The 144,179-nt window shown below is 38.6% G+C and overlaps 2 protein-coding genes across 2 annotated transcripts in view; one reads left to right on the top strand and one right to left on the bottom strand.

The window, feature by feature from the left end:
- The window catches only part of LOC139733293 (dynein heavy chain domain-containing protein 1-like), a 146,149-nt gene extending 139,492 nt beyond the window's left edge, over positions 1-6,657 (bottom strand). The window contains exons 1-8 of the mRNA XM_071644130.1: positions 6,548-6,657; positions 5,618-5,776; positions 4,670-4,748; positions 4,122-4,223; positions 3,329-3,481; positions 2,190-2,277; positions 1,421-1,599; positions 385-537 (exon numbers count right to left, since the gene is read on the bottom strand). Coding sequence (XP_071500231.1) covers positions 385-537; positions 1,421-1,599; positions 2,190-2,277; positions 3,329-3,481; positions 4,122-4,223; positions 4,670-4,748; positions 5,618-5,776; positions 6,548-6,657 — 1,023 coding nt within the window. The remainder of the gene's footprint in view (positions 1-384; positions 538-1,420; positions 1,600-2,189; positions 2,278-3,328; positions 3,482-4,121; positions 4,224-4,669; positions 4,749-5,617; positions 5,777-6,547) is intronic.
- A 33,641-nt stretch (positions 6,658-40,298) lies between these two features.
- LOC139733283 (integrin alpha-9-like) lies at positions 40,299-125,398 on the top strand. Its single transcript, XM_071644117.1, is given in 25 exon segments — positions 40,299-40,481; positions 77,225-77,361; positions 79,651-79,766; positions 90,306-90,441; positions 92,818-92,952; positions 93,552-93,641; positions 96,181-96,323; positions 98,640-98,777; positions 99,640-99,843; positions 102,371-102,507; positions 103,262-103,440; positions 105,091-105,158; positions 105,160-105,234; positions 106,256-106,399; positions 107,286-107,365; positions 107,755-107,899; positions 108,759-108,851; positions 116,952-117,121; positions 119,027-119,201; positions 119,786-119,893; positions 120,762-120,923; positions 121,888-122,001; positions 122,532-122,636; positions 124,430-124,552; positions 125,153-125,398. Coding segments are annotated over 25 exon segments (3,285 nt in total). The 5' UTR covers positions 40,299-40,308; the 3' UTR covers positions 125,288-125,398.
- Positions 125,399-144,179: the final 18,781 nt, after the last annotated feature.

Below are 144,179 nucleotides of genomic sequence, written 5' to 3'. Positions count from 1 at the left end.
TCCTTCTCCATCCCCCCCCCCCCCACAAAAAAACAACAAAATCATCATACAAGCTAACAAAGAAAACAAATTAGGAAAGTCTTCGAATGAAATCAAAGTGTGGCAAAGCCAAAGAGAAGTTTTTACTATCAAAACACACATTGCAGAACTATCTGTCTATTATCTTAATTTTCAAAATACAAGCTTTGGATTTTGAAGGGCTTTATATTCAGCTAGTTTATCCACAGAAATGGGGTTTTAATGTAATAATATTCTTCATATGATCTGCAAGGGCACTACACAGATTTTCAAACTTGCAAGCTTTTGTCTACATGTCTACAGCATGATATTCTTTTAACAGTGTTCGAACTTTTATTGTGTACATAGAGGAGTTGTAGTACCCACCTTTGCTTTGGGAACCATGACCAGCTCATAGGGCATGAAGTGCCTGGTCTTGGTCTTGTTGAGATAGATGAACTTGGCCTTCCCAAGATGGCGCCCTTTGCCGAACAGTTCCACGACTTCCTTGCCCGTCATAGGAACCTCCTCACCAACCTCCTGTTGTCATGGACACAAAATGTAGTACACATGGAAGATTTTACAATGTGAATATTGTCATGCATTCACGTATTGTGATGCCAGTTTGAAACAAGAATGCAGAAATATATTGTCTGCTACATTTTGAGCGGTTGATTTTACATCAGTACCAGGTACAATTGTGTGTGTCGACATTCAGCAAAATCAATGGCACAAAAATTTATCTATAGTAGACCAAGTGTGAAAAAATTAGTGGCACAGAAATGTCCATTGTCACAGTAGTTTCCATCCAGATACCAGCTTCTCTACGTGTATAACAAATTAACATCATCCCACTCATTTATTCATACTGGAATCATGTCATTTCCACAACTAGAGAAAATAATAATGTACTGCATGATGTCAAAAAGATCATATCCAACAGAATTAAGGTTGATAAATGCTTTAGATAGCAAAATCACCTTGGGATCATGTGTGATCATCTTGAAATCTTTCAAAATTTGGTCCACAAATTATCACAGTGTACTGTAAATGTGAAAATTTTCGTGGTGTTGTAATTTTCGCGCATTTCGCGCAACCCGAAACTAGCGCGAAAATAAAAGCACGCGAATATATTTGCTTGCCATATGTTCTTGTACTTACTGTCTTGATTCCGCGGAATTAAAAACACGCGAAACTCTTCTCACCGGGCCAAGCGAGAAAAATTAGTCGCACGAAAATATCCACTTTTACAGTAACAATCTAATGGAATTAGGAAATTGAAGAGTGAATAACTCTATTGAGTATCTGATATTTATCAAACATCATAGTTATGAAATGAGAGGAAAAGAAACTACAGAGCAATAGCAATGTCACAAGGGGGGATCGGACATACAATAGACGGCAATCCGCTGGACAAACTCACCGACTCTGCGTCCTCACTGACCGCCAGATCCTCACTGAGGATGGGCTGACCGGCCAACCACGAGGAGTCCGGCACCCTGGGGGGTGGGGCAGGCCGCTGTGCAGAGGGCGTCCTGTCATTGAGGTCAAGGTTCATGGCAGCTGCCGTCAAGCCAAGGCCTTCACTCCAAACAGCCTCATCTAGAATGTAAACACACAAAACAACAACAACAGTTATGAAGCACTTCATATCTGAATAAGAATTGCAATTAGTGAACACCTCATGATTGGATATTGGAGAAAAACAGAATGGATATTTCACATAAACTGTTTAAAAAGAAAAAAAAAACCTCCATAAACTTGATTTTGTGTTTCCAGATTTTTCATCAAGATACAAAAAAAGAAGGTATACCTTTGTCACGAAACACCCAAAACCTTAAATCAGCCAAGTTGACCAAAATGTCATTTCCAGGTGCACTAGAAGAATCCACCACTGTGAGTTTTTGTCGATTTTACAATGCCAATGCATGGTCACATAATTATGTGCATACACACAAACATGAAAAGCACATAAGCATGCACATTTGCACTGCTGTTATCTAGTATCATTTTACCAGAGATAGTGAAGTTCAAATGGGATAAGAAGTTTACAACATACATCTATGCTTGGATATTCCCTCTGTTGTCAAAGAGCACATACATAATGTGTGAAATTATTCACTCTGCAAAATGTCCAACTTTTGCCATCAAGTGATAAGTGGATATATATCTAACAAGACAATGCTGCTTACGTCTTGTGGTTTCCATGACAACAGATGGCAGCACCTCCCGAATGTGGCCAAAGTTGATGCCTCTTGGCGTGTGCTTTTCTTCATCTTCCTGCGATTGAAAATCATGTGAAAGAAAAGTATAAAATCAATTCATCTGATGCAAAACTGGCAAGTGCATGATGAGAGATAAACAATTGAAATCAATGAAGTTAACAGTACAGTTTTTGCTTTTGTGTTCTTTTTACTATCAGAGTGGTGATTTCTTTAAATAAAACAATTACCATGGTATGTACAAGTATAATGCCCTTATGGCAATATGAGTTTCATTAATGTGTACAGTCTGTACAGAATCTATTTCACAGACTTTTCATACTACACCCTGTATGTGTTGTAGTCATAACTCATTCTGAAAGCATTCAGAATACATTCAGCAGGTTTATGGCATGTTTGAAAATGTAAATGATATCACATTTGCTTGTAAAACATGTTTTTTCATTGCTATGAATAAGTTCACTCACAATATAACAATGATATTTTGATATGCTAAAAAGTTATTCCCATGTCATCACAGAGGATCATTTTAAATTCACAATGATATTCATGAATACCAAAGCTTCACAGATCTCATGCTCTAATTCAAGCAAAAAAATTTCTCTCTGATTAAATTCTCCTTTACATAACTGCCCTTGAACAAAACTTATCATTTGCTTGCTTTTAAACACAACGTCAAAGTCATAATTTTGCTTGAAATAAGCATGAAGAAAATACATACATATGTATCTCGACCTTGAAGAACAGGTAAATATATAAAACATCATCAATATATTTCATTCTAAATTTTGAAACAAACAATATTTTTAACAGGCAGATATACAATTACTCACATTTCAAATATAAACCAAAAGCAAACAAAGAGTAACACACAAGAGACATCAATATTATGTAACAGAGACAACTGTCTGACAGTGGACATCAGACACCAGGCCAGATATTAACTCACATTTAAATGGTCAGAATTGCCTGAATTTCTGACATTTTTGTTTCACTACATTTTGCGCATAATACTTTCTTGTTTTTATATTAATCATTCCCCTTAAATGGCTATATGTTAACACACAAAAAAACATCTGTTCCTCTAGATCAGTCTCCTCAATACTCACAGGTCTTTCTAGCGTGTATGGGTCCGCCCCATCAGGAAGGGACATCGTCAGGGGGTTGAACTTGGCAGGGGCGTCCCTGGGTGACCTTGCTGGGGTCAGGGGGTTCCGGTAGTCCTTGGAGTCGCCCCCTGTGGATTTCAGGGCGTGGATCGCCTGGGATGGGAAGGTGGAGGAGACAAGTGGTAGGAGTGGTTTTCTGCATTTACTACTGATGAGGCAAGCCATTCCCTCAGACAGACATGAAATTGCATGATTTTATTATCATTATCTTTGTTGTCCTCAATACCTTATTACCATTATTTTCTTTTTTATTATCATTATTACTATTTGTCATCTTCATTATCAGTATTATTATCATTATTACTATTTGTCATCTTCATTATCAGTATTATTATCATTACTATCATTATTATCATTTTGATTGCTTTTAGCAATACTAAAATTATCATTGTCATTGCTATCATCATCATCACCATCATCATAATATTATGATTACAATCATCATTCTTGTTGAGTAGCACAGAAATAACAGTGGTAGAATTTTATCATTATCATACTATCATTTCACATCAGTTTTGTGCAATCCTCTCGACATTTTCGGACACCAAAATAGAATTAGCCTTCCCATCCAGAGAGTAAGGTTCATGGATTAATGAAAACTTTTCATGTTCACAACTTGTGGATGACTTGTCCAAATTTCCTCAAACTTTAATGATGTTTGTGACTAATTTGTCTGCATTTTCTGAATCCTCATATATCATGTATAGGGTGAATTCCCCTGCAATTTGCTCACCTTGGGAAACACACTGGCCATCACTTCATCTATGGCGGAGCCTGCGGTGGGTGTGTTGTGCTGTCTCGTCTGGAAGTAGGACCGGCTCACATAGTGCCTCAACTGAAAAAACACATCGAAGTAGCGGTTTAAGTTACACTACATGATGAGCATTTGAACATAGTGTCTATAAAGTACTAGTAAACATGAAGACATGATGGGTGAATTTGATTGATTTTATTTGATTTGGTATGATTTGATTTCTGCACTCCTTTCTAATAATTCATTCTAATATTCTAATATAATGAAGTGCAAAATCCACATCTTGATGTAAGGGTGGCAAAAACTAGTCATTTTGAAATATTGCAAATTGCCAATTTACCTTAGAGATTAATTTTAAAAAAACCGGAATCATTAAACAACTCTGTAAACTTAAATCCATTGTTAAGATGACTGAACAGAGCTTTTACTGATAAGTAGTAATAGAGTTCATGAATATTCATGAAGAGAAGCATTCCATATTTTTGACCATAGATTACATCTGAGTAAATACAGAGAAGGTAACTTACTTGTTCATCATCCTGTATGAATCTGGAATAAGGCTGGCACAAGCGCAACACCTCAACAAGGTAGACCCACTGATGCCGACTGGGATGTGGTTTGGAAAGTTTGAGGGGGAGGAGAATATTTTACTCAATGACTATGAAGAGAGAAATATGCAAGATATATGTACTTTGAAAAGTCTTTCCAATCTTAAACTCTAATACTGTAAAAGTGGTTATTTTCGCGCGACTAATTTTTCGAGCTTGGCCGGGTAAGAGGAGTTTCGCGTGTTTTTATTTCCGCAGAATCAAGACACCAAGTACAGGTACATATGGCAAGCAAAAACATTCGCGCGCTTTTATTTTCGCGCTAGTGTCTGGTTGCGCGAAGTGCACGAAAATTTCAACACCGCGAAAATTTCCACTTTTACAGTATTTTACAACATTCAAGTTTTGTTTAACAAAATTCTTATTCAAAGCTGTAATCTAAACATTACTAGCACTCTTATTCATAGCCATACAGACTACACTGTACCTTTCAATGGCAATCAAACAAATGGAAGAGAGCACATTCAGGGAAGAACTTTTTAGTTTCAACATGTACTCGGTAAAACATTCTTAATCCATAAACATTGACTTGTGCGCTGCTCCTGTAATTCTAATTGTACACAGCATGGCTCAAGCTAAATGGCAAATTGTGGAACAAGACAGTATATGTGTCAGATGATTGACAAAACAAGACCCAACAACACACTTTTGAAAACTGGATGCATTTAGTCATGACAGCCCTACTAAACTGCTCCTACGGTGCTCCAAAAGCAACTCTTGCATTATCAAAGAGTGCTTCAATGTGCACAGGGTGTGTTACAGTTAAACATTTCTTGTATGCAGTAATGCTGGTGACAACATTTTCCCAGACACAATATGACAAAACACCGATGTTGGTGTGTACCACTCACAAGTAGTTGGTAATACCTGTTTCTCTGCAGGGCTGCTATGAAGACTGCACTGAGCTCTGCCGTAAGCTCGGTGATGACACTGTTGTCAGGGTGATGACCTTGACCCAGGAAGTCATCCAGCTTCTGACGGATGTCCAGTGCCCACGAGGAGGAGAGAATCCTGGGGTCCGCATGTCTGGCAAGTTAAAAGAAGCAAGTCAGTGATGTAAGAATTGGACAACAAAACGCCTTTATGCTAGCTCTACTCTGAATCATGATATCTAATCATGTGAACAACAATTTGAAGATTCACTTTGCCCGGTCAATTCCACTTCATGCAAACAATGATTGAACAGTGTGCTAAGATACTACACAAGAATGAGAAATTTTTGGGCCAGGATAAAAGCATTTACAGGTATTTTCATACCAATTCTTATCCAGTATCAAAAAACTGGTTGTTTGTAATCAGCTATAATGTAGGAAAGCAGAGACTGAGTGATGCCATTCGTCATTATGCTGTCCCCTCTGTTACAAGGCAAAATATGATGTTCCTCAGATATGACATACAAATGGAAGTCTTGTATATGAGTTAGAGCTCAAGCACACGGAAGATCCCACTTCAATTCTCTCTCAAAGAGCAGGGTGCAACCCAGCAAAGTGGTCTGTCATGTACTGCACACACACTAGAAGACATGTGAATGGTGCTGCCCCTTGTGGTTTGCCCAAGGAGACTAGCAATAGTCAGCAAAGTGGCATCAACCAGGCAAGTGTAATGCCATTATGAATGAATGAAAACATAAAACAGTCATTAACTACTTCTACTCGATGGACACATGCAAGATTGAGTACACATTGTTTTGTAAAAATTTGGTGATGTAATTACGATGAACACAAATTTAGGGGAGAATGAAATTACTGTACCAGTCGGACATTTGATATTTTTAATGGAACCTTTCAGTGGCTTTACCTTGAGATGTGAGCATGCGGCGTTTTGGTTGGTGTCTCCGTCTCCCTCAGCAGGGGGATGACCCTCGGGGATAGGGGCATGGTCCTCTGCTGCTGGTCCAACGAAGACATGGTTTAGGCCAACTTTTAGCCCACCTTGTTGTCTTCTCTGTCTATGGATGTAGTATCTTGAAGGTTCTCCAGGCCTCTTCTTTAGTCTCTCATGGCCATGGCCTACCTACTGGGAGGATTTAAATTTGAAGAGACAAAGAGGTACTGTAACAACTACAGATAACTTTGATGAAATGGGATGTGTTTGAATTACCACAAGATATCATTAGCATATTATTGGCTGCTACATAGAATCTACATTAATTTTATTTGTTTCGCTATGAAATACAAGCGCCATCATCCGTCACATTGTATAATGAGACTGAATGGAACTTGTCTTTTTTTTTTCTTTTTTTTCTTTTTTTTTTTTGGGGGGGGGCCTCTTTTTGTATCTTGGTACTAGGCAGTCAATATAAGAACATGGAAGTTATAAAGCATAATAATGGTTTAGATCTATGACATCTAATGATCTATGTACACAAAGCTAACATTCACAATTCCACTCAACAAAACTTGACAAGTCCAGAAGTTTAGTCCTATCTCTATCTTACTAGTATAGACTTGGGCGTTCTATGTATTCTATGTATTTAACATGGCCACTCGGGTCACGTTCTATGTATTCTACATACGTATATAGGCCTACATTTATCTTAAATGGCCACTAAGGCGGCCACTAACAAGTAACAGACGTACCACATCTCATGCCAACCCAACAGTGCCAAGCAAGCCATCTCACACACGTGCACCCAGCAATCATTTCCTCACACCTCCCAAGAGGTTGGCTATAGAGAATGTAACTACAGCGTAGTAGGTGTCCAACACATCAACACTGTACATTGAAACAGACACCCCTCTATACATGTATATAGCACTGCGCGTAAAGAACAAACTTTCACGCATTGATACTACGCGCAATGGTTTTGCATTCTTCACTGGGGATTTGATGATGCCAAAATATTACTGAAAACCCCCGATAATATAAACAAGATCAACCGCAAAACAATGTCATGATACCGTAGACTATAATTTCAAATGCACCACTGGAAAAGCATTAACCGTTACGTGCATTTCTCACATATAATCCAGAGTGCAGAGGTCTCTAAAAATTGTGTCACCTGATCTACCACACTGTAAGTCATAGATCCTATGTCAGTACAGCGGGACATTCCATTAGTTTTAGGGAATGTAACCTGTTAGTGTTACATTTTTAGAACACTCTATCTAACGTTGTCGTTAAACGTTAGGCCTAACGTTAGTAAGTTAGAAAATGTGAGTAAAATTTCAGGGAAATTGTGAGATATTTTAAGTTTTTACTGATAGAAGAACATTAGGGTGTCGATGTATCATACACTCAACCATACACATCCAGATCCAGACCCTACAGTTGTTGAACTTAAGAGAATGCACTTTTCTGTGCATTGTCTACATCTGTTGATCAATATAAATTGGACGGCAGCGCGGCGGCCAGCGTGGCGGCCAGCGCAGCAGCTGCGGGCGATGCGCGGGCGGGGACCGTACCCGTCGATAACGTTGGCCTCAGCTGAATACCAGCGGCAAATACACTGAAGCCCGTATCGTGCCAGACAATGCTAAATTGTTTGTAGCTGATGGCGGTGTTCCGCTTAAAAACTTCGTCAATCAATTTACGACAAACGAACGATAAATTTCTTTGAAAAAAAGGATTTTCAAGTTCAAATTTAGACAGGTCACAAGAGATTGGCTTACTTGATCGCTCGTTCAGCTTCTCGTTGCCAAGTCGCCATGTTTAGGTTGCGAGAACGGAAACCAAAATTAGAATTTATATGCACAGCGCCATCTACTGTCAGTATTTTTTTTCCCATAAAGTGTCGGGTAGGCCTGGGAATGTTGAATAGGCCTACTTGCGTATATATGGTGGTGATGGTGGTAATGGTGATGATGGTGATGATGGTGATGATGATGGCGATAATGGCGATGATGATGATGATGATGATGGTGGTGATGATGCTGATGATCATGATGATGATGATGATTCTGAACAGCATTCATATAGCGCCATTTATCTGTAGAACATTCTAAGGCACCCGGTTCTTGCCACACATCATTCACAAAGTTGCTGAAAAAAAAAAAAAGGTCTTCAGTTCAGATTGGAAGGTACATGCATCGAGGTTGATACACTTCCGAAGCGGGATTGGTAGCCTACAGTTCTAGTACCAGGCCTCGGCTGACGTACACAGAATTACTTGAGTGCAGACACGTTTGTAGGAGAGTCTTACCCTAAAATAAATAAACTTCAAAAGAAAGCAAAAAATATTCCCTACAGAATGATATAAAAAGACAAAAATCGGATGAGAAATAAGCAAGATATGAAGAGTTTGTTCGCAAAAACCGATAAGTCCATTTTTGAAGATTTTGAAGTACGGTCTCTGTCATAAAGTACAAAATAATAACTTTCAAATGATTGGTCACTACATATAAAGGTACATTTTTGAAGTTATGGTCAAAGGAAGCAAAAATTTTCTTATTATTCTCTTTATTTTTCTTGACCTTTAATCGCAAATATCTCCATTTGGCAAATATGGACTTATCGGTTTTTGCGAACAAACATATGACATTTTGAAATTTCACGCTTTTTCGGAAAACATTATTTTCTTGACCAGTTCTTAGTTATGAATATTCAACTTAGTGAGTTAATGATGACCGTCATACCCTCATCATCCAACTGCGAATCTCTTTAATAGCAACCCCATCAGCAGCAACTGCACGTTCCTCGAATTATTTTTGAACCAAAGGAAAGGATCATAGTATTCTCATTTCTTTTCTTTCGATTTTAATTCACACCGGATTTATACAGTTCATTTTAAAAGAACATCGGAAATATCTATTTCTGGTTCCAGGATTCCTTGTTTTGTTCTTTTAGAGGGACGTTTAGTAGGCCCATATCAGATCAATTCATGGATATGGGGACTACACACTTCTTATATACATTGGGCAGTTTGGCCATGTCTAGGGATGCATGTGCTAGCCCAGATTTACAAATTAAGAAAGACTATATTAAAATGTTGCTAGGAACAGTTTTTCAACTTTGCCGCGGCTGTGGTATCCTCCCATCCTGTCATGATTAAAAAGGTAGCCAACAAGCGTTGATATAAGGAAGAGGTAGTTGATGGCCAAAAGCAAGGCCAAGGAAAGACAGAAGGAAAGAAATGCATCGCTCACCGACTTCGTTTCTCACCCTCCGTTTCATGAAACATCATTTGCCATAATTTTCATATCTATTTCACGCCTCTCTCTCTCTCTCTCTCTCTCTCTCTCTCTCTCTCTCTCTCTCTCTCTTATCTCTATGATTTTACAACGGTTTACCTTCAACTTCTCCCTCCCTCCCCCTTTTTAATTCCGTTTCATCTTTCTCCTCCCAACGAGTTCCGAACCCTTTAGGATCTACCTGATTTTCACTCTATTCTTCCTTACAATCATTCTCTCTGTCCCATTATTCTCTACCGTTTCCACTTGTGCAACCGAAGGGGGGGGGGGGGTGGGGATGTCTTCCACCTCTCTGGTGCAACTTCGACTTCCAGGACCGCTGCCCCTCGATTGTCACTCTTTACCTCCCTTACACTCTCCTTATGTCGCTTCCCTCCTCAACAGATTCTCCTCTGGGCCCTTGCTTAATTCTTCTGGCACCAAGCAACGAATGGTGTTACCCCAAACATCTCTTCCTCAGGAAAGAAATGGATTAAAAGAGAGTCAGGTAGACAAACAAAAGCAGATAAACAAACAAGCAAATACTTAGGCCTATAGGTCCCCATGATGACAATAATAAGGGGATAGGTCTGCAGAGATCCCACATATGCTACGTGTTCTTCTAAGTGATCTGGACCTACCTCAGTGGTCCTACAGTTTATTTGGCTTTGTCTTTATCCATCATCCCGCCCCTGGTTTGAAAAGCTATGGTAAAGAAGGGATCTGGATGATCAGGGTAATAAGTGCATTATCTAATCAGCCCTTCCATCAAATGTGATTGCAGGCTGAACACACTGGAGATGAGTTTTTGTTCATTTTCATTCATTCATGTATATGTTTTTTAAAGTGTGCTTTCTGCTGGATGGATTTCTTTTAGCAAAATCAACAATTGTGATTTGTTACTTATATACAAGCAAACTGAAAACGTAAAAAATAGATACGTGACTGACAGATATAAAATAATCAATTAATTATCTACCATGCTTTTAAAAGATGGCACAATCAATTAACTTCCGATGCATGAAACCATCTAAAATGTAATAATGCTACTCGGATACAATAAAACAGTCTTCCTGAATAAGAAAGAGATGGATGGAACAAATTATAATTTACTGGAAAAGAGATGAAGAATGTATCACAAACACCGGGGTTGGGATTTATCTGATAGGGGGTTGGGGAGGGTATCAGAATCATTTCTTCGGGAAAGTTTTGACTTACTAGTTTCTGATGAGATTGGTTGGACGTTTAACCCTTTGAACCCGAAAGGCCGGAATACCGGCCGCGCGCAGAACGTGCAAATACCCTAAAGGCCGGTATACCGGCCAGAAATCATGTGACTTTGATAACTTGAGTTTTAACTGTCAGGTGACCCCCTAAATATGACGCCATCTCACTACAACGATGTGGAGAGATTCTTCGGTCTATACTTTCGTTGATTACGGTTTGGATTTGCAAGTTTTGAGCTATAAAAATGGCAAAAAGATGCTATTCTGCAGAGGAGGCTCGTGCGATAATCTTAGGTGAATCATCTGGTGATTATGAGGAAGCTATTGACAAGTCATATTATAGTCAAAGCAGTGATTTTGAAGACGAAACAGACACAAATGATGAGCTAGATGCTGCACAAGGTAATGTACAATCTCAGCCGGGTATCAGCGGGGTAATTAGCAGCTGGGATGCCGTTAGAGCTGGAGCTGGAGGTGATCATATTGGTGATCGTCGAAGTCAAGGGGGCGTGGCACAGTCAGGGAGTGAGGTTATTGTTTTTATAGCTAACATTACTATTGTTGATTATCATTATGATTATAATCATTAGATCTATTGTCATACTGAGCTATTATTGCAGCTCAAATAAGATTGGAGTAACTGTAATCATAACCACACTTCACAGACCTGTGGTTATTTGTTCTTGTTGTATTTTTTGTATGTATTACCAATGTATTCAGTCATTTAGCAAAATATGCTCAATATATGCAAATAATGCAGGGTGAGGGTCACGACCATCTCAAATAATGCGGGGTTCAAAGGGTTAATGATTAGACTGTGTGTTGTTTGAAAGAGATATGACTGTATCGAAAGTAAGATGGGTTGTTTTGAATGAAGTTTGGTCGTGGTGTTGGTAGTATCATTTTAGATATTTGAGTTTATCAACATCTGATATCATTCAGATCTAAACCTCGTTTTCAAAAACAATAAAGGTGATTGGACCAGACTATTATGTAAGACTTTGTGTGAGTGAGTTGTTGCTTTGTTTGTTTGTTTGTTTGTTTGTTTCATTTTTTCATTTGAGAAAATGGCTGGATAGCCCTTCAGCACTAGCTATCTTCCGTAAGGTCCGTCCAGTTTGATATGAGGCGGGACTATACTTCACCGGGTTATTATGCACCCTGCTATTTACACTAGTCGACCTAAATGAATGAAGTGGAAGCTTTTACGTACATATTGTGTCTGTCTCATTACACGGGACCCCAATTTTATATCCTATTCGAAGTTTTGGGACAGAGTGTTTCGCCTCTTACAAAAGGGGACGGTATGGCTTTACACAACATTGCTCAATATTATTCGACTCTGGAATCTAACCCCGAATTCTCTGAATCTGGATGCAGACGCGTTACCGACCGAGCAAAATCACCGCCCTTTGAAACAGTTTATAAGCAAAGATTGCTTACTGCGTAACCATTTATCAAGTAGATCAACTTCAAGTTTATAAGAAACTCAATGTTTAGCTATTTAAAACAACATTGTATGGAGGATTTTGACAATCCCGATAGCTCTTTGGGCATTTTAAGTATACAAACTGCGCATATAAAGGAAAAAAAAACAAGTTTGTAATCGCCAGCAACTCTTTCCCTGATTAATAATAATAATGAAATAAAAGATAGCTATACGAATGAGTGTATACAATAGTAATATTGACTGTCACCATTGAAATCGATGCTAGGGACCGTAGGCCCTGTCATACCTCATTACGCAAGGTAACTTACAAAAGACTTTGCCCTAGAATAATGACGATATGTGAAGATCTCATTATTTCAGGTTCCATTTTTTTTCTTCATGAATTTCATTAGGAGCTACCCTGAGTAAATTTAAAACGAAAGAAAAGGAGACGGAAAGAAACAAAGGGAAAACGCAAGGAATAAATGTGCATTAATTTATCACCATCGAAATCAATAATTAGGACTGGTCCTGAGGCCCTATTAAATCCAATCACAATTTAGCAACTGAACATTGACCCATAAGACGGTTTGTACAGGTCTCATTTTCCGTCTAATTACTTCGTCATGGATTTTACAACAACTTCTCGTACACTTATTCTAAAAGCCTAGACATGTATTGTATGATACGGACCAAACAAACTAGCCAAACGCATACAAGAAAGGAGCATGTATCATCCACGTAGACTCTGTCTGGGCCCCCGCCAGCACAAGATGCAGAATCACCCTCCCGTCGTAACGGTCGCTGCACAGCAAAAGATATATAGCGCCATCACTCGACAGGATGACGGTAATCTTTTGCTACTTGCTTGTTAGTACGTTTGTACTCAAGAAGAAGAGATAACAAGATTTTTTGAATTCCCTCCATTTACGTTAGCTTGAGAAAACATGTAAAAATAGTGTTCACAATCATAATAAGGAGCAAAAACGCAGAGTGCATGCAAACGGTGAACCACAGCAGTTTCAATAGAAGGGTGTGAACAATAATAACGATGCAAGTAGATGTACAGAAGACAACATTCCCATTCAACTGCCAAAAACGGACAAACAAAAATTAAACAGTCCCAACCCTAGACGAGACATTACTGGTATATCGAAGACGTAGAGTGCAACAGATTGAGCGCTGGGGAATTGCACAGAAGGAGAAATTGATTCGATTTGACTGCGTGCTCAAAGGAGCCTATTTCCACATTTACGCTACATCGCGACGTAGCGTCGGTAGAGCAAGGTGCAATAATTATGACGTGAGTATCAAATTGTTGTTGGATTGTAAACATGTCTTCCAGAACATGCTTCCTCTCATACTTTTTTTTTTAAAGTAAGAAGCACTTACAGAGACTATAGGTGGACAGTGCTTCAACAAACTTAAAGTAGATGCAAGTGACTACTCTACATAATTTTGTTGCCGTCATTGGAAATATCCGCATGAGTTTCAAATCAAAAAGTTTCTCTTCATTATGTTTGTTTTTTCTTTTTAATATCAAATCATTTTTGTGTCGCAAAGACAGGAGTGTTGTTCAGCCGGTCATCATTTTCATCGCTCGTAAACTTTTGAATTTTGGTAAATTTTTTTTTTTTTTTTTGGGGGGGGGGGGCAATCATCGATCAAAGATAAAGAATCAAACCAAGCATACCGAACGGTGACAGTTTCGTGAAAATCGGACAAATTAAGAGAGTTGTTTCATGTGAGGGATTCACTTTTATTCTAAAATAATTATGAATGTAGTGATTATATGGTTCAAGGCACTGGCAAGAAGCGCACAGAGTGCGCACTTCTACGCTCTTTGGTTCAAGGTTACACATGTAAATTACACAATAGTCATGATAAGGCCGATCTCGAGTCCTCTAAAATCTCTGATCTAAATCTGCACTTGATTGTCTTAAAAAAAGTTAGAGAGGTTGCAATTCATTGCTTTAATCAGGAATATATACGACGAATCACAATCTTCACTATAACTCTAAGTGGCATCATTATAGGGCCTACTGTAAACAAAATCAATGTTTTACTCAAACTTTGAGAGAGATTAAAATCGTCTTGGGTACAACAATCCTCGTTTACCATGCATGTGACAAGATTAAGAGATACTATGCTGGTGAATGAGATGTGCGGGGACGGAAACATTTTTTTTTTTAACTATGAGCATCCAGGCGTTGTAATTTGTTAGTTGGCAGCACTTAAAGGACAAGTCCACCTTCATATACATGTGGATTGAGTGAATGCAGCAATATTAGTAGAACACATCAGTGAAAGTTTGGGGAAAATCGGACAATTCGTTCAAAAGTTATGAACTTTTAAAGTATCTGCGTAGTCACTGCTGGATGAGAAGACTACTACAGTGTATGATGTCATATGCGTACAACCATATAAAGAAAATAAAAAGAGAATTTCAAAAAACTTTACTTTTTTAATAAAGTGCACATTTCTTTGACTTGTTACTGACATATGTTAAGGGTCTAATTATTCCCCCTGCCTTCTGAAAGAGAGAAGTCAAGTGTTCTTTCGCTATGCGAGAAAAGTGAAAATATGTTGAATTTTCTTTATTCTTTCTTTATATCGTTGTACTCATGTGACATCACAAGCTGTAGTAGTCTTCTAATCCAGCCTTGAGTGAGCAGAAACTTTAAAAATTCATAACTTCTGAATGCATTGTCCGATTTTCCTAAAACTATCAATGATGTGTTCTACTAATATTGCTGCATTCACTCAACCCACATGTCTATGAAGGTGAACTTGTCCTTTAAAACTGGTCGACAGCAGAGAAATACAGTACATCCAGAAAATACTCTTTACATCCACCCCATCCATACCCCCCCCCCCCCCCCTGCCTTCCAAGAACGAAATAAAGTTTCGCTCTATTGTCCCATTAGGGCGACTTGATTAGATCAATGAGACATACAGCGCTCGGGTCACTCATGCGCGCCGCACTTTCTCACACAGAGCAGGCACTGTGGCACAGGGGTAAATGGATTGTTCAAACATTTGGCAGTTCCGCAGCAGCGACAGTAAGCGGAGTAGTGCAGTAATTCTCGTCCGCTTGCCAGCTCAATCTCAGTAGCCAAGCTGTACTGTCAGGTCGTGTTTTGACAGGAGAAGCACTCACAAGGACCCCCTCGCTGCCTACGTTGCTGGCAGCGGATTCCCACACCCGTGTCTGCCGTCGAGTAACGGGGTGGAAAGAGAAGATACCCTAACTATCTAGGGGACTGAGCGGCCAGCGAAACGTGTTGCCGTTTCTCCGTGTTTACCTCGCTCCTGCCCGAGTGTCGATTTCCTCTTTTTGGATTTAGTTGAATATACGGCCCGGACTGTACTGGGAATTATCTTCCTTCTTTCACGGAGTTGGTTACATATCTCCGTTCTCAAACTGTCAGCCCTTTCGGAACGGGTGGACTGTGGAACTTACTCGCGCTCGCACCCCTTGACAAGTTCGCAGTCTCGGATTTGCTTACTATTTCCCTCTCCTCTTGGAAGACAAGTGTATGTACGCGTACACAGACAAGACTTGGGTTAGTGTTCCATGGGCTAATGTGTGAACCGCATACCGAACGGGATACTATCGCGCCGAAGAAATCCCCAAGAAAGTTTTGCCGGTAAGTTTATTGGTATCAATGAACATTTTCTCGTAAAAGTGAAGACTCGATATGGATCTTTAAGACTTCTAAATTTCTCTGTTCGTGTTGTTTCCCCAAAAGCCATGAGGTCAGCTAATTATTGCGTGTGTCTGATAAGAACATATCTGCTAGGTACAAATCGGTGCCATACATCACTGTACATGACAGATTTATCTAGCGTGACAGTTTGCGATGTTATTGATGTGTGACAGACAAGTTTGTTATGTTTGCATGGTTAACCTTTTTGACGGTGGCATGGGCTGTTTCATTTCTGCGCGTCAAGTTCAATCGGCTTGTCGAGTTTGTTCCTAAATCAAGATAATGGCAATATGACGGCTGAGTTTTCGCGGTTATGAGGCATATTTAGTCACTAGGAGGCAACGATAAATTTGATAGAGCAAGGAGGTATCGTGGTGTGTGTGTGTGTGATACCTCCTCAAGTGGAGATGGAGAGAGTGGCAATCAAGTGAATGGGGGTGCAACGGATGCACACACTCCATATATCGGACTAAGGAGGTATCATACGCCTTCTTTAATGGGACCAAAGCTATAAGGCTGCGTTTTGGGTACCTTGTTTTGTATTGGTCGAAAGAAATCAACGAGTATTGTGAATAGGGCCTATATACTGTACCACATTCGCCTGTTGTGGGGATTCACCATTTACCATATTAATACATAGTATGTATTAATATGGTCAATGGTGAATCCCCACAACAGGTGAATGTAATCATATTAAATCAATCCGCTATAGTTCTCGTGTGTATATTAGCCATGCTCACGCACGTGTTTGGTTTTCGATGATTCTCGGATTTGAATAAAAATGATAAATTGATGATTTTGTTTTGCTTGTTCCACATGGAAGGAGACATATCACGTTCGAACTAGACAGATGGGAGCGAGATCCCCTCCTCCTCTCGTAGCATGTAGCAAGATATATTTCATGTCATTTTCATTTTATTGTTTCTGCATGGTACAAGTAATCAACTAAATCACTTTCGAAAGTATACACATGGGTCATCACTATTCATGGCTGATTTTGCACATGAAAGGTAAGGAAATCATTGTGACAGAGAACAGAGATATAATAAAAGAAATATATATATATATTAGTCACATATTAGTATATTATGTTAGTAATAGTATATATTTTATTATTTTATACGCCGATCTCTATTCTCTCTCCCTTCTCTCTGCCTGTTTCAACTCTGAGAGATATAATCTGACCAATGACTATGATGGGTACCCAAATCGGACATTCAATGCTTCAGTGCTCAGTTTCACGTCCTGATGCTTTTCAATTTACTAAACTCATAAATTGCCCAATTACAAAAACTACAAAACGTCGCTGCACGCATCGATTCTTAGTCAAGCAAACGCAGTCACCTACAAAAATGTATACCCCTATCCTAAAGAGTCTTCATTGGTTGCTTGTAAAATAGCGTATTAGGTTTAAATACTTTTTCTGGTTTATCATGCCATTGAGGGAACAGCTCCTGATTACAATGTATGTTTATTTCGCCAATCAATACCAACCTACGCGAACTCTTCGATCCTCAACTCTTTACTCATACATATTCTGCTTTCCGTATAGGAAATATTTTGGGGGAAACGAGCTTTCGCTCACGCTGGACCAACACTGGAATTCACTTCCATACTGAGCTGTAAGGCTCAAGCTCCATAACGTCTTTTGGGAGGATCTTAAAATCCTGTTTGACAGTGCGTTTTGAAGACAGACATTCATGTCTTCTTTTTCATCTTTTTCTTCTTTTTCATCTTTTTCTTCTTTTATTGTATATATATGTATTTTCAGTCTTTTTGCTTTGTTGCATAAAAGCGCCTTGAGCAGTTAATCAGAATGGAATGTGGCGCTTTAGAAATTGTATCTATTTAATATCACTGTTATTACATCTACATACTTAGTAAACCAGCAAGTCCGTTATGATGACAGTGACCACTTCAATTTAGTCACTTCCCAACATCCCACACAGCAACTGATATACCGACACATGACCCAGGTCTCTGAAATCAGATACAGAATTTCCGGTTGTAAACTGTGTGTTCTGCATGTAGCATATAGCCACGTCATGACTTCTTGGTTCAACCAGGGAGATGGAAGAGAGATCCACCTCCCTGGTTCAACCATGGACTGACCATGGAGCAACGTTTGTACAACACAACTCAACTAGCTAGTAGGTCAATGGTTCAACGCGCGGGATTTAGATCTCTTGTGTTGTGCGGAATATTAAATTCACACGTGCAAAATAATGTTGCATTGGAGCTGGATCTTGATATACAGTACCTCTCTCTCCAAGTTTGACAATGGGGTACAGGAGACGGCGGCCTGTTGCAGTGAGTTACAAAGGTTATGTCAAGGAGGTACCTTGGTTGTGTCAAGGAGGTATCAGATGAGTACCGTACCTCATTGGTGTATGACATCTGGGAAGAAACTCCTTTGAAGCACTTCACGTGTCCGAGCAAACGGTACCTGAAGAATCTGCAGTGTGTCACCAAGGAGGTCTCGTACCTCCTTGGTGTCACTGGCTCGCATCCACATAGCCCTTTAGGTTGGGTAATAGTAAATCGTAGAACTCTATGGAAGACAATTGCAAGAAAGAGTCTACCATCACCATGCATGGCCAAATAAAACCATATCACTTCAAAAAGTGTAATAAACATGGTGGGGGGGGGGGGGGGAGATAATTTCCAGACACCCTCTGCTAGGCCTATAATCAAATACTGTACACACTTCGCACTCTTCCGACTGTGAGGGTATCGTAAATTGCAAAATCAGATTTTTACTCATGTGGTGTACATAAAATTCTTACCTTGAAGTTGTATTTCATTTCACCCATCACTCCTTTTCTGTTCTGTTCTAGATGTTTCCTTTCAAACTAGCGATCGGAGGGGCAGGCTCAAGCTTTTTTTTCTTTCAATTAGCTGTCACAGGCAATGTGTGTGCTACCTCCTAGTGTTTTTATATAATGGCCTTGATGAAGCACTGAATGTTAAAACAAATAGGGCCCACTGGTAACAAAAAAACAAAAAGATCACAGCTATCGGACGTCACTGCACTATTTATGAGCGACAATATTATACGTATACTATGGTACTACTAGGGTGCATGAGAGCTGCACTTGCGGATAGGAGTAAAACCGAGGTGCCTCGTGCTACAACGATCACGATTAGATTTGCGCTGGTCGACGAGAGAAACAGGTGGTCAACGCGAGGTCATACAAGTTCTCCGTTATGACCAATTTTTCAACGGGTAATACTTGACCAGGCACAGCGGCTGAGGTTTCAGTATTATTTTCGTGTAGTTGTTATACGTATGAGATGACGTCTGTAGAGCTTTCTTGAACATGTGGAAAAATGAGTAGGGCCTACGAGTAGAATCATTCTTTAATGCAAACATATGCTACTTCGTCAAGTATTTTGTGGTTCTTTTGTGTTCACAGTATTTAATACAAATAGGTTGGGATTGTGTACTGTATGTGTTTGAAGGTTTGTATTAAACGCATCGGGTCGTTAGCCCTCATTGCTGTTAAAAGTGTTATGATAAATATTTGACCACCATTCAAGAGAAACGGGGCAACTTGCGAAAGTAAAAAAGAAAAACAAGAGCAACAACAACAGCAACATCAACCACGGTATAAACCGCTTAGTTTTCTAACTTTGATTTCGTCAGCATAAACTACTTTTCTTTCGAGACGCAGGTATGGGATCAAGGTTGTGTATCAAGGAGAGGAAAATAACAACGGGTGTAATCCGGGTTCAGCAATGTCAAGCTCAGGCAAAGCGTGTTTATATATCGACTTGCTTCAGGCTCAGACCTTGGAGCTCCCATGCAATATCATATAGACTATACACAGGAATGGATAAGTAATACAGTTGTCGGGCTGGAGATGCCCGCCAAGTTACGACAGCGTTGAAAGATGACTCCAAAACGTCCGTGATTAACCAAGTATAGAGTTTATCATGGCAATGATCAATCTGGCCCCTTGACCTATTCGCCCTAACCTGGAGTGATAAATCATCGCTTCTACAGCATAATACCTGCTGTACATAATCGTTGTGCATGTTCCTCGTGCATGGAAATAATATTATGACGCAGTGAATAGGAATCGTTAGATGAAGCTCTCGCTTAGAATCTGAAGCGGACCCGAGAAGCGGCTTCTGTCGACAATTACGTCCTATTGTGTCTTTGTGCACAAAGTTTCCGCAGTTGGCTAACTTTATTAGGCACCACTTGACTGCTGTAGCCTTTATAATGCGTGACAAGTCCATCTCTTCACATCTCTTTTGTGATCGGTTTTGAGCACAGGAAAGAGCTGCCCAGCCAGGCCCGGTTTCTTGTGGGGGGGGGGGGGGGGGGGTTATTGTTAAATGCGTTGGCGTTGGCGATTTGTAGTGGGGAAACACAATCACCCGAGAAAGGACCCCAGCGATTACTAGCATTGTCGAATTCGCGATTGGAGATTCGGGGCCCTACCGAGTGCCATTCACCGTGTCAATGGGCTGGGGAAGGCGTGTTTTTAGGTAGTTCTCCTTTGAATACATACTGGGAAGGGGGCCTCCGCCTTCTCATGTAAGTTTATGCCTCCGTCGAGAATTGTCGTTTTGATAACACCGTATATGGCGCGATTTTGACAGCTCGTTTCCACCCTGGGGACGGGGACATGGCCGATACTCTCATAATAATGTCGTGGGCAAAAATTTGGGGAGACTCCGTTGCGAGTTGTTCATGTCATAAATCGCAGATCCCTACATCGTGTTTATGTACCTCTCCCGAGCATTGACTTGTGTTGTGGAATGTGTTCGGGTGCTCCCCAGTCCCGTGTATGTACAATGTATGCTGTGTTATTTTATCCTCCATTCATATTTTCCAATATTAGAAATAGATTTTTTTCTTTTTTTCTTTCTTTTTTAAGGGAAATATCACGCTCAACCCCAGGCTTGCAGACAAAATAATCGTCATTTTCCCTTTCTCACAAAACGAACAATTCAAGCGATCCGTATACCTCCACACTTTTTGGGACAGGAAATAGGCCTACTAGTAGAGAGGTCATATCGGGGGTACAGCAGGTGCGATGAGAGATCCCCCCCCCCCCCCCCCCACTGCAGAAGATTCGCTCCATATCGACACCATTCATAACTGATTAAAGAGGAGTTCCAATCCAGATATAAGTTAGTCTGCTAAGAAAAAATAAAATCTTATTAGTAGTACAACAGTGAAAAGGAGGGGGAAGAAGTCGATGGAGAAGTTGAAGATTACAAATACAAGGATAGAAGAAGAGTAGGAGGCTAACGTGCAGGAGAAGAAGAGTAGGAGTTTAGCGGCAGCAGTTGTAATAATTGCAATAGTTGTCGTGGTAGTATAAGTAGTGAAGCAATATTATACTACAGTAGGAGCAGTGGTAATGTACGTTTAACGAAAGTAGATTTTTACTGTACTATACTGATTGAAGCTTACAGCGAAATATACTCCACACCATTATTAATATTACTTTTCATAAAATTACGATTGAGGACCATCAAATTGCCATACATAGTGTACATCGTAAGTAAGAGCTCTGCCATAATAAACATGATTGCCAATAAGCGTTCGACCAAAGAGCTACACGATGGGGTTTTGATGTTCATACATGGCTGTGATATAACCTAAACCAGGACACGCCGCCATCTGTTTTTGGTTCTGATTTAGATGTGTTTCAATTATTCATAATACAATGATTTATTTTGACCCCCAAATTCATCTTTGGAATGTACCGACACCGTTCAATTCCAGCAAGCAGTCTGTTGCCTTCTGTCAGTGTTTGCGTTGTTGCCAATGGCAGGGTTCCCATGGCAACAAAGAAAGCATATTATACCGTTCAGATGCAATATAAATTTTCCAACCTATAAAGGTTTGAATCACATTTTTTTTTCATGAACATAGCTTTTGTTTCCTTGTTTTAAATGCCTCAGCGTCTACAACAAGGATCTTTTATGCAGATAATATATGAATATAATCCTCACAATATCATATTTACGGGGAAAGATGAAAAAAGACGGAATGGTAATCGTATAATTAATAGGACAGGGTATATAGCTCTTATGACATTGCAAAGACTGAAACAGAGACTAAGCGTCACAATGTGCGCAGTTATCTACAGCCTGCCCAGACAAACGAGGCTAGTAACTTCCTAAACCTTTTGTGATGGTGGAAATGAAGGGAAATGACTAATACCACGAATACTATTTGAAGGAAATCGTGCCTGTGGCGAAAACCATTTTGCGTTTTTCGACATGACGTTGGAAGTTCAAAACGACATTGTTGATTTACTCTCTGATTGTACCATCTTTCCTCCTTCCCTTTTTATAGCCGCCTTTTTCTTCCCTTTTCTTTTTGTTCTTTTTATCTCTGTCTCATTCGTCTATCCTGCTCCACTTGTGTCAACACAAACTTCGCAGCGTAACATCATGTTGAAAAGGTCTAGATTAAAGTCAGAGATACATGTAATAGGGACAACGTCCCGAAGAACTGAATACTGAAGTGATATTTTATATGGCGAAGAATAAGGCGAGGACATGGGATTTAGATTGATTCATTGGTATCGAACCTTGCAGTTCAGATGAAAGACCATGTCGGGGTCAGACAGGTTTTTACAAAGGTTCTATAATTGACATCTATATAGGCCTGTTTTAGATTGAAACAATTTATAAACATTTCTGAGGAAATAGCCAGCATGCATATTGCTGCTATGGTATTTTCCCTCTGTAGCATGCTCAGCAGATGACATAAAAAAGATACAACAGTATAGCCTCAGGAAGTCTGAGAACACACTTGATCAACATGATCCTTAGCCTTTTGTCAAGGCCCTCTCGCTGTAATGGGCGAGGTTCTCTTCACCATACAGCGAGAGGGCCTTAACAAAAGGCTACATGATCCTGGGATGTTCACGGTAGTGTTTCATGAAGCACTTGACTGTAAACGAAATTTTGTGACGATTGCCATTAAAGGTGCTGTACAGTACTGGTTGAGGTAGGGATTCATGTTTTTTACATTCCAAAGTGAGATAATGAGAAGTTTCTAATGAAATATGAAAGAGCATGTAATTTTAAGAAGGATTCAACGTTTATTTGATGAAATTTGGTTTTCAAATGGCCGAGATATCAAAAAAAGTGATAATAATAAAAGACTACAGGCCACAACTTTATTAGGTTCTCTTTGTTTCACCTTGTTTTTGGATATCTCGGCCACTTCAAAACCGATTTTCATCAAATAAACTTTTGATACCCCTTAGAATTGCATGCTCTTTGACATCTCATAGAGTGGTTTCTGAATATCTCGCAAAACGTTAAAAGCTAAATCCGATGACCAGAACTGTACACACCCTTTAAATTGTAGGACCCTACTTTTGCAGGAGCCAGGCAACAACCCATCAACTATTGGCATTTTGAAACATTGCCATGGTAACCGCAATCATCCCAACTGCAACCAATTCCAAACCTCTACTAACTTTGGTAAAATTTGGTACAAATTTGACTAAATTCAGCAAGGAGCCGAATCTATGTCATTGTTTACTGGCGAGCAGACTATCAAGCAAGGTTCAGCAGATGAAGGCATACATGTATTATAATATACCGCAGCCATCTACTGTCGATCTGTTCCGCGACCAAACTGTACTTCTCTGTCCAGGCGACCTTTCCCTGCCCATACCATGCAGTCAGTCGTTGGGTTGAGTCGATCAGGAGGAAGAGATGCGATAAAAAGCAACTTCCGGTTCCCTTGTGACCTCTCAACGGAGACATGTCTGTGCTAGCTGGAGAGATATTGTGTCACATCATTTTCTAAGAGCTCGCAGTCCTCACTCAAGTCATTAATTCCAGGATATTGCCACTCAATCTGGGCCCTAATTGATTGTAACGAACATCAAACAGCCATCAAACAGATAAAAGTTGTTTATGATTGTCTGTGTGATGGTATGTGTGTTTGTATACACGTTTCAATTAAAAACTTTGTAGGAGTTCAGCCTGCCATTTCCTTTCGCCGTACCCACTTGCCATGGGTGCGGTCGAAATGGGAAGAGACAGTTGGAACGTTATAGACACTTAAATCGATGTCCATTTGATGTCCATAACGCTCATATATACACGAAATGTCGACATTTCCTGATTGTTTAAGCTCTCGTAAGTTTCAATACTTTTCGTGTAAATGGTGCATTATCGTCAGCCTATGACTTGAACGCGACAACATCACGTGCCCTGCTGCAGGACGAACACAGGACAACCAAGGAGGTGGGCCTCCCTGGGACAACCTATTCAATGTGGTGTAATGTTTTGTGAATTTGAGCATAGGTTCCGATTTAAGGATGTCCTGTTCTAAAAATTAATCAGACCTTGTGGTACGCAAACACAAGGAATACCATTAAACAAGTATATAAAATACGTAGATCATGCATCATTTTTCAAGACTTTCCTGCGATGATTATGGAAAACAAACAAACAATACTTTCCTCGCAAGATGCATGCCCTAGCTATCTCAGAAAACACTGTGGGTGTTTCTGAGAAATGTATAGTTCGAAAACATTCTACGGACGCAAAAGATTAGAGACATAAGTTGTTGGTTTTTTTTCAGTATATGTACATCTTAAATCCACTGTTTGCCACTAAGAACAGTGAATAAATCGTTTCCTTTCAGTGTATAACCATTTTAAAACCACTGTTTACTAGTGGGAGCAGTGATTCAAAAATACTTTCGTGTTATCACATCACATTTGATGCATATGTATAGTTCGGTTGCATCACAAAACATACCATATTAACATTTTGCAATAAAGCCACAAATATAAAAGGAGACACCACCAATTTTCGCATTGAACCGTAACTGTAAACGGTTTATTCTAAAAATGATTTTGATAAGCTATCGTCCACCTTTTGCATATTTATCAATACAATTATACTTCACATTGATAATACTGATTGACATTTTTACATTGTTTTTTTTTTCTATTCATATTTTAGAACTAAAGCTTCTTTTTTTTTTCATCTGCAAATTGTATAATAGTGGCTTTAAGAGTTTGATGTGAATCGTTTCACATATTTCAGTTACAGGCCTACGGAATAGACCAGAGGAAAGACACTGAAAGATTGGACTCAGTTCGTCGTGATAAAAAATTCTTGTTCTCTCCTTACACTTAGTCAGACTAAAATCGAGCCGTTTAGAAGAAAGGGTAACCGTCTGTCATACGGTCCCTGTAGTGAAAGTGGTGAGATTGTGAGGAAGAACATGTAGGCATGTTGTGCCTCAAAGTATTTACACTTAATTCTACTCTAGAGAAGTGATTCACTCCCACGTCAGTCCGGGAAACATACGGCCACAACTGCCGCAGGAAAACATCGCATGAGCGTGGCGGTAGTATATGGAAGGCCGTCAATGACGCGGCCTAAACGGAGGCATCTTGAGTTACTGCAACAGGAAATGAGCTTGTCTCTTACATCACCCTACGGGCCAAGCACTGCAAGGGATATAATGATATTGATAATGATTATGAAAACTTTGTCACTGCTGCAACATACCCCCCCCCCCCCCCCCCCCCCCCAACTGAACAACAGCCCATATTACCAGGGAGGGGCCATCTCCCTGATATTACATTGCAACTCCACAAGTGTTCCGATGGCTTGAATAAACGGAAAGTATTTTAATAATATTAATAATGATGATAATAATAATAATAATAATAATAATAATAATAATAATAATAATGATAATAATAATGATGATGATGATGATGATAATGATAAATGAATAAAAAGAAAGACTAGAGGTCGGACTTCATCAAAATTGGACAGAACTTGGGAAAGTGAAGGAATTTCTGAAGTTTCACATTATTTTATACAACAGTAACATTATACTGTATATCAACCAAATGCAACAAGGAGGAACTCATCATAAACCATCGCCCCGTTGGTCTCCATCCTTTTTTTTTATTAACAGTTACCATACCTACATTCATAACTCTTCACTGAATTTATTGTTTTACAAGAAGTAGAATAACAATTAGGAAGTCTCTTTCGTTTCAAATATTTTAGTGATCTGGCAACGGTGCATTTTAGTGAGAAAGTTCTTTAAGTTACTGAATATTGCCGAAAAGAAGAAATCTGTATTTTTGTGCACGAAAAAAAGTGGAGCATGGTAAGCTGATTCAGTTTTAATATCTTTCAATTGCGACCAAAATTCAACATTCGGGGAAAACATGTAAAATATTCTGAATTCCGTAACTTTCTTATATCACCTCCGATTTTGATTAAGGTTCCTTCATTGTATTTGTCTTATGCTTTTGTACCCTCAATCTCGCGGGACCCTCAACGAAGTCCATTTGAACATGGTGTGCAAATCGCTCATCAGCACAGTTCAACATTGGGCAATCTCCACGCATGATTGTGCTACTGAAATGCGCCTTCGTCGCAGCTCGCAAACCGCGAATAAAACAAATGACTAATCGTTATTGTACCATGCAGCTTTGGCAAGGTTACAGACACCACAATTGAGTCGCAATCGCAGTCTATGTCGTGTGAAGGTCGTTTTAGCCAGACGGTTAAGCTAAAATGAATTCATATATAATAGTTGGGCCTATATCTATCACGAAATTTGCTAAAATTAGAACAATAGTATAGCAGCTGATTCAACATAGAGAATTATGCGTGCTCAAGAACAGACCCCACCCCCAACACTGCTGTATCTTTGCATTTCATTATTGAATGTAGTACATAATTATCATGCAAATGAATGTATTATAGAGCAGAATGACATTGGGTAATTTATTGAAGCAATTTTCCGACCATCGACATTATACGCTCTGTATTGACGAACACATAGGCTCTACAATTAACGCGTCAGTTGCAGCCTTATGCATGGGCCAATTAATGTCTTGTCGGATTTTCACAAAGTTTCGTTTCGTTTGGTTTATTTCATTTTCAACAAAGAGTAATAATGTACAAATATATATATCACGAAAATATAACAACTAACATAAAAATAAAAATACATTTTCTTAACACGTCGAAATAATCATGTAATGCCTAATGTTGAAAATGGAAGGGAAGCCAAAAAGCAGAGCTGGTAATATGCTTTGCTCTCAAAACCAATATTAATAAGAGTAATTCGAATATAATTCTCATCAATCAGTACTTTTTTTTTTCTAGAGATCATTTTAAGAAAGAAAAAAAGAACCAATTCAGACATACTGTTGGAGTGCACTTGGTCAGAAATCTCGTTGTCGATATTAGAATCAAGTCGAATTCAATCAAAGCCAATGTGCAAATAATGGAAAACCATTGAGTAGTGATGTAGCTTTACAATGGGAAACCGAGTACCGCTCGCTCGTTGAAATGAAACAGTTGGTTACGGTGTATCGCTGTATTAAATGATATGTCACCTGTATTATAAGGGAATGTTCCGCAAATATTTACGTGAATTTGATGGATGCAGTAAGTATCTAGAAGACACCACTTAAAGGACAAGTTCACCTTCATAAAAATAAGGATTGAGAGAATGTAGTAATATTAGTAGAACACATCATGGAAAGTTTGAGGAAAATCGGACAATCCATTCAAAAGTTATGGATTTTTGAAGTTTTTGTGCAGTAACCGCTGGATGAGAAGACTACTGCAGTGTATGAATAACTTAGCTGTCACATGCGTACAACAATATAAGGAAAATATAAAGAAAATTTCACAAAATCTCATCTTTTGAAAAAAGTACACATTCCCCTGACTCATTACCGACATTATGTTACGGGTAATATTATTCCCCCTGCCTTTAAAAAGAGGCAAATCAAGTGCTTTTTTATCATGCGAAAAAAGTGAAAATATGTTGAATTTTCTTTACATTTTCTTTATACTGTTGTACGCATATGACTCATAAGTTGTAGTAGTCTCCTCATCCAGCGGTTCAAACACAAAAATGTTAAAAATTCATAACTTTTGTATCGATTGTCCAATTTTCCTCAAACTTTCACTGATGTGCTCTACTAATATTGTTGCATTCTCTCAATCCTTATGTTTAAGAAGGTGAACTTGTCCTTTAAGTTTGATGAAAATCGAATATCGTCTGTCCAAAAGTTATGGATGTCTGTGATTATAGGCTAAGGTTAAACCGATGCGCTGTCATGGCCGGATATAAGAAAGCTGTAACAATTTTTAATGTTGCGCAAGTGAAACGGTGTGAAAAAGAAATGAAGAAAATCTGAAGTAGTTTATTTTTTCCCAGTATTATAAAAGAACAGTCCTCTTACCTCCAGAAGGTATAGTGGGAGATAATGCCACCGCTGCCATTATGTCATACATATATTTCGAGAGAATATGTGCATTCATACGGAGAATTTGACTCGAATTGTTGTAGCTTGTTATCTGGCGATAATTTCACCAATTCACAATGGATCCTGCCACCCGCATAGGCCTAAGCTTTTCTTTAACGTAAACAATGGACAAGTATGTGACACCAACAACTGATAATTTTTCATATTTTCCATTCACAATTGTGCACAAACAATCCCTTTTGTCCACAAAAAACAAAAGAGAGAGAAAGTTAGTCAGAGCGAGATGAAGGGTGGCTTATTATAAGACTAGCTGTCCGTTGTCAGCAAAAAAAAAAAAACCAAAAAAAAGTCTATTAATTATGTACTTCCGTATGTCGTGATGATTACACTTGTGTTACATACGTAATGCCTATAACAATGACAGTGGTGTATGTGATGCATCCTGTGTGTACAAACATACGTACCGAGGGGTACAGAGAAAAAAAAGATTATATTCAAGAAATTTGCTCATAATTGTCAAGACTCATAGTGATATTGATGTTTCGATTGGATTTGGAAATAAAAATCTTGCTCAATATAATTTATGCAAATGGCATAAGTGCAATATAAACTCTCTTTGAATATTCGTAGGCCTAAAGCAAAATTAGTACCTTTCAAAATAGCAGGTGATGATACAGTCCTGAAAATTAGTGAAATTCATTTGAGACTTTAAAGTTTTGTTAATTTTTAAACAGTGAATTCAAAAGGAAATTAACCTGGAATAATCATATATATCTGTTTGTTTAAGAATCTCTCTCTTAAATCTTAAATCGACTAAAATACGATTTGCCCAATAATTTTTGTTAGCCTTAATGCTCGTATTTCATCTTTCTTACATTATTGCAATTCTATCTAGGCGTGCAAGGGGAGCTATTCTTACCAAATTCAGTAGCTCTTCCTAATACAAAAGAAAGCAATTTGAATTTGCACAAAATCGGATTTTAGAGTACCAACGTCTAATAACTGTAAATCATTTTGTGCAAGTCCTCAAATTACAAGACTTGAATAAAATGAAAAGTATACTAAAACTCTCATGCAGCGCTAACATGTCAAAACTTTGTAACCTTAGCCACTTGACCATGTTTTCCGTAAATTCTATATGTATACGTCACGATTACACGTTATCGTCGAACCATTATTATTGATTGAGTCATTCATCTGATAAATCTGAATATTCATTCTATAACGCCGGTCCTACCAAGAATTATGGATAGCCTGTATAGATTTGAGTTATTTTTTCAAACAATTTAGTGAGACAGAAGAATGTATGTCCATAGGTTTTGCGCTCTATTATAAATTTATATATCAAAATAAAAAAAAAAGTTGATTAAAATTCCCCATTTATTTGCTTCGTCTCTTCAGTATGAATATCTTATAAGGCCTGTATGTGTTTCATTCGTTATTTTTGTTCTAACCGTTTACATTTAATCAAATTATGTGGACCAATCTTTTAGTATGAATTGTTAATACGTGCAATTAGTATATGTTTTGAGTATTTGGAACATAACTAGACCATTTTCGACTATTTTTCGCACTTACCATATTCCAATCATTTACACAATACACACACACGCACACACACTCACACACACACACACATACATATACATACAAGACTTAATTGGAAAAAAGTGTCTCTTTACGGAATGTGAAATATACAGGAAGTGATGATGAAGTTGACACACTCGATAAGAAACTTTCGACGCAGTGTCACGTCTTGAACGCTTAACTGTCGTGGGATTTTAAATTGGGCGAGAATTTAACTTTCTTTTTTTTTCACTTGAGTTCGCCAGACTGCAGCCTGAGTTCATTTTGAAAAGCCATCACTGTCAAATGTCAGAAGACATTATGTAGAGAAGTAAATCACATAACGCCTACACATCTGCTATAACCATGGAAAATTTTTTGTTGCTACATTTTGGCGTACACACGCTTTGCCAAGTTTGAATAATTTGGCCGTGATTGTCGTTGTCCGCTGTGTAGTCAAGATTGCGTAAATATTTGCGCAAGAACACGGTGAAACATAACCGAAAAACATTGTCAATCATGATTAATTTCGGTACTGAATAATACCGAGGTGTTAAAGGCCGTATAGTATTCCTTGATGAATGACATGATGAATGGAGTATAGTAGACAGGGGAAAGTGTCGCAATAAATTTTGACTTACATGGCTTTATACCTGTGAAAATATTGAACTTTGCCGACTGAGTTGTGTGATGATGTTTAAGCGTATATATATATATATATATATATATATAAACAGGAAAAACTCAACATTCCAGCATACACGCAGACACACACTAATAAAAAAAGAAAGAGAATTGTAATGACATTATCAAGAGAACCAAGGAGACGATACACGATATACCTCCTTGAGAGAACTATGAACAAGTTTAGTATCATCATGTCAGTGAACGGTTTATTAAGTGGTTTATTTAACATTATTTAAACTGTCTACGGGAAATAATGACCGGATAGTAGATCTAGTAACTCACATATCCCCCCTTTCAGCATCTAGCCTTTCTTTTCAACCGTAATTTATTCATATAATAATGCGTACTCTCTAAAAAAAATCGAGTGAAAATATTCACTCTCAAAAGAGTGAATACAAAAAAGAGTGAATTTAGAGTGAAATTGGGGTGAATTTTGAGTGAAAATGCTCATTTTCACTCGTTTTAGAGTGACCTCAGGGATCACTCCAAAATCTTCGAGTGATCCCTGACGTCACTCCAAAATGAGTGAAAATGAACATTTTCACTCAAAATTCACCCCAATTTCACTCTAAATTCACTCTTTTTTTGTATTCACTTTTTTAAGAGTGAATATTTTCACTCGATTTTTTTTAGAGAGTATGTGTCATATCTAGGCCTATTAATGGTGGCTGGCCTTGCAGGCAGACCCCGATCTCCATGATTCATACCTATGGTATTATTCCACGTGCCCGAACAGGCATTTTGGGCATGGGGCCCAATATTTTTAAAAGGCTAATATTCATTCATCTTACTCAACAGTGAATTATGGTTGCCTTCCCGAGCAGGGCGCGCCTGCAACAAGTGGGTTTGTAGCGGTACCCTGCCGCACCATCATAAGCTCCTCTAGATTCTAACCAGGGAGGTGGAAGAGAGACTCTTCCACCTCCCTGTTCTAACTTTTCTTCAAAAAAGTGAATGAAAGAGGAGAATAACAGGAAAATGATGGAGAAAAAAACTGACAAATCTCTCCGTCTTGCATGCTTTCAGCGACATTAAATTGTTATCTTTCTATCTCCACCACACCGTAGTATAAATTGTCGATTGACGTTGATTTGTTGGGGGATCTCGGTGCAAATGCTTCTTGAGCGCAGTAATCTTACAGGAAGGTTGCGCCCTAAGTATAGTGTAGGCCGTTAATGAAGGTCGCTTCTCGCGCGTAAAGACAGATGTTTGCCCACCAATAATCTGTTACTTCCCCGATTAAAAGAGCCCCCCATCCACGTCGAATCTGGCAAGGGATCTAACTCTTGGCTGTATAAAGCACTATACCGTGTACAACGTTTATTTCGGGCGTTATTTCTACAGACTGTGGAACATGTTTTATGTTAAAAAGAGAAAGAAATGGAAGGAGAAAATTGAGAAAAAGAAGACTGTATACATGTAGGTTACTGTAGCACGATATCGTGCACAAAGTTTATTTCGTGAATTATCTTTTACAGAGTGCTAAACATGTTTTATGTTTAACAAGAGAAATAAGTGGAAGAAGAATATTGAGAAAAAGAAGACTGTATACATGTAGGTTACTAAAGCATATGTCATGCACAAAGTTTGTTTCGTGCATTATTTTGCAGACTGTTAAATTTGTTTTATGTTGAAGAAGAGAAAGAAATGAACGAATATTGAGGAAAAAGAAAGAGTTTCATGGTTGCTGCACTGTTCATGACTCGATGCATTTGACTATTGTAATGGAGAACGTTACCTTTTTCCATGTTACCAAGGAAACGAGATAAGACCGTATGTTACTTTTCGACATTCGCAAATGAAACGTATAGCTCTCGATATCATGTCTCGAACCGTTTAATTGCTTTGATGTCTCATTTTCTATTCGGCTGTCGGTAGTGCTTTGCAAATATTATTTCAACAATTTGAAACAATGTGTTCTCTCCAAAAGCACACATGCAGTTTGATAGATATCTCGATTATAGTTTGTAAAGATTTTTCAATTTTTTTGAATTTGCACAACGTGTCATTTGAAAAGTCCAACAGACCAGACAGAACAATAGAAGAGTTTAGACAGTTCGACCCATTATACACGTATACTGTAGCAGTTACGCTATCTGTCTTTATAGGTACTACTGCACACAACATTGTAGAATAGTTTCTCCCGACAATATGACTCAACATCAAACCGATTAGCCAGCCGTGCATCCGTACCAGGTGTCATGATCCTTGTATAAAGCCAGTTTGTTGGCACTTCGCTGCTTGCTATTGTACGTCGTATCAGTTAAATTGAAGTGCCCTGTAAAACACACAATGTATAGGCCCTACAATGTGTACATCATACACATAATGTAAGGCTTTTCTTCAACAAACATTGACAAACTGAAGTAAGTCACCTGGACGCAAAGGAATGTATTGTCACTTTCATGCGATAATGCGATAATAGAATCGTTCGCGAGCTGGAGTTTCCGGGAAAGCAGTGGTGCTTAGCACCTTTGTTCTGTTGACACTTGGACCGTTGTCATTAATTTGAGCAATCAATTGTCAATCATCTGCGCAGAACAGTGAGTCGGTAAGCCAATGAAAAATGTCTGAAAGGAAGAAAACACTTCGTAAAGTCTGTTCCCGCCCTAGTCAAGCAGCGCCGAGGTTGATCCGTCGGATTAATGGTGGCGTACTATGCTATCTTGGTAAGCTGGTCTGGTGAGAGAATTAATGTGCTTTGGTGGACTCCTCATAAAAAAGACTGAAGGTTACATTAAAACTAATATGAGATAGATAGATAGATAGATAGATAGATAGATAGATAGGTGGATAGGTAGACAGATAGAGATATACAGTGGATAGATAGATAGAGAGGGAGAGAGATAGAGAGTGAGATAGATAGATAGATAGATAGATAGAATAATCAGAAGATGAAATTTGGCATTTATTCCACTCTCCACGCTGTTAGTTTACAATGCTACCTATAAGTATAACTGTTATGTATTTTGTATTTTGTTGTTACTGCAAGGTGCCTTTGGAAAGCAGTTTCACAAAACTGAACATGCCAACCCTGCAATATAAAGTAAATAAACCAAAAATAAATGAATTAATAAAAAAAAACAAAACAAAACGTTCTAGGAGTCGGTGAAAGACGAACAAAATTTAGAGAAAAAAGAGGACAAGAACAGAGCAGAAATAAACAAGGAAGGAAACTGACCATGTGCAAAAGAAGCAAGAAATATTGCAAGTGGCTACGCTGTATAGCAGGTAGGCCTACCTATATACTATATACTCAATCACAAAATACCATTTACACAATCATGAGCCGTGCTTCAATTATTGGCAATATAGGGAGTATTTTGTGTGTATGTAGTCATCGAAACAACAAACATTAATTAACTTATAATGGCTGTCTGAGTTGGAGGCGCCGTTAAGTTCCGCGAGGTCAGGTTCCGAAGATCAGTTTAAGATTTGCGTTAGACTTATTTGTGGTAAGGAACCTACTTCAGATAATAACTTATTATGATGTAGGAGAACAGGATCTCTTGATGCTAGTCATTTGTATCAGAGGTTTTTAGTTTAATACCGATCGCCACTTTTGGCCATCCGTGTACGGATAGTCACTTTTGGACGACTAATATCATTTTAGAATGACAAATGATATCATCATGTGCCAGAAACTGTTTTCGTTTTCCTCTCCCGAATGGTTGCCTTGCCATGTACCTTCTTATGACCACTCACTTATCCCACATTGTAGAAAACTATACAGTCGAACTGATTTCGGATATCGAAAATTGTACTAAGAGGCGAGCAACTTTAGAGTGTAAATCCACACATTATGTTATTATATTGAAGTCAAGCAAACATCTCGATACTTCCTTGAGAAAACAAAACCAACACTGCACAATCATCCCCCCCCCCCAAAAAAAAAAAGGAAGAAAAAAAAGTAGGAATATTTAAAGCGAAAACGTTTTGCATGACATATTATGTATTTATCACAGTCACGGAGAATGTTATTTAAACAAGATTATCATTGCCAAACTTATATAATTCTCCCCGTTTGTTCGCGCATAAATCATCATTAAATCATCCTTTTTGTCAAAATATTGGCAACTATGTCCTCCCTATATTTTACAAGTTCATAAAAATTTTTTCTCCTTTCATTCATTTTAGGCATAAAAAACAGTTGGTGAAGACTTGTTCGCATTTGAATTCGAGAATGATGAGGTCGTGGTTTTCTCACTTCACTGCAAAAAGTCCTGTGTTAAACATAAAACACCGAGCTGGTGTTAACTTTCCGGTGCTCATTTATGGTGTTAGATTAACACCTCCAGGTGTCATTTCAAAATATAAAATGTTTTTTGAATAGTTTCTTAGTGACAGTTCTTTTTCTTGTTGATTTTGAACTTTAACAAGACGATCAAGAACTTTCCAATAAAGCACTTGATTTTTGGAATGAAGGCGTGAACACAATATTTACGCCACAGTAACACCAGTTGGTGTGGTCTCCCATTGAAGCTGGATGGGTGTTATACCACTGACATTAACACCACCAATATCAAATCAACACCATGCGGTGTCATTGATGAATTAAAACCAGCGCAGTGTCAAAAATATCACCAGCTGTACAGTGTACCACGAAGCGAGAGTTGAGCACTTTTCAACACCATCACAGCATACTTTCTACACCTGTGGGTGTGGTCCTCTATTGACACTTGATCCGTGTTAGATTCAACACCCGTCCATCTGAGTCAACTGAACGTCAATCTCATTATGTAAACGAATTTCGGGTGATTGTCATTCCGAAGGTTCGTTTATCCGAAAATGAATTAAGGTTCATTATTTCGAAGATTCGTTGTTCGGAAGGTTTGTTAAGCTGAAAATTACGAACATCATTTCGTTTTCGGATAAACGGACCTTCGGAATTACGAACCTTACCCTGTACTCCATTTTTTGATTAACGAACATTCAGAATAACGATACATCGTTTCATTTTCGAATTAACGAAACTTCAAAGTAACAAACCTTCTGAACAACGAACCTTATTTTGTTTCCGGATCAACGCACATTCGGAATAACCTTCGGAATATAAACGAACTGTAACCAGAATGTCGTGCCCTCTACCACTACTTTCGACAGAAGTGCAATGATCTCTTTACATAAACATCCCTTCGCTCCAAAGTAGGTTATCACTCTATAAGCGTTGTCAGATGGAGGGGCTGATTTCAAAGCGCAAGTTCAAGAGAGAGAATTGGCCGAATTTTTCATCACATGTAGAGAAGACAAAGAAACACAGACGTTTGTTACGGTGTAGGGTGTTTTTAGGGTTAAGTGGCATGTTGATGTGAAGATGTCCACACAATCGTGTGTAAATCCCACCCTCCATTTCTCTCCCACCCTTCTCCCCTTGCTCATATACTCCTTCTCTCGTATGTAAACATTTCACGGAATGTTAGGAGTTACGATTATACTCTTCATACTCTATAAGGGACCGTATAGAAGTAATGCAGTCTTAAAACGAAGTAACAGGACACGAAGAACATCTTGTTTCCCTCCATATACAGTGTGGCACCCACTTCCCCTGGTTTCACAGTAGTAGAGCCTATAGGTCAGCACTCATCAGCCTCCACGAACTGAATTAACAGTTTGCAAGGATCCGTGTCAATTCTATACATTGTTAAAAAATGTTCTTTAAATTTCTTACTGGAAATGCTGTAGAAGAGCTATACAGCATGCATGCAGCAGTGAGCACTGAACGCAAATCACGTGTTGACGTGAATCATCATGTTGCAAGATTTGCTCATGATCGATGCTGCACAATGTAGCTTGTACAATTACGTGCTTCATTATTGTATGGGCTCATGAAAGATGGTTATCCATAGCTTTTGTGACCCTTCTAGCATTACGATCACAGTCATTGTCCACGCGTCGTCGATTCACGCGACTGTTACGTCTCTGAATAAATACTGGACACATCGGAGAGAACTGATAAGTGAAGCGGTGTCCATTGTGTACAGAGATTCGAAGAAAACAGCCCCGCGGATAAACTGTTGGATAAATACACAGGGTTTATACAGACATGATTTACGGAGCTATTACTTAGACCAACGGCAAACTTTAAAGCTTGGGTTCCTCCATAAACCTCACTGAATAAATGTAGGACATAATAATACAATATGTGAAAAAAAAAAAGCTTTTTGAACGCATTTATAAGGCAGCATGATAAAACATTTAATGATATATAACGGAATTTGAGTTATGATGCCAGCAACTCACAGGTATTTCCTTGACCTGTTATGTCCATAAATCTTATAGCTATGTATTCTCTATTTCCTCCTGTGCATTTAATACATTAGCGTACTCATTTGATAACCGAACACCGGTGACATGTAAGGCTTAATGGTTTGCAGTAAATTGGTGAATTTTGCCTTCCAAACACCATTTTCATGCTTAATTACTGATTGCGCTTGTGTATAGGCCTAAACCGATTACATTAGGATGCATGTGATACATCATGTGTGTTTTCTACCAATATCACTATTGATCGGTGAAAACATTTGAAACTTCAAGATGCCATATTAACTTTCACGTTTCGCGCGCGATTGGTGAAAGTTCGGATGATCTGTTCATTTAATTTTACTTAATGTCATTAAATTGTCTTTAAATTCAATAATAAATGCTCACTGGTTCAAAAGTGAGAGAAAAAAAAAAACTTTGAGTGACCGGATTTACCATACCTTGTACTTCCCATACATATTAGTCTTGGGATTGATTTTGATTGAATAAACGGTGCATTTCCATGGTGACATTTGTTCTTCAGATCTCTTCATACAGTCATAGGTGGCAGTATAAACATCGGAACTTTTGAAAACTCAAGTACTTTACCAACTCAGTGTTTACCGATGTACATCGAGGGTAGCACAAGATTTGGACAACAAGAGTTGAGCCGATTTCGACCGGTGAAGTGGTGCATAGAACCAAGGAGCTTCAAGCTCCTCGATAAAACGCACACCTGATGAGACTGGTGTGGGGTCTTTCTGTCTCCCACGGGGCAACCCCATTTAAGAAAAGATGCCGGGTCGCGTTTCTGCGCTACCTTTGATGTCGCAGCTGCACGCCATTTAGGTATCATTCATCGCAAAGTAAAGCCTACTTAACTGACCTGTAAAAGAGGGCCAATATATTTTTGCTGTCGGGCTCTCGCCGCCGTTCGTTCGCCGCGGTGACGGCGGTGATGATTAAATTCGGATATGCAGACGCTGTGACGCAAGTTCAGGGGTCAATGTCGCCCATTCGGAAACAGAACTTTTTCTGTTAGTCGAAAGCAAACTTACTCCGGGGCTGTTTTGACGTATGGGGCGCGAGAATCCTTTTGACGTATATAAACCTGTCGAATTAGGCTGATTGAAATTTGGGTCAAAGAAGCTTGGGAAAAGGCCACCGTGTTGGGCACAAGATTGTCAGCCGAACATTACTCTCACACCATTTCTTTAGTGTATCAGGTGAAATGAGCTTTGCCAGTTTTGTGAAATCACTCGACATTCATGCTCATATCTTATTCCCGAAAGAGGTTTGTCCGACAACCAAATCCAATCACTGGGGGCTTTGCAAGGAGTTATGCAGTCCCAAATCACTTGTGACCATCTCAAAGTTTCTTGGTTGGAAAACTTTATAAAATGACTATATGGGTGCTAATCAAACGATTGGCTGAAAGCTATCACGTGACCAGTATTTATACTGCCTTGGTCCGAAATGTACTTTTTACGGGACCAATAGTCATAGTATACTAAATGATCAGTACTGCCAACTGCTCGTATGCGCACAGCTGCGTTGTCTGCAATGTGTAATATACACTCAGCAAAAAAAGAAAGTAAACACTTTTTCGAGGTCAAATTTTTCATAGAAGATTTTTCTGAAAATCAATGTATTAGATACCATATTAAAGGTAATTTAATGGGCTATTAAGCTAATAGGTTAATTATAAAGAAAACTTTACGCATGAGTGAGCACATTCGTTCTTGTCCTCCAAGGCACAAAATTAAAAATTGACATGTTCTCTTTCATCTATTTGCAAATGCCCTTCACGATAACATTGACAACAAAAGACCAGTTTAACGCAATGAGAGACATGAATGAAATAGGAAAAATACATTTTTGTTCTCTTTATCTCTTTATAACCTCTAAGAAAACAAAGTGGGAAACTAAAGAGGAAAAATAAGAATTTTCTGTCAAATCAAACTTCAAATGACATAGGGAATAATAAGCATAAAGATGGTTGAATGAGCAGAATTTCTTTATCTATTTCTTTTAATCTAGTGATTTAAGAATCCATGTGACAATTTCAAGAACCAAACATTATTTACAATTTCCCAATTTGAAAAAAAAACCCATCTAATTTCTACCATTTTTTGTTAATTATTACTTCCTCTTTCATTTCATTTCACTTTAGATTTGACATAAGATGCTTTATTTTCCTCCATTATTTTTACCCTTCATTGATCTTTTGGACTTTAAAGATATCATAGAGATCAAAGGTTTATTTTTGCAACTTAATTCATGTTTCTTTTTGTGTGAAATTTGTTGTTTGTTCTTATTGTTCTATGGAAGAGCACATACGCATGAATGACAGCTTGTTCAGTTCTGCAATTTTTACTTTTGTGCCCTGGAAGAGAAAAACAATGGTGTTCACTCATGCGTAAAGTTTCCCTTTTTGTTGATCTACCAGGTTGATAGCCAATTAAATTACCTTTAATACATTAGCTTTCAGCCAAACATTCTATGAGAAATCTAAACTTGCAAAAGCGTGTACTTTCTTTTTTTGCTGAGTGTATATGCCATTTGTATGCATTGCAATATTTGTGTGCGCGGTTATAAGCTAGTTTGGAGCTGAGTGCTCAAGTGGCGAAGGAATCTTGCAAAAATAGTTACCGCGGAATTTAAACCATGTCGACAGTTCAACTTTAAAACTGTACCCAAAATGCAAGCAAACTTTTCTTTTCTTGATGAAAATGCTTTCTCATACACTGGTAAGAGGGACCACTCTCTTGCACACACCATGCACCAACAGACCCCTTTCCGATCGCGCGTTTCGCTCCCTCATAAGGTACACCCTATATGCAGGGAGGTGGTTCCCACACCAGTGTATATTTCTAGTTTAAAACATCTGATGTAAGAGCTAATGAAGGTTCTTCACATTTCTTAAGGATGTGTACGTATCGTATCACACTTTATCCAGAAATATCCTCGAGTATAGAAAAATGCACAAAGTTGATTACTGCATAGACTTCATGTATGATTTATCATACGTGGATGTTGATAATATGTTCTATATACTATACCAGAACTGTTATGTTCAGATTAACTTTGGTGGATAATTTTGAGGGGTTGAAAATTTGGATTTCTTATCAGCTTAGTGCACAGATTTGGGCGTTTTCAATGCTGTGTTTGTCTTTTTTTATTTATAATGTTGTATTCTGGTTGTATCAGGTTGGTCGGTGCTTTTTCGTATATGTTCGTAACCAAAAGAATAACCAATTTCTGTCACGACGTTTTATTTTCCAGCTCAACTCGTCGCGTTCCTCACCGAAACTGCCTTTTACTTAGGAATCATGTGGAATATGAGGACGATATTGCAAATCGCGGCGTTGTTCGCCCTCGCCGTGCTCGATCACACGAGCAGTTTCAACGTCGACCAGACCACGCCCATCGTCTACAACAACAACCCCGCCGGCTCGTACTTCGGGTACTCCGTTCTACTGCACGAAAACCGCCAGGGAAAATGGTGAGTGAAATCCACAGGATATAATGAATGTTGAAAAATCTCTGTATAAGATGAATGGACGTTCAGTTGTGAAGGATTGCTCCCTACGTATATAAAGTGCCAAGAAATGTAAATCTGTAGCCAGTCAAATAAATCTTCAATTGTGCCTTGTTGCCAACAAATCGGAATAATTTTCTCTGATATGATATGCACGTTGGCTTAAAACGAAAGCACTGTACAACTTATGACAGCATTCAAAATGCGTAGTTGATGGTTGTATTATAGTGCTGCTGCTAATTCTAACTCATGTTTCGGGGTATGTGCACAGAAACTTAACCGCAAAATATATAAACTCGTATCTGTGTTGGTCCAGTGAATGCAGAAATATCAGTGGAATGCTTCAGTGAAGTTTGCAAAAAATTATTCAGAAGTTCAGAAGTTGTGAGTTTAGGGTTAAAACCACATGCCGTCATCGCTGCATAATAGGGCATCAAAAATCGAATGTGATTTCAAAGTAGGGAGCGAGATTTAAAAAAAGAATCGAAGGAGAATACCACATAATTTTATTGTCAGTTTTCTAGCATGATGGAAGAGCTCGTGAACTTACCATCTTCAGAAGACAGGAGGAGTGATATTACCCTGATATCGTACCCTTATATGTCAATAATAAATCGATGGAATGTGTATGATAACAATTGAAAATTTATGGAATTCTATACTTTCTTTACATCGAGCGATTACGGCACATAAATCTACTATAACCAAAACTTTAAAAATTCTTAACTTCTGAACGAATTGTCAGATTTTCCTTAAAATTTTATAGATGTTTTCAAATAGTTCTGCGGTCTATAATGAACCCACTTCATAAGTATCCTTCCGGGAATGAATTCGCCCATAAAAGAAGTATATTAGACAGATGTGTGTATTAAATGTATGTCAAAAGATGAAAATAAGAGATCCGTAGGCATCCTTAGCGTCCAACAACTTTTAATGGCTGCAACAAATTTTGGACGTGACACGCGTTTTCTGCAGGGTTTCATCTTTTTCAAGGTTTCGCTAATAATACATCACAATATCTTCTTGTCATGTGTTGCGTACTGGAACCAACACTTCCTCATCTTAATATGTCTGCATGCATACTGTATTTAAAATTGAAAAGTATACACTACGATTTGAATCTATGTACTTATACAACCATATTTGTATGCGTGCTTGTATGTACATTGTCTGTGTATGTATTTATCGATGGACAGATGGATGGATGGATGAAGGAAGAGGGAGAGAGAGAGATATATTGATAGGTAGAGGGAGGAAGAGAGAGGAGATGTGAAGGGTTGCTAAGTATGTGAGATATGAGACTAACCTCTCTCATTTAACCATATATACTCAATTCTTTCTCATGTATTTTTGTTGTCTAAGTGATTGAACACATCAATTCAGAGGATTTTTTTTTTTTTTTTTTGGGGGGGGGGGGGCGTAACTCCCGGTGCATCTCCTTTGATATGATTGTTTTTTCATCGAAGGAATCATGCATATGAGAAAACCTGCAAGTGATACAGTTTCGGTTGAGGTAGGTCTTCAGGTCTCCAATGTTTTTTGATGATGATCTTTTCTATTTTTAGATGATCAGAAACCTCTTACCGTACTATGGAAGAGCATTACACTTCTAAGAGGAATCCAAAGTTTATCTGATGAAAATTGGTGTTGAAATGGCTGAGATATCCAAATCAAAGCTATCCTAATAAAAAGGTGGGACTCATCTTACATATCAGAATCGCTTTGTTTTTGCTGTGTGTGAGATATCTCAGCCATTTCAAAACTGATTTTCATCAAATAAACTTTGAATTCCCCTTAGAATTGTATGCTCTGTAATAAAGCGGTTTCTAAGGATCTCGCAAAGAAAGTTAAAGGCTGAATCCTCACCTCCAGTAAGACTATACCACCCCTATAAGCCATTAATTTTACTCTGAACGCCAGCCATCGATCACTGTCTCATGGCGCTCGCTCACAATCGTTTTGCGGATATAACGTTTGTTCATGTCAAGATATATGTTTGGTCGCCGCTTTACAAATACAATGTACACCACAGACAGCATTCAGATACTACCACCTTGACCGCAGCTTCCGTCACAATCATCTTCGAATGACCTCTTTTATTGGTTCAAATCCAATATCAAAAATAACGAATGCACATTTGATAGGACGATTTATATGTGTGTGTGTGTGTGTGTGTGTGTGTGTGTGTTTGTGTGTATGTCTGACCTGCAAAAGCCCTATGGGCGAAAATTCGTTAAAATAACGTCTTTCACTGAGTTTCCCTAATTACTACTGTTGTGAATTAACTAACTATCTAACTATAATATGTTTGCTAAATACAACATGTGCAGCGTTTTAGAGTATACCTTCGGAGATGAAACCAGAGACAGAGGTACTGTAGGGGCCTACCTGCTCAACACGGATTGCATCAAAAGACTAGGGACCAAATTCCATCAAATTTCTTTGTATATTTTATATGTGTGTAATTTTCTTCCAGTAGTTGTTTGAATGCTGTCAGTGACTAAATTAATAAATGAATAACTACAAAAAACAAAACAACCAATCAACCAACAGAAAAAAAGAGAGAATAAATCAACTTTCTAACTGGCGTTGTTGAAATGCACACTTAAATATGCTAATTATGTGTCATATTTACATCTTATCAAATTCTTTCCGTTTTTTTTTTCCACATTAATTTGATTTACGATGTTTTTTGATCGAAGACTTGCTCAGTAGAAACAGTAACGTGATTAGCGGGACTCCTGATACAATTTGGCATGGCAAACCAAATCAAAATCAAAGACTCTCTGCGTCTGGTCCATGTTAAGCGTCATTGCCAATTAAGAAGAGTCGGGTCAAAGGTTCATTCGACCTGAACTTTCTATCGAGGCGTCGAATAATGCGGAAAATATGAAAAGAACAACCACAACGACAACCCAACAACAACAACGGCATTAACGCATTTTGTTTTGCCACGTTTGTGGTTGTTGTTGTTGTTTTTTGTGTGTGGGGGTGGGGGGAGGAGCGCACGGGGGAAAACTTGGGTCACAAGTTTCTTCGGATCCTTTTGTGAACATATGGATATGGCAGAAGCGGGAATCTCAGCTTTTATTCACGTACAACAGCAGGATGTCGTGGTCCTCATGGTCACGTAACTCGATCGAAAGAAACTCAGTTTTGGTCTCACACTGGGACACTGTCTCAGATCTGGTTTAAAGTAACATAATAATTTTATGTGGAAGCGACGCGGGAAAAAAAAAGAGCGAGCAACTTTTGATTTGATGCGCATAGATCGCCGTATGATAAGCTAAAATATACAGAAATAATCTTCCATGCATATTTTTGTTCCAATCCTGAAGATGCGTACGCCTCGACACTTCACTCATTCTTCGCGTTGATGCTTCCACCAAACACGTCGCACAATTTGATCTCCCCCCCCCCCCAAAAAAAAAAAAAATGTCTTACCGTTCACCGAATGCCACTGAAAGACCGATAGGAGATGGTAGCTCAAACGTGGTATGAAAGATTAAGAAGTGAAAGAATCCATGAATTATTCCTTGCTCATAATTATTTGTCAAATTCTACATTCAATATATGCATGTAAGGCCTACATCCACTACGTCGACATGTTCATGATTTCATCCATATCCATATCCATATCCATATGTCTTATCATAATGTCGTGTGAACGTTTTACATCGATTTATCTATTCGTCCCTCTGCCTATACTTGTTTATGATCAGTCTACCGAATCTACGTAGATAGTTAGCAAACATCAATCAATTAGGTTACTGTATATCAGTGTATGGTATTTGACTCGTTCAACATTTCTTTCATAATAATGCTATGATAACAATAGTTTCTGGCTGTGGACATAGCTCAATAAAAGATCATGATATACACAAATTCTTCATACAAGTCCTCGGTAAAAACGCGCTATTGGTAGATCATGATAAATTCAAATAGGGCCTATATATCGGGTCGTAGTAGCCATTTTTTGTTTTGTTTGGTCAACATGTGATGCATTTTGTTTTAGTGAGCGATCTGAATACTAAATGAACAGAGTAATATTTCAGGAACTGTAATGATGGTTGAGAAAGATGTGTGGTCTACACCTTCGAAATTACCTTTGAAATCTGTCTTTAAAACTGAGAGACGATCTCATGTGGTATACGGAGGTGTTTAATTCAGAGTCAGCAGTGACCAAAATAAAATAGAATGTTAGTTTAATGGCTGTCGAAAGGGATCTGTGTTCCCGTTCGACAGGATTTCTCAGGTGAAGGCTGCAATAACAGTGCCGCGTAAGTTTATCGGACCCAGATCGTCTTCCCATGTCAAATATAGCTGCAGAAGATTCCACTTTCTATTATGAAAACAAGATGATTTCCCAGGACCAGAGCTCGCAACTTTGCCCTCATGTGGACCATCCGTGCACAAGTTATAAAAACGTCTGTATTGTGTTGGTATAGAGTAGAAATGTTGGTATAGAGTAGAACTGTCTTGATGATATTTTTGATATGCTGCATTTTTTGTTTCACTAAAAGTAACAATACAAAAAGAAGTTAAAAACCAGCCATACCTCGGAGCAGAGAGGTTGAAAACAGGGAGGTTGGTTGCTATAGGAGCATCAGAGGTTGGCTGTGTATGTGCATGTAGATTACATCACTCGTGCGCGTGTCATTACCAAAGCTTATTCCGTATGCGAAGATTAATTTCATAACTAATCTGATTTCTGGTGTGATTTGAAGAACATGTGCGTAACGTCTGCTCCGCGAATTGAGTAGACCTGCAGATTTTTATTTTTTTCAATGGACTTCGCGTATGAGTCATGTACTTCATTCATGTATTTAGTTTTTGGAAGGGGAGATCGTCTGACGGGAAGTGGTGCTTTTACCATCAAAATGATGAATGGTGACTTATAGTGTGGACCGTTGCTTGTGCATTTTTTTTTTGTAGCTTAAATTACCCTTGCTTAGCTCGCATATCGTCTTTGAAGTGCTATGTGTATATAGGCTTTTAGTTTCTATCACATTATTTGCAAACGAAAATCTCAAGCTAGACATAATTATGTTTGGAAGTGAGAATCGATGCTTTCGCGTAAGTATAGGATAATTAAATGCTAACGGGCGAATGCTAACAAATATATTTTTTTTTATGATACAGCTGTCTACTGACAAGTGCTAGCAGTTATAATCAACTAGTAGACTCTTTGTTCCAGAGACGAATGGACTGTGCTTTTATCACACTCACAGAACCCGAAAGAAAAGAAGAGGTTTACTTTCAATTTTCCCGATTTTAACAATCCAGACTGTTTGAGCTGTAATTTGAGATATTTTGATTCTGAAAATATGGGGGAAATGTAGAAGCTTTGCGCTAAGGAGTTTTCTGTTGGTACGTAACCCCCGTTCTTGCCCGTTCAATTCCCTGTCGTCATGGTCGTTGAGCAGTTCCAGTCAGAGACTTTGCAAACTTCCATGATAATTGACTTCACCTATAGTTTCCCCTCTATAGATGCGAGAATGTGCCATGTCTGTGTTTCGAAGGACAGTTGTAGTACAGTCTATATGGTTGTTGAGTATGCGGTATAGATTATGAGGGAGCAGAAGGAAAGTCACGAACTTCGCAGGTGTGTTGATATTGTCCGGAGCAAGGAGATGAGACGACTTCCCTGTCCAGAGGTTGGTTTGTTCAGGGAGGTGAAATCCTGGTTTGTTGCAGTCACCTGTAGTGGCATCGTCGAGGCAGTATCAACCGTTTCGCCCTCAAGTTCAGACACAAGTAGACACAAGTAGACACAAGTCAGCGTCGGAAGCTCCGTGCTATACCGGAGAGGTGGGCTCCTTCCAAACTCTAGGCGCTACTATGGAGCTGTAGCTCCTTCGGTGCTACAGTTCCGTATAATACTATACAAATACACATGAATGGTGACTGCAACAATTGCTCCTGTCGAATTTTCTCCGATATAACTTAGGGTTAGAGCTATGGGTTGTGAGAAGGTTGATGTGAGGACAAGGATAAGGATTAGCCTGTATAAGGTTATGTTTGTGGGTAGGTTTTATGTGTGGCTTAGCGTGCAGATATTTCATGGCATTGGGAGCAGTTGTCGATGGAGCGAATATCATGGAACCCACATGATTAGCTCCTTGTTACAAGAGAACGTGCCATCAGTTTCTTCCTTGAATAATTCTCCTAGACATACTCATTCCCAGAAACCAATCTGATGATTATTTGAATGCCCTAGAAGATATTAGTTCCTTGGATATCGAGCGAAGCCACGTTTCTAGCCTGGAAAACCCGTTACTTTAATTATATGCATACCGCCCTCGTGTGAGTAAAATTTCATGTTGATCTCATCATCCCCCTCTCTCCTCCCAGGAAGGTTATCTCTCACACCTCCCTGCTTCCCCTGTCTCCGTCCTCTCTCCCCTCCCTCTCTGGCTGCTCCTGTTCGTTTCTTTGTCTCTGGATACCGCCCTCTGCTTTTCATGAAATCTTCATCTTTTTATAGGGACATTCCGCATCAGCTAGAAGTAAGACTGATAAGAAAGAGTGAAATTTCATGAGCGCAACAGTGAAAATGTGTTCAAAATGGGACAAAAATTAAGGAAGTTGAACTGTTTTTGAACAGTCATGATGAATATGCAAATGAATGAGGTGATGATGCCATTACTTCATAGCTTGCCACATAGTCTACAAGGTCTATACACAAAATCCTGAAACTTCCATTTTTTGTTGATCATACGCAATTATACCCCAGTCTCAAATTCTAATATTCAGTTTCTCAAACTTCACAATTTCATTACTTCATTAATTTTTATCCAAATTATGATGACATTTGTAATAGTGTGCTAGAAAAATTTTACTAGTTCTTTTCAGAATATCTTTTAACTGGTCAAGAATTCTTCTTTTATATTTTATACGCCGACCAGATGCAAAATTGCGATGCCGTTTATAGATAACGAAATGAAACGGTGATTCTATCATTATGATTCTTTTGAAATGAGCTTTTAGGATAGTACAGCTGTCAGTATACGTAGCCAATTGATAATGATCTCCGCTCGTGAAGTAGGCATATTATCCATGAAAAGAATGATTGAAAAAACTGCACACAAAAGAACAAAGTTGCGAGGAAACGCTCGCAATTGCATCTTGGGTAAGTGTTAAGCTTCCACTTAATGTCAGTTTCAATGCAAGGAGCACCACAGCACATTTAGTATTATGATATTATGTTACGGGTGCACTATTTCATGTTATATAGTTTATTGGCACGAAGGCTGTGAACATATGAAAGATCAAGTTTGACAATGCTGGCTTGTAGTTTATTGGCACAAAGGCTGTGAACGTACGAAAGTTCAAGTTTGACAATGCCGGCTTGTGAAGAAACTCTTGAGTAGCAGAAGTGCAAGGAAACTGCCGGGGGAATTTTACTGGCGACGGCTCATGACAGCCGAATGTGTTTGTCTAGAAAATAATATTGCCACTCATATTGCAGGCATGGGGCCAGCTGGCGTGATTTCCAAATCATCGCGATTATAGCAAGCGTGTAGCTGCATGAATACCAGCAAAATGTTGTCGCCCGTGCAAACCTCACGGATGTCATGATGGTACGCTAACGGTTACAAACTTTCATTTTTTTCGCTCGTTGATCAGTAAAAGTCTGCACGAATTGATTGGTACCTTCCCTCCACCCTCATCCCCTTTGCTGCTATGGGGTCGAGTGCCTAACTGTCAGAGGAGGTGTCAAGACAGTCGTGATTGCCCCTGATTGGCATCTTCCTTCCTCCCGCCAAAAATAGAGTCGTCTGTCCAGTCACTACGGGCTGGGGGTACACGTGGGGAAACCACCGTAATGTTGGAAACCCGCGCGCCTTTACAACCAAGGAGTAGTATACTATTTTATACCTCCTTGCATGGTACAACTCAACTCGTATAGTATACCGTTAGCGTATCATGCACCCCTTATGAAAATGGTATAAGTGTATATGTGTTAAAGGGAAATTCTGGACCTGTTAACAGTTAGTCTGAAAATAAAAAGTTAAATTTTGTGGGCGCAACAATGGATTAAGGGAAGAATCAGCTTTTTGTGATTACACGTTACATACATTGTAGGTCTACCTTACATCAAGGAGCTGTTTGAAGCTCCTTGCTTACATCTATTTTGTCAGAAACCTTTGCTTGCCGAAACACTTACACACCCACGGCTGACTAGAAAGATATGAGGTAACAGTAAACATTTATTCAGTGCTTGCGAGCCTGACGTGGCGCTAGCTACGAGGACCGTTGGTCAGTCCCTGTGTCCTCAGTCCCAAGCGACCCTACATGACACATCAGTGGATATCTGGATTGGTCACTTCCCGTTCTCGAAAATCGTATCAAAGCCTGACCATTCACTGACCAGTCATATCAAAAGTAATACCACCTCCATGCTAATCTGCAAATCATGTGATAACTGTCGACATGCAGACTTATGTATAATGCCCACAGTATATTATAGGGCCTACAGACTACAGTATGTGATATACAATGTATATTCTATGTGTATTCATACATTAAAGTGGAATATATGATAGGCCCATATGACAAATGTGCTATTTATGAGGTGGTATGTCCGCATTACATTATATCCTTTAAAGCTGTTGGGAAGTGTGAGTTATTCTAGCTGAATTTGATGATATATCATTACGCTTGTATATCATCGAGTATGATTGATATACCTATTAATGTATTACCACCCCAAAAAATGGTACATATAATACCATTGCTAGGTGGATACTTCCATTCCGCATTCGGATGACAATCAAGAGACATCACTCTTTCTTTTCTTTTTTTTCCCAAACTCATGTAGACCTATATAGCCGCATAGAAGAAAACCTTTTTTGCCTGCTGTATGATATTTTTTTTTTGTTCGAACTGTAGAGGCTCTGTGGGGGCCCGACAAAGAAGGAGACCAACATGTCTTTTGAAGGCACTGGTAAAACAGTTTGGAAAATCTGTGCGGCATGGTCCTACTTGTTTCCCAATGACTGAATATGACAGAAAATCTGAAAGAAAAAGTAATGTCCTGATTCTCGTGTCTTGTGACAACCCACACACGATGGGGGAAATGGGTGTAAAGAGAGGATTTTTATGATTTTAATTTCACTTATGTATATTGTAAATACTTATTAATTAAACATTCTACAATTCCAATTTGAATGAAACTTTTGTTTTCTTAATTTACTCTGTTATATTTAGATAAAGCCAAATTGAAAATGAAGTGGATTTGGTCTATAAACGTGGAGTGGATTTTAGCTTTAAAAGACCCTCGTTTTAGAAGTGACAGTTGACCCTTGGGAGGCAGATTTGGGTCGTACCACGGTCGTACTTGAGAAACCCTTTCTGAATTGGGTCTGTACCCTTGTGGCGATGAAGTGATTTCTGAATTACCGACCACCCAAGCGAGTACTAATGAAGTGCCTGGCCCTGGGTGCCAAAATACCCCCACGTCACATGAATATGAGGTATCCAATAGCCTCGTGCTGCCCATTTGCCCCCCCCCCCTTTCCTCTCCCCCTCCCTCATGCCACTTCCCTTATCCCCTCCTCACCCCCCCCCCCCCCCTTATTACCCTTCCCTTATTCCCTCCCTTACTTCCTCCTCCCACTGTCACTGTCAGAGGCACAGGTCCAGGGGCGCATCAGGCGCCCCCCCCCTTTATTGTTTGTTAAAACAAAAGAAATAATATTAGGGAGGGGGCGTGCACCTCCCTTTAATTCTGTAAAGGCCCCCCCCCCCTTTACGGAATTCCTGGATCCACCCCTGACTGTGTCCCTTTAAAGGTACTGTTTACTAGTAGGAGCAGTAATTTAAGAAATGATCGAGTTATCCATTATAGATGCTTATGTGTAGGTCATTTGCAAAACATCCTGCCATAATATAGGCCTACCAACATTTCGCAATAAAGCGTAAAATATAAGAAGATATCACTATTTTTCTCAATAAACCATTATGTCTGCAGACGGTTTATTCTAGAAACAATTTTATTGCAACTATTGTTCACATTTTTTTTTTTTACATATGAAAAATGCTTTACATTGATTATACTGATTAACATTTTTACATTTGTTGTTTCTATACCATCCCTAACTCACATTTAAGGACTTTTTTGAAGCAGAATGTAAAGCTGGGATTTTGTTTCATCTGCCAATGGTAAATAGGCCTTAAATATTGCGTAATGGTGACGCGCTGTCTTCTTTCGATTTAACTTTATCCAGTACAGTCAAAGTTGAACATGTACATCTTTTCCGTATTTCGGGGGGGGGGGGGGGGCTTAGGGGAGGCGGTTGTGTAAACAAAATGAGCATGAAGGCAATGGTTACTGTAAAAATGTTATGATTGACAGCGTCAACTTTAACAGTTATCATACCATATTCTTATTTGACTCAGAAGTTAATGTCTTCGTTCGATTTCAGTTTATTATAGTCAAATGGAATATGTACTTCTTTGCCCTTTTTTTGGGCGGTGGGGGGAGGGGTAGGGGGGGGGGGGGCTAGGGGAGGCGGATGTATAAAAAATGAGCCTGAAAGGCAATGGTAACTGTAGAAAATTAATGATTGACAGCGTCAGTCAACTATAGTCACGTTCCTTATACTTGAAGTTCACTCACCATAAACTAATTGGATCTTGGCTCGTAGGTTTGAATGCGTCTAATTTATTTAATATTTGTATTGTCATCTTGCTATATACCTTCAAGGCTGTAAGCATGTTATTTGAAAGGATCGCCCCTTTCTTTACTTCGCTGGTTCTTTCGCAAGAATTTCTCTGTAGGTGCCACTTTAGCATTAGGGTTCAGATTCGAAACTTACATCCCTTTTAGCGCGAAAAGCGTCCCTGCGTTCAAGGACAAGTTCACCTTCATAGACATGTGGGTTGAGTGAATGCAGCAATATTAGTAGAACACATCAATGAGAGTTGGAGGAAAATCGGACAATCCGTTCAAAAGTTATGAATTTTTGAAGTTTCTGCTCAGTCACGGCTGGATGAGAAGACTACTATATCTTGTGATGTCATATGAGTACAACTACATAAAGAAAGTATAAAGAAAATTCAAGATATTCTCACTTTTCTCACATAATAAAAGAACACTCGACTTCTCTCTTTCAGAAGTCAGGGGGAATAATATTACCCCTAATATAAGACAGTAACAAGTCGAGGAAATGTGCACTATATTCAAAAAGTCAAGTTTTGTGAAATTCTCTTTTTATTTTCCTTATATCGTTGTACGCATGTGACATCATACACTGTAATAGTCTTCTCCTCCAGCAGTGATTGCACAGATATTTCAAAAATTCATAACTTTTGAATGGATTGTCGGATTTTCCCCAAACTTTCACTGATGTGTTCTACTAACATTGTTGCCTTCACTCAATCCACAAGTATATGAAGGTGAACTTGTCCTTTCAGGTTGGCTTTGCCAGCGGGAGTAATATCAAACAGATGACTCAGAGACACATCGTATGAAACAAATGAAAGAATACAAGTTAACATAAAAGACAACAACATTAGAGAGTCCCATTCTTTTACAAAAAGAAAGAAGGAATGACACTGGTTTTAATCAGAAATGCCCATTTGATAAGCTGAGGATGCCATCATCCAATTTATACCTCATCTTGATCTGTGTATAGGCCTAATTTGTATCCTATTTTGGAAAGAATATTAAAAGCTTTGAAATGAATTTTGAAAGTAACACTTTCCGCATCAAATCCTTGGCGAAGTTTAAGATCGCGACCTTGAAAATCTCTTGCCAGTGTGACCGGGCTGTTGTGAAGTTCTATCCAGTATTGATGATGAAAGGGATTTGTAGTTGTTGCTAAATTCGATACAACAAAATGTAGAATATTTGCATGTACGATCAATGGGAGAGGCGATGATAACACAAACATAATTTGTAACTTCAGGTTTCCGTGTAGCCTTCATTCTTCGGAAGAAACCGCTTCCGTTCATTTTTTGTTTTTGTTTCATTTTGCTGTATTCATAAAATGAGACGACCTTTAGCCGCTGTAGTTGCTCAAGCCACCGTAACGCACGGTAGAATGTTCAAAACAGTTTGCAGACAATTAAACACAGAGCTTGCCAAATAAAATGACATTGAAACTAATGTGAGTCATATCGTTGTCGGTATGTTTTAAAGGAAACGCTAGAGCCCTTTAATTGTAACGCCAAATTTCAGAAGGGAAACAGTGATTATGGAACAAGTATCTGAAAATGCGTTGTGTTTGCATTAGTTGTATAGAAACTGGCAACATTCTCCGGTCAGAAAAGGGAAGCCCAACCCCGAATGTTGGAGCCTGTTTATAGTGTGACATTACTCCGACCAATATGGAATGAAACTTTGCAAGCACGTTGGTAAATGAGTCAGCATTCCTACTGCTATTAACATGATTAATTTCGTTAAAAATTCTTTTACTGTTCGCACTGTGAGTAATGGGTGTTGTGAAGAGGAGTATTCAAGATTACAGATAATCATTATTGAACACCTAAACACACACTAAAAGTGTATACATTACTAGGCCCTAAGCATATAGTCGTGGTATAGTGATATTCGTTGTTTAAACGTTAGTCATTTGTGTCATTGATGAGTACATTTTATTTCAGTATGACCCGCCTAATTACTCACAAAAATCACTTCATACGTGACAGTTACAGCTGTTTAGTGTTCAGACATTGTTACGTATATGTGTATAGTTGTATCAGGGAGGTGGAAGCACCTCCCTGGTTGTATGTAGGCCTATTATTTAATATTATTGTATGGAAGTTTGTGTGATTGTAATTTATTTATTTATTTTATTTATTTATTGAAACATATTTATACAGGATAAAAACGATCAGCTAAAAGCTGTTTTACATCGAAGTCCTGTGTAAAAACAATGCATTTTCCTGCACAGGGGATACATGTACAGCTGTATATACTATAAAAGAGAGACCATCAAAAAGCGAAAAAAAAAATCATTTTCAACAAATTTTAGAACAAAAAGGACTGCCGGACTGGGATACAAATGCACAATTCGTTTAAAAAAAATATGAAAAATGCTAAGTTTTGGAGTATATTCTGCCCACTATTCACACCAAACAGAATCAATACACACAAGACTGAAACACGCAGTTTTCAGCAACCCCATTTATACAACACCAGACACTCGGTCAAGCCTACAGTTCACACACGGCACACTCACTTACACACGCGCGCACACACACACGCGCACACACACACATACACCCACACACACAATTACACACGCACACCATCAACAGACACACCACACACAAAACTCACTCGAGCACACACTCGCACCACATGCAGTGATACAACACAAGATGACATATCACAGGCAAATACTTACACAAACAATGCACACACACAATACACATTCTAGAAACACAACGTAATATACAGTACATTAATACGACACTGGCGATGGCATTATACATGTACAAAAATGCGATACAACAACCTCCATTTCTATGTATAGGCCTACTGAAATACAGAGATGAAAATGTGTGGTAGGTGACCGGTAAAAAGTGACAGCCCGGCAGTTCAAAATAACCATTATAACAATTAATCAATCAATCATTGAAAATATAAAATCATACTTAATGAAATATCCGAGGAATCCCCGTGCAGGAAAAGCTCACAAAATTCAAATAAAGGAAAAAAAAAGTTTACAGTCAATTGAGTACAATATTATTTGTTACTGAAATGTCACCAGAGAAAGTCAAATTTCTGTGTCGAAGATTGGGCCGACAATTGATACTCATATCATATTCGTTTTCGTTAGTATTGGTCTCTTGATGTTAGTGTTAGGACCGGTACGTGTATAATCATGATGATAGCCAAATTTCGCTGAAGCAGGGAGGTGACACTGGCGGAAGCAAGCAGCGAATTTGAACCAATGGAAGCATGAGGAACGTGAATTCTTGCATTTTCCTTCATTTTTTCTCGATACTGCTCGCTGCATGTTCCTTCCAGACTCTGAAAGGACTGTTCATTCTTCCATATGAGCAATCCCTGTATATATTATCATGGAGCTGTGTAGCTCCATGATATTACAATTAAACTATATCTGTTCGAGTTCCGCAAAATGTCATGCGAGTTTGAGCTCCTTATCATAAAAGGGGTAATCGCATTGTTTTTTTGTTTTTTTTGTTAGTAAAAGGTTGTCAAAGAATATACTTTTTGTCGAAGGCGTTGTTATTTGTAGTCACCTTGAAACGTGCTTTAAGCAGTCAAGGGCAGGGGATAGAGTCGTCACATCTGTTGAGGTGACGGGGAAAAGAACTGAGAGGAGTCAATAATATCTGCTCTACATTCATTCGTTCACGGAGAAAGGCGCACTTGGAGGTTGAATGTGAAAGAAGAATGGTTCTCCGTCAAGGCTGCTGCATGCTATGAAGAGGCGCTGAACCTTGGGTTAACGCTCAGCAGGTGCGACGCGTTAGCACATCAGAGTCGCAAAGTCAGCGGGAGAGGGAAGGGGAGGGGTGCATGGGGATGAATGACACAGGCAGTCACACAAGCTCCATTGCTTGGATGGAAACATGTCAAATTATAGAAGGAGCAAAACGACGAGAAATCAGAGACTGAGGACGCTTCTTTTTACTGAACTGCTCTCGTTTGCACTCGATTTCCTTTCTCGTGATTTTGGCGGGTCATTAGGGGGTTGCTCGGCGCAGTGCTATTTTCGGACGACAATCCCCAACCGCTTCGAAATAGTTCGTCAAGTAATCACCGGTGTTCACGAGTTGCCAATTTTATATGCTCACGTTGACCGACAACCTGAGAAAACGTTTTTGTGTGTATGGGAGTGTGCGTGTGTGCGTGTGTGTGTGTGTGTGTGTGTGTGTGTGTGTGTGTGTGTGTGTGTGTGTGTGTGTGTGTGTGTGTGTGTGTGTGTGTGTGTGTATTCTGCATGAAAAACAATAATACACATATTTTGCATCGAAAAACATTTGCTTGCGACTAATTGCAAGTCAGCGGAAAACTTTGAGTACGCACCTGTCAGTTTTCATATTTAAAGAGCCGTATAGCTTAGGCCTATGTGATTGTCCAGATTTACTGAGACTATTTTTGTTAGGGGGGGTGTTGATTTTACGTCATTTATTATAGTCTTCGGCATGGTTCGTAAACAGGAAATGGTGTTGTGGTTTTAATAATTTTGATAGGTGATACATGTACATGTACATGCAATTTCTGTTCCCTCTTGGGCTTTTATCCTCATAAAGATTATACATACTGCTTTAATAGTAACATATCGATTTTTATGCTTTGTTCTTGTTGTTTTTAGATGCATTAATTAGCATCAATCTGTCATCCAAGGAACATCCAGATAAATGGAAAAAAAAATGACGAACTTTGCCAGCTGAGGTGTAGGATGAACCGTTCAAATGGATGAGAAACACTCAAGCATGAAAAAGTTGTTAAAAGAAATACTACCCCAGTAATATGGACAAATCTAGTAAACACGATTGTCTACGGGACAAACGAAGAAAGTTAAATCCGCTAACCCGTATAATAGAGGAGGAGACATTTATTAACGGCCATTTTCAACCGCACATATTTTATAAATTTCTTCCAACAAATCTGACAGACACTGGTACAATGGTAACATGTAGGTTCACTGCATGCAGCTCAGATTTATTGTTGTTGTTCTTTTGAAAACTGAAAATAGTGGTAAGCCCCAGCAAGCCTCCTGTTCCATTAAGCGGAGTTGCACAAAGAGCATCGCAAACTGACGCCCACTCTTCTGACAACAGAACTTTGCCTTTAAAACAACTCTGCTCCCAGTCAGACTCGACGCACGCTTGTTGAGGACTCCGACCATCCCCCTTGGGGTACCTGCGCATACACACATGTGGAACCCCGTCTAGACGCCCTGATAAATCGGGTTACGTTCAAGGTTTGACTGTTTAACGACGAGTGGGGAGGGGGGGGGGGGGACGGCTTGAGAAATGGCTGGCCCTAAGGCCAAGCTATGCCGAGTTATGGATATATTTTGTCCCAACATCTGTTGTGTCGTCGCGTCGGAGTTAACATGTAAAGAAAGGCGAAAACATGTTCGTTCATCAACGAAAGTGGTATTAACTATTATAGACGATATGAAGAACAAGAACGACAAAAGCAAAGGAAATTCCCTAACTAAACATATCAGTAGGCCTTCACACTGTACCACAAATGTCGGGTTGAGTTGTTTGTGCTGTTTGTACTATATTGTCGTCATACATATCACGAGGCCCAATTTACCGTGTCTTTTCGGTCAATATCAAGTCAATATGGAGTGCATCACTTCCCTAGTTTTTATAAAACAATGCATGCACATGGGATGTGCGAGTTTTCAATATGTGGGTGATGTTCGTTACTCGGATGGTCCGTTGATCCGAAAATGAAATAAGGTTCGTTCTTCCGAAACACTGAAATTCCTTATGTCAAGATATTCGCTAATTAGAAAATGAAAAAAAGTGTTAGTCAATCCGAACATTTGCAGTGATAATCCAAAGGTTCGTCAATCTTAATATAAAACCGGATTTCTAAGGCTTGTTAATTCGAAAAAGAAATGAAAGGTTCTTTAACTTTCCAAATACTCAAAGACGGCACTAACAAACATTGGGAATGACGAACTTTCGGAATAATGAACTGTAGCCCAACTTGTCACTTTATTGTATTATCAAGGTCAATCTCGTCGCCAACAATCTAGCGATCCTCAATGCTATTACCCTTCTTTCCCATGATAGATATCTATACCCGTATAAATTGGAAGAAACCACTACTATTCCAACAAGGCCGATATCGGGGAAACGAGATATTTATTTCTCCAGGATATTCAAATACTATGCTTATTCTGATTTTCTTTTGTAGCCCTTTGAAAATGACCAGCTGACAGTTTGGTCAAATTAAATATACGCCGTATAAGCATAGATTGTACATCTTGCTAATGCTGTCTTTCGTCCGCTTGCCGTTATCAGACTGTGTGTTAAATCATACTCAAGTGGTCATGGAATGTCGAATGTCTGTTGAAGCGGAAAATAATGAGCTTAAAACAGCATGGACACGTCGTGCTGCCACATGAAGGCGGGCTACCAATCTCTGTAGGTCTCCTGCAGTAAATCAATGATTACTGTGTGATTTATGATTTATCACAAGCGGGAAATTGTAGGCCACGCTATAACAATAAGCAAGATGTAACAGTTTACATCCTAATTATCCGATACAGATTGCTCAAGTTCTCGATATAAAGAAGTGTTTCAGACTAATAAAAGAAGTCGGTTGTGAATGCGTTCAGCAGCAGCACCTGTCATGCTAATCGAGTTATAGTTCTGTAATTCATGTAAATCTGAAACCACTATGGCAGGCCTATGATGAAGACACTATCGTTGCCCATGGGACAATTGAAAAAAAAAAACTGCGATAAAATGATGTTAATATTATTTTGACTCGCCAATTTATCTGTCGGCTAGAGATACAGCAGCCACTGGTTCCCACGTACTTTTTAAGTCATATGCTTGCCAAATGGCGAGGACGTTGGTGGGTCCAAATCGCCAGACTGCTCCAGTGATGATGTGAATCGTTGTTGTTTCCGACTCCCAGTGATAGTGTTGCTGGTTCGAGTCCCCTTCCAGTGGGAGGTGTGCCCACAACCAAGGCACTTTATCCTCATTATCTATTTCGTCCTTGAAAAAGGGAACTATATAGGCCTAACTACAATCGTTGGTCCTGTGGATTCATGGTATTAATCAAACGGGGTTACCTCTCTCTATTAGTTATGAATTTAATCTGTATGTGTGTTTTTTTTTCCGTAACTTTTTGGGTCGCAAACACAATTTCTCTCTTTATAGATTCGATTGTCTGCCGCGCCAAGACAATCAAGCGAAGAGCTGCAAGGGACACGCGTTCGATTTTCACTGTGACAGTCCATCAGTGAATACCGCCCTCTATGTTAGGAAAGTCCATCTTGATAATCAGCCTTCCTTTCGAATTGAGCTTCATGAGCATGATGAATATTGCGTGCTAAACCCTCTTGTTCTCATTAGCAACCACATGTATACTGCATGATATGAAAACTGCATCTTTTTGAAAGTGGTCCTTAGAGGGTTTAGCAGTACTCTTTAGTTGTTATTTGTACTGTGAAGTCAATAGTGGCCATACATATGAAATTTTGTGAAGTCCAAATATTCACGTGTGCTATTATGTTACTGTAAATCTCATCACGTTCATGATCCAAAAAATAATATTTATTCTCGAAAATCTGTATCTTGATTCCTTTCAACATGTCAGCTCTGATTTATGTCATGTATCTACATAATAATTATATGCAACTTGTCTATGTAGATGTTTTGTCCCCTGTGAGAGCTAAATATAATCCTACTTCTGACTCAGCGCGCCTGTGAACGACTGGATTAATTTAGCCCCTCGACGATATGTATACACGGATAACATAGCTCTTCATTCTATCAGCCATATAGGCCAAAACCTATAGGATGAAAAGGAAAAGGAAGAAATAAATGAAGACAAAGAAAAACAAGGTGAAAAAGAAGTAGACAATGATGACGAAGAAGTAGATCGTGATGATGATGATGATGACAATGACGATAATGACGGTGATGGTGTTGATATAGAGTGATAATGATTGCTGGAAGAGAAGAGAAGGAAGAGGATAAAGAGGAGGTGGTGGTTTTAGTAATAGCGAGGATATGGTCAAAGTTGAGGAGACGAAGAAGAAAGAGAAGGAGGAGGAGGAGATGGAGAAGAAGGTGGAGGAGAAGAAGAAGAAAGAGAAGAAGAAGGAGGAGGAAGAGGAGGAGATGGAGAAGAAGGTGGAGGAGAGGAAGAGGTGGAGGAGGAGAATGAGAAGAGAACAAGGAAAGGAAGGAGAAAGAGGAGAAAGGGGAGGAGGAAGAAGGAAAAGGGGGCTAACTTGGGGAAGAGTTGGGGGAGCTGCTGTTTTCAGTGCAGTCCTCATTCTAAGTCAGTTCACTGTTCCCTACCATGCAACTACAATTTGTGGAATTATGTGCCACAATTTTTGGCGATATTTTCCCCAAATACGGTCTTTCGTCCTCCCCGTTCGTCCTCGATTGGCATGGTAATGTCTTTCGTTGCTGAATGGCACGTTCAGGTTGCAGTTAAAATACATTATGATAATAATTACACTGTGCGCTGTGCGTATTGCTAGTCCGAAGTCAAATGTGTTTGGCCAACTGGCAAAATTAGGATATTTCAATGTCAACTTATCGGCGAATAGAACCCTTGTGATAATTATTATGAACCCTTTAATTATGACAATTACGACTTGAATTGGGCACAGGAAGACCTAACATATTTACATTTCCTATAAATGTGGTTATAATGATTTGGAATGCGTTCATCATGGAGTCTGGTCTATTGCCAACAACAGTGTCTCTGCCTACTGTGTAAAAGTATTGACAACCAAATTCTATTGTGTGTATTAAGTTGAAAAATTATGGTCTGTTTCTGCGCCAGTCATGCATTTGTACTGTAAATCCCTTGAAGGGTTAATGAGTAAAGAGAACACAAAACGTATTGATGTCAAGGAAACCTTAAAATTAATTCAAGAATGGCACAACATACATGTGTACACGAGTGGTTGTACTAATTGGGAAGTTAACCGTGGTAAATAGGAAAGCCTTTACAGATTTAAAAGACAGTTTTGGATGTATATTCATGAGCTGTTTAGATTTACAAGTACCATCGTGTGTGCATGTCTTATAGAATGCTGCGCGCTTGAAAACAGCCAACACAATGTGCAATGCATGCTTTTTGTATTCCTGGGTTATAGCAAAAATTACACAGCTCTTTTGCGCTTTGTACCAAATAAGATAATTCATCCTCATTATACTGCGAGTTAAAACCGTGTCAAAATATTGCAATCACTTTCATTAAAGTCTCGAAGATGACAAAATTTTGCTTTCAAAGTGAGCGCAGAATTGTTCAAGGTTCACGCCAGGGCACTTGAGTGATACGTCCGAGACATTGTATATTCAGCCTAGACATAGGGTTGAAATAAGACCAGAGTCTGTTACACCATGGGATATCCGTTTTCCCCCGGTTCGATTGTTTTAACATCTTTCTGAAGTCGCTGGCGTGCACTTGACTCCCAAGGAAAATGAAGCATGCGAGCCAAGAACGCGTCCTTTTGTTTTATTTCCTCTGCTTTGTTTTAGTTTCATTTTATCCTATATCATTTGTTTTCACGCCCCTTTTTTATTATCTTTACTCGTTTATAATTACTTTATTCACGCTTTTCCGCTGTGTAATAGTGCGACAATTTCAGGCATTTTTCAAGCTCAGTTAGTCTTGGTCAAAGTCGTTTTCTAGCTTAAGATGACAGTAATATTTAGCCATCATTCATACCAAATAATCATATCAATAACGTGGACATGTTCACCTTGTTTTAATTTCTTTTTCCTCTGCTGTGTCTGCTCATTGCAGGACGTGTGCTTTATCTTATATTGTTCATCTTCTTTGTCGGAAGAGTATCGGAAGAGTATGGCATCTTTCCAATTGCTCATCCTGCACGCGTGGTTACATCTGTCTCTCAACATCTAGCACTGCTTAGATCATCTGGGTCATCACAGCTTTTCTCTGAAAGGCCCCTTGTCGTTACAATGAATCTCTGTCAGTTTGTGAGGCCTTTAAATTTTTAGAACATATCAACGACGAAACTTTGCGCTCAGGCTCAGTTTCGAGGTCTGCGAAACTTGTGTGTGCAGAAAATGTTGCAAGAGAATTGTAGTACAATGTATCAGCGGGCATGGCGGGTAGCAAACCTGAACACCGATCTGTAGAGTGTGGATGGTGATAATGTAAACAAATGGTGACGGTGATCATGGTGATGATGATGATGATGATGATGATGATGATGATGATGGTGATGGTGATGATGGTGATGATGATGATGGTGATGGTGATGGCGATGATGATGATGATGTTGAGGATGATACGTACTAGTAAGTTCTATACGTCTGCCATCATTTCACTGTAGTTGTTTCAGTGGCTAAGCTAGGTATAATGTCTGCTAGTATATTTTTTCTCATAAGCTTTCACGTATAATCGTTCGTATATTAGAGTTGTATATCGAGTGACTATCCTTGGGAAGCAATAACCACGAAGTGAAAATAAGCAAGCGATCTTGCTTCTTTCTAAAGGACTGTAAGGATTATAATGCCTTTTCTGAGGACACTCGAACTGAGGACCTCATGCGAACACGTGGCTTGATTACCCGCATAGCCACAACGACTGGAACTTGTAAGGAGGTGATATACTTAGTACTAGGCGAGTACCTCCTTTGCCGCAGTTGCTATGCTATGATGAATCTGATCATTCATTCCTTCGTGGAATCTGATTTTAGTTCACTGGAAGAGCTGATATTAACAATTACGTATACATTAAATGATAACAGCAAGTTTGATATGTCACTTAAATGGTTGCACTAACCATCCTTCGGACTGAACGTGCTAAGCCAGCGACTTTTATCGAGAGACATAAGGCGCGTCATTCTCTTACAACTCTCCAATACAGCTGAACTTCCTGTTTAGAATGTTGAGGTGCCCCCTCCCCCTCCTCTGTCACCCTTTCTACACCCCTCCCCCTCGTCCCCCTCGCGTAAGGGATTAGGGCTAATTCCTATTCAGCGCATTTCCAAGGGGTGAAAGCGACGCCGATACAGCTTAGGGTCTATAAATTCTGGGAATCTTTTTATAGTTCGGGCAACTTTTCTCCTCCTCATTTCCTTTTGGTTGTCCCCTTTCATGTTTGAGTCATTACGGATGCTGGGGGGGGGGGGGGGGGGACTTCGTCACGGTGAAAACTGGGCCATTACCTCGACGTGGGGGTCGGTCTGATTGCTCACTAATCGTTGCTCACTGGTTGCCGCCACACTGAAAGCGAACGTCTTTGCCAGGTGCAGTTGCTGAGCTTTGTGATAACAGTGCAGCACCGAATGAGGCTGGGACCCTTTCCTTACCACTGAGTCATATATTGTACTGTAGTGTACTGAGAACAAGTTCTGAAAGTCAGTACCTACCAGTCCTACTTTTGCTCTGACGTCATCCGGGTCTGTGTGACATAACATTTACAGAAAAAAAAATCATGTTCATGATGGACATTTCCATCATGACTATGACCGTGATTCCTTATAGGCCTACTGAAATCGCATGTATAATATTCAGTCAAAGAGACATACCATAAATGTTAACCTTTAAAAGAAAACTGCATCTATTGATAATCAATAATGTGCAAATATGACATGGTATAATCTGTTCTTATTCATACCTTTAGCATTGGCATTTTCAATAACCAGAGGTTTTCTAAAGATTGGCCTGTAGTCCATGCAGTAATCTCATTCGCTTTCATTCAGTCGTTACAAAATATTTCCTTCTGGAGTTCTAAATTCTTCCCCTTGCCCTCCCCCCCCCCCCCCATTCCCTTGTATTCAGGTCATAATTATAATTATGAAATACCCGTCTGAGCTAAAAGTAGATGCCAAATTTACGTTGTGCCAACCGGATTATCTCAATGGTCAACCCTCTCCTCCCCCACATTTCCCTTCCTGCGTCCCCCCCCCCCACCCCCCCCCCCCCCGCCATGCCCTTGATTACTATTTTCTGCACTTTTCCTCTTGTGTCAGATTTCATTTCAAAAACCAGTTCGTCAGTTTTGAGATGAGTGAATGTACTCGTATTACTCTTTTTCTGTACATATTTATGGAGATGTATATAAAGCCTGACATTCCCTATGTACATCAATGTGCAGGGAATGCCATATTTTGCAAAATTGCGTTCTACTTTCAAGGTCATTTAGTGTTAAAGGGATCGTATAGTTTTGGTTGATACCTCATTTCAAGTTTCTAACATTTTTTTTGGTGAGATAATGAGAAACCTTTTATGAAATGTGAAAGAGCATGTAATTCTATGAGGATTTCAATGTTTAATTGATGAAAATTGGTTGTGAAATGGCCGAGATATCCAAAAAAGAGCGATTCTAATAAAGTGTAGGACCCACACTTTATTACGATTGCTTTGTTTTACTTCGTTTTTGGATGTTTCAGTCATTCCAAACCCGATTATCATTTAAGTTTATTACACATGTCAGTTACCGTAAGAGATAAGTGTGTGGTCAATGATTAAAGGGATGGCATAGTATTGGTGGAGATGAGGACTTGGCTTTTAAATTTTTGCGAGATGCCAAAAAAGAAAAACACTTATGAAATAGTACAGAGCATACCATTCTAACTGGAATTCAAAGTTTGTTTGATGAAAATCGGTTTTGTATGGCTGAGAACTCCAAAAACAAAGTAAACGAAGCGATCGTATAATAGAAGGTGGGTCCCGCCTTATATCGGGATTACTCTATTTTGGGTATATCTCAGCCATTTCAAAACCAATTTTCATCAAATGAATATTGAATTCCTCTTAGAATTACATGCTTTTTTCATATTTCAAAAGCGGTTTTTCATTTTCTCACCCAAAAATGTTAGAAATGTGAAGTTTAAGTCTCAACTAAAACTATACTATCCCTTTAATTTCAAGTGAATGACTCCATGCAGAGGAAGTGTATTGCGATTGTGACATCATAGTCACGTGATCCCTTGAACTGATGTACTAGTACTTAGGTCATTAAACCCACGAGATTTGTCATAATTGTTTCACTTTTTTAAAGAGCTATTACGTGTTGATCACGGTAATCTTGCCATTCGAAACTACCGTGCTTTCACCTTCAACCTGTTTCAAACGGCTTTTTGTCAGTGATGATGTCGGGTTTAATTTATAATCGGACAACGTGAACTGGTGGAAAAGTCCGCGTATCAGGCTATGCTATGGTTTTATCAAAGCACAACATGAAATCCACAGAGGCGGTTATCACTGTCCCGACCATATTACACACCCTTGAAGTAATTTTCACTCCAATATCTATAACTGTCATTGATGATTCCATCAATTGGCATATATGCGTCATCGGTATATACACTGTATAGGCGGCCTGCTGTCCTACATCCGATATGCATCATCGGTAAATACACTGTATATGCGGCCTGCTGTATCCGCTGATCGGAAAAAAGGGGGCTATAGCCTGCCCCCCCCCCCCCCATCCCAACACAAATACATTTTAGCTACAAAAGAAAAACAACAAAACCCATTCAAATGGGGGGGGGGGGGGGGGGGGGGGGGTGTGTATACAAATCGAGTTAAGGGAGAATTCAAGACCAGTATAGTATGTATGCAGATTCTATGTTTGTTAATCTTGATTATACAGCAAAGTGAACAAAGCAAAAGTTATTAAAGTTGCTCCTCTGTCGGATTTTTTTTTTTCGTTTTGTCTGCTGAAAGTTGCCATCCATTCTCTGCCCTTCCCACCGCGAGAGGAAAAGTTGCGCTGAGTAGCTGAGGATGCAGAAGGCCATAGAGGCTAGGCTGTCGCGTGCAATGACCCATGATGGTTGAGTTCTCCATGTACACTTCCTGTCTTGCCGTGAGAAACCATGGAGCTACACTAGAGCTCCACAGAGAAACGTAACTGTGTTTCTGTCTTTTCACATGCCTATAGGCCTGTACATCATTATGACGTGTACATCTACACTCATGATTGTAGTCTAACTTCTGGTGAGTGTTATCCCCCCCCCCCCCCCCCAACCATAATAGCGCGACATGCGCAGAATGACTCAAATTGTCTGAGATTGCAAGATGCGCCATCACACGGCTTGACGCATGTCGTTTGTGTCTACGGGGGAAAATGTGCATTGAGGATTCCTCGGGAAGTGTCTGGAGAATGCTGTGATTGATTTATGTTTTATGTACAGAGACAGACAGAAAGATCCGTCTGTCCGGAGGAGTCTTTTATTTTTATATTTATTTTTTTGGACGTTATCACTCATAGGAGGGGATCCGTGAAGCCAGACGCAGTCTCTGCGTAACATATCCCCGACGACCAGATACAGACCGATCTTTCGGTCAAGTACAGAGACTGACTGTCATTATCCCTATCCTTATGTATACGGGTAATATCTTGCAAATTTCACAAAAGAACATCCGGTTGACGTGACAAATCGAAGACGTTTTGATCGTTCACAAGTGCTCAATTCTAAAAACAATACATAGACCATGACGTTGTCATCGGACTAGTCCCCTCACGACAAATGTGCTTCACGAAACATTTCACATAAGTCCAACGAAGGCATCATCCAATCAACTTAAAACTTTTTGACGTTTTCATTGACCATTGATCCCACCCACATCCTCCTCGAGGATTCAGTCAAAAGGTTATCTGCAAGTGTTTAAAGGGATAGTATAATTTTGGTTGAGATGGGGAGTTAGGTTTTAACTTTTGCGAGATTATTAGAAACCTCTTGTATAAAGTTAAAGAGCATATGATTCTAAGAGGAATTCAAAGTTTATTTGATGAAAATCGGTTTTGAAATGGCTGAGATATCCAAAAACAATAGTAAAAGGTGGGTCCCACCTTCTATAAGGACGTGGACCTATTTGTTTTTGAATAACTCAGCCATTTCAAAAACCGATTTTCATCAAATAAACTTTGAATTCCTTTTAGAATCGAAGGTTTTTTTAGTATTTCATACCAGAGGTTTCTATTAATCTTGCAAAAGAGTTAAAACCTGAATCCCCGTCTCAACCAAAACTATACCATCCCTTTAACTCTACCTCTTTTAAAGTGGTGATCGAGTTCCATCACGAAAATTCCTCTGACTGCCATTGCGTGGTTCCAGGTTCTCTTTTAATACACGCACTTCGCTGTTGTGGCTCACAACATGCATAAGAGCTTGGGGCGAGTTTAGACAAACACCGGTTTTGACACGCCTTGACCGATTCACCTTTTCAGTATCCTTCTGTAAATATTCTGTGATGTTACACCTGAATCGTCTGCTTTTGGTAAAGGGTATTTTGTTACCCTCAGTCGTCTCCATTTTTTTTTTTGATTATTTCGACCTACAGATTTTACATTCATGCAATATTTGCAGGTGCGAAGATATACCTCAAGGGTGCGCAATGTACACGTCACGCTCTCAGTCAATCATGTACATGTTTTATTCAAGAGTTAGACGGTAAACTGTGTATGATACACGGCGCACTGAAATCTGCAGCATAACGCGACTTGCTGACATCATCATCATTTTGTCGTTATTGTTGTTTTGCATTTATCCTCGGTATATAAACTTATCTCGACCACACTGTGGAACAATGGCATCGTGTTAGACATGGCGAACCAGACTGTCTCTCCTTAGGTCTGTATATACCACGATATTACATTTTAAAATATATACATAGGCCTATATTATATTGTCTGTAACTTGTCTTGTGTAAATTAAGTTTCTGGAAATATTGTATTTCTGTTCAATTCACAATTCAGCTCATTTTACCGAAATCATTATTATCATTTTTTGTTAATCTGAAGTTTGTTGTGATTACTACGTACCCGCCGATAATCATCATCACATTATATATTCCAGAGACATAGAGACGACACGTGAATTCCATTTCAAAAAAAAAAAAAAAAAACCAAAACAGTATTGGTTACTAATACATCTATACAGGGAGGTCCTCTCACCTCCCTGATCTATAGGCAAATTACGTGAAGAAATGACGCCGTCACCTCTCATTAAAGTCTTGTATTGACCTGTCCTGGTACCTCCTTTTTTGTGGAATGAAAGCTGAAAAATCGATGAATTATATAAGCATGGAGCTTCACACGGCGTAACAGAGGTTGTCTCTCCCGTTTCCCTGGTGGTGACAAACTGTGCACTAGTAATTATTACTGTTAAAGGGAAGAGTTCTTAGGTGCTGAATCAGCGAACAGAATGTGTTTTGGGGTATTTCTTATATGTATATCCGTGTACAAACGAGCCACTTTAAGCGTCTGGCTGCCATGCTGGGCACGCTTTCTCCTAACTCCCTTACTCGGATGTTTCTCCTCCTCCAGTATTTCCGTTCCCGTCTGCGAATTACCCAGATTAAGGCCATCTCAAGGTCGGAAAGTACAGGCCTAAATTTAGTCACGTTTTATATTTGTCGTGTCAGATGTCTTCGTCAAATGATGCAGAATTCAATTATGTCTCATTTTTTTCCTTTCGTTCTTTTATCCGCATGACATTCGAATTTTTCTCATTTTTTTATTATTCTAATTACAGGGACCCTCGGGTAGAACAGTGGCAACACTGAAGAGGCTCACTGTATACCCTGTGGATAAAAAAAGTCATTATTGTCATCATTATTGATTACTCAGTTTGTCTGCGATTTCGCGTCTTTTCTCGACACCCTCTTGAATATTTCTATACACCTGCGTCAGGTTACGCAGGATGACGAGGTCCACTTGTTCTGCTTCTTTTGTGGCAGATATGGTTCAGTGGACAAAAGACGAAGGACTTTAATCATTCACGAGGTCCCGGGTTCGAATCCACTACCTGCAAGCAGCAGTTACGCGCCTATAACAAGGCACTCTGTCCTCACACAGGCCCTTAGGAGGGAGTCGGTCCGATGGTTCAATGCTTACAAGTGGACATTGCTTCCATAGCAGGCGTATGAAACAATCCTATAATTCAGTTCAGTTTTAAGCGTGTTATGTGCGGATTGTGAGGTGTCTTTCAATGAAAACATGTTAATGAGTGAGTAATCTTTTTTTTTGTGTGTGTGTGTGTAAACATGGACCTAGTTGGTCTACTTTCTTGCCACGATTTCAGGGGACTTCGTATGAATTGCACATACAATGTAGCCACTACATGTGTGTAGACCTATGTGTTTCAAGCAGAAATGTTAAAGGCCCTTCAAACGTATTGTGATCATTTATCAGTGAGTATGTTTTCTAAACTTTTAAAGTAACATTTCATTTAGGCGGATTTGACCGTTGGAAGTCGGTTCGTCGTTGCGAACTTCAGTTGTTCTGGAAATTGAAAGATAAGTGTCATAACATTGATAAATGGAGATCATGCTTTGGAAATCATGTGAATCATACATATTTGATAGTGCATAGGCCTCACTTGTTGGAATCTGATATTTACTTCTGTTTATGATTATTGGCGCATTTTGTTGTTTTTATTTCCAACTTTAACCCGGTTTTTGTTTTCAATGTAAATCAGAGCAGTCTTCGGCCCAGGTAAGAAAACAATAGCTCAAATGACAATCCTTCCTACTTGCATTGATGATATCATAGCTCCATGTATGATACTTGCCTAACACTACTTTGTGCAACGTGTCGCTTCTCGGTCGGGATGTGTTCGTTGATGCATGTTTTCATGCCTTGATGTGCCGTGGAGGTCCATATCCCTTTTAAAGGGAATCTTACAGAGGAAAACTGAAGTACATTTATTTGTGAAATTATGACTCGAGACCAGTGATATCTGAACATTTGCCCCTGCCAATATGAAGAAGTAAGAAAATTTATCAGATGAGCTACCTGTACTTCTTTGCGTAGTCGAAACGCACGTAAACTTGAAGAGCTACATTTTCACCTCGTTAAAAAAAAAGGAAAACAAAATTGAGATTCGGTTTCGCTGATCGATACTAGTATTTCGACACCAATGAAACGCGTTCTGACTAGTTGTCTGTGTTGGTTACGTGTCAATATGCAAGAAAATTTGTCAGATGCACCGCTTGTACTCCTTTTCCGTAATCGAAGAGCTCTACGTCTGTAGCTCCATGGTTGAAGCATGGAGCTAGCTGTATAGCAGGATGGTACAGTATTGGTGGAGATGAGAATTGGGCTTTTAACTATTCGCGAGATACCAAGAAAACACTTATAGAATAGTACAGAGCATACCATTTTCAGAGGAATTCAAAGTTTATTTGATGAAAATCGAGTTTGGAATGACTGAAACATCCAAAAAACAAAGTAAAACAAAGCGATCATAATAAAAGATGGGTCCCACACTTTATTAGAATCGCTCTGTTTTGGATATCTCAGCCATTTCAAAACCAATTTTCATCAAATAAACGTTAAATTCCTCAAGGAATTACATGCTCATATTTCATAAGAGATTTCTCATTATCTCACCAAAAAAAAAAAAAAAAATGTAAGAAACATGAAATTAGGTCTCAACCAAAACTATACGATCCCTTTAAATGGTAAAACCATGGCGGTAGAACTGTCTTTACTACCTCCAAGCTGAAACGTACGTAGAAAAAGAGTTTACAATTTCACCTCTTAAAAAGTTAGGTGAGATTTGGTTTCGCTGATTGACGGCTTGAACCACGGAAACCTACCGGGATTGTGTAGTTGCGATACTTGTGAATGTGTTTGACGGATCTGCCACATGTAATTGTCTTGATGGAACAGGAAGTCTGTGTTTTGATTCTCGTTTTTTCGGTAAACTTGAGGTCGCGGTCATTGGAGAAGAAGCTGAAAGACAGAAAAAAGAAAATACAGCATGTTGGCAAGGATGTTACATGGTGGGGAGAGTCTTACATGAGTTTTTTTTTTTAATATTTTATTTTCGACAGTTTGTTTGCATTGTTGGATTCAAATTTGCATTGATCTGCAATCAACGCGTTTCTTTGTAGCCATTGTAGAGCCTATTATACCCTGCTTTCGAATCGCAGTCCTTTTGAACTGACGAGTAAGCATTCCGTCCCTTGCAAAATGCCAAACCACCAATTTCTGCAAAGTGACATGAATGAAGACTCATTGTTTTTTTAATCATCATTCTATATATATATATTATGACTGTTAGATTTTTAGCTGTAACTAATCAAGGTTCACTAGTGAAACTATTGAAGACACACCCTTGGATTTCTCTTTGGATGCCTCTGGTCTTACTGTACATGAAGTATAATTAAATGCGTTGAAACGAATTTGAAAGCGTTCTGCGCGGTACCGCAAATATGAAATTTATGACGTATTGACTGAAATGATAAGTATCTATTGTCATTTTTGTTCCTATTCTTTCTTTCAATACTTCAATCATACAGAATATAAAGACATTCTCTCGTGATTAAGTCAGCTGAATTTCACAAAATTTACGCTGTAAATATTTGTAGAGCTACGGTCGCAGTATAAACAGAGTTGCTATCTATAGTAGGCCTATTTTACGATATTCAGCTGTTGTTTTTTTCTACATAAAAATAACAATTTTAAAATTATTTACCCAGTTACCTCATGTAGCATGCTGACTACACTGCATGTGTATGTTCCATTCTTTCCTGAAATATGATTTTTGCCTTCCAAACTGCTAATGTTTTGTAATTTCCCATCAATCTCTCCTTGTTTAAAATCTTTGGCAGCCCTTCAAAGTACGCTTAGATATATAAAATGGATAGATATGTTTGACTGCATGATACACTTATTTTTTGCCTTCGAAAAATTTTATGACATTTTGTACTTATTATAGGCAATTGCTTTTTTTCTTCTTTGTGTATATATAAGTAGCGTGTAATTTGTCGATTAGCTATATAGGTCTACTGCTACTGTAACTGGCAAATTTGATTGGCATGTGTACACAAAATGCCCTTAGAACAAAGGGCGTCTTCAACCACTCACATGGATAACAGACCTATCAAAAATCATGGCTTGACAAATTTTAAATAAGTATGAAATTACCTCCCCGGAAGAAAAGCGTTGTTGCACTGACGTTTGCCGTGAATGGAGTATGATATTTTTGCAAAGAAATGTGCCATCAACCGCAAACTGCAGAACGGAAACACTAAATCCACCCCCTCCCCCCCCCCCCCCCCCGCGACCCATTTTCTTTTATTGGTATTTTTTTTTCCATTTCGGGCGACGAGGGAGGGGAAACATCGTATGAAGTCCTATTTTGAAGGAGTGCTATTATTGTCATTCATTTTCTGTGTGAGATTTTGTGTGTGGATTCGCAGACAGGAAGAAAAGACGTTTGAGAGAGAATCAATTTGTGATGTTAAAGATCAGTCGAAGGGACAGAGTTGTGCCCCACGGGCCTAACAAATTGCTTTCTTGCACAACAGTGTATGGAAATCGTCTATCCCGCGAGCAAAAATTGAGTTGACACATCCGCGCCTCCTTGTCAGCTGTTGAATCAAAGTAGGTTGTATTAAAGCCCGTTTGCAGTTTTGTGAATGTAACAGTGCATTGTAATATTTCTTCTTCTTCTTTTTTTTCTTCTTGTGAATAGTTAACTTGGCGAGTTCCCACGTTTTCCTATCTTCATGTGAATGGACGAACGTTAGATAAAACGATAAATGAAGAACGACATTATGGCTTACGAACTTGTACGGTACAGACCTCTTTTTGTATAAACGGCAATGACGCATTTGTCTGTATCATTGTGTTTGTGTAGGTTTTCTAGTGGGTGACAAAAACTAAGCTATCTCTATAATTCTTATCGTGAAATGCATGATGTTAGAGCGGTATCTTTTGCTTAAACTACTAGTACATAGGCCTACTATTCATTTCACAAGGCTTCCACACTAGCTTTAAAGGAATGGTAGTTTTGGTTGAGATGGGGGATTCAGATTTGAACTTTTTGGGAGATAATTAGAATCCACTTATGAAATACGAAAGAGCCTACAATTCTGAGAGGAATACAAAATTTATTTGATGAAAATCGATTTTGAAATGGCCGAGATATCCAAAAAAAAAAAAAAAACCCACCAAATTAAAACAAAGTGGTCCTAATAAAAGCTGGGTCCCACCTTTCATCAGGACCTCTATGTTTTTGGATATCTCAGCCATTTTAAAACCAATTTACATCAAATAAACTTTGAATTCCTCTCAGATTTGTATGCTCTTTCATATTTCATAAGAGGTTTCTCATTATCTCACAAAAAAAAGTTGGAAACTTGTAGCCCCATCTCAACCAAAATTATACCACCCCTTTAAAAGCAGTTTCCTATTATTAGCCCAGCCAGTTTCCACAAGAGTTTGTGTGTAGCTGGTATTCGATATCTGAATGACATGACTCGAATTTCAGCCGAGACCAGCTACCTTCCATGTGAGTCCCAATGTTGTTGCAATTTTATGAATTTTCCCGTCCGTCTTTTCGAAAGCGACATGAGGTCTGTCCCTTCTTTTCTATATCATTAGTTGACTTTGATTGGAATACCATTCTTATTCATCTATTAATTTATCTCGATTTATTCATTTTAATTACTACAGAGTTTATCATTTCAAATCTGATGATCTGCTCCGTGTAGTGTTTTACTTATGGTGTAATACGTGAAGAGCATTGTAGATCTAAATGACTCTAATACTCGTTAAACTGATGCAATTTTCCACATTTTTATCTGTGTGATTTATGTAACATCGCGTAACATGTCCTGACATGCGTTATGTGTTCACACATACACACACACACACACACACACACACACACACACACACACATTATGTACACTCACACACAATAGTATGTTATCATTCTGTCAATGTTTCCAAATGTCAATATTCACGTAATATCAAGGACATATATCTTATTTGTAGTTAAGTGATTGCGAGTTACAGAGGAAGTGATCGATTACAACACAATGTATTATAATCGATCACATGTCATGTACATACTATTTAAGGGAAAAATCATGTAAGATTGAAATCAACCTCCTTTTATCCCTTTCTGTCCCTTATTTTCTCTAAAGTCGGTGATGTATCATAAGTTCCTAACATTATCCTGAGATTAATGAAAGCTTTGCGGTTTTATGAAATCTCGAGCCAGCCAGTCTACTGTTCAGTGATTTTCATCAAATTCACCATTACTTGTACACATTGAGAGCTCTGAAAAGTATACAGTCACGTGAAATAAACAGAGCATGATTTGCATTTGTGCTCGACCAACTGTACAGGGTACTATTGTCAAATTCAAATGATCTATGAATCGTCCGCTTTGAGTGACAGCCATGAATTCAGTTCTAGTGATGGCGTATAGCCTTTTGCCAAGGCCCTCTCGCGGTATGGTGGCGAGCGTATGGGGGCGAACGAAGGGAGCCCAACCGAGCCGGTTGTAACCATCACACAGCGAGAGGGCCTTGTCAAAAGGCTAGTGATGGCGTAGTTCACAACCACAGTTTGAGCGACTGAGGACCCCGTTATTTGAAAACTTTCCACTGGTTTACACCCACCAACAATTAAACGTCGGTGTTTCCTGTTTCAATTATTGGATTTGACTTGATATTCCGAATGAAAAGAGTAAATAAGAACAAAAATCGCATACGAAAAATATGTAAATAAATATATAATAATGTAAATGCAAACAGGGACATACAACTGCTGTCGAAGGATACCCATATGACACTGCTGTAAAAAAAGTTTTTATTGTACAGGAGTCCGAATACAGATCATCAGAGATTGGTATACATGTATTGGATGCGATGAACATGATGAAGGGTTTCGGGCCGTGGTTGTAATAAAGCCCGTAATGTAGACATGATAGAAAATGCAGTCATTAGCTGCAGGACGCAGTTAAAATTCCGGGTGAACTTTGCAGTGTGTGTGTGGGGGGGGGGGGGGGGGGGGGGGAGGAGAGTGGTGGAGGGGGTTACATATACAAAAATATATAAAACAGTGCTGGAATATGAACAGAGAACAAGATCCATTAAGACAATGAAGAGTTTGTTAAGTTGTTAGGGGTTGTCTTGTCTTGTCTTGCTTTGACGGTCAAAAATAGGAGAGGCACCATACAGGTAGGCTTATGGCACAGAAGTATAATAGGATTGTCCTTTCAACTCTTTTTGGGGGGTGGGGGTGGGGGATGCGCTTTATTTAGAGAGGATCGTTATGAGCTTGAACGTACATATAACAGGAACAGCAGAGGGAAAGAATGAACAATAACTATATGTGATGTATCTAAGCATGTGTCTTCTTACGTCATTACACGTCGCTTTAAAAAAAAAAAAGATAAAAAAAAAATCAGTCAATTCCGAATCGTATTTGGAAGCCAGCCAGGGGAGGAACGAAAAACATTATATTCGCACCTGGAGTTCGAGCTATAAATACTTGCGAATGGGATGACGTCGCATATTGCTCATCTCGAACAGTATGAACAGTTAATCGTGCAGAGCGTCGAATCTGGCAACATGTACATATTAATTTTGTTACATATAGTATAATGGGGGTTAGTAATACTACGAAAGGACGTGAACAAGAATAGAAGTGGACACAATATTTACTGATGTTTCACACAATCTCTTGAGATGACGGACAGCTATACATCACATCGTTTGTGCGATGCCCATGTATCATGAACATAAGGCAACAAAACTGACGATATACCTGTACTTTGGTGTGTGTGCGTGTGTGTGCATTATGTGTATGTGTGTATTTGTCGTGGAAATGTTGATTACGTTGATTAAGACAGCTTTGTCTGAGATTTATACAGAATTTTATATTACTTTTGTATACATGGTATGATTTCAAAAAATATTGTGTTGTCATGTAAAAAAAGAAGAAGAATGTGAATCAGCAGCGCAAGTGAGAAATATACAGCTTCTTATTTGTTCATACTAATTTCATTGTAAAAATGAGACTGGAATGGAATGAAATTCAAGTAAAGAATATCATTGAAAAAAAAGTATTTGTGTTTTCAGGCAATAGGTGGATGTCTCTTAAGGCCCCGTCACACTACAGCGAATGCCCAACGAATGCCAAGCGAAAGCCCAACGAATTCGAAAATGTGAAGACAGTTTGCGTGTCTGACGTTCTTTGAATTCATTAGCTATTCGTCGGGATTCGCAGAGATACGCTGGACCGATTTTGGACATGATTAAAAAATAAAATCGGCTCCAGCGTATCTCTGCGAATCCCGACGAATAGCTGATGAATACAAAGAACGCCAAGCATGTTACGAACTATTCTAGTATCACCAATGGATGTTAACATATCTTCAGATTTTCAAATTTATTGGACATACGTTGGGCATTCGTTGGGCATTCGCTGTAGTGTGACGGGGCCTTAATATTCACAGAAAATAAGAGAAATGAGAAAATAATGCGGCTTTCTCCCCTCAGTGCCAAGTGTCTTTGCACTAAATTTTGGGCTGAGTGCGCCTCTTAGCAACATGAAAATGTGTAAATAAATAAATGTAGAAATAGATAAATAGATAAATAGATAAATAAATAAATAAATCGATAAATTAATAAATAAATAAATACATAAATAAATGAATAAATCGATAAATTAATAAATAGATAAGTAAATAAATAAGTAAATAAATAAGTGAATAAATAGATGGATAGATAGATAAATGAATGAATAAATAAATAAATAAATAAATAGATAAATAGATAAATAAATGAGTTCCACTTTCAACTTTTGGAGCAAAGTAGATGGTAATTCTGTTGAATTGCGTTGAAGAGGTTATTTGGAGTTAGCTCGTCTTCCTAACACTTTGATCGTAAAACTGGCTATGCGCCATTTTCAAACGTTTTACAGTATAATAAGTCCATCAGATAGAGCAAAATGAAACCTTTCCAATAATACCACATTTTCGTGTAATACAAGGAATATTCCTGAGGTTTTTTTGTGAAAACATCCTCTACTCTTTGTTTTTTTACCTGATTCAATCATATTGACAAAAATGTAGTTAATTTGTTTTTCCATCAAACTCTTCACTTGTTTTACTTTTGTCTATTTTGTTTATTTTGATGGCTAGAACTGTTAACTCATTATCCCTGAGCGAAACATACGGATGTGTGAACATATGGCCATGGATGATATCATTATTTCCTGTATAAGAATTATGCGTGGTGTGAGAGTGCGTGGGTATAATCAACTTGTTTGAAAAAAGAGATTTCATTTCTGCAAATTTCACAGTTATTCATGTTCGAATGAGTGTTGGTTGCGACGTGGTTTTAGCAGACTTCCTTGAGCTGCAGCCGCTGTCAGTCTTTTTTTTTTTTTTTTGGGGGGGGGGGGGGGGGTATTTTTTTTCGCTTTAATTCCATGGTTATTTGTTCTGTCTGCGGAGAGCTATTGTTTCAGAAATAACCTCAACCAGAGATTAGTCAGTTCCGGTCCGATAAGAATGCTTATGTGATCACTGTATGCATCAAGTGCGGCTGGTGCGATATTGTTCAGTAGGTTTACTGTCAATAAACGAAATACATTCGATCAGTAGCAGACATTAACTTGTTGTGCGAAGTACTGTGCGATATCAGTTTACGTACGTTCTTAGCAATCACTTTACTATAATTATCTATTATACCAGAATAATACCACTAAGTAGAGGTTGGCTAGCATGAAGTGCAGCACATGTTTTTCGAAAAATCCAATGTTCCTTCCAGTCCTCGTATAGTAAGGCCCTACTTCTAATTATACAGGGTCAAGGTTGCAGAAATAGTATGCATTTTCGTTTGGCAATCCGAGATGTGCGAGTAGAGGATTGTCCAATCAAAAACCCGATTGAATTGCTTGTTATTTTGTTTTCAAAGCTAGTTTGACGTCGATCAAACTTTTAAGACTACTGTACTTGCTCTTGCTGGTAAGACTGGTGTTTATATTGTCTTTCAGGACAATTCCAGAAGAAAAATATGAAGAGGGCAAGTATCATGGCCTCATCTAATTTGCAAATCAAATTTGCACTGCCAGTGTGAGGTACCGCTGTTTTGCACGAACAAAATCCGAGAGTTATGCATTTCTTTTCAGATTTTCCTCTTTAATCATTCGGTTCGCTATAGATAGTAGGACATATTATGGGCTAACTTGACCCCAGTGATGACGTCACTCATCCAATTTTCTTCTCCCTTCCTGTCTTGTTTTTATTCTGATGACATAGGGTACTAGCGGGAGCTCCTAAAGCCAATTCGCAGTTCCAACCTACCATCAGACGACCAGGCGCCATTTTCAAATGCACCGCACCCACCGTTGCGGGCGCACGACCGGTTTGCATGGAAGTCAAGCTAGACGACAAGGGTAAGTGAAGAAGCAATACAAGGAGTATCGTAATGAAAAAGGTGGCCTTCTTTTGACATTCTGTTGCAGCCCCCCCCCCCCCCCCGCCATCAATTTTGTTCGTCATAATCTGTAAAAATTTAGAATACTGTGTGCAAACTGAGTGAGAATCTCAACTACATGTTGTTGTAATTATCATTTTTTCCTTTGTTTTCCATAAATGCTTTTGTATCAGCCAATCGTTGTAGGAAACGGCGTGCTTTATGAGATTGATGGTAATTATGCACTTATCACTGGGAATGTTACGATGTGCCTGTGTCTGTTCGACCATGATTTCCAAATCGAATGTAGTTAATTTATGTTTACATGGCTTTTGAATTAACGGGTGATTTTACTTTATTTCATTTCATTTCGTTTCATTTCATTTCATTTCATTTCATTTCATTTCATTTCATTTCGTTTCGTTTCGTTTCGTTTCGTTTCGTTTCGTTTCATTTCATTTCATTTCATTTCATTTCATTTCATTTCATTTCATTTCATTTCATTTCATTTCATTTCATTTCATTTCATTTCATTTCATTTCATTTCATTTCATTTCATTTCATTTCTTTGTTGTCCATAAAATGGAAAATCTTCATGAATCAAGTGGCTTACATAGTTATAGTATCAAAAGTCTGTTTGCTCCGTTCTCGCTTCTTTCTTTTTCCGTGTATGTGCAAGCTATTCAAAGTAGCGTCGGACGTTTTACTGCTCACCGACTGATTTGCAAACCATGTCTGTTCATGATTCATTCGGCATTCTTCAGGAAAGGCACAGGCACAGGCAACATAAAAGACTAAAACAAAGAAAATGTTCAACACGCCAGCGGATTTCTGGTTAAATCTACCACCTCCTCCCCGTGAAAAAAAGGGGGAAATGCCGGGCAGACAACCCGTCTTTCCGTTCAGAAAGCCCGCATCCTTTCCTAGAGATACTTGCTCTATTGCAGCTTGACGGTTGTGACCTTTGCAGACTCTTAAAGACAGCTCACAGCATACCGTGCTTCCCAATATTTCAACGTAACAACGACCCCCCCCCCCAAAAAAAAAAGAAAAAAAGAAAAAAAAAAGAACACCCTTTCAATGCGTTAAGCGACTGGGGAATGTTGCGATGTCAATTGCTGAATTTGAAAATATTTTCAGCAGCATTTTCGTTTTCCATTCTCAAATTTGATGGGCAGTACAGTGCAATAGCTGTGTTTAGCAACTGACAGAAAATTCCGTAATGGCCGCTGAGTGGACAAAGCTTTGAATTACTGTACGTTCCAGTGAAACGACAGTATACGTACATGTATTTGAAGGACTTCAGGTTTATTATCATAGATCTCCAATCACTTTCGCGCGAGCGAACCTCTTATATTCTACTGGTTTAGCATGTACAATGCTGAGATTGTATACAGAGGGTGACTGGTTTCACCTGACAATACAATGGAAAAGTTCATTTCCTTCGTCGTTATCACTAAAGGTGCTAATTTTCAGGTTTTATCGTACTTTAGGTACATTTGTATGTTGGGACATATATTTTGATGTCCATTGATTATCAACTCAGTGTGAAAATATTCATCTTACATACGAATCCCCTCCAACGCAACCATTGCCATTGTCATCGTCACCACCACCATCATCACCATCACCGTCACCACCACCATCACCATCATTACCACCGCCATCACTATCACCACCAACATCGTTACCATCACCATCACCACCGTATCACCATGTCTATCCTCACTATGCCACCACTATCATCATAATCACCACCTGGCACCACCACCATCAATACCGCCACCACCACCATAATCACTGCCACCATTACACCACCGCTGTCATCGCTACCACTACCACCACCATCATAACCAGCGTCATCGTCAACATCACCATCTCCACCACAATCATCATCACCACAGACTTCGCCACCAACATCGCCACTATCATCATCACCACCACCTTCAGCACATCACCACTGCCATCCAACCAACATCATCAACTTCATCATCGTCACCAACATCATCAGCACAGCCACCACCACAATCATCATCGCCATCACCACCATCATCGTCACCACCATCACCATCACCATCACCATCACCATCACCATCACCATCACCATCACCATCACCATCACCATCACCATCACCATCACCATCACCGCCGCCGATGTTATGCAAATAACTGTCATCCTTTAACAGGATATCACAGTGCTAAGTTGAAGCAGTGCAGTTTGTTTATTTTTTTCTTTCTTTCTTGGCTTCTTGACCCCAAACCCTGGCAGGAAACGAGCGGAGCCCGCCCGGAACCAAGCCGTATGTCCACGATGCCAAGGACAACCAGTGGCTGGGCGTGTCCCTGGCCCGCCAGAAAACACGTGGTCTCGGGGGCAAGGTCACGGTAAGTTTTACAGTTCTCACACTTCACTATATAGATACCTGAAAATATCCTAAACATATCGACCAGGCAAACGATCAATCCATGTTTTGATTTTCAAATATCATGAATGACATATAAAAGAACAATTTTCCTGCAAGATCAGATGACTTCAATGTCTCCAAGTCTTTATACATGTATAAAGAACTTATATTTGTCTTCAGGAAATTTTGATATTCAACATTTAACGATTTTGTGGCACGACCAAAAAAAAAAACCGACCACAAAAATGTACTTTGATATGAATGAGAGACTTATGACACATCAGTCAAATCGTTCAGAAAGGAAATGAGTGATCACTTTTTAATGTTTTCCTAATTAATTGTTAACCAATTAAAGCTTAAGGATAACAGTTAGGTGAATTCATTCTGACCACATTTTCCTCATTTGAATATCGCATTCGTGGCTTGATGGCGATGTGCAAAAAAAAAACAAACTAACACGCATATAAGCACACTGACATATCCCAAATTCACTTTCATGTTCCACATTGTAAAAGAAATGCCATTGAAAACAAAATCAGAAAAAACTGCCCCTCAAAGCTCCTAACCACTTGGAGCACAATACCACGGATTCTAGAATCTAAACCATTTCTGTACATGCCAAATTTTGATTGGGTTTTATGAGGGGTATTTATATGTTCTGAAATGTCAGTTTTAGCAATTTAGTTTGCCATGATTTTCTATCATTGTTTTATTTCATGGACATCATGTTTTGTTTGAAAAGTTGATTTATTTTAACGATGTATTTGTCTAACATGTTCACTGTTAAATGTCATTTATGTGTTGACATATTGTTTTTCCATCTGTTGATCTGTTGGTTTGCTCGTGTGTTGTACTGTGATGCATTTTAATATAGAATGTAACAACTTGTTGAATAATTGTGTCATCATTGTAAGTTTGCTATGAGTTTGGAATGGTTTTCCTCTTTCGCATGTGTGTACTCAGTATTCGTCAGTTTCGTCCATATAACCACGCAATCATACCATGCCATTACTTGAATCCCATATACATCATATGCAATATGCGTTCTTGTGACAGAGATACTTATTGTGGCTTCATTAATCAGTCAATATCTATTGATATTATTGCTTCAGTACATACGGTATGTAGAGCACTTCGCTTTTATACATACGTGCTTTCAATTTCGCTTGCTCTGTAGTCGCAGCTCTTCATATTATTTTCATCACTACTACTGAATCGCTCACTGACACGTGTTCACAACAGACGACGAAAAAGTTATCAGTACCAAAAAGTCGTAAATTTATGATAGAAGCACGCAAAATGTGACTATGAATAAAAAAAAACCTTATATCAAAAATTTGGCCGTAGATTTTCCAAGAATGTAAATGTCATGTCATGAATTCCCGTTCATAGCTAGAGGACGTTTGAAATAAAAGACCAAACCAAACAAAAACGAAAGTGGTCAAAACAACTATTGGATCGTGTTGGTGGTTCGTTGGTTCTTTCTCAATTTCCTTGTTTCTTTCTGTCACTGTGTGTGTATCGTGTGTGTCACCATACACCTCGTGGAACCCGTCACACCCACTACATATAACCACACTACCTGCCACCCCACCCTCATCCGCTCCCCCTACGCCTCAGACCTGCGGTCATCTCTGGGCAAATGACTACTATCACGACGCCATTCTGCCCAATGGCGTGTGCTACACTGTGAGCGCAGAGCTCAACTTTAACACTGTCCTAAAGCAACGCCCATGCCTTGGTGGTAAGTTTTGCATCCTGCACCGTCACGTTTTCCGGGTCCTGGGCTCCCGAATTTAACACCTTTCTTGTTCTTTTCGGTGAGGTCGTATCTTGACCGAGTCTGCAACTGTTTGATAGGACTGGCCTTCTTTAAAACCTAAGAGAGCGTGTATTCACTGCTTTACAAATTTATATCACTTTCATTCTTCTGCGAGACTGTACTTACCAAGATGTAATCCGCGCTGCATTCTACTCATATCTAGCATCGCCCAGCAATTCAACAGATCTGGGTCCTGGTTGACGCACTCGGTCAATATGCGACTGCCTTAATGTCTGAACTTCTTACTTACTTTTCGTTCCTCCTGCACTCACTCAAACTTGTACTCACCCCTTCGCATGTTCCAACCCACCTCTGACAGAATTTTGCAAGACTTTTTTTTTTACGGGGGGGGGGATGAGACGAAATTACACTGGTAAAGGAAATAATGGCAGCGTCTAGATTCTGCTAGTACACCTTAACAGCCTCCCCGTTTCCTTTCAGGCGTCATTTTGGGTAAAACTTACGCTGTATGCGTCACGTTTACTGTCGTATTGTTGGTTTGGTGGGGGTAAAGATCGGAAAGTTACATGTCTCGAGACTGTGGCAAGATTTCTTCCCCTTCTTCATTGCCTTCATTGATCTTCCCGCCATCTGGCATCTAATGGTTTCGTCGTCTGCTGTGTGATGGATTTTTTTTTCTTCCGGAAAACGCAACCCTTCTCGACTGTAAGTGACAAAGAGAACACGCCCTATGACCGTCACTAATGCCAAAACTCTGACGAACATTTATCGCTTGTACGGAAATCTTCACACTGTAACAATATTCACAGAATTTTAATTGCGTCTATTAGGTATTTCTCCAAAGTTAATTAATGATTTAAACAGAATTGACATCTACTTGCTCGAAGATATCTTTATTGGAAAAAATATTGGAGAAGGATGGTTTTCTGTTATGATATCGGCAATTTGTGGCTCTACGATTGAGTTCTTCATTTTTCAGCTTCATTTTACATATTTTTGACCGAAATGGTTGTGACACGCCAATGCTATAGGGGTTTGCTGCCTCCAACGGCGATTATCATGGGATTCACTGAAAGTGACGTCTACCAGAAATATATTTACTTTTTAGTTCGTTTTGATATCATTTTTCTTTTTCACAACAGATGCTCTTTTGAATATATGCTTTAGCGACATACAACGAATATTGTGAAATCAGTTTGCTCTTTTATCGTCACGATCAAAGAAGAAAAGGAAAAAATAGAATGTGTAAAATCTGTCTGTGTTTTCGACAATTAAACAAAAATGTCAAGAAATTGCATGACATAACAAAATGTTGCCAACATCATGTGGCATGCAAACAAGCTACGCATTGCTTGAAGTTGATGTTGTACATTCTAGACCTCTACCGGTGTGCTAACTACACAGCTTAGGACGCAGTCAAACGCCTCACTTCGTATCTCGCTTTGCAAGTGTGTGTATTACCTTGCTCATCTCACGACTAAGATTAATACTAGTACATGATGCACATCGTGCATAATTTGCCATATTAATAATGCTTCAATTACGCTTAAAGAAGTAATATTTCACATTATCAAAAAAAAAAACATCCGAGCAACATTGAATTATATAAGACGTGTTTGCCGAATCTTATCTACATTGCGCGTCTTGAGACAGTAATGAAATAAAGCGTTACATTAGATTTGACCTTGAAGAATTTCGCAGATAATTTTAATCATCAGCTAGCACTTTTTTGTTACATTACATGTCACATTTGTGTGTATTTTTTGCAAAAGGAAAGTAATAATACGCCCCATTCAGAGCTGATAAGGTGTTAAGCTAGCCTCTCTTTTCTCGCTGTTGAATTCGTCAAGAAAGCTGCACTTGATTGATACAAACTGTGCAATATTGCTATTAAAAGTGCATTTCCAAATGTCAGTTCCTCTTGCGGTGAATCAGAATATTCCTTCTGAAAATAAACTTTCAAAAGTATATCATAATGTGCAGGTGAAGAATAAGGTGTAGGAATTATAAACAAGCATTTATTCTATCAGTCACATAAACAGCAAAGTGCGCCACCGACGATGCGTTTGGTTAGATTGTTCCACAACAACTCGAGTTTTAGCAACTTGAACCACCTCTGATAGCTTCTTTGTGATGATGGACGTAGTGTTTGTAGTCTCCTAATTAGTTGTGCAAAATATTAGACAACAATACTTCTTACTCGCTGAGTGTAGGAGTATAGGACGCCGAAGATTGCCGCGAAAGCATGATGTACAGGCTTTGATCTCGTTACTGACCCTAATCAAAAACAAAACTTCTCACCAACTGCACCCATAACAAGCATGAGTTCGTCGAGGCATGTTTGTGTCAGAGCACACTGTATGCACAATGCACAGTATGTCGCACGATTCTTGTTGGTGTTTTTGTACTTAACTTTTTTGCCCCGACTGTATTTTATTTTATTCGCATGTGTGTTTTTTTATTTCTCCACGACCGTATGTGCTTGTGTTCGCTGCACGTCCCCTGAATGCTCGAAATCAGGCATGCGCCCATAAGTGGTCCAACGAGTTCTTCAAGGCCTCAGTCAAAGTCATTCTGGTAAATGGCGCGTGCTTTGAAATCGATGCCGAGTTCGACTTCGAGACGGTCAACAAGACCAGACCGTGTCTTTTCGGTGAGTTTCGCTCTTTGAGAATGGCAGCCATCTTTTCGAACGCTTCCCAATTTATCTCAAAGTACAGTCGGTGATTTTCGTCGGAAAGAAATGCGTCAAGCATGAGAACGACTTGCCTTCCTGTTTGGTAACGAGAAGAAAAAATCTTTGAATGTCCCTTTATTTGTCCTATAAAGTACAGTATTTAAAGGTGCTACAGGCCAAGTGACAAAGCTGCACCGAATTCCACTGCAAAGGAAAAAAAAGGTAATGGTCCCAAGAACAATATATGCAATATTAACTTTTAATCCAATTGGCATGGTCAGCGGAAAATCCCATCATTTATTTGTTTTTGTCGTTTTGGAAGTATGCATTGGGAGTACAGCATTACTGCCAATGTAGGTCCTACATTCGCCTACCCACTATCATCGAAAAAAAAAAGGTGCAGCAATTTGGTCCAAAGCTGATGACAAGTACGTTGATGTTTATGTCAGCCTCTTGCCTGAAAATATTTTTTCCACTTAAACGAATTAAAAAGCTGGCCGAAAGCAGGTAATGTCATTTAATGACATAAGACAGGAACTGGGAACTACTAAGTGGAGATGTGGACAGAGCAATATGATTCTCATCATTTTGGCAGTTGTTGACGCTGAATCAGTAAAATACATCTCATTTTGGGGGCAAGTGGTTTGTATGCCCTACTCTAACGATGAATCAATTGTTCTACACACAGTGTGTATGTAATGTGCGTGATTCAGTATGAAAGTTGTGAAAGTGATATAAAGTTATCAGAAGTTGCATCGCGCTCAGCATCTTATTTTGATTCCCTGTTACGTATGATGCTGCGCTTCATATTAGCTATGGATTAATATCAGGACGATTTTAACGAGTACGCGAATAGAGTACTCAGTACTCGTCTGTGAAGTCAAATTATACCGCGTGTGCTTTCATAGGTAGATATGAACATCTGGTGCTCTTACCCCACCCGTCCACGGACCGGAGGTCAGCGTCCGTGCGTACTTGTACGTTCTTGTTCACAATGGTACACGTTGATTATCTGGGAACACGTGAGCAAAAGGGGCATACGCCACGTTCGTGATATATGAAGGTGCATGTGAAACGTCCTAAAATCCTACTGTCGCTGTGTATTGTCTTCGTAGCCTGCTGAGATGAATTTCTGCGGATTTTGTTGTTGTGCGTCATCGAGAGATGACTGTGTGCAAAAAGTCAAACACTTAGAAATTTCTGCTACTACATAGGAAGACACATTAGAGAGGTTCTGTGATTACCGATGAATACGTGGAGTTCATGTTTACGATCAACAACAAAGCTAATTCATATGTCAACGCTATTGACTTTCCACGCACACCAACTGTCGCTCAGAATACCACGGACGTATACAATCTTGATGTTCATTAATCGAGAACGCTACAAGCAGCAGTTTTTCTATGGTTTTTTTTTTATCTTCATAGTCAAGTCCTTTGGAGATAACTTACAGCGTACTGGCCGTTGTCGTTCCCGTGGTAGCTCGCTCAGACATGCACGTATACGTGCATATACGTGCATCCTCAGCAACCACATTACATTATTAGGAGTTGATCATCTAAAACTGTGAAAATATTCCAAATTGCCCAATATGTTGCTAATACATAAGCTTACTTTGTATCCCAGAAAATGATGTAGGCACCTCCAAGTTTAGATCGATGAGTTAATACTCATGGGCTTCATGGGTGTACTACTTGCCTGAAAATTGTGTGAGATCTGTGAAGTAAAAATATTCGTAGAATATTAGTTTGACCAAAGTTGTACGACTTCCCAATGAAGTACAGTACTTAGTAATCGATTTTAATGTTTGCTTGATTAAGTAGTTGAGCAATTCCGCGAAAAATGTTACCTTTCCTAAAAATCATAAACCTGCAATAATAAAAAAATATATATGAGCTACAGGGACAAATTTAGTATCAAATGCTAGAACTTGTCTAATTCTTTCATTTGAGTGGTATTTTGATACAATTAAAGTGTAATTAGGCATTCTTTTCTTCAAAAAACTCATTTTGGGCAAAATTTTCGATAATTTTTTTAAAAACACCCGATCTTTGACTCTCATTCTTCCATATTCAGAAACACTTCAGCATTTGTTTCAAATGGTTTCATGGTTAGCAATGAACCAAAAAAACACTAATATTAGCCTTGTCTGAGATGTGAACTGTACACACCTTTTAAAGTATGAATATTGGGACTTAAAAAAGTGGACAAAGTTGTTATGTCCGTAACGCTACACTTGTGAACTTGTAGAGTAAATGCTGAATGTGTCATAAACAATTATCAATCTACAACTTAAACAGGACCTGAGCATTCATTTCAGAAGAAAAATTTCTCAACATATCCACACGGAGGTAAATAATCGTGTCCAAAAAATGTATTGTCCGTAACGGCAAGCATTTTGTGTAATATCTACCAAATGATTTATAGTAACTGATCAAAACTTGGACTGTTGACATTTCAGGATGACTGGGTTAGAACAAACCATGAATGGATTAAGAATGATTATGCTGAGTTTGTTGAAATAAGCCCACAAAGTAAAAAAACTGGAAGTAACGCTGGAATTGCCCATAATATCAGTTACAGTGGTCCTGCCTACCCGTCTTGTTCCTTTTGTGCTCTCCCTTGTGGGATGAAATAGCATGAACAAACAGACACGTTTCGACATTTGGAACATAATAGACACACTAGATGCAGTCATCACGATCGTGTTTCAAGCTCATGGCAACGCATGATAGTGAAAATAGTGATAATTGTTGTTATAATGTTGAACTAAAGTATACACATGCCCGAATACCGTAACAGGCCTAAGACCCTCGATCTTCAGATTGAAAGCAAAATTACCGTGTTACCATGGCAACTGCAGTCAGTGTAAGTGGCTCAGTTTATTAAAAAAAGTCAAGATATCAGAAAGTGACACACTTGTCTTGTCTCAATCCACTGTGTAGGTTTTTCGAATACTCCTGGAAATTTGCGAATCACTGATTTGTGTTTGTCTTTCTTTCTTTCTTCGTGTTTTGTTGAAGAGCCGAAAACACAATAGACTCTTTTAGGGCGTGTATGTGCTGTAGCTGACAGGAGATAGAGAAGAAGGCGCTTTTCTCATTTCCCGCCAGAATAGAGTGAAAAACAAACAAACAAACAAGTGAGGAAGAATATTGCAATGAACATCGGAAGTTAGGGCTAGGAATCTGCCACAGTCACTACGATTTCCTTCAGGCTAAATTTCATTGCTGGTTGTAAATTTGGTGTATTTTTGGCAGTTTGGGGGATATTTTGTCTCTCACGTCAATTACATTTACAAGAATTCTGCCCTTAGCCATTGCAACAAAAACAGAATAATTATATAGATTTGAAATGGTACGTATTTCAACAACATGTAATCTGAGAGATTGATTTACAGTTACAATCTTTGCTTTTGTATCGACAATCCTACACCGAGTCAGCGCCTACGTAATAATGGACAACCACAAAAATACCCATTTGTAAAATAAACATACCATACCCAAATTTACCAACAGTTTTTTTTATGTAGTGATATAACATAACAGATAAGAAAACTCTGACATCATGACCTTTTTTACATTGTCAGGATTTATGCACAGGTACACTAAATGATATTTTCAAGGCCCCCGGAACCCTTCGCCCTTCCTGTACAAAGGAACCATTATGACGTCATTGCACGATGCTTGCTTCTTGCAGTTGGTGACGGTGGGGTGGTGGTAGAAATCGTTTGTTTTCTTTTTTTTTCTATTTAGCTTCCTTTCCTCCATGAATATATATAGATATATATATCTGTGACTTATTAACCCCACTCTGTTGGCTGATATTTTCCTTTTACCATCCTGATGTTATGATTTGTGTTTTCCTTTATACAAAAATACTTCTGTGACCACCCCTGTCTTTTCTGCACATTAACATGCCCTGTTTTGAAATATTTATCCAAGTCGCGCATCCAATATTGTCTATCAAGGATGACCATGCAGCATGAACCAGCATGTTCGATGCCTATAGTGTTTGGTTTTGTTTGTTGCAGTAATTAAAAAGTCAAAGTGTGCAACCAATATGTGTTGGTTTTTTATATAGTCCTATAGATCTATACGTCGAGTATCATATTAGACCCAACAGCAAATTGAAATTACTGTGGTGTTGGATAGACAGGTCCCACGACACTCGTATCATGTATATTCATTATATCCAGAGATCTTTATCACGTTGGATTGGTGTTTATTAGCGCGATACCTTATCGTGAATCGCGTAGTAGGTGAATTGTTTATGACCGATTTTGATACCAACATCGTTATTATCATTGTTTTTATTACCACTATCTTGCGCATTTTGTGGTCATACCTTTTACCATGTCCTTTTCTTTTATTATTTTATCGCCACCATCGCCATACATGGCTGTCATACCATGCTCTTCCCCCGTCTGTGACAACATGCCATGTGCTACATAATTCATTCATACAGTTGTCATGTAGAATTCTTGATCAAGGTTCACATATCATGATCGTAGCTCTCATTAGGGATTCGTTTTCCCCTCCAAAGATTACCATCAATACACTGAAATAGGCATTAGTCTAGCCTGTGTCAAATCTGAACCCCCTCCCCCCCCCCCCCCCACCTAAGCAGCAAGAGAATTAAACTTCAAACGCTTCATGAGTCTTTTCTCATCTTCAAGTGACCATTACGCCCATCACCTATCGGCTGTCATATCATGTTTCGGCAATCATATCAGTTTGGGACGAGAATCATTAACTAGTACCATTTCTCAGTCACGCACATAACATTTTGGCAATCATCTGGTGATGCAATAATTCTTAGCGCCAAACATGGCCCGTACAAGAAGCTTACTACCGTTTTAAAGTCCCATGATGCCTTGCGAATGAGCTTAGGGTTACTTTCACTAGCAACTAAATCCAATTTCCAGTATGTCGACTAGCCGGAGCGTCATATTTATTACACAACATTTTGCAAATAATGCTCCACCATGATATACATATCACACACACACACATGCCACATACACGTAGACACACACGTTCATAAATATTAGTTACTGACTTTTTTCCTATTATATTAATATTCTTATGAAAATTTGGTAGGTTCTTTTTTTAGTTGTGAAGGAAGTTACTCCATTAAGTCGTTGCTAAATGTTTATACAGCTCCTGTCACTACTAATTCTCACCGAAGTTGCGAAAGTGCGACTCTCTTTTTTGTGAAACGGTCACTCTCCATTTTCTTTCTAACAAGAATATGACAGTATTTACCTTATCACTGTCGGTGTGATGGTGTTTTTTCTTTCTAATTCGCAGCCTTACTTTCACATTCACGACCTTCTTATCCTCCTTGAATGCAATAAAGCTTCGTAATTCAAATACAACCACTTTCAAATGCCAAAGCCCCTCTTTCGCAAAACTTTCAGCTTACTATATGGAATGTCTTTTTGTGATGGGTTCTAATTCGAACAATGCTGAATGACTTATAGGCACCAACAGTGCTCCGCAAGTTGTAAAAATCTTAGCCTCAAATACTATACCCATTATTGTTGGTCTGTATTTTGAAAATGGCGGTTACTGCCTATTTCTTTGAGTACTCATTCGCGTTCGTATATAGCGTCTGAAGAAGACCATGGTGTATAAACAATTGTTGGAACTGATATTTGGTGTGGGTTATTTAAGTGACAGGAGCCACTGTTACTGCATGCTAAAAAAATACAAAAAAGCACATTATTGCAGAACCAAAATAATTCACGCAACCGTCAGAGTGAAGGAAAAAGTTAAAGTTCACGTAGTGTCGCGTAGTGTAAATAAATGAGCGGATGTGGTGGGCTGGTGGCTAAGTTGCACTCTCTCTAATATATATATATAAAAAGACGCTGCTTTTACAACAGAGGTTTCAGGGTGTAGATCTATAAAATGATGTTGTGTCGCCATTGTAGCTGCAAAAGGATAAAGCAAGCTCACACAAAACACAAACGCACTCTCATACACACAAAAAACAAAACCATGTGATCATCACCAAAATACACATTCGCTCCTTCATATTCCTTGTCGCGACAGACCTGCGGCCACATGTGGTCCAACCAGTTCTACGTGCAGACGCAATACCGCGTTATCTTCCCCAATGGCGCGTGTTACGAGGTGGACGCCAACCTGAATTTTCAGAGCGTTAACCGGACCACGCCCTGTTTGACACGTGAGTGTGTGTTGGAAATTTAGTTGTAGTTTCCGGTCAATCATCCTCGCTTTGTTGTAATCACTTCCTTGTAAACCCTAGTAAAATGTTGTAGTCTATTTGTGCACATTGTGTAGGCGTATACTCACAAATACTCGCAAATATTTGGTGTGGTCAGATTTTGTTAAGTTAATTTCTTTAATGGCAGTAACAGTTTGTTGTAAAGCTTTTTTCAGCAAATCCGATGTGAAGTAGTGTGCATTTACCATAAACAGTATACGTAATTATCGTTGATTAGATAAACGTCCCGATTCGCCTATACGTATCAGAACTTAATCTTTGGAATGAGCTCCGCATGTTAAGTTTTGCGTGAGGTTTTGCAATGCGATGCAAACTATATAGCGGCACAAATTTATAACTCAGTTCAAGCGCAGATGCATTTTAGATGATATTATAGACTTTCGCGTTATGTGTATCCTTCTTTCGCAAGCGTCAATCGTGACGAATGTTATATCTGTAGTCATTTAAAGATTCTCTTTTTAAATCTTGTCTACTGCAGATATTATGAGCAAAGAAACGGAAAGTTAGAAAGAAAGTAAGAGAGAGGGAGAAAAACAGAATGCGTGTAAGAGAGTGAAGAGAGGTATAGCGAAAAAGAAAAGAGAGGAAGTAATACCTTTCTCACTACACAAGGTACAGGTCTGTGCATTACGACTGTGTAATATTTACAAGATTTGATGTGTAAAGAGTAGATAATGAGTTTCGCCTCCCCGTGAGTGTTTATTCCATTCAGTAATTACAAAGTGTGATAAAGTGCACACAACTGTGATTGCGCTTTGACCACAGTGTTTTTCTTTGTAAATAAGTGTGGAAAGAGATCGTATTTGCATGGATACAAAGGATTTGAGATGAGAACATATTTTTTTTTTTTTATACCAAATCTGTGGGTCACTTGGACATCAATGTGCGCGGTTCATTTTGAAACGGTGTGTTGACATCGGGAAGACCATCGGGGAAAAAAAATATCGCAGTTTATTACTGAGCATGGCTGTAATGCTTCGCACCTCGAATGGATTTGTCGCCAGTGTGTGTAACTCGTAAGGGCACCCTAGCTAATAAGTTTTAGAAGAAAGACCAAGGAAAATACTATAAGCATTTCCACTTTGCGGAATCCATAAGAAAGCGAGATCTTATTCCTTTTATTCCCTTTTTAAAGTGATTTAAATGGACACGCTGCACCTAACTAACCTAAACATGATTAGTATTGAAATGGTAATGCGTAAAAGATGTCACTATTATTCTCACGTTTTATCTCCGTTAAAAAAAAAGAAAAGGTAGGGCCATCATTTATTTGATAAATCTCTCGCTTTTGATTATTTGAATTCAGGTTCTTTTTAATTTTTGAATGTTCTCTTGAAATGAATAATCAGTGTGGTTATTATCGTTCTGGTTTCCCGAAAAACGTTCAGGTGATTCTGTGATACTATGGTGATTAAATGTGGACATCATATGCGTTATACTGTTGCTAACTGAGGTATACTCTTTCAATAGACATTATCCATGTGTATTTGCCTTTGATCTATTCTAACTTCCATTCTACAACTATTCTAAGAGAGTGATGCAAGCGCATTATGCGAAGATATACTAATGATTTTGTTTGAAGATAAACTGTTGTGCATGAATTTTACATTTGAATGCCTTTAAGTGAGTGCATCGTGTATTTTTCCTTTTTCAGAGTTTGATGAAAATGACGAAGAACATTAATGATGACTTTGAAGATCTTGTATCTCAAATTTTGGTGAAAACCTCTTTCTTTCTTTTTTTGGAATGGGATTAATTGCCAGATAATCAGTCAAGTGATGTCCTGTCCAAACCCTAGATGTCTTACCCCCAAAATGAAGTCAACACGGCATTGCATAGGAAAGGCCATCCCATTTGTTACAGTGCTTTGGCTGCCATGTTTTTTTCGCTCTTCTGAACTTTTGGCACTTTTTAGATACGAGGTCTTGTCGTCCCCAATATGTATAGTTATATTGCTTTATTTGAAAAATAAAAAGTGTACACAGAATGTATTTTCAGTTTACCGGATATCGAGAGGATATTTAGGGGCCTATAAGAATTCTCTTTACTCTCTGCAATGTTATTTTGTATGTGTTACGTCAAAGTTTACCGGAACTTCTCTACCATTTTTTTAAAGGAATGTTACATGAATTATGTGTCTTATTCCAAATTTAATTCGAATTATTTTCATTAAAAAAAAACTCCTCTCATATCGATGATTCGTGCTATTATCACAGAAATTGGCTGACGTTTTAGATATTTTCCTATGCGACTGTCAGTATATTTGCGATCTTCATGGAACTCACTCGTCCCGATATATTGGGTTGAACTCCACAGAGGTGCAAATCAAGGCGGACAGCCAGGGGAAAGGCGTAGCGTGGCACGGGTGGTGCCAGGCGGGCTTCAGCGCCACTTACTCCCTAGACAGCCGCACGCTTATCCTGGGCGCAGTCGGGTCGCTGGCCTGGAGAGGTAGGTCTGGTCTATCTCCACCTCCCTGGTCTATCCCTACGTGGAGATAATTTGTTAGGTCTCATACCTGTAAATAATGATCCGCAGACCCACGAGAAAACAATGAATATGGAAGATATGAATTTTTATAAAATCTACAAAAAGAATTTCAATACCGTCCGTGCTTACATGATGATATCTAACTACTAAAATTCAACCTCTGGCTTTTCCGTTCAAACTCTGCTCAGAGGTCTGTAGCTAGGTACATGTAGCTAGGTGTGTCCCATTGCAGATGCCAGTAATATTTCGTAAATGACACAAGTGCGATGCCAATGTATTTGCCATAAATACCACAAAAGTTTGACGACAGAGATTAGAATCAGAAGAAACTACTTGGGTGGACCTTATAGTAATATGTGAATCACCGGTATTTGCAGTAAAGGTACCAAATTGAAGAGCTCACAGCACGTTACTACTGTCGTCTGTATATAACCCTTTGCATGCTGAGAGTGTCAATCGGTACAGAACACCCCATAGCATTGTACACATTGTCCAAAGTCCCCGGCAAGGAAAGGTTTAATAATTTCTGTGAGATGATGAAAAATATTACATCCCTGCAGGAAGCGTGGTGTCTATAATCAACGCGCAGACCAACGTCGCAGATGTATCCAGCTGGTACCCGCCGGATGACAAAGACGAAAGTTATGTCGGTAAGTGTCTTCACTTGAGTTTTTCATTTAATGGCTCACCTTTTCAGACAGTGTTTACATCGTAAACCGGCACCGGCGGGAACACACTTCCCAGCTAAATTTCCTCACAGGGTGCGGTAATGGAGGCTTCTTGTGTCACACGACTGTAACATACAAAACACGTGTTTATTCTCGCAATTTTATTATGAAAAAAAAAGGTGATTGATAGACTGGTCTTCGTTGTATGTAACCGTCCAGTTTTAGTCTGTCCATAAGTCAAATCTCTGTTGACATAACTCTTAACTCATAACTCTTAACTCTTGTTGTATCACATTTTTTTTTTACTAGGCCTTAATAACTGTGCACGCAGTTTAGCCCCAGTGAAAGTCCACGCCATCACCAGGTGGCGAGTTGCACCGCATAATCAAAACCTGCATAGAAATAATTGTACCTCTGGCCCACTGAACTCTCATACTATTCGATCTGCTGCAACTTTTACTCCTTAGACTATCAAAGAGGAATATGATGGAATAAGTTGAACAATAACATTCTTGTTTGTGTTTGTTTGTTTGTTTATTTTGTTTAAAGGTATGGTATAGTTTTGGTTGAGATAGAGATTTAGGTTTCAACTTTTTGTGAGATGATTAGATATTAACGAGCATACAATTCCAAGAGGAATGCGAAGCTTATTTCATAGAAATTTGAAATGGCTGATATATCCCAAAGTAAAGTAAAACAAAGTGGTCCTAATATAAGGTTGGTCCCACTTTTTATTAGGACCACTTTGTTTCTGAATATCTCAGCTATTTCAAAACGAATTTTCATCTAATCAACATTTATCTTCTCGTAGAATATGCTCTTTAATATTTGATTTTTTTTTTAAATTCTAATTATCTGACCAAAAAAAAAAGTGAAACCGGAATCCCCATCTCAACCAAAACTATACCATCCCTTTTGAATCCGAATAAAGTAGAATACATTAAACTTAATTTAAGATTCAAAGACGTCGAGAGTATTAGATAACTGCTACATGTACTTCGTAGCGTTAGCTAGTGTACATTTATCACACTATGAACATTGATTCTGGATGACGATCTGACATCAAGCAGGCAACATATTGGAGATAAAACCTCAAGGTGAAATACAAAGTAGAAACCCGTTTTATGACTGTATTCCTGTCTCTCTTGATCAAATTATCAAACACGTGATGGTAGATTCATTCAAAGCACACTGTTTTCAAGGTGCTTGTTATATCACGTACCAAATGTATCGAGTTTTGGGAAGGCGATGGGGGCGTTGTATCCGATACTTCATCAACCCACTCATGGAAATTAAGAGATTCCTTTGATCTGTTTACTAATCGCTCCAGTCACGGAAACATTTCGTCGTGTTCTAGGAAGTCATTAGTGAAAAATATTTAGCTTCCTGCTACGTGAGGGAGTTGTTGAGAGCCGAGTTTAGTTGCCATGGAATATCTTTGACGAATAACTCCTTTAATAGCAGAATCATTAAAGATCTAGATCGTTATGTCAATTTTCTCTCTTCCTTCTGAATAGTTAATATCACTGTTTACAAGAGAGAAGGGTTAATTTATGCATGAGAGAACAAACACTACCACCTTGTAGGTCAAATGTTGTTTAGATAAGTTTTCTTAGGATTATTCGCTTATGTTGTCATTAAGTGTCATTAATCATACATTATCGTGAACGTTATCGATAAAATCTGTCAGTACATGAAGAGTCCCAAAGTCGAGGCTAAAAAGCATTAGATGTATACATCTTTAAAAGATCGTATCTCTAATTTAATGGTTATGGGAATCGCTGTTTAGACAATGGTAATTTTTGTGTTATAATTGTTCATTATCTGTTACTCCCTGTTTTGTTCGTGCCCGTAGACGTATAGAGGATTCTTTGCTGACTTTAATCAGTCTTGAGAACGACGATCGATTTCACAAGCATAAGACCAGCCCAGTTCTTGAAACAGATTTCCATTTTCTATCACTTTATACTGTAAATATCGCATTATATTCCTATTGTTGTATATTTTCCTGTATTAACCAGTATCGGAAAGTCATGATTAGACTTCCAAAGCAGCTCAAAACTTGATTTACCCGTGAACATTACTATTTTGATTTAATGGGTTAGTAGACATCTGCAATGATCTTTGCCGAGAATGCATTGCAGTGCTGATTAACTGATTAAAACTTTACCCAACCGGAGAGAATTTATTACGTTTGTATTTTGATTAAAAATGTACAGTCTTCGCAAGAAGAGTCGTCATTTCAAGCAAAATTGCTTGGCAGGTATGTCGTCATACTAGTAACTGAAAGGGATTCCTATAAAAAAACAAAACCAAACATATATATAGTCAATAACAAAATATATTTTGTACAGTTATAGGCATGTGTGTGTTTGACTGACTTATCTTTGTCGTATTATGTTTGCGTCTTTCTCTGTTCGCAGACATTGTGTAAATCTATCATTAATGTTGAGATGCCATACTTCGGGCATACCATGTATTGCATCACTATCTCTGTATGTTCTTCTCGCTTCTTGTCCAGGCTATGCCGTGGGTTCCGGTCACTTCTTGTCCAGAGCATCCGTGGAGGGGGTGACAGGTGCGCCTCGGGCCTACGAGAAGGGTCAGGTCTATATCTACAACCTGCAGGATTTCACCCTCATCTCATCCATTAAGGGCGAATCGGTAAGTCACGTGGTAAAACTCTCCGCTATCATATCACACGAAAGGCGTCCATCTTTTTTTTTTCCTTCATAATTTGCGTCATTTTTCGCTTCAAGTTCTGTCACGCAATGTAATGCCATTGCGTACTGTATTTACATCTTACACAATGGCTCCGTGTTATCAAACGAGAGTTATGATTGATCGTGAAATCAACTATGATGTTTTACCACTTTTAATCAACTATGAGTTTAAGTTTTATGAAGAAACTTATAAGTGATTGTGAAGTTGTGATTGAGTTGTAGACTTGGGATTGATTTCGTGAAATTATAATCAATTACAAGTTTTGATAAAACTGGGCCTGGGCCCGAGAACAGAATGCGGCCGTGTTAAAACATCTTCAGCCATGCCCAACCTATATAGAACAACTGATGGTTGTAACTTGGGTTCATACAATGTTAGCAAATGAGTCGCAAAAGCTACAAAGCAGACCAAAGGTCTGAGGATTATTCTGATTACCTGTTTGAAGCAGCCATGAGTGGGAGAACGTGACGACACTCGAATGGTGATTCCTAACTGACAAGCTATAGATTGTTTCTTCTTGTCCCTTAAAAAATAATTCAAATCATCTGCGCCAGAACAATGAAACTCGAATGAAGATTTCATTGTGTATTTGCAATGGAGTAGTTGGAGTAAAGAAAAAAAAAGTCCCACACTCAGAATCCTTTTCATCTTCACAATGAATCATTCAAAACTCTATCAAAAGAAATATTTGGAACAGTGATCACAAAGTACCTTTGGACCCACCAAAATAACATAAAATGTACTAAACTAATATCAGATGAAATGAAGTAGATTAAATTTAAAAGGATCAAATCTAAAAGAAAAAAAAAGTCGGTGAAAAAACACAAAACAAAAACATGTTAACAACAGCGTAACAATCATGCCCCCTAAGATGTAACCATTATCCATTGACAAGGGTCCATTTCTTGAGAAGTGCTAGAATTCGGAGAACCTGTGTGAAAAGAAAAAAGAAGACTTTTCACGGAGTCTTTGTACCTGTCACGATCTCTTCGCCTTGTACCGTAACCAGAGTTTTGTTGTCGTTGTCTTTGCTGTGTTACTCTCGCTTTGTTTGTTTGTTTTTTTCTCCGTTTATATGTATACGTTTGTGTGTGTGTGTGTGTGTGTGAGTGTGCGCGTGTGAGTGTATGTGTGTGTGTGTGTGTGTGTGTGTGTGTGTTTCGATGCAAGGAAGAGATCGCACCTTGCCATCAAGCGTACAAATATCCCCCTGTGTGGCACACTCACCTTCATGAGTACATCGCATTAGCGAGATTAGAAATAATTCATCGGCCCGTTTATCTGTATCGTAATATATCCCATGCCTTATGCCTCCTGCTGTATAAACTGATACGAGTAATTAGATTTGGGAAATCGGTGTCAAGTCTAGTTTAAAGTGAATGCAGACACAGTTGCATTGATAGAGTATTAATGATTCAGTCATTTTCAGGGGAAACGAGTCTTTGACGTCAACTTTTCGGACCCGTAAATTAAAAGTTAATCGCTAACTTGAGAGACCTCGTACAGTTAATTGGAGACATCATGGTTGTGTTGAGAGCAGCATTCGTCAAATTTGACATTTCCTAGATGACACTGCCATATCTTCTTTAAAGCATTGACAAACCTATCTAATGTTCCAAAAATAAAGTTGTTATTTCCTTCCGGTTACTAACTGTATATATTGTAATATTTCTGTGAAAATACCCTGGCAGAATCTATGCGGAAAAACAGATTGGCGAGATGGCGCTGGGTATTTTATAAGAAAATCGAGAGGTTTAAATTGGTTGCTCAGTTTCAGGAACTGTCGAACTTTTTAAACTAGTTTGTATTTTGAAGTTCTAATGGATGGGAAAGAAATCATGAAACATTGTTGTCTCTATAGCGATAAAATTTGCCCCAATCGCCATGCTGATAAACTATTTACCTACAAATTCATCTTACTCTTTGTTAAGGAAGCAGAACAAAAGATGAAAACATGCATAAATTCTACACAGGTAAACTTGTTAAGCAATTGGTATTGTAATGGAATCACATTGCTGCATTACTGGAATATGTGAGCCTCCGTTATCATCCTGTTCAGTGTATTCTTTTTTCAGAGTATAGGTATATCCTGTCAAAGAACACAACACAATTTCACAAATCTGTACATCTCACTGTCAATTCGTGTACTACGTGATGTGAAATTAAAGCATCATGATTCATGTCTCGAATGCCCCTTTAAGTTTATACGCGAGAATCCGGTCATGATTGATAGAGATAGACGCTTCTCTTTTCTAGATGAATACGTACTTCGGGGCAGCGGTGCTCGGTATCGACCTGAACCGTGACGGACTGACCGATCTCCTGGTGGGGGCGCCCCAGTACTCTGAGGACCAGGACGAAGGGCGTGTCTACATCTTCATCAACGACGGGATGGTAGGAGGGCTGCGATATGAGCTGTGATACTTACAAAAAAAGAAAGTTGATGATATGATGGTGATGGTAATGATGGTAATGATGATGATGACATGATTACAGTAATGGTGATCATGGTCATGATGACATGATAATGACATTGATAATTGGTGACGACAACGATGATGATGAGGAGGATTATTACATGATTTCGGTGATGATGATAATGACATGGATGTTGATGTTGATGGTTATGACATTGGTGGTGGTGATTATGGTGATGATGACATGATAATGACATTGATGCATTTGATGGTGGTGACGATAAAATGATGAGGAGGATAGTGATGATATGATAACGGTGATGATTTTAATGATACTGTGATGATGATGATGATGATGATGAGGAGGAGGAGGAGGAGGAGGATGACATGATAATGGTGATGATGATGATGATGATGATGATTATGATTATGATTATGATGACATGATAACGGCAATGATGAAAATCATAATGAAGATGATCATGTTCGAATGATGACAAAGGTGATTGTCATGATGATGGGACCAGAAGAAGTAAGGAACACGAAGAAGAAGACAAAGAAGAAGAAGAAGAAGAAGAAGAAGAAAAAGAAGAAGAAATTAAGAAGGTGGATAAAATAAGGAAAGCGAAAGACACGTTTACCCCTATGTTAATACGGATTTAGAATCAACAAGAATGTGTAGCTTCATGTGAAGAAGAGGAAGGTAACGTTAAGAGCCCCTCCCACTGACTGACTATGTTCTCCCCTATAGGAAAAAAACAAACAAACAAATATAATGAGTTCAAACACTTTTGGTTTTAGAATATAACGGTTTGTAATGAAATTCCCCCAACTAACAGGCCATTATGCGGAAGCTGGATTTCAAACTGATGGGAAGCAACAGTATTGGGGCTCGCTTCGGTTCGGTGATCGAGTCGGTAGGCGACATCAATCGGGACGGTTTTGAAGACGTGGCTATCGGAGCCCCGTATGAAAACAACAACCGAGGTGCCGTGTACATCTACCTGGGCGGGGAGTATGGACTGAAAAAGCCTTACAGCCAGGTATGTCTAGGAGTAAGGACTAACAGTTCGAGAAGTTGTAATCTTCTCATTATCCTGCGAAAGAATCGTTTAAAATCTCGATTCTGACTATTTGGACTCATTTTTTTCCGGGCCCAGCGTATTCTCGTCTGATGCCTCTTGCATAAAACTTTTTTACCTGAGAAAAACTCTGGTAAGAACCAAAAACTCAGGTTAGTAAGAATCCACCATTGCCTTTAACACACACACACACACACACACACACACACACACACACACACACACACACACACACACACACACACACACAAATATGTTAAAAAGTTATCCGAGTTTTCTCAAGTCAAAAGTGTTATGCAACAAACTCGAGTGTAGGGTTGTGGTTGTCAGTGACAGTTCGCGCCCCCACTTCTTTTCTTTATTTGATGTCAAATTTCCATGGAGTTTGCATGGGGTGAGCAGAATACTTTGGTAGTTCGATAGAGATTGAAATTTGATTGAATTCGTGATTTTGTGATTTCATGAATTCGTGATTCATATTTTTAGCATCATTTTGAGATGCTCACAATAATCAATTTTCTAATACACAGCATTTCGACTCACACGCACACACGCACACGCAGACTCAAACGATTTAAATGTCAACTTTAAAACGTAGAACTTTCAAAGCAACAAATATTTCGTCTTAAAAAACAAAACAAATATGAAGCATATAACATTATTCTTTTTTTATTGCGATGACATATCAACAGATCCCAGACAGATAGACTAAAATTGATTCGAAAGTAGACATGACATGTGATTCCAAATGATAGTATATGTTTATTTATGCTAGTTTTTGTTTTGTGCTATAATTTAGTTATTCCTTTTTGGTGATTGTTGTTTCGTCAACAAAATATTGTCGCTTGTTAGGATTGAAAAAAAAAAAAAAAAACGTTCGATTTGATATCTGCAAATATAGTGCTTATCCCGCTCAATAAATTAAAAAAGACGCTCATCACCCCTCAACCTCCCCCCCCCCCAAAAAAAAAAAGACACAAAACGAATTAATAAGCCTCAACCCCCCAAAAAAAAAATAAAAAAAGACACAAAACGGATTAATAGACTGACACCCAAGAAACAATCATCAAATCACCCAGAGATGACAATCAAAGTTAGATCAGTTACTTCGTGGAGTTCGATTTAGTTGTATGAGCACACAGTGAGGACCATGGCGATACACGCCATTTCGCCATTTTATCGATGATCTTGAGTTTTTTTCCGGAAGGAAGTCATCCGAGCAGACAGATAAGATAAGGCCTATCACGCTGTCATAAAATTTTAGTGGGACGTACTTAGTAAGTGAAAGGTCTCCCTTGAATTTTCATCGGGATTCCTTTCACATCCCATGAATCATAAACACGTAACTTCAATGTTTTAAGCCCCGGAGCATGTCTTTCAGTTCACCCAACTTCCGTTGACCAAATTATAGAGAAAAAAAGTCTTCAGATTTTTTTATCTCCGTACAAAAATATTCTTTGCCTAAAGTGGACTCTGTGTAGTCAGAAGTATTCATACCCCGCTCAGCTATTTCCTTTAAACTTTTATGACCAGACTATGGCCAAATATGACCTGCGTTCTTTTTGTTGTTGTTGTTGCTGTTTTGTTTTTTACTTTTTTGAAGTGTTTGATGATTTTTATCTAATTTCCTTCCTCTTAGTCATTCACATTTAACGAGATCATCTCTGGTCATGTACCATAAGTTTTCTGTGTTCATAGAAATCAACATGATATTAGTATGGAATTCGCCTTTAAGTGGTTTCTGTTTGGTCAAAAGTATTGAAATTTAATTTCCCGTTCAGTTATTTGTTTTCAACTTTCACGAAATTATCTTTGGTCATGTACCATAAGTTTCCTGTGTTCATAGAAATCAACATGATATCAGTATGGAATTTGCCTTTACGTGGTTTTTGTGTGTTCAAAAGTATTGACATTCCATTTCCCGTTCAGCTATTTGTTTTCCACTTTCATTACCATACTATGACCGATCTATGTTACCGTCGTATTTTTGAGTGTTTGATAATTTCATCTCGTTTCCTTCCTCTCTGTCATCACGTTTCACGAATTCATCTTCGGTCATTTACCTTAAGTTTTTATCTCACAGTGTTTTATCTCTGCTGTTGTATCTCGTGAGATGAACTTATTCCTGAACTTTTTTCTCACGAAAGTTTATCATCGTGTGTTTCATGTGTTTAAGTCAGAATTTAAGGGTCATACGTGAAATAAATGCCCTGCTGCATTCAAAGTTTTGTTTGAATGTCATGTTTTTATCTGAAGTAAAACCAAGTTACCCTGCTCGGCAAATCGGCAGAATTCAGCCTTTGAGACGTACTGTAATTCATTCCTTGAATTAGATTTTGACATAGTTACATATGTTAAAGAAGTGAATGGTATTGAATCTGAATTAAAAAACAACAACCAAAAACTGAAATTCAAAATGAATCATCAAAACATACTACTCATTTGAAGTTCGATGTATAAGTTGATATCAACATTTTCATATGCACAGAGGTTGACCGGTTCGAGTGTGAACCCGAATCTGATGTCGTTCGGGAGTTCGATCTCGGGAGGTATCGACATGGACAACAACGGCTACAACGACATTGTGATCGGCGCGTATGCAAATGATACTGCTGCCCTCTATCTGTGAGTTTACGTCAACATTTGCACAACGCTAAAAACTTTACGGGAATTATTATGCAGATAGATAGATAGATAGATAGATAGATAGAGGTAGATAAATACATAGATAGATAGATAGATAGTAGATAGTAGATAGATAGATAGAGAGATAGATAGATGGATGGATGGAGGTAGATAGATAGATAGATAGTAGATAGATGGAGGTAGATAAATAGATAGATAGATAGATAGATAGATAGATAGATAGATAGATAGATAGTAGATAGATGGAGGTAGATAAATAGATAGATAGATAGATAGATGGATGGATGGATGGAGGTAGATAAATAGATAGATAGTAGATAGATAGATAGATAGATAGATAGATAGTAGATAGATAGATAGTTGATAGATAGATTGATAGATAGTAGATAGATTGATAGATAGTAGATATATTGATAGATAGATAGATAGATAGATAGATAGATAGATAAATAGACAGACAGATAAAGTATTGACTTATTTGGAAAAGAATCACGATTAGAATAGCATGAAATAATTGTCTTTTTGCAGTTTAGGCCAATCAACCTTAAACGCTTAATGACGGAAATGATTCTGTTGTTTTGTTCTGTTTTGTTTTGTTTTTAAACATAAATGACAAGAAGTAGTCATAACCTCCTTCGCAGATGCTCTTGTGTTAACTTAATCGTTCTTTGTGTCTCACTGCAATTACGTGATCTTTTTTTCCCCTTGGGTTGAACGTTTGAATCGTTGCCAGGAGTAAAGCCGTGATTGACATCGAGTCCTTCATCACCCTGACTCCATCACTTATCGACATTAACAAGACGGCCTGCATGCAACATGGCAAACCCGTCTCCTGTCTACACATCATGGCTTGTGTCAAGTACACCGGCGCGTCCGTGCCAAACCGAATCGGTACGCATCAGACTTTCCGATGCCTTAAACATGCCCAGACTGTTCGTTCACGCTTTGATAATTGTTCTGTGTTTGCAGTTTAATCAAAGTTCGGTTATATAGTAAACATGTTCCTTAGTATAAGCTGAAAGGTTTGACAACTTAATTTATAATACTTACTTTAACCCTATTCCCACCGGGGGAGGGGGGCCATTTTGCTCTCGCCGCGACATTTTATGACTTTTTTCTTTCAAGTATCGCACAACTTTTGAGACCAAATTTGTCGCTCCCAGGCATACCGTTTTGAAGCCACGCCCCTTTGAAAAAATTCGTCGACCCAAAAATTGCTCAAAAACATGATTTTGTGTACAAATCCGATGTAAATTGTGTTTTTGCAATTAATTCATATAAAAATAAATATTTTTACTTTCAATGGGTGATAATGATTTATTTTAGCCTGATTATGCTTTTAAAAGTTTCTGCGACAAATTTTGATGAAAAAAAACAACAAAAACGAAAAGTAAAAGAAACAAAGAAGTACATAAGAAATAATTATGAAGCCGAATTTTTGCTTCAATATTATTGTTGAGGATATTGAACAGAATATGTTTACCATAAATTAGAAGTCTTGGAGCTTTATTTTTTTATTTATAGGCAAAAAAATATTTTTGCATGAATTGATTAATATAAAATACATAAATTAAAATTTGAAAAATCTAACTATACAGTCTTGTGGATTACATTGGCCTCTACCTTAGTGCAAATTTTCGCGAAGATCGCGCGATCCACGACCGAGATCTGAAGGCCCCCCCCCCCAAATCCCCTAATATCGTGAAAATGATGTATCCTGACCAAACGACTCGTTCATTCATCAGCCAACAAACTAATATTGCATAATAAATTCAATTAGATCATCAGAGATTTTTGAATGGGTGAGAGAAGGATTTTACGCTTCGCATGCATGTGGTTTCTGCGTATCACAATGACATCTTATGCCCCCCACCCCCGGGGGTATTTATGTTATGCAATAATTCTATGGAGATTTTATCTTCTGCCGTCAAGACCATCTTACTGAATCCAGATGTTAATCAATAACGATGTACTTTGTTAACAGGAAATCCTCTTAGTTTTAATCACTTTTGACAGCTTCTACCATCAAGACCATCTTACTGAATCCAGATGTTAATCAATAACGATGTACTTTGTTAACAGGAAATCCTCTTAGTTTTAATCACTTTTGACAGGATCTCTGACATTAGTCGTGAAATTGTATTTCAAAAACTCATGCAAAGATTCTATCAAAAATATTATCATGTCCATTTCCAATCCACCTTCCTCTTCCTCTATCTCCTTTCCTCACCCCATCCCATCCCCCTTTTCCCTCCCCTCTCTTTTTTCACTCTTTCCCCATTCCTAAACCCATCTCTTTCCCCTTTCAACACCCCTTCTCTCTCCTTCCTATTCCCCCTCCCCTCTCTCCCCCTTCCTATACCCCGCACGTTTAATCCCCTTCTCATTCTCTTTCGTCTCTCCCCTTCCTGTCACCCCCTCTCTAATTTCCTGTCTCTCCCCTAATACCATCCCTCCCCCCTCCTCCCAATACCCTCCCCTGCCCCCCCCCCCCTCCCCCTCCCTCTATCACTCTATTCTACACCCATCCCTCCTCCCAGGGCTTGACTATGTGTTGGAAAGTGGACCACTTCAAGATTGCGTCGGGGCTGCCCACTCGCATGACTCTCGTGAAAGATGGTATGGTGATGGGGGTCGAAGCTGACCCGAAACATTCAGCTGGCAGTGGGGCAGCAGAACTGCTATGAGATTGATGCCCACATGAAGGTGTGAAATGATTATGTCAGGTGCATGCAAAACTATAAACTAACTGGAAACACTACATCATGCTCAATCACAAAACAGCAGTTCAAATGCAAAGAAAAACTGCAAAATATTTCAATGAACTGAAAACAAAAACAAAATACATAGTATAAAATTTGATGAGATGATGTCAGGAATTTTAGAAGTTTCTATGTGGGTGACATAAAATGATGATAATTCTTCAGGAAACTTAATTTGTGCCGTAAAGACTATTCTTTATAAACTGTTTGGATACTATAGCCCACTCCCCCTGAAAAAAAGAAAAGAAGTTATGAAGTGTAAAAGCAAGTATGCAAATTACTCTAGTTTGCCTCATATCTTACGTGTGATTACAGATAAAAGTTTGTTGATTAAAGACAATTTTTGTTTTGCAGATAATGTTTATTAGAAAAAAACACTTCAAACTTGCACGAACTTATCTCTGTTCGCAATTGTATTTGTAAATTCTGTTCTCTAAACATAATCAGATCTGGCAATAAAAATATGACTTTTATGACCAGAATTCCCTCGTACACAAGAAAGAGCCAAGTCACCATATCTTTTTTTTTTTTAAGTGAATAGAAATTAAAAACGTTTATGAAATGAAATGAAATTTATTTACCAAACAAACATCTCAACATACAAACAGTCAATAGTTTTGGCAAAAAAAAGAATTGGCAATAGCGTGCATGCTATGTGAGGCTAGTCCTTTCTATGATATTAATTATAATAAACGTATTAATCTCACAATGATATCAGTTTCTATATGTATAAGGAAGTTTTAAAGTATGTTTTAGCAGGGTTTTATTTTGTTGTATGATTCTTTGTGCAAAGCATGGTAATAATTATTTTCAATCATCGTTTCGTACTGAATTATCTCCATGAAATGAATTCGACTTCCTCGGAGTACTTAGTACACTCCATTTTTGATATAATCCTTCTTGGTGATGTGTTTGCCCCTCTTTCTTAACTTGTCTTGCCTCCTTGCTCCTCTTGATCTCTCCAGAAAGATATGAAGGATTTCTTGAGTCCGGTTCCCTTCAGACTTTCTCACAAGTTACGGACCCAGCCGGGGGCGCGATACATCACCCAGTGTGGGCGGCTGTGTCCCACAATCAGCCCCTATTCAGATAGCAGCGTGGGTCAGATGGTAAGGCATCACATTAATTGTAGCAGTCATATTACAGTCAAAACACCCTGTAAACACCTGCTAATGATGATAGAATTTAGGGGCATGACAAACTGTACAGCACAATAGTGCTTAGACAAAGCACATTTACAAAGTTCATAAAGTGGTACTTCAACAAAAACAGGTTTGTTTGGGATGCTATTTGAGTACAAAATGGTCGCAGTATCTCTGACTTTGAAGGGCACACTATTCTAGACTTTGTGACTGCAATGCTGAAAAACTTCTCACCTCGCGAAAGATTGGCTGTAGGTCCAGTCAAACACTTTTTTACTGTGCCCGTAGTTATTTGCTCCTGAAGTCCATTTCCAGCTAACAGAGGAAAAGATATAGCAATTTATCAAGCACAGACATGGTGGGGAGAGCTAATTACAATCAAGATCCAGTGATCCTGTTTTACCAAGATGAACTAAATAAATGAGCTCGAGTACAAAATTTCAACTTTGCAGGTAGGATGATACGATTAGAGACGTACCGACATTGTACACAGGATATTCCTTTCACGACAATTGATAGAACTGACTTATCATTATTAAAAACTCTTTAGTTTCCTTTTCCCAGCATGGCAGACTTTTTAAAAGATGCGATGATATATACATGTACATTAAACTTGTATAACGTTGAATGAATAGTCATATTTTTTTTTTTAGTAATCTCATGGATTTTCCCTGTGTTACTGTCAGGAATCAACAACATCAAAATTAATTTTTCATACGTTAGATTTTGTTTAAAATGTTTTGTTATTATCATTATTTTGTACGTCTGGGTTCCTTCTTTCTGTCTACCTCACGGTCTTTATTCTATTTATCCCCCCCCCCCCCTCCTCATCTCTGCCTCCTTTTTCAAACAGGCAAGTTTCATCCATAATTGTGGTAATGATTCAAAGTGTGTGACGGACTTGCAGCTGACGGCAGATGTAATCATACCAAGGTAAGAACATGCCAAAAGGCTCGGAAGCTGTTGGAGATGTTTGCATCATGATACTCGAGTTAATGGCTTTCAATTGACGTAACTATCTTAACTGAAATCCGATTAAATTTCCTTATTCAGTCGCTTTTTTAAGTAGTGCAAGTATACGTTGTCAGTATCTCCTAGTAGTCCCATGGTCAGAGAATTCAAGATCCACCTTTAACCTATACCCAAAGCTGTCATGTGTTAAAGTATCTATTAATAGCCTGGAGATTAAAATATGTTACTCTTCTCCTAAATTCTTTTAAGATTTAGAACATCAGAATGACATAGTATTGTTCTCTACCAGTTGTCTTTAATGTTAACTGAACATTATGAGGGCATCACTCACTACTCCTTGACATCTATAGGGGAACTCAGTATCTCCCACTGGGGTCGGCAGACAACATCTACGTGATGGTGGACCTCCAGAATCGCGGCGAGGAGGCTCACCAAGCCCAGGTCATCATTGAGCATCCCTTGGAGACCACATTCGTTCGGGTGGAGACAAACAGGGTGAGTATGATGAGAATCTCCTTGTCGTGAAGGCATGTGCTTAGGGATGATTTCTGGGGACTTCGTGCTTCTCGTTCACCTTTTTCGTGGAATAATGGCAACCATAAGCCATATTTTGGAGGATGGGGGGGGGGGGGGGCGTTGGCAAGTTGGATAATAGTCCCCATATGGTCTGTCCAGGGATCTGTTCGCATACCAAGTTAAATTTGTTACAATTGATTGCAACTTGGATCAAATGCAGCTCGGAAGTGATCGGAAGTTATGTTATGATATCAAGCGTAACTTGTATGTGCAACAGATTAGCAGTATAAAAGACTGCAAATTTATGTCAAAGGACTAACATTTGATTTTTGGAGTTACAATTACTTGTAACATTTTTTTGTTTTGTTATGCAACAAGATCCTGGTAATATCTTTGAGGAAGAGCAAGGTATCTGATCTAGGCCTGTTGGCTAGTAGAGTGCGTGAATGATGATAAGTCAAGGGTTCAGCCTGCCCATTAGCATAGTAGGCTACTTGCATTTCTTATAATGAAGCTCTATGCCTGGATGTCTTGTTAAGGTGTTATGGTCCAGTGGATCGGAGCGCGGAAGGTTTGTAACCATCGTCAAATCTTACACCAATATGTTTGATCATTTCTCAAAGTCGTAACACTTATTTTAACACGTTATGGAGGTACTGAATTCAGTTCTTCTGTACGACACTCGATTGGCTCCATGCACAACATTGAAAGCGACCTATCGTTAACCCGGAGGCATTATTAATTTAATACTTTTGTTTCTGGGACAAGGAATGATAGATCAAAGCATGATAATGACAAGAACTCATTTTGTTTATGTTTTCGTCCCTCACCCAAACAGCAAGACGCCATTGTGCTGTGTCTCCCACAAGCGCCGAATATGACTGCCTCCCTGTTATGTGATGTGGACAACCCAATGAAGGCTAATTCAAGGGTAAGTCTCAGATCCTAATATCTACCTTTATACGGTAGATTATTTACCTCTAACAGAAAACGTTATCTGCGTAAAGTTTTTTTTTTTTTTTTCAAATGATAGAATTTATTGATTTCTCGAAGCAACATAATTTTACAGAGGATAAATGAATTACAAAGTTATTACTTCAACACAAAAACATTTCTTTGATACAAACAATTTAAACACATATCTGTGTTTTTATACTTTTTTTTCAAATATTTAAATATCTTCTTACTAAAAAACATACTATAAAGGGTCGTACATGCGAGAATGCGAAAATAGGATAAAATAACTTTTGGCAGTCCGAAAGCCCGCCCAGGCCCGCCCGACATGGCGACGACGAGTGCACATTGAATAACTTCCACAGGACCATTGCAATTGACTACACACAGCCCCGCCGCCGTACACAAGTGTAACACTTGAGCACAGCGACAGGGCCACGCACAGCCACATTGCAATGTACAGCTAATAAAAGGAAATTCGTAAATACTAATAGGCCCCATGGACAGAAAATCTAGAAATTAGCATACAAAATTCACCCGCCGTCCCCACGCTCTGGCAGGCCCCCAGCGGACTTCCGGCAAGCCATTGGAACGCCAAGGATGCACCCTGCCCGAAAGTATGTACAGTGTATACATTTACATTACACACGCCACACCCAGGTAGGCTCCTAGAAAGCCACCGGGTTGCCATACCCTGCCCGAAAGCATGCATAAATAAAATTACATCATAACAACGTTAAAAGAAACTCGCGGGTACATAGACCTTTAAACTATTTTCATGCATACCTCCCCGGCAAAGGTTGCTCCAGGCAACCCGTAAACACGTCAATATCCACCTGACGTTGCAACAACTAAATGTATGCAAGGTGGATTCCAAGTATGGAATTATTTTCTACAAACAAAATCGAATGTTACCAGTTTCCGAGAGAAAATACCTCCATATATTTGACTACGAACCAAATGAAAGTGTTGCATCAGCCCCATCCTTGAATCATCAAGAAACATGAAATACACTGTAACGAAACAACATCAGACAGTTCAAATAAGTTGAACATGTCTCCATTTATCTAAAAACACAGTGATTTTACCTTGTTTTAGATATATAATTTCTTCAATTTCATAATAATGTTTCAAAGCTTTTTGAAATAACGCCAAAGATAATGTACCGTTCTTACATCTTGTGGCGAATATGTAATATTTGGCATATAAAAAAACAGAATTCAATGTAGTGAAAGGACCATTTAAGATTCCAAATATGAAATCGTTAAATGTGAGAATAACTTCATCTTTCAAAACTTGTCTTTGGAACTCTCTCAAAAAACGTTGAGTATAAGGGCACTCCCAGAACAAATGTGTAATTGTCTCGGTTGTATCTAAACAAAAGGTACATAAATCAGAATCTGACAAACCAATTCGTTTTAGCAGTTTATTCACCCCGAGGATGTTGTGTAGAATCTTGAACTGAAAATAACGCAATTTTGTCGACAATGAACGTTTAAAAGGAATGAGATAGATTTTTTCCCAGTCAGTGACTGGTTCTATCAAAATTGAATTCCATTTTTCTTGTGATTTTGGAACTTCACGAAAATTATCTACGCATTTTCTATGAATAAATCTACATACTTTAGGAGCTTTCTTAATTTCAAGAATCAGTTCTTCTTGATAATTTTTATCTTGAGTTTGAGGTTTTTTAACAAGATTTTTCCAGTTAAGAGGAATTGCAGATATGATGGAAAAAAAATCCAAAAAATTGCATTGAATTTCATATTTATTTCTAAATTGTGAAAATGAAAGAAAATTACCCTGTTCATTCAAAATATGATAAATTCTCGTAATACCTTTATTTATCCAATTATGCTTAATAACAACTTTTCCATTAATTCTAATGCAAGAATTATTCCATATAACCTGATTATGAATATATCTGTCAGGAGGGTTCTGAGAAAAAACTAAATTACTCCAGCAGACAAGAATTTCTCGTATGAATATATTTCCGACCTGATTAATCATATCCTTGCAATCAAGATTACAAATCCAAAATAAGTCTCCACCGAGATCTTTCATTGACAAGTCAAAAAAGCATTTCCAGCTACCCCTACTATCAGGGTTTAAAAAGCGTTTTACCCATGCGGTTTTAAGACCAACAATCATTGACTGAATGTGTATCATTCGTAGTCCTCCCTCACTATAATCTCCAATAATAATTTTACGTTTGATCTTATCTGGCTTCTTGCTCCATATAAATGAATATATAACAGACTCAATTTCTTTTATGAAATCATCTGGAGGCTTTGGAAGAACAGAGAATAAAAATACTAATTGAGATATACCGAGAGATTTAACAAGAGTAATCTTACCTATTGGGGTTAAATTTCTAGGAGCCCAAACTCTAAAAATTCTTTTCAGTAATTCCATTTTAGGCTTAAAATTGAGTTCAAATAAGTCATTTGGGTTTGTAGTAAAACGTATACCCAAAAGGCGATAAGGCCCTGGTGAATATGTGAAACCCAAAAAGGATACATCTGGAGGATGGGCTTTGTAATATCCTAAAGCAATAACATCTGATTTGTTGCGGTTAATACACAAGCCAGAATATATTTTCAGTTGATTTATAATATACATAATTCTGGCAAGAGAGTTTGTGTCTTGAACATAAAATGTTGTATCATCAGCATACATACTTATCTTTATTTCAACATCATTGATTATGATCCCTTTAACGTTATCGTCTCTTTTAATCCATATACTCATTATTTCATTGCAGATTATAAACAGTAACGGGCTAAGGGGGCATCCTTGGCGCACACCTCGCGTAAGATTAAAGAACTCAGAGGCATGACCATTATTTAAAACACAAGAATGAATATCAGTATACAAAATTTGCACCCAGGAGATCAAATCATCTCCAAAGTTAAAGTATCTTAAGGCTTGAAACATATATGACCATTCCAGTTTATCGAATGCCTTTTCTATATCTGCTAACAGCATAAAACCAGTAGCTTCACAGTCAATCATGTCTAATGCCAGTCTAATATTTTCACCAATGAATCGCCCCTTCATAAAACCGGTTTGATCACAACTTATTATATCAGACAACACTTTCTTTAACCTTTGGGCAAGACATTTTGCCAAAAGCTTGTAATCAGTATTCAGAATAGATATGGGCCGCCAATTCTTCAAAAAAAGTAAATCCTGATTTTTTTTTTGGAATAAGATTAATGATTGCTCTCCTTTGGTCCAGGGATAATTTGCCTGAAGTAAAAGAGAAATTGAAACTATTAAGTAACATTTCTCCAAGATCTGTAAAAAAAAATTTGTAAAATTCACACGGGAAGCCGTCAGTTCCTGGAGTTTTATTATTCTTCATAGTTTTAAGACTGTGTAGACATTCATTGAGTGTGATCAAACCTTCACATTTTTCTTTTAAATTTTCAGACAATTTAATTTCCTGAGTGTCTCTAGGTAACAAATGTTCAAACTCTACAGTAGGAGGATTACACGACGTGTAAATCAACTTATAATAATCTTTGACAGTGTTTAAAATATCTTTTGTCGATGAAACAAGTTCACCATTATCATTGTAAAGTTTGGTAATAAGTTTTTGTCTCTGATTCCTTTTCTCCAAATTCAAAAAATATCGAGTGTTCTTTTCACCATTCTCGACCCAGTTTGCTCTGGATCTAATAATGACACCCTGAGTTTTCTTTTCATACAAAACATTTAAATCATCTCTGTAACATTTTATCTGTTGGGCCAGAGAATCACAAGGATTAAGAACATAATCAGATTCTAAATTACCTATTTTCTCAAGCAAATCATTTTCATATTTCTTATTCTGTTTTGCTTTCTGAATAGAGTATCTAAGAGTCAAAGATCTCATTTGACATTTCAAAAAATCCCAAAAAGTATTTGGGTCTAAAATTTCAAAATATAAAGTTTTAGTTTCTTTAATACAATTACGAATCTGTTCAACATATGTTTCATCTTGTAAAAGAGATGTATTAAATTTCCAAAAACCACGTCCTCTGATTTTATTTACTACAGAAAAATTAAGGGATATTGCTGAATGATCTGTTTTAAAACCAGGAGAGATCTCACATTTGTCAACTTGAACAACTAAATTACATGATATAAGAAAAAAATCTAAACGACAAAAGATATTTCTCGAATGCCAAGTATATGTACGAGTTTTAGGATTTCTAAATCTCCATACATCAATAAGATTATATTCTTCCATTATTTCATTTATACAAGCAACACTATTATAATGAGTAATTGCTCTGCCTCCTTTCTTGTCTAGGTTAACATCTAAAACACAATTGAAATCACCTCCCCAAACAATTGACTCACAGTCAAATTCAGACAGTTTCTCCAAAACATCAAAAAAGAACAAAGAGTCATCAATATTTGGACCGTAAACGTTGACAAGCGTAATTTTTTGATTATCAAGCAAAGCGTCCAAAATAAGAAGTCTTCCATTATTATCACAATAATGTTTATTAATTGTAACCAGCGAGGCGTCTTTAAACAATATACAAACACCTCTACTGTTTGAGGCACCATGAGAAAAATAAATTACACCATGTCCCCAATCTTTCGCCCATATACTTTCATCTTGAGGGGAGGAATGAGATTCTTGAATGAAAAAAATATTTGCGTTTTTACTACGTAACCAGTTAAACATTTCTAAGCGTTTAACTCTGTCACGAAGACCTCTGACGTTCAATGAATATATACCAAATGCATTCATAGATAACAGTAGGTTCTTTTACTCAAAAAACACGACCTCATTAAAAACAGACTTTGTAAGTTAACTGATCCCGAAACACTTCTAATACAATAGTATGAGAGCTTGGTACCACACACATCAACTTGCATTGAAAACGTAGAGCTAATACGACATATGTATTTGTTCTTTCCTCTATCCCTTTTAACATGAAAATACAAAATCAGGCTTGCTTCGAGAAAAAACAAAAAACATTTCCAAAACATGGCTGCTATGACAAACACGAATCAGACTCCGATTCCGAGAGCCGCACTGCTAAGCACGATTCCTACAAGAAAACATATAAAAAGCCGTTTAGAGCAAAAACAATTTCGGCATAAGAACTGAAACAGTATCACATATTGACTCGCGTGAATATGGAGCTGCTGTTTAGTGCTTAGAATATGGCAGAACATAAGGATGTAAATGCACGACTACAAACTCACAGTGCGGTAAGCCGATCTTGGCCGTAGCTGCCGTGTCTAGGACTGAAATAGTAACGAACGAAACCCCGAGCGACCGGCGTGAGGATTCACAGACAAAATACCCAGCTAGCGGCAGCAAAATGAAATGAATGATAGTCACAGTGCGATGTGCCGGTCCTTTGGCCGTAGTTGAGTGTCCAAAGACTGATATAGCGACGTTTTTTACACCGAGCGACCGGGCAAAAGGATCCAAAAACGAATGATACCCAGCTACAGTGGCTGCGGATGAAATAAACAGTGGTCACGATACGATTTACCGCTCCTTTCGCCGTAGCTGCGTCTTCGAAACTGATGTAACGACGTTCTTACCACCGAGCGACCGGGCACAACGATGCATAGACGAATGATACCCAGCTAGCGGCTGCAAATGAAATTAACACAGGCGATATACCGGTCCTTTGGCTTTAAGTGCATATCCGAAGGCTGATATGGCGCCCATCCCGCCATCTCCTAAAGATTAAGAGTTAAGTAATAGCGACTTACTAGTAATTTCAACCTGTGGACACAACTACTCAGGGTGGGTATGAACCATGGCAGTGACAATACGGGTGAGGGGCGGAGGGGTGTCATCGCTGTGCGAGTAGGTCACTGTAGGGCTGTGTGCGGGATCAATATGCGGTGAACGGCCTTCGCTGACTCGGTTCCCGGAGCTACTGGCCGAGGAGAAGCGCGTAGTGCGATGGGGAGTGTCATCCCGAGTGTCAAGCGGGTGGATGGTTGTATTGCCCGGGCCAGTAGCGGCTGCGTAAAAAGCGGCAGGAATGCCACGCCCATCCCGCCATCTCCCAGCGGAAAAGTGATAGCGTATTCCCGCCTGAAAGGCTTGCTGTACCTCTTTCTTCCACTTTCTCTTCTCTTCTCGGTCTTTCTTCGTTAAGTCATCTATTATGTAGAATTTCTCCTTCTCTAACTTAGCTCTCTGTTGGGAAACGATGTACCGCTTGTCCTGGTAGGAGAGCATCTTCACAAGAAGATGACGTGGGAGGTTCTTCAGCTGAGGTCCATCTCGGTGGGCACGCTCAATTTTCGGGTCGACCAGTCCAAACAAATCTTTGAGCAAATTTGTAGCTACTTGCATGGGGTTTTCATTCGGCAGTTGTGGTACTCCGACAATTCGAAAGTTGTTGCGGCGAGAAAAACGTTCCAGTTTGTTCTCTGCGAATTCGATCTGTTGAACACGCTGTTCAAAAGATTGCATGCGACTGTCCAAATTGCTTACTTTTCTCTCCAGTGGCTCAACTTTCTGTTCTAATGCAGTAGTGCGTCTACTCTGAAATTCTAGAGCCTCCTCAAAACCCGTAAGCATTTCACGAATATCTGAAATGCCCTTCCTGACAAAACTTTCGAACTCCGAGGCTGCTTGCTCAGTCTGGGTCTCCATAGCCCTTAACTTGCGGGATGCTGGCCGGGTCTCTTGTGTCATGTTCCCGCTTCTCAGCTCATACGGCATTGTTCAAAATTGTCCAGTCTACAGCGTGCTACAGCGTGCTCTCGGAAAAAAACACGTCTGTTCTACTCGAGCGCCATGAGCATCTGCGTAAAGTTTGATATTAACCTACACCATAAAATATAACCTGTGTAAGATGTAATATTAACCTTTGTCAGGAACTTTACAGCATGTACAGTGTTGAATATTATACCTTTTTTCCCACAGAGACATTTTATTCACATAAACATTCAGGTACAAAATGAATGTCTTATAGAATACATTAAGACCAATGATCCAAATTTCGGACATGCAACAGCAAAACAACTAAATAATGAAAATATGATTCCAATTGATATTAGATACAAAACCTTTAGTTTTTTTTCTGACATGACTTGTGTTCGTCTACTTTCTTCGCTTGCATCGCTTGCGTTAAAAAAAATGGCTAAAATGTAATGATTTCGTTCTACTTCTTACAGAAAATATAAAGTATTTTTCATACAAATAAACCACGTTGTAACACTTTGGGTTTTCTGCAAAACCTAGTAGAAAAGCACTTCTGGTAATTTAAGTTTGATTCTGCAACATAATTTCCTGTATTTGAGCAATAGACCTTTGGGTAACATCACAATCCCAAAACAAATGTGCAGTTGTTTCTGTGGAGCTCGAACAAAAGGTACAGAGGTGTGTGTTAGTCCCAGTGCAAAAAGTAATTTATTAACACCAATATTTTTATGCAGAATTTCATACTGAAAATAACGAAGTCTTTGATTGGACATATTTGCTGTTTGCAGTATCCTGTAGCTAACCTGCGTACGTCCCCCAAATCGTAGACAAATGTATCGACTGCACATGCCCAGGGTCCAGTTTGAATAAGACACTACTGTATAGGAGTAGAGTTGTGCGCTGTAATCCAACCTCCCATACTGGGGTTCTAGAATAGATAATAAAATATTCTGTCAATCCCGACTATCTGCACTGGCATGCATTTTAAAGATCCCTGAAATATGCTTAAAGCATTTAATGAAATTTGGTTTGTGTGTGTTATTTTAAAGAGCGTGCCAAATAATTTTGCCAGTGACTGTACGTGACGCACTGTTGTACAATCATTACCTATGACATGTGTATCTTCATTTCTCTAATTCTCCCAATAAAATCAAATATTGCACGAGTATTTTGACGGTTTCTATGTTTTTATTTTACGCTGCGAGCAAATGAACTTCTAGTAGCAGATCACGATTTTGGTAAATAACGGAATAAAAACTCAAGAAATCCTTAAGCAGGCTATTTGTTAGTAGGAAGCATGATTTTTTAATGTCACCTGTTTCCTACAGGTGTTTAAACAGAAAGCTTGCAAAGGGTGATTACTCCTCTTTGATTTATCTTTTCGCGTCCTCGCAGAGCAGCTTCAGGGTCAAGCTGTCCGTGCCGACAGCAGACGCCAACAGCCGCAACATCGACATCGTGGTGACGGCGAGGACGTCGAGCACAGAGTACAATAATACCCTCCAGAATAACGTCCAGAGGATCACGGTGCCAATCAGGATAGAGGCAGATGTTACAATTTCCGGGTAAGAGAGTCATTTAGGGATGTGGGGAGAAAGTTAGGGTGCACTCCTTGTGCTATTTGTGGTCTGGATAAAGAGAACTTGGCTGACCTAACTGCGGATTGAGGAATTAAGTTACCATTATAGTCTTCTTCTTTTTTTATCTGCCAACTTTTGTGTTTTATTCCGTGATGAGATTAGACATTTACCTAGCATCTACTTTTCATGATTGTAGGAGAAGAAAATTCTCAAAGAAGGATATCAGACTCGATCTCAAAAGAGAATACTCATTGAAGGATGTCAGACTCCATCTCAAAAGAGAATATACAAAGAACGATGTGAGACTGCCTCTCAAAACAGAATACCACCAGGAGAATACTGAAAGAAGGATGTGAAACCCCATTAAAAAAAGAAAATATTTACACTGTACTCACATTAAGATGTGAGACTCCATTCCAAAGAGAATACCCCCAAAAAGGATGTTAGACTCCATTCTAAAAGGCAATACTCGAAGAAGGTTGCGAGACTCCATCCCATAAGAGAATACTCAAAGAAGGATGTTGGACTTCATCCCACAAGAGAATACTTGTAGAAGGATGTGACACTCCATCCCACAAGAGAATACTCAAAGAAGAATGTGAGAGACCATCCCAAGAGAGAATGCTCAAAGAAGGATGCAAGACTCCATCCCCAAAACAAAATACTCAAAGAAGGATGTTTGACTCCATCTCAAAAGAAAATGCTCAAAGAAGGATGTGAGACTCCATCCCAAAAGAGAGTACTCAAAGAAGAATGTCAGAGACCATCCCCAAAACAAAATACTCAAAGAAGGATATGAGACCTTATTCAAAAAACAAAATACTCAAAGAAGGATGTTCGACTCCATTTCAAACGAAAATACTCAAAGAAGGATGCTAGACTCCATCCCAAAAGGGAGTACTCAAAGAAGGATGTGAGAGTCCATCCAAAAACAAAATACTCAAAGAAGGTGTAAGACCTTACCCCCCCCCCCCTCCAAAAAAAAAAAATACTCAAGGATGTGAGATTTCATCTCTAAACAGAAAACTCCCAGAAGAATACTCAAAGAAGAATGTTTGACTCCGTCTCAAAAGAAAATACTCAAAGAAGGATGTGAGACTCCATTCCAAAAGAAGGTACTCAAAGAAGGATGTGGGAGTCCATCCCAAAAACAAGATACTCAAAGAAAGTGCGAGACCTTATCCCAAAAACAAAATACTTGATGAAGGATGTTAGACTCCAACTCAAAACAGAATACTCACAGAAGAAGGATGTCAAACTCCATCAAATTTGTACTCAAATAAGGATGTGAGACACCATTCCAAAGAGAATACCCAAAGAAGGATGAGAGAGTCCATCTTAAAAGAGAAGACTCAAAGGATTAGCGACTCCACCCCCTCCCCCCCCCCCAAAAAAAAAGAGAGTACTCAAAGGAGGATGTTAGACTTCCATCCAAAAAGAGATTTCTTAAAGATGAACGTAAAACCTCACTTATCACAAAAAGGAACACTCAAGGACCGATGAAAGACATCACTCAGAAGGAGAAATTTTAAAGGAGGATCACACATTGTGTAAGCTAGGTTTTAATGCGCCAATATTTGGAAATCCTTGCAAGTAGATGTGAAGGCTATGCAATATGCATAGTATATTTTCTTATTTTCTCTGTTCTTTTTCATGAATAAAGGCCAGAAAAATAGTCAGTCCTATCCTAATCTCTATAATTCAACAAGCAAGCTTCTCATCGAGTCCCGCTACTGTCGTACATTGGCTGATGGGACATCATGGACTGGTTCTGATATAAAAAGCAAATCGTTCTTCCCCCGGAGTTTTACATGAAGATCCCCTCTTTTTGAGATGGTCTATTTTTATTGCTCTCTCTGTCTGTCTATCTATCTCTTTTCTTTGGCACAGAGTAAGCCACCCCAACAGTTTGTTGTACGGTCAGCCCAAGACGCAGGCGGCCAGCACTCCGGACAAGGCCACCATAGAATCACAGATGGACAGCGGCATGCCTCTAATACCCTCGGAGAACGTCAAGTTTGATCTGGACAGACACATAGGACCATCATTCAGACACATTTATGATGTTAGTAGTCATCCCATGTAGTTTATGTCATGCATGTACATGCATCTGCGTAACCACTTTAGCCTTTGCATACATTAAAGTTTGTTTGTTTGTTTGTTTGTTTGTCTCTGTGGATATTTGATGCGTTATGTTGCCGTTATTGTTGTTGATGGTGTTTTTGTGGAAGTCTTTTAGATGTCTTTTTTTTTAGATTGTTCCAGTTGTTGTTTTTGAATCATCACCTCCTATTTGCCTATAAGAAACGAACAGATGTGTTTATGCATTGCTGTTAAATAACATCAATCGTTCTTTTTTCATAAAATTGAGTCTTTAAGATGAAATTCTGTGTGGCCTATGAAAAAAAAAATGTTCCTGTAGGTTTGGCTTCTGTAAATGAAGACTTACTTGTGTCATCCCCAATATTTCGTGTTGTGTTTGTCTCTCTTTTGCCCGTTTCTCGTGTTCTTTCTCCAACACTTTATGAGTAGCGTTTACTTGGGTCTAAACCACTTTAACGTGTTCAGATAAGATAAACCTGTATAATATGACAGAGAAGTGTTTGTGTCGTCGTGTCTAACTCAAACCTCTTTCCTGTTCTCCATCAGGCCAGGAATCTTGGCCCCAGCAACCTCCCTTTTATGACCAGCGTCAACATCTCCGTTCCCTGGAAGACAAAATCTGGAGACATGCTGGTTTACTTCTCAAATATTGAGGTAAGAGACGCTATCATTCTCTCTGATTCAGTCAAGTCTCTGGAATAATTGATTATCTTGTCTTAATCTTGCCCATACACCTTCGCAAGAGTACAGAAGGCATTGTTGTTAAATACTACAGCTGTAACAACACATCTGACTTTGGTATTTCATGAACTTTTGTTTGTATGTAATCTCACCTGCAAATTACAGTACAGTGTATTTGATACTGCCATTGAAGCTAGCAAAGAAGACAAAGGGAAAAAATAAGTAGTATATAATGTTCCCGTGGGAAATTTGCAGTTATCTCTTACATACATGATAATTTGATTTAAAGATGATGATATTTTTACTATATTAGATATCATAGTATAGATTTTGAAAGGAAGAGTGGATTTGATTGTGGAGATCCCCTAAAATAGTGCATCGAGTACCAGAAAAAGAATAGAGACTTAACAGGAACATCATACCTTGGGGAGCATATACAAATTTTCAAAAGTGTAATGTACACCATCACCTCAATGTCTATCACATTCCTCTAAGTCTCCAAGGACAAGCATATTCGTCTAACACTGTCGTTTGAAAGTTTTTTTTTATAACTTGTGAATTGAGCGTGATATACTTTTAAATATATCACACAGTATCCTCTCGCTTATTTCAATCATGAGAATATTTCATGAAAAAGTTTTAAAATGAAGCTGTGAAGAGGAACAAACTGACATGATTGCAAAAGTTAGCTCTGTTGATGTTCGACATTTAAACTTACGATCAGATCCAGCTTGTGTGTGTTTGTGAAGGAAATAACACAGTGTTGTTGTTTTTGTTGTTGTTTTCTTCCTTTTTAACACCCAAGTGAGTTCGTTTTGGTGTCTTGACATGTTTCTTTCAGATGAAAGGAACAGGCACGTGTGACATCCACTCCCTCATGGCCGAACAGTCCCGACTCCTACAGACTATGTTGGCCCAGAGGAACAAGACGGCCACCCCGGAGGAGACGCCCAACGGTCCGGTAGCATCGGCTCTCTTTGGCTCCAACAAAAATAAACGATTGGTAAATACTTGTCACGTGACAAATCTTTCAGGAATGAGAATGGGCGTTCACGGATACGTATTTTTAATGTATTTAGATAGCCTTGTTGTCTTGCACGATCGTTACAAAATCAAGAGCTGATGAAGATAGACCAACCAAGATCAAATATTAAGTAGATTGCTACTGATTTATGGTATAAAGCCAAGAGTAATAAGCGTTTAGGGCATGTTTCTTACAAATTGCATAAATACGAACTCTTTAAAAACAATGAGCGTGACATTCTAGTAATATTCTTCAAGCAAATAACAGTTGGATACCTCAATGATTGTATTGGTACATGTTATTAAATTGTTATTAAAAAATAATTATTATTATAGACTTTCTTGTTATTATTGCAACTGATTGACGGATTGCCCAACATCGCGAGGGAAGAATGTCACGTTATTGGTAATCTCATGGCTACCAAAAAAAAAAAATGTATTTAGTGAGAGGAGATGAATTGAGTATCATTTCCTGGAATCGCCGGTTAGTCCACAACTTGCATTTTGATTTTTATTTGGGTGCATTTCTTTCTATGCCCCTCTTCCCAGCTTACTGAAATGAAAGGACACAAAATGGGTAAAACAGTGTAATTTGAGATGTCAGAATATATTAAATCACAACATCCATTACCAGCAAAGAGAGTCGTACGCATTTGCCCATAAACGTGTGATAACTATTCCTGGATGGCTTGTCGACATTCCTTGTCATTTCTTCTTCAGCTGGATGGTATCAGATTTAAAATAAGAATGGTAACAAATAGATCTCCCTAATTAACTGTGATATTATCTAATGATATTTGTTGAGGTACATATGTAACTCTGTGGAGAATGCAGTCAGCTGCTATAAGGTCTAGTAGTGATGATTCATACTTGCGTGATACACTGGTAATAATATGATGTGCTGTTGTTTTTTTTTTTTCTCTCTCTCTCTAACAATCTTCCAGACATGTTTGAATACAGAGTGTGCATATATTCCCTGCACGGTGGACACGTTGGAGCAGGGTGGGGGCGCTGTTGTGGAATTCAGCATGAGGATATTTGAAGATACCTTTTTGAAGGTGAGATGGAGCTCGGTGTAATAGAAGTTACTGGAGATTCATTAATTCCGCAGCTTTTTAAAAAATCTTGTAACTTGTTGAATTGCCATTGACCCGTGACCCCACGATCAAGCCCGCAAATCTCCCCCAAATGTACACACTAAAAAAATGTTCTGCAGTCCCTGAAACATATTGAGCAAAGATATATGCTGGATATTCTTCAAATTCTCACTCACAAATATAAAAAAACAAAACAAAAACAAAAACAAAAACAAACAAAATTGTGATTTTTTTTGTTCCTGAAACATAACATTGAAATATATATAAATTTTAGTTAACGAACTGAAGTCTCCATGCTTGAGGTTGAATGGGGGTTAATGTAAACTGACATTTTATGTGAGAATAAAGAATATGCTGAGTTGTTTTGTGGTGTGTTTTTTTTTTGTCACAGCTAAACAAAGAGAGGTTGAATTAAATGATTGCCTGGACACTTTGTGAATCATCCTTGTACTGATATTTTATGCATACATGTACATTGTTTTGATCTGCAGGAAGATTTAGGGAAAATTGAGCTGGTTGCTGAGGGGAAGATTGGCGTGGACGATCCCCTCAGGAGACATATACAGCCAACGTCAGACAGACCTGACTTAGTAAAGGTGAGTTGGTGCATCCTGCTCTGAACAGGGATGCGCTCATCACATATCCCATGAATTCCTAGGGTGCGTTCGAGCGCTCTCCTAAAGCGAGCTGTACCGTACCGTACCTGCGCCAGAGGAGCGCTCGAACGCTCCCAAAGGTACCATATTCGAGAACTGAATCGCATCGCCATTCGTTCTTCCCAAGAACTGTAAGGAACTGGAATTCCCTGTCGTCAGAAATTGTTTCAGCGCCATCTGTGGGATCATTTCGAAACCGTCTAACGGTTGATCACAGTGGCTAGTATTTTCGTCAAATTTTCTATGTGCTTGTAAATATCTGTAAATAAATTGTATTATAATGTAAATAGCACCAGTCTGCAAGAATCTTCAGTCTATTGAAGGAGGCAGACTTAATCAGAAGAAGAAGAAGAAGAAGTGTACCGTACCGTACTGTACCGAGCCAAAAGTAGACCACTAAAACTTCCCGATGTGCTCCAAGAGCGTACCAAAGCGTACCAAAAGTTCGTTGTAAAGCATGCGCGTATCATGCACATACGTCACAATACAAAGACATCATTCTCTTTGTTCGGGACAGTGCTGCTGTAAGTAGTTCAAGCGACAGATGAATGACATTCTTGCTACAAACAAACGTGACCTTTTCTAACAATAACTCGTGAGGTACACTTTCTCCACAGAGCGCTCGAACGCTCCAAAACTGGCACAGTTCGGTACGGTACGCTTTGGTTCAGTTCGATTTGGTTCGCTTTAGAGCGCTCGAACGCACCCTTAGTGCTGCTGTAAGTAGTTCAAGCGACAGATGAATGACATTCTTGCTACAAACAAACGTGACCTTTTCTAACAATAACTCGTGAGGTACACTTTCTCCACAGAGCGCTCGAACGCTCCAAAACTGGCACAGTTCGGTACGGTACGCTTTGGTTCAGTTCGATTTGGTTCGCTTTAGAGCGCTCGAACGCACCCTTAGAGTAGTTCTGCTCCGGAAATGATTATATTGCTCTCATTATATTCTACAAACACTCTGAATTTCTGATACTGCATAGTCGACATTGGAGATTTCGGGAAAGATGAGATGAAACCTGCTAAACTCATTTTGGTCAGCACAACATCAGGGGAAAAGAATACAAATACTTGTAAATTTGAGACAGAAAAGAGTAATGACAATGGGTTGTTTGAAAGTTTTCCTATTCTCCCATCTCCATTTGTGTAACCTCAACTTCCAGCTCGCTGCTGCCCATCGATTCTCACTATTTGTCTTCCCTACACTCTCCCTGTGTCACTTCCCCCTCCACTCTCCTCTTTCTAGATTTTTCTCTTGCTAAACGAGTACTTTAAAGGACTGCATTACACATGGTGTTACCGGAAATCGCTCTATCTCAAATACTAGTAGTGATAAAAATTACAACAATACGATACTTCACCAAACCATAGGAACGTGCCTCCTTGCCGTGAAAGGAATTTGCAAATGCAAACGCTAAGGTGAATTAGACTTACTAATGGAAATTTGTCTTTCGTATTTTAGAATGTTGAAGTCAAAGGGCATAAGTAGGTGGGCAAAATTATAAGTCATTGAATGGATAGATTGCATATCTTTTCAAACGCACTGTGTGTATACAATATGTGATTATAAGACTGACAAACCTAACTTGTTTCTGGAAATGTGTGTTACAAGGGCTTGACTCTTTGCGTGAAATTTGTCACGCGTGAGATTTAGACACCGCGGGTGAATGCACTGAAGAACTAGCTATTGGTCATGTTTTTTACTGTTGCGTTTTCTTTCACTCTTTGTCCAGATCGTAACGTTAATATACACGGAATCGTCCGTGTCCAATAAGCCCGTGCCAAAGTGGGTTATTGCGGTGAGCATCGCAGCGGGAATCGTCTGTCTTGTCGCGGTCATTTTAGTCATGTGGAAGGTAAGAAGGCTTGTATATGTTCCCACATTGACAAATGAGTTACACTTCCAACTGTTCCTCTTTTAACTGCTATTTTATTGCCTTCTTTTGTACACTCCCTTACATACTTCATTACATCATTAAAATTTAGCACATCCCCTTCTGATCTCGCTGAATGTAAAACATATTTAATCAATATAATTGTCTTCCATCCTTTAGTTTTATAGGAATTCTCCGATATACCTGTATAAACAACTTCCCAACACATATTTCCTTATTCTTCTAAATTCAATTTCTGAATAATAATCGCCATAACCCCTGCACTTATTAGAATACAATGCCAAAATGAATGCGAATATATCTCGATGCACACACACACACACACACACACACACACACACATATATATATATATATATATATATATATATATATATATATATATATGCACACGCACACGCAAAGCGTACACCCACCACAGACAGTACTGCCAAATTATATACTGGGAAGATATTATGAAGATGTAATATGATATATGAACACATGTATGTCTCGTCTGGAATTTTGTATACATTTTCTTCAAGTGGTTTTGTATTTTGCACCACTTTCACTTTCCTGAAGTGTGGATTCTTCAGACGGCGGATGAGGGAGGAGATGGAAAGATTAATACAGGAGAAGGACGAACGGGAATCCCTCAGCCCGGATGGTCTTCTTAACGATACCGACTACCCAGAAGACAACTTCCGGTCGTATTAGGGACCTATGTCTCCATGGCAACAGGGAGGATGGAGGAAGCGAGCGAGTGAGAAACATTCTGCCCTGCGTTTAAGAGGGAGTCTGTTATAGAAGCATGTACTGAGTGTGATATCATGGCAATGGTTTCTTCACGTTTCATGTAGACACGTTCTTCGATTGATGAGCAGGCTCAAAACCTGCTGTTGAAGGCAAAAGGGAATATCGACAATATTTTTTTTTAAAGAATATATATATATTTCGATGCTTCGTTGGTAAACTCTTAGTATTTATTTGTTACACCACTTTTGAAATTAGCATTGTTGTGCATGCAATGAATCTAGTGTTGTATCAAACAGAGTTGTAGATTTATGTATCTCTAAACGCACAATGAAAAGCAAAAAAAGAAAGCAAAGACACGTTGACAACAGGAAAAGCCACTTTGATCATTCCATAGATGTAAGTGTAAAATTGTCACCAAAGACGTCAGCACCAAATTGTTGGTACTTTCTGTTGTCTTAAAAAGCCAGATATATCTCAGCGTCTTAAACTTTCCGACAAGATGCAGAAAGTAGTGCTAAATCAAGTGACAATACTGCTAAATTCTCCTTTACTTGCAATGTGACCTCCAGAAAATGATAATGTGACATGTACATACATAACTCCTGTCCACTTCACCCACGTTACACATTTTCCAAGTTGTGATTTCCTGTCAAGCATGAAGATTTAAACTTGCAGGTAGCAGCTAGTGTAAGTGTAAACACATATGTATTAATGTCTACAAAAATGACAGTAATCATTTGAAAACCAAAGAAAAATAATCAGTGTATCTCCACATGGCAAAACGCTTGATGATATATCTATTCAACCTCCCTTCCCATTGCATTGTTAGAATGTTACTTGAACTATTAAATGTGGAAATAACGATGGTATCTGGTATTGCAAAGATCTGGGGTATCACTCTCCTAGTTCTTTTCTAGTACATTATTTAAGTAGTGGAAATACTTGCATCTTCCGAGATGGTAAGCCAAACTTTCGCTTATTTGGATGCGTTTGTGATACATCATTATCTAATCTATTTCATTTTCACTTCATTTTGTAACATCAACACATCCTTATCGGACTTTCACCTAAAATGTTTTATTACTGTTGCTTTGACTACTTATTAAACCAAACTGAATCAGTGAGTAGGATTTTATTGTGTCCCCCTTGTTGTGTAGAGTTAACATGGAACACAAGTTTCACTTGAAACAATGTTACAGATGTCTTGTCACGGTCTATGTGTGCTTATGACTTTGTATGGACGACGAGGATATCATTGTCACGAATTGTGTTTATTTCTAGCATTAGTAGGGACTGTATTTGTTAGGTAGAATTTATGTAATTGGACCTCTTCTGACGTTTGTTTAGCACGTCAAATTCACATGCAGCTTTATAGAGTAGTGCCTCGTGACCAATTAAAACGGTGTATTGTAAGTAAAAAATGATGTCTACGCAAACCAACTCTTGTGAGCAACATATCTCGTGAACCCAACTGTTTTTTACAATAATTGTAGCCTCTTCAACCACTAAGAATACATGCCACCACCTTAGCGTAAGAAAATCTATAAAGAAGTATAATCACTGTGAAATATTTCCAGTGTGAATTTGTTCATGCTCCCTACCAAGCATGCTCGCACCAAGGTGTAAATCCACCAAACTGCCGTATTGAGGATCTATTTATTACGTGTTTTCTAGAATGATGTTACGAGAAACATGAATTGCAGTTAGATTGAATGGTAGGCGTGTAATAGGCAGAATAGACTTGTAGGACAAAGGGAAAACAAGATGCGATATGTACAATCGAAAGTTATATCTAAGAGGCTGTGATTAAAAGAAGAAAAAGCAATAGCTGCTCTGTTCCAGAATATAAGACGTTCGTTTGGTGCTTTGTGTGTTCAGGAGAAATATGCTGTGTTCTGAGGGTCCTTACACGGCATTAATCGCAAGCGTTGCAGACATAAGTATGCATCGATTAAAGTATTAACTCTGTATCTTTGCTGACGTGTTCGTGGAGATGGCATGTGCAAAGTTTTCTACTTTGCAGGCAATGCCTTTAGTTATAGCCGTCTAGTCTAGCCACGAATTGCTGAGTGCAATCAGGTCTGTACGCATTTTTGTTTTTAATCATTCTTTTAAGGCGGCACAGCACGGAATGTACAGTTGTCTTTCTAGAGAGTCAAGGTAACATTGTACATTTTATTGTAAGCAAAACAAAAGGCCAACTTTGTTATTATTGAAGCTGCACTGCTCTTTGTGATACAGAAAATATGTGAAGATTTTGTTTGTTTGTTTGTTTGTTTGTTTGTTTGTTTGTTTGTTTGTTTGAGCCTCTTATGCCAGGCAAAGGTTTATCAGTATTTAAGTTTATCGACTGCAGCAGGGAAGTTAAACTATTGTGCGATCTTGCCAGCTCTCACAATGTACATAATTACAAAATATTGTATTTTCTTTTCGGTTCTAATCTTTGTAAATACTCGCCTCCCTTATTGTCGCTTTGACGGTGTGACGCAATTGAGCAGAAGGCAGAATGATGTCGTGTATTTACAACCTCAGTAGTACTAGATCCAAATACGACCACACACTGATAGACAACGAACAAGCCAGGGGCGGATCCAGGAATTCTGTAAAGAGGGGCGCCTTTACAAAATCAAAGGGGAAGGGGGCACACACACCCCTTACCTACTTTTTTTTTCTTTTAATATCTTTTGTTTTAACAAAGAACGAATAAAGTGGGCGCCCGGTGCGCTCCCCCTGGATCCGCCACTGCAAGCGATCTGGTTAACGGATAACGGCGACTGTTTTTTCTTCAGTTCTTGTTTGTAGTATTTCGTGATAGAGAAGCTTTGCTTTATATTTAAGTCTACAAGAACGAAAGAGATGTGAGAATACTGTAAAGCTTCCAATATGGAATGAAAGAAGAAAGTGAATTAGACCGAAATCAAACCACTTACTGGCATATTGTGTGTGGGCACTCGGTCAGTCGTAGAACTAGCCGAAAGCCTCGTAACGTATAGTGCAAGTATGAGGATTCACTGCTGGGGCCCATAGGCGTACCACAACGAAATGTGCATGGTTTTAATACAAGACAGGCAAACTGACTGGGTTGTAAATGTGAAAGTATAAGACTCGTCGTATAGTTTGGACGGATTAAGAAGGAGAGATATTGATTACGTTCTGAAGTGGAATTGATTGAAGCGATATTGATTGTCCGTTACAAGTAAACAACAACAACAACAACAGCAACAACAGAAAGAATGTCAACGAAAGTCAAGTGTCGCCCATGCAGGTTTTTAATACAACAACTTGTATAGACCCATTCAGTGCCGATAATCATTTCACTAGCACCCTTGCTAATTCGATACGTACTTTGAATACGAAAATATTGTTCCTCCTCTCAATAAAGACGACAGCTTACAATTTATGACAAGCAAATATTGGGGATATTAAAGTACCATGATTTAACCGATATATATTTTTGTTTCCATTTGTATGCGGCAATGGATATTCTGTGAAGTTTAATTCACATGTCCTTGACCACTAACGCGTGTTAAATTTGTGGCCCTATATGATAATTCTGACAGGTAGATGATGATAATCGTCATACTTCAGCACCAGATATTTCACATCACAACACATGTTTAACGAGAAATTGAATGCTTGCATGTTCGTTTGTTTTTCGTAAGATATCAATACAATTTTAACGTGAAATTTGGGTGTGTTTTTATGCCTCAGCCACGAAGTGGTGCCGGAGGCATTATTTTTGGAATATGGCAATCAATGAATTCTACATACGTCCTTAAACTGATAAAGAAAGGATAAGCTCTATAAAGTCAGGCAGAAAATCACCTTCAGTTTTTGTGAATTTACCGAACGATATAGCGATACTGTCCTCAAGTCACACGAATATATTACTTCGCAAGGTATTTGCAACAAAAAAAAGTGAATTATAAAAAGAGAGGTCATAGAAATATGTATGATGCACAGTATACTGTGCGACAAACACAATAGACTGTATATGTAAAAAAAAAATGCTGTTATATTTCATATCGTTATTGTATATTGTGTACATACTCTAGCGATTGTTTTAACAACTGAATAAACACCAACAAAAAGATTTGCATATTATTATTGTAAAATTAGTTGTCCTATGTTTTTCTTCAATGCGATGGGGTTTCTAAAAAAGGGCATGTTGCACCCATATATATATATATATATATATATATATATATAGTTAACAAAATTATTCATACCCTTGAGAAATTATTAGTTTTGAGCAGATTTCTTACAAGTGAAGGATGAAGTGATAGTGATTGGGTGTTAACTTTTTACTCTTATTCGTCCTCTATAAATTGACATTAATACCAGTTTCACCTCATTTGCATAACAATAGAAATGTTGACATATAACACCCAACCACTGTCACTCCATCGTTTACTTGTAAGAAATCTGCTCAAAACTAAAAATTTCAAAGGGGTATGACTAATTTTGTTGTTAACTGTATATGTATACAGTGTATATAAGAAAAAAAGAAGAATCTAACTTTGGTTACTATTTGATAATTGTCAGCTATGGAGAGCTCAATGATGGCTGTGAGCAAAGTGAACTCTTCTCTTTCAATTGATACTTAATAATATTGACTAATGTCACTCATGACTGAATACATGAACTTTAAAGACAATGACAAATTGCACTTTTTCCAAGTTTATCACCATGAAGTCCATTTGTGTGTGTGTGTGTGTGTGTGTGTGTGTGTTCACATTCAACACATAGCTCGCAGCGACAAACCATGTCTTGAGCATGAAGAGAGAAAAATGATAAATGAATATCCTTTATGGGAGTGACCAAGTTATCGACAACGTGACTATGTTGAAGGTTATGGACCATAAAAGGCTAAAAGAAACCCTACATTATACAAACCTGCAGTTGTGCAGGCTGGCCTGTTACTTTGACCATTTTCATTGACAGATCTCATCCACTCAGTGAGACATTCATTGTTCTTTCACGATAACACTCAAACTTGGAAACAGCTCATGTGCTCAGTCGTGTATGACATTTATCAACATAATTAAGTACCACTTGATAGAGGAAAGGTTCTTCTTTCCTCACAACCAACATTGTGTTCTCCATAGCAGCTGACAGGTTTAAAATAGTAACCTTCCAAATTTGGATTACCTTTTTTGATATGCACTGTATATATATATATATATATATATATATATATATATATATATATATACATATATAGATATATAGATATGTAAATTGGTAAATTGAACCATTCTAACCTGTTCAAAAAGTGATCGAAATGAGGGAGAGAGAAAGTTAGGAAGTGCAAGTTCGCAGAAAAGGGAGAAAAGAGCGTTAAACGATTTCGGTCACTCAGGCGTGCTATGTTTTGTTTCCGAGTGAAAACACTGCCTGTCCGAAATAATATGGTCCAGAAAAGTGCTAATATCTCGATTTCGGTTTTGTTTTAAGCCGTCGAATTTTGACACTGGGCCTCATAGCTACAGAAAGGATTACTCTCCCAGGTAAGACAAACTTTTTTTGGGTCTGTCAACATAACTTACTACAGTACATTGTATCTTGAAAGTCCATTACAAAGAATCCTATTTATTTTATTATTTTTGTGTGTGTGGATTTGAAGTGGGCGGTCATATCATATAATGAATGAATACGAATTCTCAGTACATTTATTCATAGGCGATACATTTTTACTTTACCTGTACTTATTTATACTTTGGTACCATCGCTTTCGCTGACGTTTTATTTCGTATTGAATGAATTCTTTCGAGTGGTTAGCTACATTATGAACATTCGTGTATTTCCTCATATATCGGCTATTTTTCATAAATGTTCATGAATGCTCAAGATGTTTGCACGTCATGTACTCACTCCTATACCATGCGCATTTCTCCACTTCTTGAAAACGACCGCGATTACCTTTTTTTTCCTGACAACGAGGTTCAACCATCATGCAGGGGACAATACATTGCTGTTATAAAATTGTGGTTTTGTTAGGGAGCCATCTCCTCCACTCCTTTCTTTCACAAAAGCATGATGTCTATAAAGCTGCAGTACCTGGACAATGTTGAATGGTGATCACGAAACTCCTTATGCCACTACCTGCTGCCCCCCCCCCCAAAAAAAAAAGGAAGAAAAGAAGAGGGATGGGGAGAATGGAACAAGAATTATACGATGTGGAATGTTTGGCTTCAGTGACTAGAATGAATTTTTATAAAGAACATTTTTTTTTTCAAATTCATGAAATTCTTCCGTCGAGATGCTTTCATTGCAACTGATTGACAAATTGCCCTGTATCTGTTTTAGTAGCAGCCATGATTTTTTTTTTTAATATCAGGGCAGGGGGAGGGGGGCAGGAACAAGGCCAAAAAAGCAGATAGCAATTCCTTATTTACAGCTACAGGCAAAATGACAGAATAGTGAAGGCATGCCAAAGACTTGCTTCTTTCCTTCAGTTCAGTGTAACGGCCCTTCCTTGCATGTATCCCTTCATACTAAACGAACGTGATACACTTTTTCGAAGGCCGCAGCAAATGAGTGACAGTCCTCCTAGCACAGAGAAATACCTGACTTTGTGAAACTACAAGCACAATGGAAGGCCGATAATTAGCAAAAAAGAACGAGAGTGAAACAAATGAGCACGGGATAGCGCTTGAAGCACTTGCTCATGAAGTGACCCTAATTCCTGGAAAAGATTCAAAAAGGATTGCATGCAGCACTGAGAATTCAGAGTGAACTATTTCGCCGCAAACCACGATGGCTGGAAGTGTTGTTTTTACAGTCTTAACTACAGTGATGACTTTGTCATGTATTGCTGGCCACTGGGTACAATCTCCTCCCACTTGCTCCATTTCCTATCCCGGCCCCTTTCCGCGAGCAGACTGCTCTCACCTCAAACTTTCAGCTGTTCCCCAGAATCTTCCAGACGACCTCTACAATCTTGACTTATCATATAACAATATTTTGACCATCACCAACATGTCGTTTGCTGCATATGGAAAGCTCCAAGTCCTGATTTTGCAATGGAACGCGCTGACTCAGATCGAGGGAAATTCGTTCGAGCATCTCCTAGACTTGAGAGTGGTTTATATGAACTGCAACAACATCGGCCGACTTCCAGATGCTCTCTTTCATAACAATCTTCATCTGTCAATCCTTGAGCTATCTCATAATAGACTGACCGACATCCCAAATAACGCTCTTGGGTCCATTAGAGCCTTGAAGTTTATTTACCTCGGCCACAACCTGATCACAAACATCAGTTTCGCTCAATTCTCATCCTGCCAACACCTATTTAAGATTGATCTCACAAAAAACAAGATCACGCATCTTCGTCAGGAGAGTTTTGATGCTATTGGAAACTGTACAATAGACCGTCTCGACCTGATCTTCAACAAGTCTGGGAACTTCCACATGAACTCTTTTCGAATTTCCGAAACCTGACGAGTCTCTATTTGAACCACTTTAACCTTCTTACATTCGACGTGAGAGCCTTCATGGGAAATTATAACATCACTCATGTGGGGATCAACAGCGCAAAAATTCACACTATTATACCTCTCACCTGCCAACATCTACACTTTCCCAATTTGGTATCAATTAGTCTTGGGCTGAATCAACTCTCTCAAATACAGAGCAACGCATTTTGGGGGTTTAGAAACCTGCGTTATTTGAACCTCGATGACAACAAGATAACCTTGATCACTAATAGCTCATTCTGTGGATTGAATTCACTCATCTACTTGAATCTGAAAGGAAACAAACTGTCACACTTGCCTTGTCGTGCGTTCGCATGTACAAAAAAGCTACAATTTCTCAGGCTGGACAGCAATGACATAAGAGTGTTGGATCCTCGTGTTCTTCATGGTGGTCGCTATCTTAAATATCTGGATCTTTTCGGCAATAAAATAGAGAAGCTTGCAGGACCATGGCATCTTCCTTCGTTGCGGAAACTGAAACTGCAAAAGAACGAAATATATTTTTTGAATAAAAACACATTTGCAGGAATGCCCCATGTGCAAGAAGTCAACCTAACCGCTAATAATATCAGAAACATTTCTAAAGATACATTTATCGGGCTCACTTCCCTGAAATATATTGATCTGTCTTTTCAACCGATAATCGAACTTGATGGTACTTTTGAAAAGTTGGAGAACCTCGAGAACCTAACGTTCATGAAAACAGTTATTAAGTTTTCGTCACTAAATCAATTTACATATGCAAGCTCTTTGAGAACACTCGTCATGTCACTCGCAAAGTTGAGTGTCACAGACCTGGTAGGTAATCATGAACCTCTATCCGTTTTCTTCGGGTTGGACTCACTAACATCTCTCGATCTATGGGGAAATAAGTTGGTAAACTTGCACGAGTACCCTTGGGTTTTTAAACCTTTACGTCAGCTGCAAATGATTGACCTAAGCGATAATCGAATCACCGTTTTGAAAGCAGGGATGTTCTCTCACCTATCGTCTCTAGCACACCTATTGCTGTATTCAAACGAAATCCAGCAAATCGATCCAAATGCTTTTGAAGGACTGGGATTCTTACGGCAATTGCTTCTGCAGGATAATGTGATATCTCTGTTTGAAAAAAATCTACTCATTTACACGCCGAATCTCACAAGGTTGTACCTGCATAATAATCATCTCACTACAATTTCTGCAAACACATACTTTCCAGAGACTCTTGTGCGCCTTGATATCTCCCACAATCCTTTCACTTGTGACTGCAGTGGCATGGTTCCAAAACCGGCTCCATACCACCCACGTCAATACCTCCCCCTTTAATGAAACTCTGTGCTCACAGTCGTCCTTCAAAGAACTTGTGAACCAGCCACTTGAAGCATTCCATCCAGGTGACTTTTGTGGATTCAATGCACCACTCATCTCTGGACTTATCTCCGGCAGTGTCATAGTAACGTTACTGGGACTTTTGATTTACAGGAAACGCTGGTGGTTGAACTACAAAATCTTCCTGCTGAAGCTTTTTGTCTTGGGGTATAAGCAACAAGAAGAAGACCTACAGGCAAATGACTATGAGTATGGGCTCAACATCATGTACCATGATGACGATGATGACTGGGTTCACGGTGTCCTCAGACCTGCACTGGAAGAGAGGATGCCCCATCTCCAACGGGTAGCCTATGGCGACGAAGCTCTCAGAGTTTCAATGTACTACATTGATGCTGTTCACCACATCATCGAGACCAGCTACAAGACTGTTTTCTTGATTAGTAACCACTGTGTTGATGATGCCTGGTTCATCACCAAGGTCAGAGTGGCTCTGGAGCATGTGAATGAAACAGGACTTGACAAGGTGATCCTGGTATTTTTGGAAGACATACCCGATGAGCGGCTGCCCTACCTGGTAAGACTCTTTCTGAGCAGAAACAGGCCTAACTTGGTTTGGACTGAGGACCACGATGGCCAAGACTTGTTCTGGGCCTACTTTGAGAAGAGCATGCAGACAAATCCACAGATCAATCATGTTTTTCCGATCTAAATGGAATCAAGATATAAAATGCCTGATATCCTGCTACCTCACATTTACAGTACAAAGTAATTGATATGAACACAAAGTCTTTGCATATCATGCTCCTGTAACATGTTCTGTAACATTTCTATCACACGGAAGAAGGTCGAATATTGACATCATTATTTCCCTTCAATCTATGTTCAATTATCAGGGCACGATTAAGTCAATTTTGACGAAACCTACAAAACACAGCTGAAAATGTATTTTCGATCGTTTATTTGAAGCGTGTGACTTTCCTAGGGGGCTGCAGCCTGGTCCCCAGCCACGCACTCGTAGTTTCCTACACAAACAACAAAAATATGAAATAATAAACAAAATGAAGAAAACTTATGACTTCCAGTTGGTTCCAGATTCTTCGGGGGGGGGGGGGGACTGATGAGCATTACCCTTTTACCCAACAAAGAGCACTAAGACCTACTTTTAAAAAAAATGAAATAAGAAATACAGTGTATATTTTAATTCTTATTCATTCACTCCACTTGTAATTATGTAAATATGTAATAGATTTAGCTTTCATCATGTCACTTACAGATTTATTATAATTTGGATGGATGTTCTTGTTTGTGCGCAAGGACTCCTTGGTGTGCGTAACCTGACTGTGTAAAGTTGCTGAGGCATTTGATGTTTGCGTCCTTCACTTCCTTACGTTCATACAAAATGCGTAATGTTTATATATATGTAGTCACTTTTATGAATGTTAAATATGGATTATTCTTCCACTTCTTACATTTCCCTTACTTCCCCTTATTTGTAATTTTGTTTCAGTCAACAATGTTGCTTCCGTTAACTTTTCTTTCTTTGCTTTGATTTTTGCCAATTCCCTCTTCTGTGTTTTTGAATAGTAATTTTCCAAAGTTGTATGTAAACATTTTCGTATATCATACTGATATTTACTCGTAGTGTATTTCCTCCACCTGAATGAGATGGGAGTACTGTATGACATTTACGTAGAATAACATGCTTAGGTGTGAAGATACGCAATAACAATACTAGCTGTAAATATTACATCATCAAATGAACTGCACTTATTTGTTTCTGTTCAATGCAGTATGTAAACGATAAGATGTGCTTAGAAAATGTTCAAGAGAGATTGAAAACATCTTCAGAATAGATTATACACCTCGTGGTCACATACCAGAATTACTACATTTTATACCGCTGTATTAGGCCACACTTTTTTTTTTATTAGATTAGAAGACCATCCCCATAGGTGGTGCTGAAATGGTATACAATGGCATACAATAATGGTAATGATGTTAGTGATTGAAATTATATAAAGTAACAATGATAACAGTGAAGCGTTCTCTATAGGAGATTTTGGAGACTTGTACAGATTAGAACCGAATGATTCCCCAACGCAATGGATTGAAATATATTCTTTAAAATTAACGTTACTTGAAATCTCACACAGCGATAATAAAAAAAGCTAAATCACATGCAAGGTATTAATTGGCATGTTTGATTGGTCAGTAAAGGAGCGAGAAATAGGTGGGGGGTTTTCTCGCTGCAAAGATTATATTGCATTATTGATATTATGTGTACATGTTCTGTCTGACCAAATGTACTAAATAAAACGAAAAAGAAAATGCAAGTATATATTCATAGATGTGTTATGAGTAGTTTCACAGGTGTATCAATGATGCTTATTCAATGTGATTAAATCATACCTGATACTTTATTTCAAAATTTGGTCTACAAGTTCTGTGTATCTCACATGACTTTTTTTCTAAGACTCGGTTGAGATGGGGGATTCAGATTTAAACCTTTTGTGAGATAATTAGAAACCACTCATGAAATATTAAGAAAATATACACTGGATTCTTAGAGGAATTCTGAGTTTATTTGATGAAATTCGAATTTGAAATGGTTGAGATATCAAAAAAAAAGCAAAACAAAGTGGTCCTAATAAAAGATGGGTCCCACTTTTTATCAGGACCTCTTTGTTTTTGGATAGCTCAGCCATTTCACAACCAATTTTTGTCAAATAAACTTTGAATTCCTCTTAGTATGTGTATGCTCTTTCATATTTCATAAGAGGTTTCTCCTTGTCTCACACAAAAAAGTTGGAAACCTGAATCCCCATCTCAACCAAAACAATACCATTGCTTTAAGTAATGACGTCTACAATGAATGTACGACAACAAGCTGTTCTTCTATCTGTCTTCGTGATTAGTATCCACTCGCTCCCCTCATCATGATCTCTATCGTCTTTCCCCTCAATCTCTTTTCCGTCTCCGTATAACTTTCTCTACTCTCCTGCACTTATTCATCTTCATACGAATGTTCGTTGATGTGCTTTTTTTAGTAGCTCCCGAAGGGTCCCACCCATATGGCGTTATTCAGCTGAACAGGGTCATGGCTAATTTCTTTTGCAATTTAAGTAGTACATAAAAGAGATACCCACAACACGAAATCCTTTTATTTTATCCTGTACGTGGCCCCCGACAGTAGCCCCAAAGTGCCCCACCCATATGGTGTTATTCGGCTGAAAAGGGTCATGGCTAATTTCTTTTGCAATGGAAGTAGTACACAACAGAGATACCCAAAACACCAAATCCAGTTATTCTAACCTGTACGGGGCCCTATTCCTTCTTCTTCCCTCTTAATTATTTTCCTTCTCTCTTTCTTTCATGCTATCCCTACTTGCATTAAAATTGGCTCCAAAACATTTTGATAATTAAGCAGTTCTATGCGGTATCCAGAGTTCCTCTATTGTTTCTATCAAAACCGAAATGTGGAAATCTATTATGCATGGAAATCGCACTGGATTTGTTAACGATGAGTCAGTGGTTAAGTATCTGAGTTACTTGTATCCAAATATCAAAATAATGATTCATTTCGGATACTTGTCACTGCTACGTAATGAACACCTTCAAGTTTTTTTGATTGAATGTAATTCAGTGGAAGTGGTGTATCGGTTGAGATTTCTATTCATCGAGAAAGAATACATAGCGCTATAAACGTAGAGTTGCTATTCCTCTATCTAACATCTCTTAAAGTTTGGTCTTTAGTTTTCATTTGAACATATCCGATGTGTTTTAATTTTATCTTGTCGGGCATGCGATTGCAATCGTTAATCCTTCCAACGAAACCGCCACCTTAAAAGAAATATCAAAACAGGAACACACAATGTATTATTTTTAGCGAGAGTACAGAGGTTGTCACACCGTCTACTGACTGTGCAAACACCGGTATTCATGCTATTTCTGCTTGATTAACAAACGGTGTCCATGATATTCATGATAAGAACCAACACTAAAAATCTATTGAAATGATATTTGTGTGTTGTTAATGGGATGGTACAGTATTGGCGGAGATGAGATTTGGGCTTTTAGCTTTTTGCGAGATACCAAGAAAACACTTATGATATAGTACAGAGCATAACATTTTAAGAGGAATTCAAAGTTTATTTGATGAAAAGAGGGTGTAGAATGACTGAAACATCCAAAAACAAAGTAAAACAAAGCGATCCAAATAAAGTGTGGGTCCCACACTTTATTAGAATCGCTCTTTTTTTTGGATATCTCAGGCATTTCAAAACCACTTTTCATGAAATAAACGTTGAATTCCTCATAAAACTGCATGCTCTTTCATATTCTAGAAGAGGTTTCTCATTATCTCATCCAAATATTATGTTAGAAACCTGAAATTAGGTCTCATTCAAAAAAGTATCTAATTCAAAATACAGCCAGGACTGTTCTAAATCCACAAAACATGCCAAAAGCATGCTTCAAGTTGCATCATTAACAACATGAAGATGCATAAAGCTTTCACTCCCCCACCCCACCCCCTTCCTTTAGACGGGGGGGGGGGGGGGGGGCAGAAGACTTATTCAGCAGAAGAGGGTCACAGGAAATTAGCCATGTCTCTCTCAGCTAAATTAAGTCAAATGTGGGGGCACTTTAGGGCCACTGTCTGGGGCCCCGTACACAATAAAATAACTGGCTGTGGTGTTTTGGGTATCTCTATCGTGTACTACTTCCCTTGCAGAAGAAATTAGCCATGACTCTTTTACGCTAAATATAACGGGGGATGGGAACACTTCAGGACTTACTGTCCTTGGGTCCCGTACAGGATGAAGTAACTGGCTGTGGTGTTTTGGGTATCTCTCTTGAGTACTACTTAATTGGCAAAAGAAATTAGCCATGACTCTTTTTAAGATTATATGGGGCACTTCTGGGGCCCCGTACAGGATAAAATATCTGCCTTTGGTGTTTTGGGTATCTCTGTTGTGTACTGGGGCCTACTTCCATTGCAAAAGAAATTAGGAATGACTTTTGTCAGCTAAATGAAATCATATGTCGGTGGGGGGTACATTGGGGTTAATGTCTGGGGGCCCCGTACAGGATGAAAAACTGGCTTTGGTGTTTTGGGTATCTCTGTTGTGTATACTACTTCTATTGCAAAAGAAATTAGCTATGACTTTTCAGGTAGATAGAAATCATATGGGGGGGGGGGGAGGGCACATAATAATAATAATAATTGTTTTGGATATAAACTCCAAATTTTATTGTCCAAGAATGGAAATTTATTTTGCCCAATTGATCGTGGGCCCGGCAGCCACTGAGCAGCGCCAGATCGACGTTGCTCTAACCTTTTCAACTGTTGAACGGCAAACAAGGTAGCAGCAACTCCCATCTTTTAACGTCTTTTGGTATGACGCGGCAGGGGTTTGAACCCACGACCTCCCGATTGTGAGGGCAGCCGCTCTACTCACTGAGCCAACACATCGGTACATTGGGGCTAATGTCTAGGGCCCCGCCGTATAGGCAAAAGTAAGGGGTACAAAATAAAATTACTGGCTTGTCCATGACTTTCTGACGCGTCGGCTGCTCCGAACTTTGCTGAACAGGACTTGACGGTCTCTCGTGAGGTGTTTGTTGACGAATATACTGATCCCTCGCAGCTTCGTTCTACCTCCATGCTCCGAGCACAGTAGACCTAATTGTCTCTCATGCTGTATCTAGTGAACTTGACAAGCAGGGGGTTAGGACCACGAGATCCCTCTGTGTGCTTGACCTGGAGACGTTGTGAATGATCAAATGTCTTCTGGGGCGAGTTCAATCCCTAGCTTTTGGTTGACGAGATCCATGACAGGTTAAAGGGTGTGTACAGTTCTGGTTGAGGTGAGGATTTAGCTTTTGTCGTCTTGCGAGATATTCAGAAACCACTCTATGAGATTTCAATGAGCATGCAATTCTAAGGGGTATCAAAAGTTTATTTGATGAAAATCGGTTTTGAAATGGCTGAGATGTCCAAAAACAAGGTGAAACAAAGAGATCCTACCATAAAAGGCGTGGCCTCTCACCTTTATTATTATCACTTTTTTTAATATCTCAGCCAATTCAAAACCGATTTTCATCATTTGAATGTTGAATCCTTCTTTAACATGTTTTTTCATATTTCGTAAGAGGTTTCTCATTATCTCAATTAGGAATGTTCAAAACATGAATCCCCACCTCATCCAGTACTGTACAGTCCCTTTAATGCATAGGTGTCCTCGTTTGCAGACTCGGCAAGTCCGTAGATCCGTAAACAGTTCCGGCGGCTGTAGAGTTCAAAATCTTTCATTTCATCAGCAACTTTGGACAGCATGTGCTCGAGATTACCAATATGTGTTTTTCAAGGTCCTGGATAATTTTTTAGTTTTGCCTGGAGGTCATGGTCCAGTGGCGCATACATTCGTTGCGTAACAGAGTCCAGGACTGCGCCCGGTACTGCTTTTGTTATGACGTCTGCTACTTCACCGGTACACAATGCTTCCACAATGCGTTTTTGAAAGGTTTGTATCACCCCTAAATGTAATATCAACGCTAAATGTAATATCGACCCTAAATGTAATACACCTTAACCCTAAATGTAATAACAACCCTAAATGTAATACATTTTAACGCTAGATGTAATAATCGAGTCAACCCTAAATGTAATACATTTTAACCCTAAATGTAATAACCGGAGACAACCCTAAATGTAATACATGTCAACCCTAAATGTAATATCGACCCTAAATGTAATACATGTCAACCCTAAATGTAATATCGACCCTAAATGTAATACTTTTTAACTCTAAATGTAATATCGACCCTAAATGTAATACATGTCAACCCTAAATGTAATATCGACCCTAAATGTAATACTTTTTAACACTAAATGTAATATCGACCCTAAATGTAATACATCTTAACCCTAAATGTAATATCGACCCTAAATGTAATACACCTTAACCCTAAATGTAATAACAACCCTAAATGTAATACATTTCAACCCTAAATGTAATATCGACCCTAAATGTAATACATGCCAACGCTAAATGTAAAATCGACCCTAAATGTAATACATCTTAACGCTAAATGTAATAACAACCCTAAATGTAATACATTTTAACGCTAAATGTAATAACAATCCTAAATGTAATTCATGTCAACCCTATAAATGTGATACATCTTGACGCTTAATGTAATTACCACCCTAAATGTAAAAACCTCATTATAGAGAGTGTAACCAACGCAGAATATCGGGCAAAAGGTCAAGGGGTATATGAAGGGGATATGACGCAACTTTTTACAGCACTCTTGAAAGAACAGCAATAGTTGCTTAGATTTGTTTTTGTTGTTTACCCAGGTAAAGATCACACAGTCTTATTAATTCCTTTGTTTGCTGCAAAGTTAATTAGGTACATTTGACATAGTTTTTCTTTTTAATCTATACCTTTATCATACAATCACATAAACATTTTGTATTCCAAGTGTTCATGTTAGTTTAAAGTTTTGATGAAAAAGAAAAAAAATGGGCAAAAATTCTCTGCAAGGAAATTCTGAATATAAATAATATTGCAAGAAAAAGAAATATACCTACTCATGAAACGGGATGATAGAGCGAGTAGATTGAGAAAATTAGAAATTAGAAAGATTTAGAAAGATTTCGCAAATTCTTTACGAACCATCATTATCTGATATGTAATGTTTCAATGACGAAATAGCTGTCACACATTGACATGGCAGCAAATCACTGTCTGAAATATTAGCCTCATGACATTGTTCACCGGTACTCCTGGTAATCAGTACTATACTTAGTGACACGAAACTGGGACAGTTGGTCGTGGGGAGGGTACACGAAATAAATTTAAAAATGCCAGTAAAGCAAAAAGAAATAGATGGTTTTTTTATCATCTTTGAGTCACCATTTGTATATTGACTTTTCTATTATATGTAAATGTATGAGTAAGGCAAACTGACTTAACTTTTGCCCATTTTTTTCTTTTTCAACAAAACTCTAAGCAATAATGAACACTGAATAAAGATTGGAATACAAAATGTTTATGTGATAGTATGATATTTAAGAACTATGTCACATGGACCTAATTAACTTTGCAGCAAACAATAGATTTAATATGACTGTGTGATTTTTACCTGGGTAAACAACAAAAACAAGTCTAAGCAACTATTGCCGTTCTTTCAAGAGTGCGAGAGAAAATTGCGTCATAATTATCTCCTTCGTATACCCCCTGACATTTTGCCCGATATTCTGCGTTGCTTACCCTCTCTATAATCAGGTGTATTGCATTTAAGGTCGTAATTACATTAAGCGTTGAATGTATTATATCTAATAGGGTTGACATGAATTACATTAAGTATTTTTATTACATTTAGCGTTAAAATGTATTACATTTAGGGTTGTTATTACATTTAGCGTTAAGATGTATTACATTTAGGGTCGATGTTACATTTAGCGTTGACATGTATTACATTTAGGGTCGATATTACATTTAGGGTTGAAATGTATTACATTTAGGGTTGTTATTACATTTAGGGTTAAGGTGTATTACATTTAGGGTCGATATTACATTTAGGGTTAAGATGTATTACATTTAGGGTCGATATTACATTTAGGGTTAAAAAAGTATTACATTTAGGGTTAAAAAAGTATTACATTTAGGGTCGATATTACATTTAGGGTTGACATATATTACATTTAGGGTCGATATTACATTTAGGGCTAAAAAGTATTACATTTAGGGTCGATATTACATTTAGGGTTGACATGTATTACATTTAGGGTCGATATTACATTTAGGGTTGACATGTATTACATTTAGGGTCGATATTACATTTAGGGTTGACATGTATTACATTTAGGGTTGTCTCCGGTTATTACATTTAGGGTTAAAATGTATTACATTTAGGGTTGACTCGACTATTACATTTAGCGTTAAAATGTATTACATTTAGGGTTGTTATTACATTTAGGGTTAAGGTGTATTACATTTAGGGTCGATATTACATTTAGCGTTGATATTACATTTAGGGGTGATACACCATTGAGTGCCAGAAGGCACAACGCTCGAATGACCACTCAGCAGTGGCCACTGCCTCACCGGAATTCGTTAACGGGGAAGCTTGCCCATGGTCCATCGACTGGGGTGCGTTGATGTCTTCGGCGTTTTCTGTTTTTTTTTTTTTGCCATCGTTTCTGGGGGCCACTTCCAAGAACAGTATTTCATCCAGGAGAACGAGCCAGGATATTTGTAGCAATAGTTCAATAATACTATGATAAAAATGTCAGAATGAAAATATACAGTACATGTATGTACACTCTCTCATAGTTGAGAAAGGTTACAACGCATTGAAAAGTGATATGTACCCACTGTATTTGAGAGTGGTTGCATGTGACTTAAAAGGTGAAATATACACTCTCTGATCATGCTGATAGTTGAGGAAGGTTGCCACAATGAAAAAGTGAAATGTACTAGTACACCGTATTAACAGTGCCTGAAAAGTGAATGTACACTCTCAGATGCGAAAGGTTAAAGGCCCAACAATATTGACAAGTGAAATGAACAATGATATTGATATATGTAGGTAGTCATGGTGGCAACAACTTGAAAATGAAATAACATCGTCAACATAGTAACAAACAAATTATATATATATATATATATATATATATATATATATATATATATATAAAGATGCAAACAAAGGAGAAAATACGAATCAACATGAAAATTGTCAATAACCTAACATTATTGACCACTGTAAAGACTCCCCCTCCTAACACAATATCTAACAAAGTAGCGATTATAAAACGGAGCTGCACTTGGATCGTGACCACAATTCATAAGCAAATTAATGTTTATTTAAACGTTTTAACACCTTTTTTATTGTGTACATAATTATTTTGAAGGGATTAAATGAGACTGCGCGATGGTAATTTCTTGCTTCTTTGCGCGCGCACGCATAAGTGTCTGGAAGTATGAGTGATTTAGATAAAATCAGGATGTCACTGAATCTATGTAAAAATGTGTATGTTTTTATGA

This window comes from Diadema antillarum, unplaced genomic scaffold, assembly GCF_040938485.1.
Source record: "Diadema antillarum isolate AM-2024a unplaced genomic scaffold, OU_Dant_1.0 seq00000467_RagTag, whole genome shotgun sequence".
In the NCBI taxonomy this organism is placed as follows: Eukaryota; Metazoa; Echinodermata; class Echinoidea; order Diadematoida; family Diadematidae; genus Diadema; species Diadema antillarum.
This window is presented reverse-complemented; position numbering and strand designations above follow the sequence as displayed.